The 130,621-nt window shown below is 58.6% G+C and overlaps 58 non-coding genes across 58 annotated transcripts; all 58 read right to left on the reverse strand.

The window, feature by feature from the left end:
• Positions 1-22,417: 22,417 nt before the first annotated feature.
• On the reverse strand, positions 22,418-22,489 carry TRNAD-GUC (transfer RNA aspartic acid (anticodon GUC)). Its single transcript has one exon. It is a non-coding gene; the product is annotated as a tRNA-Asp (tRNA).
• Positions 22,490-23,829: 1,340 nt separating this feature from the next.
• TRNAD-GUC (transfer RNA aspartic acid (anticodon GUC)) lies at positions 23,830-23,901 on the reverse strand. The gene has a single exon. It is a non-coding gene; the product is annotated as a tRNA-Asp (tRNA).
• Positions 23,902-25,241: 1,340 nt separating this feature from the next.
• Positions 25,242-25,313, reverse strand: TRNAD-GUC (transfer RNA aspartic acid (anticodon GUC)). The gene has a single exon. It is a non-coding gene; the product is annotated as a tRNA-Asp (tRNA).
• Positions 25,314-26,654: 1,341 nt separating this feature from the next.
• TRNAD-GUC (transfer RNA aspartic acid (anticodon GUC)) lies at positions 26,655-26,726 on the reverse strand. Its single transcript has one exon. It is a non-coding gene; the product is annotated as a tRNA-Asp (tRNA).
• Positions 26,727-28,066: 1,340 nt separating this feature from the next.
• TRNAD-GUC (transfer RNA aspartic acid (anticodon GUC)) lies at positions 28,067-28,138 on the reverse strand. Its single transcript has one exon. It is a non-coding gene; the product is annotated as a tRNA-Asp (tRNA).
• A 1,340-nt stretch (positions 28,139-29,478) lies between these two features.
• On the reverse strand, positions 29,479-29,550 carry TRNAD-GUC (transfer RNA aspartic acid (anticodon GUC)). The gene has a single exon. It is a non-coding gene; the product is annotated as a tRNA-Asp (tRNA).
• A 1,341-nt stretch (positions 29,551-30,891) lies between these two features.
• TRNAD-GUC (transfer RNA aspartic acid (anticodon GUC)) lies at positions 30,892-30,963 on the reverse strand. Its single transcript has one exon. It is a non-coding gene; the product is annotated as a tRNA-Asp (tRNA).
• Positions 30,964-32,304: 1,341 nt separating this feature from the next.
• On the reverse strand, positions 32,305-32,376 carry TRNAD-GUC (transfer RNA aspartic acid (anticodon GUC)). Its single transcript has one exon. It is a non-coding gene; the product is annotated as a tRNA-Asp (tRNA).
• A 1,340-nt stretch (positions 32,377-33,716) lies between these two features.
• On the reverse strand, positions 33,717-33,788 carry TRNAD-GUC (transfer RNA aspartic acid (anticodon GUC)). Its single transcript has one exon. It is a non-coding gene; the product is annotated as a tRNA-Asp (tRNA).
• Positions 33,789-35,128: 1,340 nt separating this feature from the next.
• TRNAD-GUC (transfer RNA aspartic acid (anticodon GUC)) lies at positions 35,129-35,200 on the reverse strand. The gene has a single exon. It is a non-coding gene; the product is annotated as a tRNA-Asp (tRNA).
• Positions 35,201-36,541: 1,341 nt separating this feature from the next.
• Positions 36,542-36,613, reverse strand: TRNAD-GUC (transfer RNA aspartic acid (anticodon GUC)). Its single transcript has one exon. It is a non-coding gene; the product is annotated as a tRNA-Asp (tRNA).
• Positions 36,614-37,954: 1,341 nt separating this feature from the next.
• Positions 37,955-38,026, reverse strand: TRNAD-GUC (transfer RNA aspartic acid (anticodon GUC)). Its single transcript has one exon. It is a non-coding gene; the product is annotated as a tRNA-Asp (tRNA).
• Positions 38,027-39,366: 1,340 nt separating this feature from the next.
• TRNAD-GUC (transfer RNA aspartic acid (anticodon GUC)) lies at positions 39,367-39,438 on the reverse strand. Its single transcript has one exon. It is a non-coding gene; the product is annotated as a tRNA-Asp (tRNA).
• Positions 39,439-40,778: 1,340 nt separating this feature from the next.
• TRNAD-GUC (transfer RNA aspartic acid (anticodon GUC)) lies at positions 40,779-40,850 on the reverse strand. Its single transcript has one exon. It is a non-coding gene; the product is annotated as a tRNA-Asp (tRNA).
• A 2,753-nt stretch (positions 40,851-43,603) lies between these two features.
• On the reverse strand, positions 43,604-43,675 carry TRNAD-GUC (transfer RNA aspartic acid (anticodon GUC)). Its single transcript has one exon. It is a non-coding gene; the product is annotated as a tRNA-Asp (tRNA).
• A 1,341-nt stretch (positions 43,676-45,016) lies between these two features.
• TRNAD-GUC (transfer RNA aspartic acid (anticodon GUC)) lies at positions 45,017-45,088 on the reverse strand. The gene has a single exon. It is a non-coding gene; the product is annotated as a tRNA-Asp (tRNA).
• Positions 45,089-46,429: 1,341 nt separating this feature from the next.
• TRNAD-GUC (transfer RNA aspartic acid (anticodon GUC)) lies at positions 46,430-46,501 on the reverse strand. Its single transcript has one exon. It is a non-coding gene; the product is annotated as a tRNA-Asp (tRNA).
• Positions 46,502-47,842: 1,341 nt separating this feature from the next.
• Positions 47,843-47,914, reverse strand: TRNAD-GUC (transfer RNA aspartic acid (anticodon GUC)). The gene has a single exon. It is a non-coding gene; the product is annotated as a tRNA-Asp (tRNA).
• Positions 47,915-49,255: 1,341 nt separating this feature from the next.
• Positions 49,256-49,327, reverse strand: TRNAD-GUC (transfer RNA aspartic acid (anticodon GUC)). The gene has a single exon. It is a non-coding gene; the product is annotated as a tRNA-Asp (tRNA).
• A 1,341-nt stretch (positions 49,328-50,668) lies between these two features.
• On the reverse strand, positions 50,669-50,740 carry TRNAD-GUC (transfer RNA aspartic acid (anticodon GUC)). The gene has a single exon. It is a non-coding gene; the product is annotated as a tRNA-Asp (tRNA).
• Positions 50,741-52,081: 1,341 nt separating this feature from the next.
• Positions 52,082-52,153, reverse strand: TRNAD-GUC (transfer RNA aspartic acid (anticodon GUC)). Its single transcript has one exon. It is a non-coding gene; the product is annotated as a tRNA-Asp (tRNA).
• A 1,341-nt stretch (positions 52,154-53,494) lies between these two features.
• TRNAD-GUC (transfer RNA aspartic acid (anticodon GUC)) lies at positions 53,495-53,566 on the reverse strand. The gene has a single exon. It is a non-coding gene; the product is annotated as a tRNA-Asp (tRNA).
• Positions 53,567-54,907: 1,341 nt separating this feature from the next.
• Positions 54,908-54,979, reverse strand: TRNAD-GUC (transfer RNA aspartic acid (anticodon GUC)). The gene has a single exon. It is a non-coding gene; the product is annotated as a tRNA-Asp (tRNA).
• A 1,341-nt stretch (positions 54,980-56,320) lies between these two features.
• TRNAD-GUC (transfer RNA aspartic acid (anticodon GUC)) lies at positions 56,321-56,392 on the reverse strand. Its single transcript has one exon. It is a non-coding gene; the product is annotated as a tRNA-Asp (tRNA).
• Positions 56,393-57,733: 1,341 nt separating this feature from the next.
• On the reverse strand, positions 57,734-57,805 carry TRNAD-GUC (transfer RNA aspartic acid (anticodon GUC)). Its single transcript has one exon. It is a non-coding gene; the product is annotated as a tRNA-Asp (tRNA).
• A 1,341-nt stretch (positions 57,806-59,146) lies between these two features.
• On the reverse strand, positions 59,147-59,218 carry TRNAD-GUC (transfer RNA aspartic acid (anticodon GUC)). Its single transcript has one exon. It is a non-coding gene; the product is annotated as a tRNA-Asp (tRNA).
• A 1,341-nt stretch (positions 59,219-60,559) lies between these two features.
• On the reverse strand, positions 60,560-60,631 carry TRNAD-GUC (transfer RNA aspartic acid (anticodon GUC)). Its single transcript has one exon. It is a non-coding gene; the product is annotated as a tRNA-Asp (tRNA).
• Positions 60,632-61,972: 1,341 nt separating this feature from the next.
• Positions 61,973-62,044, reverse strand: TRNAD-GUC (transfer RNA aspartic acid (anticodon GUC)). Its single transcript has one exon. It is a non-coding gene; the product is annotated as a tRNA-Asp (tRNA).
• Positions 62,045-63,385: 1,341 nt separating this feature from the next.
• On the reverse strand, positions 63,386-63,457 carry TRNAD-GUC (transfer RNA aspartic acid (anticodon GUC)). Its single transcript has one exon. It is a non-coding gene; the product is annotated as a tRNA-Asp (tRNA).
• A 1,341-nt stretch (positions 63,458-64,798) lies between these two features.
• Positions 64,799-64,870, reverse strand: TRNAD-GUC (transfer RNA aspartic acid (anticodon GUC)). Its single transcript has one exon. It is a non-coding gene; the product is annotated as a tRNA-Asp (tRNA).
• Positions 64,871-66,211: 1,341 nt separating this feature from the next.
• Positions 66,212-66,283, reverse strand: TRNAD-GUC (transfer RNA aspartic acid (anticodon GUC)). The gene has a single exon. It is a non-coding gene; the product is annotated as a tRNA-Asp (tRNA).
• A 1,341-nt stretch (positions 66,284-67,624) lies between these two features.
• TRNAD-GUC (transfer RNA aspartic acid (anticodon GUC)) lies at positions 67,625-67,696 on the reverse strand. Its single transcript has one exon. It is a non-coding gene; the product is annotated as a tRNA-Asp (tRNA).
• A 1,341-nt stretch (positions 67,697-69,037) lies between these two features.
• TRNAD-GUC (transfer RNA aspartic acid (anticodon GUC)) lies at positions 69,038-69,109 on the reverse strand. Its single transcript has one exon. It is a non-coding gene; the product is annotated as a tRNA-Asp (tRNA).
• A 1,341-nt stretch (positions 69,110-70,450) lies between these two features.
• Positions 70,451-70,522, reverse strand: TRNAD-GUC (transfer RNA aspartic acid (anticodon GUC)). The gene has a single exon. It is a non-coding gene; the product is annotated as a tRNA-Asp (tRNA).
• Positions 70,523-73,275: 2,753 nt separating this feature from the next.
• Positions 73,276-73,347, reverse strand: TRNAD-GUC (transfer RNA aspartic acid (anticodon GUC)). Its single transcript has one exon. It is a non-coding gene; the product is annotated as a tRNA-Asp (tRNA).
• Positions 73,348-76,101: 2,754 nt separating this feature from the next.
• TRNAD-GUC (transfer RNA aspartic acid (anticodon GUC)) lies at positions 76,102-76,173 on the reverse strand. Its single transcript has one exon. It is a non-coding gene; the product is annotated as a tRNA-Asp (tRNA).
• A 1,341-nt stretch (positions 76,174-77,514) lies between these two features.
• Positions 77,515-77,586, reverse strand: TRNAD-GUC (transfer RNA aspartic acid (anticodon GUC)). Its single transcript has one exon. It is a non-coding gene; the product is annotated as a tRNA-Asp (tRNA).
• Positions 77,587-78,927: 1,341 nt separating this feature from the next.
• Positions 78,928-78,999, reverse strand: TRNAD-GUC (transfer RNA aspartic acid (anticodon GUC)). Its single transcript has one exon. It is a non-coding gene; the product is annotated as a tRNA-Asp (tRNA).
• A 1,341-nt stretch (positions 79,000-80,340) lies between these two features.
• TRNAD-GUC (transfer RNA aspartic acid (anticodon GUC)) lies at positions 80,341-80,412 on the reverse strand. The gene has a single exon. It is a non-coding gene; the product is annotated as a tRNA-Asp (tRNA).
• A 1,341-nt stretch (positions 80,413-81,753) lies between these two features.
• Positions 81,754-81,825, reverse strand: TRNAD-GUC (transfer RNA aspartic acid (anticodon GUC)). The gene has a single exon. It is a non-coding gene; the product is annotated as a tRNA-Asp (tRNA).
• A 1,341-nt stretch (positions 81,826-83,166) lies between these two features.
• On the reverse strand, positions 83,167-83,238 carry TRNAD-GUC (transfer RNA aspartic acid (anticodon GUC)). Its single transcript has one exon. It is a non-coding gene; the product is annotated as a tRNA-Asp (tRNA).
• Positions 83,239-84,579: 1,341 nt separating this feature from the next.
• TRNAD-GUC (transfer RNA aspartic acid (anticodon GUC)) lies at positions 84,580-84,651 on the reverse strand. The gene has a single exon. It is a non-coding gene; the product is annotated as a tRNA-Asp (tRNA).
• A 1,341-nt stretch (positions 84,652-85,992) lies between these two features.
• Positions 85,993-86,064, reverse strand: TRNAD-GUC (transfer RNA aspartic acid (anticodon GUC)). Its single transcript has one exon. It is a non-coding gene; the product is annotated as a tRNA-Asp (tRNA).
• A 1,341-nt stretch (positions 86,065-87,405) lies between these two features.
• TRNAD-GUC (transfer RNA aspartic acid (anticodon GUC)) lies at positions 87,406-87,477 on the reverse strand. The gene has a single exon. It is a non-coding gene; the product is annotated as a tRNA-Asp (tRNA).
• Positions 87,478-88,818: 1,341 nt separating this feature from the next.
• TRNAD-GUC (transfer RNA aspartic acid (anticodon GUC)) lies at positions 88,819-88,890 on the reverse strand. Its single transcript has one exon. It is a non-coding gene; the product is annotated as a tRNA-Asp (tRNA).
• Positions 88,891-90,231: 1,341 nt separating this feature from the next.
• TRNAD-GUC (transfer RNA aspartic acid (anticodon GUC)) lies at positions 90,232-90,303 on the reverse strand. The gene has a single exon. It is a non-coding gene; the product is annotated as a tRNA-Asp (tRNA).
• Positions 90,304-91,644: 1,341 nt separating this feature from the next.
• Positions 91,645-91,716, reverse strand: TRNAD-GUC (transfer RNA aspartic acid (anticodon GUC)). The gene has a single exon. It is a non-coding gene; the product is annotated as a tRNA-Asp (tRNA).
• Positions 91,717-93,057: 1,341 nt separating this feature from the next.
• Positions 93,058-93,129, reverse strand: TRNAD-GUC (transfer RNA aspartic acid (anticodon GUC)). Its single transcript has one exon. It is a non-coding gene; the product is annotated as a tRNA-Asp (tRNA).
• Positions 93,130-94,470: 1,341 nt separating this feature from the next.
• TRNAD-GUC (transfer RNA aspartic acid (anticodon GUC)) lies at positions 94,471-94,542 on the reverse strand. The gene has a single exon. It is a non-coding gene; the product is annotated as a tRNA-Asp (tRNA).
• Positions 94,543-95,883: 1,341 nt separating this feature from the next.
• On the reverse strand, positions 95,884-95,955 carry TRNAD-GUC (transfer RNA aspartic acid (anticodon GUC)). The gene has a single exon. It is a non-coding gene; the product is annotated as a tRNA-Asp (tRNA).
• Positions 95,956-97,296: 1,341 nt separating this feature from the next.
• On the reverse strand, positions 97,297-97,368 carry TRNAD-GUC (transfer RNA aspartic acid (anticodon GUC)). Its single transcript has one exon. It is a non-coding gene; the product is annotated as a tRNA-Asp (tRNA).
• A 1,341-nt stretch (positions 97,369-98,709) lies between these two features.
• TRNAD-GUC (transfer RNA aspartic acid (anticodon GUC)) lies at positions 98,710-98,781 on the reverse strand. Its single transcript has one exon. It is a non-coding gene; the product is annotated as a tRNA-Asp (tRNA).
• A 1,341-nt stretch (positions 98,782-100,122) lies between these two features.
• On the reverse strand, positions 100,123-100,194 carry TRNAD-GUC (transfer RNA aspartic acid (anticodon GUC)). The gene has a single exon. It is a non-coding gene; the product is annotated as a tRNA-Asp (tRNA).
• A 1,341-nt stretch (positions 100,195-101,535) lies between these two features.
• Positions 101,536-101,607, reverse strand: TRNAD-GUC (transfer RNA aspartic acid (anticodon GUC)). The gene has a single exon. It is a non-coding gene; the product is annotated as a tRNA-Asp (tRNA).
• Positions 101,608-102,948: 1,341 nt separating this feature from the next.
• TRNAD-GUC (transfer RNA aspartic acid (anticodon GUC)) lies at positions 102,949-103,020 on the reverse strand. The gene has a single exon. It is a non-coding gene; the product is annotated as a tRNA-Asp (tRNA).
• A 1,341-nt stretch (positions 103,021-104,361) lies between these two features.
• On the reverse strand, positions 104,362-104,433 carry TRNAD-GUC (transfer RNA aspartic acid (anticodon GUC)). The gene has a single exon. It is a non-coding gene; the product is annotated as a tRNA-Asp (tRNA).
• A 1,340-nt stretch (positions 104,434-105,773) lies between these two features.
• On the reverse strand, positions 105,774-105,845 carry TRNAD-GUC (transfer RNA aspartic acid (anticodon GUC)). Its single transcript has one exon. It is a non-coding gene; the product is annotated as a tRNA-Asp (tRNA).
• Positions 105,846-107,185: 1,340 nt separating this feature from the next.
• Positions 107,186-107,257, reverse strand: TRNAD-GUC (transfer RNA aspartic acid (anticodon GUC)). Its single transcript has one exon. It is a non-coding gene; the product is annotated as a tRNA-Asp (tRNA).
• Positions 107,258-130,621: the final 23,364 nt, after the last annotated feature.

Here is a 130,621-nt window from a genome sequence, read left to right on the forward strand (position 1 = left end):
CTCCTGGCTCTCCGCTGGCCTCGCTCGGGACCCTGGACAAGTGGAGGGGCTTGTGACCCAGACCTGACTAGAGCTGAGGCCATCCACCCCCGCCCTGGAGTGACGGGCCAACGGCCAGGCCACCCACGTGCCCCCCCACTCTTGTAAATAGTTATCCCCCCTCATATATATAATTGTGATCATTGTTTTTTCCAAAATACATACCCAACACTGTTCAAATGGTTAACAATATATTTACAGTTTTATTTTCCCCAAACACCTGTGTCACGTGCGCTTGTTGGGGAGGCCGTGTGTAGGTGGTAGGGACAGTGTGCAGGAGGCCTGCTGGGGATGGCTGGGGCACTGCTCACTGGTGTTCTCCATCAAAATAGTGCCACAGGGCCTCCCAGACCCGGCCACCCTCCTGGTGTGCCTGGCAACTAGGGGCGGCAGCTGGCTGGGGGTAGCCTGTTCTGGCCTCAACTACCCACCCCTGCATGAAGGCCTCCCCCTCCACAAGGAGTGTACTCCTACTCCAGATTCCTTTGTTTATTCATCCCAGGATAGCATTAACTCTGTAAGAACATAAGAATGGCCACACTGGGTCAGAACAATGGTCCATCCTACCCAATATCCTGTCTTCCAGCAGTAGCCAATGCCAGGTGCCACAGTGTGATACTGGTAGCTCATATTCATCAGGTTATCCACCACAATGCCCTGCCTTCTAGCACCTGGGATAAGATCCCAGCCATGATTGTACCACAATTCTACAACTGCTACCAGTTGGAGTGCTAGACCAATGCTAGAACAATAGTGGGGATGCTGAGATCCATCGAACCTAACTGTAACTGCAGTATGGAAACCACTTCAAGCCAGGGAATGCAGCAGTACCCCTAGTTCCAGCATCTATGGCTGTAATAAAAAGCACTGGCATTATGGCCCAAATTCAGCATAGCCTTCAGCATATGCTTAAGGGCTTTGCTGAACTGTGCTTCAATGGGGAGATTGAAGGAGAGAAAGATAAGACCTACGAGAAAGTTCATACATTTTTTAAAATTTGTAAGACACTCCATTAAAACAACAGAGTGGAGAATAAAGAAAGAAACTTCTAATAATAAGGTGCCAAGAGGCTATCTCACATGTGGTAGTGATATTAGAGTCTGGTGTGAGTTAACAAATCATGAAGCTGACGGTAGGAAATAAAGAGTCCTTTAATGGGGTTATTGAAGCCATAGTGCATTTCAGTTAATTTACTCTTTTCCTGAGGGGATGTTCTCTCTACACTCACTCTGCTAGCGGCAGTGACAACACAAGGGGTAAAAATGAACCTTTCATAAATAATAAAGTTATTCTTGCAAGTAGTCATCACTGCATTTAATGTAGTATTATAACTTACGCAGCAGCTTTTAACAGGCAACTGCTTAGAACTTCTTCTTCTTTAAAACAGAATTCTGAATTTATCTCCTCCAGCCTTAGCATATCAGGAAATATCTATTTCCACTAAATAAATCTGTTCCCCTTGTGCAGAAAGAGTGGGTATTGGGCTGAGGAGAATGCTTCATTTTCTTTCCCTGTTTAGAGACAGCATAGTTATTGCAGTCACGACTTTTTAATGATTAATTTCTCCTGACATGACTTTAAATGATGCTGATGATACATTTTTTTTTGTAGCTTCAGGGCTGGTGTAGAAACAGAATGAAAATTCTGGTCTTGATTACGGCTAAAAAGACCATTTAGGCTGGATCTAGATTCAGTCTGGCTGCTGACAGCATAATGCAAAGAGGGGATCATGAAATTGCAATTGGCAACCTATTTGCATAGTTGTGCACCTCATTTGCATATTTGTGGCAGAAAACAAGCAGTGTAGGCGTGATTCTGCCAGCAAAAACCCCTTCTGTCACTAGCCCCTTATCTCGGCTTGTTTTCTGCCAGGATTATGCAAATGAGTGGTGTAAATATGCAAATGAGTGGCCATTTGCAATTTCATGATCGCTCATTTACATCATGCTGCCGGCAGCCGAACTGCATCTAGATGCAGCCTTAGTGTGCTTTTTCCTCTCACCATGCAGCAGAAGACCATTTTCCCTATTGTATAAAGATGTTCATTTTACAGACTTGAAAAAAAAATAATGGTTGCACTGTGTAGACACTAGCAAAGTTATTTTGAAATAAAGGCAGTTATTTTGAAATAACTTTGCTGTGTAAACCTAATCTTAGTCTTTCTGTGCCTCAGCTCCCCTTCTGAAAAATGTGGATAAGAGCATCTTCCCTCCTCATAAGTGTGTTGCACAGATACAGTAAAGCTTGTGGGGTTCTGAGATATTATGGTAACACAGGATATGCCGGTGGGGGATAGGTGAGACAACTCAATAGCTTAGGTTCAAGGAGGCAGTCAATGTAAATTCATGTCTGGTGGCCCATTTGGGTATGACTCATGGTTAGTTTGGGTGTGCTGGCATACAGATTCATCATCAAAAATGGGAGTGCAAAGACTACACAGGCTACTTTGGCTCTGCAGACAGTAGCAGCTGAAGATCAGATCTGTGGCCAATAGCTGTTCTTGCCTTTGTCTCCACAGAGATCATCAACCTAGATACTCAGTGCTGAGCAGATCTGAATCTGAGTGACAAATCCTTTCTGTCTTTTAATTAGTCACTGCATTCTTATTGAAGTCATTGAGGGCAGACTGTGTGTGTGTGTATGTGTGTGTGTGTGTAGTCATTTGATGATTTCATCTTATCTTAATCACTAAATTTATTTCAAGACGGAAGACTGTCAAAAGCAGTACTTTTGTCTTCCTCCTTCACTACATAATATCCTGATTTTAGTGGATATTAGCCTTAAAAATTAATATGCACTCTAATAAACCTTCAATTGAAAAGGATCTGACTACACCATTACCCAGTCCTTGTGACTCATCAAAGCAAAAGGTGATGGAGCATGGCAGAGCTGCATTAGTCACTGGTTATACTTCTGACAGAAAAGAACTGTCATCATGCTTTATTTACAGCATACTATATGTAGCATATAGTTGATATTTTGTAGTGACTTCAGAGACGTTGATGACAAAGAAGCACCCTGAAGCTAAATAAGCTTTTGTTTTTATACTAGACTTTTCATTTAGCTTGATCATGTGTAATGCTCAAAACTTTGTTAGGTTCTTCATGGGTCTCAGAGCAAATTGATGCAGAGTTTGGCAAAGAACACATGATTGCATGATTTATACAGATCTTTTTTTTTTCCCATGCCAAATTGGAATATGAAAAAAACCTCATTTTTTAAGGATAGCTCTATACAGCCAAGTTATTTTGAAATAACAGCTGTTATTTTGAAATAACTATGCCAGCGTCTATACAACGTGACCACTGTTTTGAATTAAATTTGAAATAGCAGCTGTCTTATTTCAAAACTGGTGAACCACATTCCATGAGGAATATTTCAAAATAGGTGCTGTTATGGTAGAGAACTGTGCCTATTTTGAAATAAGCTATAGTGGCTGCATCTACACTAGAAAGTTCTTTCAAAAGATTTTTCAAAAGAGGGAGTCTCTTTCAAAAGATTCAGTGGAGTGTCTGCACACAAAGGCTGTTTCTACACATGCCACTTTCTCTGATAAACATCCAGAAGTATGCTAATGAGGTACGTATGTAAATTCCTGGTGCCTCATTAACATAAGGTCATGTGATTTGAAGCCCGGAAGATGCTCTTCTGGACTCCAAAAGAGCATATAGAAGTGAGGACCCGGGGGAGATCTTCCAGAAGGAAGTCCTTCTTCTGGAGGCCCCTTTGTCCTGAAAACTTACACTTACACTCTTTTGAAAGAGGCACGCAAACGAGAGAAATAGAAAATGTAAATGAGGCACAGATTTACATATGTGGTACGGCATTTGCATATTCTGCTTTCGAAAGAGCATTTTGCGGAAGAAGAAAAGCAGTGTAGATGCAGCTTTTTCAAAAGTAAACCCCATCTTCGAAAGAACCCTTCTTCCCTTCTTTTGTGGGAAGAAGAGTTCTTTTGAAGATGGGGGTTTACTTTTGAAAGAACCATGTTTACACTGCTTTTCTTCTTTCGCAAGAATCTCTTTAGAAAAAATATGCAAATGACATGCCAGATATGTTAATCTGAACCTCATTTGCATTTTTTATTTCCCTCATTTGCATGCCTCTTTCAAAGGAGGAATGCAAGTGCAGACACAGCCAAAAAGCATTCTTTTGAAAGAAAATTGAAAGAATGACGCACTCCTTTTGAAATCACTCTTCTTTTCCTGTTTTCGGGAAGAGTGCTCCCTACTGAAAACTTCTTGAAAAAAAAATTGTGTGTAGACACTCTGCAGGCCCTTTTTTTGAAAGAGCAGTTCTCATGGGGTCTAATTTTTGGATCCCTTGTCTGTTCTTTTGAAAGAGAAGGGGCTGTGTGGACACTCTCTTTCAAAATAGCAGATCACTCTTTTGATCCGTTTTTTTGTGTGTGGACACACTCTTTCAAAAGAAGTTCTTTTGGAAGAGATCTTCCAGAAGGGCTTCTTTGGAAAGATCTCTGTAGCATGGAATTAGCCAGAGTGTCCAATGGCTCTCTTTCAAAATAGGCTTTATGTGCGTAGACACTGTATTTTCAAATACCTAAGTGCTATTTGGAAATGCATTTTTGTGTGCAGTAGTGTTATGTCAAAATAAACTATTCCGGAATAGTTTATTTTGGAATAAGGCTTCTGGGTAGATATACCCTAAGGCTGTTTCTACACATGCCACTTTCTCCAAAAGTGGCATGCTAATAAACAGCTCGAAATATGCTAATAAGGCATGTATGTACGTTCCCGGTGCCTCATTAGCGTACGGTCACGTGATTTGGAGCCCAGAAGAGCGTCTTCCGGACTCCAAATCATGTGATCTTATGCTAACAAGGCACCGTGAATTTACAAATGTGCCTCACTAGCATATTTTTTCGGGCTGTTTAGTAGCATGCCACTTTCTCTGAAACAGCCTAACTGGGGTAGTAAGGAAAATACATTCGTTAATATCTGTGAAGCACTTAGGTTTCAGAGAGTTGGCCCCCACAGAATAGCCCATAAGGAAATGGCTCTTGCCGTGTTCGGAGCTGGGTTTGAATAGTGTGTGGATCATAGAATCATAGCATTCTAGGGCTGGAAGGGACCTCAGGAGGTCATTTAGTTCAGCCTGCTGTCCAAAGCAGGATCAACCCCAACTAAATCATCCCAGCCAGGACTGTGTCAAGCTGGGACTTAAAAACCTCTAGGAATGGAGATTCCACTACTTCTCTCAGTAACTCATGCCAGTGCTTTATCACCCTCCTGGTGCAACAGTTTTTCCTAATATCCAATACACCTCTCCCTCTGAAACTTCAGACCATTACTTCTTATTTTGCTATCTGTCACCACTTTGAACAGTCTCTGTCCATCCTCTTTGGAGCCCCCTTTCAGGCAGTTGAAGGCTGCTATCAAATCATCCCTCAGTCTTCTCTTCTATAAACTAAATAAGCCCAAATCCCTCAGCCTCTCCTCATAGGTCATATGGTCCAGCCCTTTAACCATTTTTGTTGCCCACTGTTGAACCCGCTCCAGTGCATCCACATCCTTACTTTACTGGGGGGGCCCAGAACTGGTCACAATATTCCAGATGTGGACTCACTGGTGCTGAGTAGAGGGGAATAATAACTTCTCTAGATCTGCTAGAAGTGCTTCTCCTAATGCACCCCAATATGCCGTTAGCTTTCTTGGTTACAAGGGTGCACTGTTGACTCATCTCTGGCCTCTCATATGCTGTAATCCCCAGATCCTTTTCTGTTGTACTTCTACTTAGCCAGTTGGTCCCCAGACTGTAACAATGCTTGGGATTCTTCCACCCCAAGTGCAGGACTCTGTATTTCTCCTTGTTGAACCTCATCAGATTTCTTTTGGCCCAGTCCTCCAATTTGTCTAGATCACTCTGGAGCCTATCACTACCATCCAATGTATCTACCTGACCCCCTAGCTTAGTGTCATCTGCACATTTGCTGAGGGTACAATCCACCCCCTCATCCAGGTCATTAATAAAGATATTGAACAGTACTGACCCTAGAACCGATCCTTGGGGCACTCCACTTGAAGCTGGCTGCCAACCATTCATTGAGTCATTGGCCACTATCTTTTGGGCTTGTCCATCAAGCCAGCTTTCTATCCACCTTACAGTCCATGTATCCATCCATACTACCTTAACTCGTGGGCAAGAATATTGTGAGAAACTGTATCAAAAGCTCTCCTAAAGTCAAGGTATATCACATCCACTGACTTCCCTTTGTCCTCAGAGCCAGTTACCTCATTTTAGAAACTAATCAGATTGGTTAGGTGCGACTTGCTCTTGGTGAATCCATGTTGACTACTCTTGATCACTTTCTCCTTTTCAAAGTGCTTCAAAATTGTTTCCTTGAGGATCCCTTCTGTGATTTTTCCACAGACTCAGATTAGGCTGACCAGTCTATAGTTCCCTGGATTGTCCTTTCCTTTTTTAAAGATGGGCACTGTACTTGTCTTTTTCCAATCATCTGGGAGCTCTCCTGATTTCCATGAGTTTTCAAAGATAATGGCCAAAGGCTCTGCAATGACATCTGCCAATTAAATACATAGACAATCAAGACCAGGTGAGAGAGGAAACTGAAGTGTGGGAGGAAAAGTGATTTGCTCAGCGTCACCAGGCAGGTCAATGGCAAATCTGGGAAGGAAACCCAGGTCTCTGAGTTCCAATCTAGAGCCCTAGCCACTTGACCCTACTGACATGAAATGGTAATTCCTGATTTGTGAGTGTTTGATTTCTCCACCCTCTATCTGGAGTGACCCTAGCAAATGTTCTGTAAAGGGACACTGGTACTTATAAAAGGTTTCGACAAGGTCAGCACTTAAAAACAAAATTCTTTTTGCATTCTTAGGGAAGAAGAAACCTGTAGAACATAAGGCATCTGCTCATGCTAACAAGCAACTATGCCTAGATCCAACATACAGGAATTTCTTTTAAAAAGCAGAGGCAGGTTCATGGTCATGCAATGCACAGTGCCTCTGCTGAGATTATCAGCAGGTATTCCAGTTGGAATCAGTTCTGCTGGCAGATTCTGGGATGTGTAAAGATACTTTTTCATTATATTCATACAGAGTATCCTTTTGGCCCCGAGCATGCTCAGAAAACAAAAACAACTCCATTTGTTAGAGGTTTGCAATTACAGGAGAAACCCTTTAGATTTGTCCAAAGCCCCCAACCCTGCCAACACTCACACGCTTATCTCTAAGGATGTGAAGAGTGTGAGGGATGTCAGTTGGGACTTTTCCTACATTAAAAATGAAGCAAGTGTGTAAGTGTTGGCAGGGTTGGTGCCTTAGTTCAGATTCTTAGCATAGTTAGGGAGTAGGGGAAATTCACTTATTGTCTTTGCATGTAATAATGCTCTGTGGAAATTGACCCACTCTACAGTCCACCAGTGTCTCATTAACAACCTCTTGATGGGGCCTGCTAGCATGTGTCTACACAAAGCAGGACAGTGAGCTTCCAAATCTGGGGCGAGTGACTTGGGCTCGCAGGGCCTATGTTCCCAGCTAAAAATAGTTATGTAGATGTTCAAAACAAAAAAGCAGTTCAGTAACACTTTAAAGACTAACAAAATAATTTATTAGCTGATGAGCTTTCATGGGACAGACCCACTTCTTCAGACCATAGCCATACCAGAACAGACTCACTATTTAAGGCACAGAGAACCAAAAATAGTAATCAAGGTGGACAAATCAAAAAAATATTATCAAGGTGAGCAAATCAGAGAGTAGAGGGGCAGAAGGTGCGGGGAGTGGGTGGGGAGTCAAGAATTAGATTAAGCCAAGTATGCAAAAGAGCCCCTCTAATGACCTAGAAAATTCCCATCCTGGTCCAAACCACGTGTTAATGTGTTGAATTTGAATATAAAAGAGAGTTCAGCAGCCTGTCTTTCCAGACTGTTGTGAAAATTCCTCTTCAGTAAGACGCAAACTTTCAGGTCATTAACAGAATGGCCCACTCCATTAAAGTGCTGACTGATCGATTTGTGGTTCAGGAGTGTTTTTATGTCTGTTTTATGCCCATTAATTCTTTGCCTAAGAGAGTCTGAAGTCTGTCCAATATACAAAGCATCTGGGCATTGTTGGCACATGAGGGCATATATGATGTTCGTTGAGGAGCATGAGAAAGTGCCCGTGATTCTATGAATAACCTGGTTAGGTCCAGTGATGGTACCTCCAGAATAGATATGTGGACAAAGTTGGCAACAGGCTTTGTTGCAAGGAAAAGTTCCGGGACTGGTGTTCCTGTGGTACAGACTGTGGTTGTTGGTGAAAATCCTGGTATGGCTATGATCTGAAGAAGTAGGTCTGTCCCACAAAAGCTCATCACCCAATAAATTATTCTGTTAGTCTTTAAAGTGCTACAGGACTGCTTTTTTGTTTTGATAGTATATAGACTAGCACGGCTATCTCTCTGTTACTATGTAGATGTTGTAGCTTAGGCTATGAAGCCTACAGAGACAAGTGGGCTCCAGCACCAAGCCGTGACTTCAAAATGCTGGCCATAGAGCTATTTTTAGTATGCCCCTCACTCTGCTTGCCCAGACAAGGAGTCTTGCTGCCATGGGCTGTATAGACATAGCCAAAGGGCAGTAAGTCTCAAATTTTTTTTCATGGACCACTTGAAAATTGCTGAGGCTCTTGGTGGATGACTTAGGATCTTTCCAAATGATGTTTGTACTGTTAGCTAGCCATGTGAGGGTCCAGGCACCAGTCACCTAATTAGCGGAGCCCATACCTGTGAGCCATTAAGTAGGCAGCCCTTCAGTCTCTCATGTGTGGTCACCCAAGTGAACAACTTAGAGGGAACTATCCTCAGACCCCCTGAACAGAGCTTGCGGAACTTTAGTGGCCAATGGACCCCAGTTTGAGACCCTCTGCTAAAGGGGGTACCTGGTCTCTAAAGAGAGTCAGAGAGGAATGGGAAATAAGAAGAAAAAGGGGCAGCACAATAAAACTGAAGAGAGGAGAAGGCTGTTGGTTTCAGAGGCTCCAAGACACTAGCCAAAGAGTGAAGCTGAAGACTTGGATGCTTTTTTGGGAACAAGGCAGAAACCCAGAGCTGAGGTTGTTTTGAATTCTGTACAAATAAAGGCCTAGAATGGGAATATGTCAAGTACTGTGGACTGGTGGGGGATATTTTAGAAGCCCTGTGGAGGGAAACTGAGGGAGAATGTTGCAGTCACTGTGGCCATTAGGCTATGGGTGTGAAGTGGCTGAGCCTGGTCTAAAAGTTTTATGGTGGTAAACCTGTTAGCCGATGGCCGGGTAAATGAGTGGTCTGTGAGACTAATTACATCTGAATCTTTGACTGCTAGGACCGACAGTCCCTTCGCAGCGGGCAGCCAGAATGGCTGACGGATGGCCCAGAGATTCACCTGAGTCTTTTAACTGCTAGGACAGGCAGTCCCCTCGCAGCGGGCAGCCAGTGTGGCTGACGGGTGCTCCAAATGTTGGTGCAGAGAGCTTATTTCACCCGAGTCTTTAACCGCTAGGACAGACTGTCACTTCACAGAGGGCAGCCAGGGAGGCTGACGAATGCCCCAGGAGTCTGTCCCACAGAGGTGACATGACTCAATGCTCAGCTTTTACTGCACGTTACCACTGACCAGGCTGATGTAGCCAAATGGCTAAAGTTCTTTGTTTTGTGCTCGGCCGAGTTACAGTACCTGGAAGGAGTCAGGCTGAAAGCTTAAATGGTTACTATTTATTAAAAGGCAGAAATAAGAATCTTAGTGGTTACAAGGTTATTGCTCTATCTTCTTAACTACTAGTAGGATGATACATATGGTATACCATTTAGATTACAAATGAAAATTACACATTTGAGGACAAAGCGCCTCAATTTACAGAGCTCTTACTATTAAATGTGCACAAAGTACATTACAGGTGTAATTCTCACCCCTGCATCCTTTGACTCTGGCGTAGCCAGTGTCTGCCACTCAATCCCTTGGGAAGAAGATGTGCGAGGAGAGCTTCCCCTGGGACCTCAGGAGGCAAAGACCTTATCTGACTGACAGGTATAGGTAATTGAAGCTGAGTTAGAGTAGGCTGCCGGGCCCATCTTTATACCCTTTGGGTCATGCACGCTCTTCCTTATCTGTTAGAGGCCGATTATGCTGGTTTGCCTTTGTGACGCCAGTTCTTACAAGGGAGATGCAACTTAATTTACACTTGTAAAATAGAGGTAACTAAATCATTAAGGCAGGACATTCTTTTTGTAGGGGTGCGAGGTTCCTCTCCTGGGATGATTGTGCAGGCGTCTCAATTAACAGTACCAGCCAAGGGCAATTTAAGGCCCTGTGGTCATCAGCTGGCTTGTTAGCCCTCTTATCTGTGTTCTTCTGTTATCCAGGGTCATGACTGGGGCAGCACATCCTGTGTTCTTGAAGCATCAAAGACTGTGCTTGAGATAAGCGCATCTGTGCTTTCAAGCATTCTAAGACTGTGCTGTTTTCTTCTTTGTCCTTTGCGCTCTGAGGCACCTAAGAGGGGCAAGATGGAGTAAATCAGGGGGATTCTGTCTGGCTACAAAACCTTAAAAGGATTGGGAGGTCAATTCAGATAACTTATCAAAGCTTGAGAGCTTGAACGCTTTTAGATAAGTAAAACTGGACTCAACTTCAGGTTGACAGAATCTTGGCTCCAGATTGCGGTTAGTTTAATGGTATAAGTACCAAAAAAAGACTGTCTTTCTCACTAGAGATGGGCCTGAACCAAAATTTTTGAGTGAAATGTTCTTGAACTTTACAGGATTCCAAATTTGATGACACATCATGATACATGTTGGCTCATAACATTTTTCTATCAATGCAAATTGATAAAAAAACCCACTTTGGTGGGAGAAGTCCAAAAGCTACTTGGACAAAAGTTAGGATGATTTTCTTTCACCATAGTTTTCTGTCAAGCTAGTAGTGCTTAAAGACAGGTACAGGTGACAACCTTTCTCCACCACATGACTAAGAGAAGAGGCAAGATTTTTTTCACAGGAATCATCCTGGACTAGTGTAAGAAATTGCTCTCCAGTAATTAAATATGAACATGTATAAAATAAGAAACTGCTGCTACAACACATTGCTATCCTCCAGGCATGTTGAGAGACAGGAGAGAAAGAAAGGGTCTGAGGGTGTTTATCCTCTATCCACCTGTATTCTCACCCCAAGGGCCTGATTGTCACCTGCACAGGGAAAATGACTCCCCTTAACCATCCACCACACACTTACCTTTGCAAAAGCCTCTTATGGCATCTTTTGCCACCGGGTCAAGATTCAACACCTGCCAGTTGGAGCATGCTGCAGAGCTGGAAAGAGAACTCCTCTAGACATGGGCATAGTGGGGGAGAGAGAAAAGCAGAATGGCAGCAGGCTAGCGTCCCATCTTTTTTTCCTTTTGTCACAACATTAAGATCTCCAGATCTGAAGAAGTGGGTCTGCCCCAAGAAAGCTCATCATCTCTGCATTATTTTGTTAGTCTTTAATGACTGCTGATTTGTTTTGTTAGGCTACAGACTAACATGGTTATCTCTCTGTTACTGTTCAACACTAAGGCTGCGTCTACACTACATTTCTGTTTCAAAAGACCGTCTTTCAAAAAAGAACATTGCGTCGAAACAGAGCGTCCGCACACACCAGTGGGGACTGAAGGTTTGGTCTGTTCTTTTGAAAGGCCCCCCCAGCACAATTTTGAAAGAGAGCATCCACACGTATCAGGGCACTCTTTCGAAAGAGCAGGGGCAGGAAGTGTCACAGGCAGAATTGCATAGCGGACGAGCCCTTCCGGGGCCGCTGCCCGCTGTCCCCTTAAAGGCCCCCCCCAACTTGTCTCAGCCTGCAAATGCCGAGAGCCAGCAACCCTGTCCGCAGGCAGAGAGAAACGGGGACAGAGAGAGAGAGAGAGAGAGAGAGAGAGAGAGAGAGAGAGACCAAAGGAGGCATTCCGGGCCCCCATGGATCCCTGAGCAGCACACCTACTCTATCGCAGCCATGGCCAGCACAGTGGCTGCCATCCTGGTCACTGTGCTGCAGGGGCCCTGGGTGGTCAGCACAATAGCCACCCTCCTGGACGCCATCCTTAGGGTGCAATGTGCCCAGCTGTTCCCCTGAGTTATCCACTGCCTGTAGCGCTTTCCCACAAGCAGTGACTGGTGGGACTGGCTGGTGCTGGAGGACTGGGGTGATGACTGGTGATACAGAACTTCAGGATGACCAACGGGACATTCCTGGAGCTGTACCACTGGCTCGCCCCAGTCCTCCAGCACCGGGACACACACCTGAGTCTGGCACTCTCCCTGCAGAAGAGGGTGGCCATTGCCGTGTGGAAGCTGGACACCCCGGACAGTTACCGATCCATCGGCCACCAGTTTGGGGTGGGCAAAGCCACCATCGGGGCCGTCCTCATTGAGGTAAGTCATGCCCAGCTCACACCTAGACTGCATGTGCGGTTGGGGGGGCAGCCTGGCAATGGGCACCATCAGGAGAAGGGTGGGCACCCTGGGGATAGGGGCAGGGATGAGCATGGGCACAGGCTGGCATCCCGGGGACAGGGGCGGGGATGAAGATGGGCATGGGCGGGCAAGCTGCACCCCACCCCATGCTCACGAGCACGCCCCTCTATGCCCTGCAGGTTTTCTGAGCAAGCAACAAGGTGCTCCTGAGGCAGCTGGTTCATGTTGGGGACCTGGACGATGCCATCCAGAGATTCCAGGAGCTAGGCTTCCCCAACTGCTTCGGGGCCCTGGATGGCACCCACATCGCCATCTGGGCCCCGGAGCACAGCCACAGGGCCTATGTGAGTCACAAAGGCTACCACTCAGTGGTCCTGCAGGCCCTGGTCGATGCCAATGGCCAGTTCCAGGAGATCGGTGTGGGCTGGTCTGGCTGCGCACATGACATGAGGGGCTTCAGGAACTCAGGGCTGGGACATCGTATGGCTGAGGGCACCTTCATCCCCCCACGGGAGCTCCCTGTTGGGGACCCTATGATGCCTCCCTGCACTGTGGCAGATGTGGCCTACCCCCTACAGGCCTGGCTGATGTGACCATACACTGGGCACACCCAGCTGAGCCAGGACCTTTTTAACGAGTGGCTGAACTGTGCCCAGAACACCGTCGAGCGGGTGTTAGGCCACCTCAAGGGGCATTTGAGATGTCTCTGCACTAGGCTGGAGGTGGGCCTCCCCAGTGTTCTAGCAGTGGTCATGGCCTGCTGCACCCTCCATAGTCTGATGGAGGTGAAACACCAGCCTTATATGCAGGGGTGGGCCACCGAGGTGGGGCGTGTTTACTAACAGCCCCCTGTCACCCCATGCCACCAGGCCTAGTGGGGGGGGTGCATGTACAGGAGGCCCTGTGCCAGGCCTTTGAGTGGGGGCCAGAGTGACCCCCCCCATGCACCCGCTCCCACCCTCACCCTGCGCACACCCACCAGCACTCATGCGCGGGTCATAGGGTAAACCATAAAAATTAAATATTTACTTTACAGAAATGTGCCCCTCATTTCAGGGGAACTATTTACATGTGTGGGTGGAGGATGAATGGGGAGCTGGGGTAGGGGGCCTCACCACTCCACAGGGCTCAACAGCTGGGATCCCTGTCGCCTGTGCCTGCCCCTTCCTCCCTGCATTCAGGGGCCCAGCCAGGGCTGGGCCAGGGCTGGTGGCACAGGGAGATAGGGGCACGGCTCAGGCACAGTCCCCATGCCTGTGTTGGGCTCGGCATGGGAGGAGGGGGGACTGGGGCTCGGCCTCCAGCTGGCCAGCCCTGTTCAGCAGGGTGTGGGTCAGGCACACAAGGCTGGCCAGGAGGGGAGGGAGCAGGGACTTGAGGTCAGCCTCCTTGCGGGGGGCTGTTGTGGGTGAGGCAGGAGGCTGGGGGATTGGGGTTGGGGGGTGGGGAAAATGCTGGGACGGAGGGCAGGGGACATGTGGGTGATGGGTGTGTGGGGGATGGTATGGGGGCAGGGGTGCAGGTGACCCACGATGGAGCAGAGGCTGGGACCAGGTGGTTAACCATGGCATGGGTGAAGGCATCTAGGCTGGATGCTACCCGGTCCCATGCCTGGCGCTCCATGGCAAGCCACTCCCACACGATGCCTGTCAGCTCCCTCAGGGTGTCTGTGTGGGCCATGTCCTCTGCCTCCTCCTCCCTGGCCTAGTGACAACAGTAGAGGGACCAGAGGCAGCCCCGCACTGTCCCAGTCTGAGGCCTGGGCCACTCCCCCTCAATCATTGGGCTCCCTGGCCCCATCACGGTGCTGGTCTGGCTGCTGGCTGCTGGAGCTGTGGAGACATAAGAGGAGAGGAATGGGCCATTAGTCCCAGTGACAGACCCCAGGAATCCCTCCCACTCCATCCTGGGGGCCCTGCGTTCAGAGTTCCCCCTTTGGGTTGTGGAAGCGCTAGCTCTCCTCTGCCACCCTCCATCCCTCTGTGGCCTGGCAGCCCATGGTGCTGTCCAGTCTGCATGGCGTTGGGTGCCACACGTCAGCCCTCTGGGGCTGGGGTGGCGGGGCCATCTGGTCTGCCTGTGTCCTGGGACTGATGTCCCTGTGGGTGGGCTGTGGCCGCCCTGGTCAGAACTGCACGCCCCCTCCCCCAGCCCTGCGGCCACTGGCGTGCCCTGTACATACCTGTGGGTCCCTCCAGGAATTCAGGTAAGGCATGGTCAGAGGGGGCCAGGCTGGATTGGCTGGATGGGCTGGAGGGACCCCCCGCTCGAGCATTTGTCATCATTGCTGGCCTGGATCTGGAGGGGCACCTGCAGGTGACCGGTGGTCTGGGTTGGTCCTCCCCCTCAGTCCCTGTCTTCTCTGGCTACAGCTTGGTCGGGGGTCAGTGGTATCCAGGAACACAGCTGGGGGGTCCTGCCTCCTTGGGCCCAAGGAGGAGGTTGAGTTCTTTAAAGTAGGGGCAGCTGGTGACCCCTGGCCGGTGAGGCCCTTGGCCAGGCACTCAACTGCTGAGGCGTTCTGGTCTTGCAGCTCGGCATAGGTCCAGGAGGGGGCCCCGTGCTTGGTGGGCTGACTCCCCTCCTGGGAAAACTCCCCCCGGTCCCTGCATGGTCCCTAGGGTAGATGGGAGTCCCGGCTGCTGGCCATGGTGCTGGAGGTGTTGCGACTCCCCCCGAGGGGTCGTGGCTGTCAGTGGGCTGAGCGGCAGCGTGGGCTCCCTGCTGCTTGCACACTCTCAGCTGCCTGCCTGAGGGCTTCTGGGAGCCTGTGTGCTGAAATGTGGCTGGACGCAGGAGCCATAGAGCTCTGCTTGTGCTGTGAGCGGCGCCGCCACCTGTCAGCTGATTGCAGCCATGGAGGACCCGCTCTTTCGAAAGAGCGGGCCACGGAGATTCTACACTTGCTGTCTTTGGAAATAAGCTTTCGAAGGAGGGCGCTCTTCCCATCCTGGGAGCGGAGGACTGACTTCGAAAGACGGGGGAGTTCCTTTGAAGTTAATTTAGAAAGAGCGCCGTGTCAGTGTAGACGCTCCGTGGGTTCTTCCGAAAGCACTTGGTTTTCCGATCTGAATTTCAAATGTACTTGCTAGTGTAGTTGCACCCTAAATGTGACAGTCATGGGGAGCCTTGAGAAATGCCTGTGGCTCTAAGTGAGGTAGGTGGCTGGTCTGAGAACCAAGAGCTGTGCATTTTTCCAATTGCTGCCCAAGTGCCCAGGCAGTGGCTGTGGTAGTAGACCGGTCAGCATTCTGTGGCATGGCTGCAACAGCCGTGGTTTGATTCTGAGTTCCAGCATGTCTCTTTGCCAAGGGATCTCCTACCCAGCCTCTTTGTGCGTTTTATTGGAGGTTTTTCTAAGCATAGCTGAGCGAGCCAAAACAGGGCAAATTGCTTAAGACAGGGCTACTTATGGTCCAAGACCGGGAATACTTCACTGTAAGGCACACCAAGCCAGTCACACAGAGCTCTTTTGTTGCCGCACTAGCCAATAAAAAGTCCCTCAGACACTCCAGCTTTTCTTCTGACACAACCAATACCCTCCTTGCACAGCTAAAAGCTCATGAAAACAAATCTCACCAACTCCAAACAGGTTCTTCCCATCACAAAGGGCCACAAACTTTCCCAGCTCATTCCTTCACATTCACATTCCTCTGCCAACAGGGCTAATTGCACTGGATTCCACTTTTTTTGTGAGTGCAGGTGGCTGCCCCCGGTTCTGGGTCCCTGCAGCTGGAGGATCCAGGAGCCAGACCCATGCAGCAGCGCAGCTACTGGCCAGCTTCCCCTGGCTGGGGAAGACAGACCCGCCCAGCAGCATGGCTGTCACCCAGCTTCCAGCTGAGGGAGCTGGGAGCCAGGAATCAGACCCACACAGTGGTGCAGCTGCTGCCCAGCTTCATCTGGCTGGTGGGAGCTCGGAGTGGGATCAGTGCAGCTCCCACCCAGCTTCCTGCCCTTGGTGGAAGCCAGGAGCTTCACTGGCAGGACAGCAGCCCAGTTCCTGGTGCTCCAAGTCATGGGGCTGCCAAGAGCTGCAGCTGCCTCCCCCACAACCCCGAAGCAGGGCAGGGCAGCCACTGCCTGACTCCCAGGTAGGGCAACCATCCAGCCTGTTTTGGCTGGTACAGCATCATTCCCACATGTCCCATATTTGGCAGGGGGAGATATGGTCACCCTAGTTAAGAGTAATTTCCTTAAAGCAGTCCAGTTCCATACACCAATCAGAAACTTCTGGATGCAGTCTTGCAGCCCAGGTGGGCTACGTCTACACGTGCAGCCAACATCGAAATAGCTTATTTTGATGTTGCGACATCGAAATAGTCTATTTCGATGAATAACGTCTACACGTCCTCCAGGGCCGGCAACGTCGATGTTCAACTTCGACGTTGCTCAGCCCAACATTGAAATAGGCGCAGCGAGGGAACGTCTACACGTCAAAGTAGCACACATCGAAATAGGGATGCCAGGCACAGCTGCAGACAGGGTCACAGGGCGGACTCAACAGCAAGCCGCTCCCTTAAAGGGCCCCTCCCAAACACACTTGCACTAAACAACACAAGATACACAGAGCTGACAACTGGTTGCAGACCCTGTGCCTGCAGCATAGATCCCCAGCTGCCGCAGAAGCAGCCAGAAGCCCTGGGCTAAGGGCTGCTGCCCACGGTGACCATAGAGCCCCGCAGGGGCTGGAGAGAGAGCATCTCTCAACCCCCCAGCTGATGGACGCCATGGAGGACCCAGCAATTTCGACGTTGCGGGACGCGGATTGTCTACACGATCCCTACTTCGATGTTGAATGTCGAAGTAGGGCGCTATTCCTATCTCCTCATGAGGTTAGCAACTTTGACGTCTCGCCGCCTAACGTCGAAGTTAACTTCGAAATAACGCCCGACGCGTGTAGACGCGACGGGCGCTATTTCGAAGTTGGTGCCGCTACTTCGAAGTAGCGTGCACGTGTAGACGCAGCTGTGGACTAGGCTGCTTTCTGCCAAGGCTCTGGAATGCATCCTTTCTTAGCATGAGTCATCCATCTTGCCACGCTCCCTTCACGGCGAAGATGCTCCTCAAGTGAGGAGCTGGCCTGAAGACAAACAGAGGCGCCCTTGGCAGCCTCTTGATACCCTTGCCTCTGGGCAGGGAATTCCATTCTTCTCCCTGTGTGGAAGCATGGCCCGGAGGGAGCCTGTCCCATGGCTGCCTCACCTCTCCAAGTCCCCTTTGAGGCAACTGCTTCTCTGCTGCCTTACAGGCTCACATGCAACTTCCTCACATGTGCATTGGAGCCCCGCAATGTTTTTTCTCACTCTAGCACTGCTCCCTCTACCGAGGAAGCCTTTCCTATTTAATATAGTGATGAGCATCCTTGTCTGTTGCACAGGAGACCACCTTCCAATTTCCCTATTGCAGAGGTAGATGGCCTGAGGTTTGCAACAGCATGACTTTAAGGAATGAGGAAGGACAATGGCTGAAGTTAAAGTAAATGAGAAGAAGAAGCTGCTGATGAGCCTTTAGATGAGGGAAGGGTCCTAGAGAGGAGAACTGTGTAGCCCCTGTATGCAACTCAGTGAACAAGTTCTCAGTGTAAAGATGGGTCTCTTGATGTGTGGGTATGAGACACGTGAAACTCCTAATTCTGTCCCATTTATTTTTTGCAGAATCTGAAGGGAACTTTTCAAACTTCAGATGTCATTTAAAATGTCCTATCATTTAATTCATCCTTCTTCAGAGCTAGCAATTTCCAATCATTGGTGTATATATAGATATAGATATATTTTTACTATTAACTTATGTGATTCTACTAAATTCCTTTCATATCAGTTGCTGCATTGCCCGTACAGTTTTGTAAGTACATTAATTTCTGACAGCGGCCAGATTTGAACTTGTGATTTAAGAGATTAAAAGCTGGGTCTAACACAACCAACCCGAAAAGCCTTTTGCTACTTTTGGGCTATCTGCACTAGCCCCTCCCTCTTCTGGAAGGGGGATGGTAATGAGCAATTTCAGAAGCTGCATATGAGGAGCTGCCATGATTATGCAGTGCTCCATTAGCATAAGGACAGCCATGAGCTCTTTGAAAGTGCTGGTTTCAGAATGCACGCTGCATGCGTAGACAGAGGACTTTCAAAAGGACCTCCTGATTTCGAAAGACCATTCTTCCCATTTGGTTTTGGTAAAAAGGGGCTTTTGAATTGAGGGTGTGTGTGTGGGGGGGTCCTTTCAAAAGCCCCCAGCTACATGAGCAGCTCACAATTCAACAATGGCACTTTCAAATCGCAAGCAGCTGTCATTATGTTAATGAGTCACTGCATATTCATGACAGCACTTCTTTAGCATCTTCCAAAATCTCTCATTACATGGCTCTTCGTAACGGGAGGCGGGGGTGGGGGGGCTAGTGACGACACAGCCTTGATGTCCTCTTAAGATTATTTTAATTCTTACTTTTGGTAATGTAATTCCCCACAGTCCAGTCCATTTCCCCCTCAACGGTATCCCTGCAGCTGTGTAACCCATGCAATTGCATATCATGTCCCTTTTCTGATATATCATGTGCTCCACTTACTGTAACACTGGCTGTGTACCGAGCACTAGTGGAGATGAGAATTTCCATGCTTCTTCTTTCACTTGACATCATCACAAAGAAGCAACTCAGGAAGTGATACCACAGACAATGATCTCTCTCTGCACCTTATCTTGTATCTGATTTATTGACTCCCTAGGACCAGAATAGCTGTTCAATTCATTTGTGCTTGCTGTTGGTGGTAGAGACTTAGGGACCAAAAATAAAGAAAGAATCCCACGCAGGGATGTCTTCTCAGGCCATGAAGCTCTTAGAACAGAATTTCAGATGTCAAGCAGTGCTGCATGTTTCATACCCCGCTACCTTCCTGAGTAAATAGAAATTAAAAAGCCATCCTTTTGAGTAGGTTCCAATGAAAACAGCATTCTGTCCACAGAAGAAAGGACAAAGACAAAGCACTGGACAAAAAATTCCTTCTCTTCCTTACACAGAATAAACTTTAGAGGCTACCTTCAAGAAGAGAGGATGTGGTGTTTGGTACGGTCAGAAGGATGAGCCTGGATGAGGTAGGGGAATGGGTGATCAGACAGATGGTAAGAGACGCAGAGTATCTGTGTAAGGAAGAGAGTTTTGTCTTGTGAGAGGTTGGCATGGCAGCTAGAAGAACATTTGAAAAACAGGACGGAATACACGAGACTGAATTCAGTAAGACGCCAGAAGGGAAGGGAAGCGCTAGGAAAGAAGCATTGTTCTCACCATTTTTTTTATCCATGCACAGAATAAATTTTGTTATGTGCACCCAGACATGTGGAGATGTGCACCACCACTAGAAACACATGCTGCTGACTATGGGCACTCTGCTAGTCAGCGGGGCGGATTGGTGGGAACACTGGTAAGGAGGCAGATTTAGTGATGGTGCTTGGTCCTGCCATGACAAAGGGGGCTGGACCTGATGACCTCTTGAGGTCCCTTCCAGTTCTAGTGTTCCATGATAATAAGGTAGAGTAGGAAGCAGAGTGATTGCTGAGCATAGAAGCCAGTTTGAAAGTGTCTCTGCACCATAAGAAAGAACAAACTTCCCCATGTGGTCAAAAATTCATATGTTGTTTGTTATAGCTTCCTGGTTTGGATGGATCTGGGCATTGTTTTCCTATAATCTGCCCATGTGTGGTAGTCTCAACAGGTGAGAGGCAGGTTGTTGGATTGGTGTGCCCTTTATTCTGGGGGTCCCAAGTAATTCTTGCATTTCCTTTGAAAATTTGAAAGTCTGAGTTTGTGTCTTCTCTTCTGTTATGTAAGTCACTCATATGGAAAATGCCTTGTCATCTAGAGAAGGAATAAATACCAGTTCCTGCTTTGCAATTTAAATATGTTGAAAAAATAAAGCAATTCAGATCTTTAGCTGGGAAACAGTGGCTGGTTTGATACTTTTTACGCATGCTTCCACCTCTATTTTCTGAAGAGAGCTACTGAATATTTATACTCATCTATTTTTATACTTTACTCTGACTGAAAATGCAGCTATGGTGTAAAAACAATTACTCCTCTGAGTTCATGATTTTCCTCTTTTAATACCAAGGTCCAATTAGAAAGTACATATAAATAAATATTTCCTATGTTGATATGCACAGCTGGTTTGGATTATTACAATGTATTTGGCAGTTATGTTGCTGAACACTTGGGAGTTATGGCTGCAGAGGGCAGATAGCCACCCACGAAGTAGCATTAGCAGAAGGAAACTTTCAGTGCGAGTTCTCCAGAAATTCATTGGCTTCTTGGGCCTTTGGGATACATTTCAGAAAGTCAGTGATCTACAGAGATCTCACTAACGGACTGGCTGCCTGGAAGACCACTTATATATCTACTGTCAAAGCCAACTCAGCCCAGTAAAGGACTCTAGCTAACAGAATTTATTTTGTGTGTTAAAAGCTAACGTCAAACACCCTCAGTAGAAGCTTTCCCCAGCCCTGGATTTCAGTTCCCTGATTGCTATGACAAAGCACTCTACAAAGTCTGATGATTTTTTTAGATACTCTGAATTGCTGATCACTTTTCTGAATAGTTTCTTTGGATGTTTGAGTGGAGTGAATCCTTATTTGTTTGTACGGCAGTCTCCCATTTTTACCTTCTCTTTGTAATAACAGCAAAATATACAGTACTGTGTTTTTCATTCTCCTTATATTCTGTGAAACGATTCTGCTACAGAGTATTTAAAATATACAAGATTTATTCAGGCACTTAGATCAAGGCCTTTTTCTCAGGAAAAAGAGGAAAAAAATGAATGGAACACAAATACCCTCTTTAAACCCTTCTCTGCAATTGCCCCACTCATGCACCTGACGAAGTGGGTCTTTGCCCACGAAAGCTTATGCTCCAAAAAATCTGTTAGTCTTTAAGATGCCACAAGGCTTCTTGTTGTTTTATAAATACCTTAATTGAATATGAGTTTAGCAAGACTCCGGTAATTCGAGAACCAGAGCTAAATTTGTCCCGGCTGTAGCTCTGTCAACTCCAGTGCAACATGCCAAAAGGAAGCATGAGTGAGTAAATAAAAAGAGTAGCTAATGTATTCACAAAAAACCTTTGCCACAAGTGAGATTCTTTGCTGGTTAAGATCCTCTAGCCTCTTCCAGTTGTAGCACAGAGTCGGAGTTACTGCCCCTCTTTCCCCAGTGCAGACATTGTTCAACCACAGCTCTGAGTGGAAGCAGGTCTAGGGCACAACACCCAGGAAATCCAAAGGGATCAAAAACCCAAATAAATCTTCTCTTCGTGCAAAAGATTTGCAAAGGGAGAGCTCATTAGGAAAGCGCCCTTTCTCAATGAAAAGCAGACATGCACAGCATTAGCCCTGCCCAAGTCATAACAATTTACAATGCTCTTGATGATAAACAAGAGAGTTTAAATAAGCAAAAGAGTAGGATTTAAGTGGTCATAAGCAAAGTGGGTTACTAAATTAAACAAAGAAGAAAACACATAGCTAATCCTAATCTGGTGGCTCCTGTGCAAAGTGTGCCAAGCAACATGTTTATGAAAAGCTTTTGGCTGAAGCCACATGAGCCCTTTTCTTCCGAGGGGCTATGGTAATATGTTACTTTGGAATATATTAAAGAGGCACTGCCATGTATACGCAGCACCTCAACAGCATAATGGCAGCCGTGCATGCTTCAAAACTGCCAATTTAGAAACATGTGCCTCACGAAAAGCCGGCAGCTTTTCAAAATAACACCCCCATATCTCCAAGCCCGTCTTCTGAAAAATCAAAAATGATATGAGTCGCTGAGTCTCTTCATAGTGTTCATTTCCATATCTCCTTTTTATATTTGGAGATCTCAGGATTGGCTGGATTTGGAGGGCCGGGCAAGGGGAAAGTCCTTTCTGCGCGCGCAAAAGGGGCGGGCAAAGCTCCCCGTCGGGGAATCGAACCCCGGTCTCCCGCGTGACAGGCGGGGATACTCGCCACTATACTAACGAGGAAAGGAGCAGGGCGGCCGTGCTCACGCCTGCCCGGGGAGGCCTGCGGGGGATGCCCTGGCACACTCTGGCTTTCTCCCCTGGCCCCTCCTCCTTCGCCACGCTCCTCAAAGTCACGCCCTTGCAAAGCCTTGGCCATCTGCGAGGGCCCTGTGAGGGCTGCAGTTTCTCCGGCCCGCGCAGCCGTCCTTTTGCACGCCGCACGTTCCAAAGACTGGGCTTTCCCACCAGGGAAGGCGCTGCTCGTGGACGTCAGCGCCCGCAGAGAGGCCCCCTTGCTCTTCTTCCCATGCATCTACCTCCCAGGCCTGCCCTTCCCAAGCGCAAAGCAGGCGCCAGCTGCCGGCCGCCTTTGCACGGGCATGCCCTGAGGCGGAGCCACCTGTGACGTGGCTGGATTTGGAGAGCAACACGCAAGTGGTTCTTGCAAGCACTCTTGTGTCTTGGCCCCGAATCTTGGGCAAGCTGGGCCAAGCCAGTTGTCTACGAGAAGCTGCGGAGCGGCTGAGTCTCTTGCTAGTGCTCCTTCGCAGGTCTCCTTTTTCTGCTTGGCGTTCTCCGGATCGGCTCTGTACTTGCACTGGCCGTTTTAGTTTGTGGCAGAGCTGAGGAGGAGGTGTGGCAACCTCTGGTGCAAGGGTTCCTCGGGAAAGGAAGCAGTGCTCGACAGAGCAAGAAGCTTGCGGGGCTCCAGTGCACACGTGAGGAAGTTGCGTGTGAGCCTGTAAGGCAGCAGAGAAGCAATCGCCTCAGAGGGGACTTGGAGAGGTGCGGCGGCCATGGGACAGGCTCCCTCTGGGCCATGCTTCCACACAGGGAGAAGAATGGAATTCCCTGCCCAGAGGCAAGGGTATCAAGAGGCTGCCGAGGGCGCCTCCGTTTGTCTTCAGGCCAGCTCCTCACTTGAGGAGCATCTTCGCCATGAAGTGAGCGTGGCAGGATGGATGACCCATGCTAAGAAAGGATGCGTTCCAGAGCCTTGGAAGAAAGCAGCCTAGTCCACCTGGGCCGCAAGGCGGCGTCCAGAAGTTTGCCGTCGGCGTACGGAATGGGATGGCTTCAGGGAAGTTCCTCTTAAGTGTCGCCTTCCTCCCCTGTGCAAGGGCACAGCGTCCCCCGAGTGGCAGGTGTGGAAGCTGGAGCCGGAGGCCAAAGATGCCGCCAGAGGCTTTCCGGAGGGCGAGGGGGCAGGGTCGAGGTCGCTCCGGAGGCGACAGCGTCGCCTTGCGGCCGAGACTCGGGGACACCGCTTAGTCAGGGGCGGCGGGTTGCGCGGGTGTGCCGAGGCTGAGGGCCGGGCAAGGGGAGAGTCCTTTCTGCCCGCGCAAAAGGGGCGGGCAAAGCTCCCCGTCGGGGAATCGAACCCCGGTCTCCCGCGCGACAGGCGGGGATACTCGCCACTATACTAACGAGGAAAGGAGCAGGGCGGCCGTGCTCACGCCTGCCCGGGGAGGCCTGCTGGGGATGCCCTGGCACACTCTGGCTTTCTCCCCTGGCCCCTCCTCCTTCGCCACGCTCCTCAAGGTCACGCCCTTGCAAAGCCTTGGCCATCTGCGAGGGCCCTGTGAGGGCTGCAGTTTCTCCGGCCCGCGCAGCCGTCCTTTTGCACGCCGCACGTTCCAAAGACTGGGCTTTCCCACCAGGGAAGGCGCTGCTCGTGGACGTCAGCGCCCGCAGAGAGGCCCCCTTGCTCTTCTTCCCATGCATCTACCTCCCAGGCCTGCCCTTCCCAAGCGCAAAGCAGGCGCCAGCTGCCGGCCGCCTTTGCACGGGCATGCCCTGAGGCGGAGCCACCTGTGACGTGGCTGGATTTGGAGAGCAACACGCAAGTGGTTCTTGCAAGCACTCTTGTGTCTTGGCCCCGAATCTTGGGCAAGCTGGGCCAAGCCAGTTGTCTACGAGAAGCTGCGGAGCGGCTGAGTCTCTTGCTAGTGCTCCTTCGCAGGTCTCCTTTTTCTGCTTGGCGTTCTCCGGATCGGCTCTGTACTTGCACTGGCCGTTTTAGTTTGTGGCAGAGCTGAGGAGGAGGTGTGGCAACCTCTGGTGCAAGGGTTCCTCGGGAAAGGAAGCAGTGCTCGACAGAGCAAGAAGCTTGCGGGGCTCCAGTGCACACGTGAGGAAGTTGCGTGTGAGCCTGTAAGGCAGCAGAGAAGCAATCGCCTCAGAGGGGACTTGGAGAGGTGCGGCGGCCATGGGACAGGCTCCCTCTGGGCCATGCTTCCACACAGGGAGAAGAATGGAATTCCCTGCCCAGAGGCAAGGGTATCAAGAGGCTGCCGAGGGCGCCTCCGTTTGTCTTCAGGCCAGCTCCTCACTTGAGGAGCATCTTCGCCATGAAGTGAGCGTGGCAGGATGGATGACCCATGCTAAGAAAGGATGCGTTCCAGAGCCTTGGAAGAAAGCAGCCTAGTCCACCTGGGCCGCAAGGCGGCGTCCAGAAGTTTGCCGTCGGCGTACGGAATGGGATGGCTTCAGGGAAGTTCCTCTTAAGTGTCGCCTTCCTCCCCTGTGCAAGGGCACAGCGTCTCCCGAGTGGCGGGTGTGGAAGCTGGAGCCGGCGGCCAAAGATGCCGCCAGAGGCTTTCCGGAGGGCGAGGGGGCAGGGTCGAGGTCGCTCCGGAGGCGACAGCGTCGCCTTGCGGCCGAGACTCGGGGACACCGCTTAGTCAGGGGCGGCGGGTTGCGCGGGTGTGCCGAGGCTGAGGGCCGGGCAAGGGGAGAGTCCTTTCTGCCCGCGCAAAAGGGGCGGGCAAAGCTCCCCGTCGGGGAATCGAACCCCGGTCTCCCGCGCGACAGGCGGGGATACTCGCCACTATACTAACGAGGAAAGGAGCAGGGCGGCCGTGCTCACGCCTGCCCGGGGAGGCCTGCTGGGGATGCCCTGGCACACTCTGGCTTTCTCCCCTGGCCCCTCCTCCTTCGCCACGCTCCTCAAAGTCACGCCCTTGCAAAGCCTTGGCCATCTGCGAGGGCCCTGTGAGGGCTGCAGTTTCTCCGGCCCGCGCAGCCGTCCTTTTGCACGCCGCACGTTCCAAAGACTGGGCTTTCCCACCAGGGAAGGCGCTGCTCGTGGACGTCAGCGCCCGCAGAGAGGCCCCCTTGCTCTTCTTCCCATGCATCTACCTCCCAGGCCTGCCCTTCCCAAGCGCAAAGCAGGCGCCAGCTGCCGGCCGCCTTTGCACGGGCATGCCCTGAGGCGGAGCCACCTGTGACGTGGCTGGATTTGGAGAGCAACACGCAAGTGGTTCTTGCAAGCACTCTTGTGTCTTGGCCCCGAATCTTGGGCAAGCTGGGCCAAGCCAGTTGTCTACGAGAAGCTGCGGAGCGGCTGAGTCTCTTGCTAGTGCTCCTTCGCAGGTCTCCTTTTTCTGCTTGGCGTTCTCCGGATCGGCTCTGTACTTGCACTGGCCGTTTTAGTTTGTGGCAGAGCTGAGGAGGAGGTGTGGCAACCTCTGGTGCAAGGGTTCCTCGGGAAAGGAAGCAGTGCTCGACAGAGCAAGAAGCTTGCGGGGCTCCAGTGCACACGTGAGGAAGTTGCGTGTGAGCCTGTAAGGCAGCAGAGAAGCAATCGCCTCAGAGGGGACTTGGAGAGGTGCGGCGGCCATGGGACAGGCTCCCTCTGGGCCATGCTTCCACACAGGGAGAAGAATGGAATTCCCTGCCCAGAGGCAAGGGTATCAAGAGGCTGCCGAGGGCGCCTCCGTTTGTCTTCAGGCCAGCTCCTCACTTGAGGAGCATCTTCGCCATGAAGTGAGCGTGGCAGGATGGATGACCCATGCTAAGAAAGGATGCGTTCCAGAGCCTTGGAAGAAAGCAGCCTAGTCCACCTGGGCCGCAAGGCGGCGTCCAGAAGTTTGCCGTCGGCGTACGGAATGGGATGGCTTCAGGGAAGTTCCTCTTAAGTGTCGCCTTCCTCCCCTGTGCAAGGGCACAGCGTCCCCCGAGTGGCGGGTGTGGAAGCTGGAGCCGGCGGCCCAAGATGCCGCCAGAGGCTTTCCGGAGGGCGAGGGGGCAGGGTCGAGGTCGCTCCGGAGGCGACAGTGTCGCCTTGCGGCCGAGACTCGGGGACACCGCTTAGTCAGGGGCGGCGGGTTGCGCGGGTGTGCCGAGGCTGAGGGCCGGGCAAGGGGAGAGTCCTTTCTGCCCGCGCAAAAGGGGGCGGGCAAAGCTCCCCGTCGGGGAATCGAACCCCGGTCTCCCGCGTGACAGGCGGGGATACTCGCCACTATACTAACGAGGAAAGGAGCAGGGCGGCCGTGCTCACGCCTGCCCGGGGAGGCCTGCGGGGGATGCCCTGGCACACTCTGGCTTTCTCCCCTGGCCCCTCCTCCTTCGCCACGCTCCTCAAAGTCACGCCCTTGCAAAGCCTTGGCCATCTGCGAGGGCCCTGTGAGGGCTGCAGTTTCTCCGGCCCGCGCAGCCGTCCTTTTGCACGCCGCACGTTCCAAAGACTGGGCTTTCCCACCAGGGAAGGCGCTGCTCGTGGACGTCAGCGCCCGCAGAGAGGCCCCCTTGCTCTTCTTCCCATGCATCTACCTCCCAGGCCTGCCCTTCCCAAGCGCAAAGCAGGCGCCAGCTGCCGGCCGCCTTTGCACGGGCATGCCCTGAGGCGGAGCCACCTGTGACGTGGCTGGATTTGGAGAGCAACACGCAAGTGGTTCTTGCAAGCACTCTTGTGTCTTGGCCCCGAATCTTGGGCAAGCTGGGCCAAGCCAGTTGTCTACGAGAAGCTGCGGAGCGGCTGAGTCTCTTGCTAGTGCTCCTTCGCAGGTCTCCTTTTTCTGCTTGGCGTTCTCCGGATCGGCTCTGTACTTGCACTGGCCGTTTTAGTTTGTGGCAGAGCTGAGGAGGAGGTGTGGCAACCTCTGGTGCAAGGGTTCCTCGGGAAAGGAAGCAGTGCTCGACAGAGCAAGAAGCTTGCGGGGCTCCAGTGCACACGTGAGGAAGTTGCGTGTGAGCCTGTAAGGCAGCAGAGAAGCAATCGCCTCAGAGGGGACTTGGAGAGGTGCGGCGGCCATGGGACAGGCTCCCTCTGGGCCATGCTTCCACACAGGGAGAAGAATGGAATTCCCTGCCCAGAGGCAAGGGTATCAAGAGGCTGCCGAGGGCGCCTCCGTTTGTCTTCAGGCCAGCTCCTCACTTGAGGAGCATCTTCGCCATGAAGTGAGCGTGGCAGGATGGATGACCCATGCTAAGAAAGGATGCGTTCCAGAGCCTTGGAAGAAAGCAGCCTAGTCCACCTGGGCCGCAAGGCGGCGTCCAGAAGTTTGCCGTCGGCGTACGGAATGGGATGGCTTCAGGGAAGTTCCTCTTAAGTGTCGCCTTCCTCCCCTGTGCAAGGGCACAGCGTCCCCCGAGTGGCAGGTGTGGAAGCTGGAGCCGGAGGCCAAAGATGCCGCCAGAGGCTTTCCGGAGGGCGAGGGGGCAGGGTCGAGGTCGCTCCGGAGGCGACAGCGTCGCCTTGCGGCCGAGACTCGGGGACACCGCTTAGTCAGGGGCGGCGGGTTGCGCGGGTGTGCCGAGGCTGAGGGCCGGGCAAGGGGAGAGTCCTTTCTGCCCGCGCAAAAGGGGCGGGCAAAGCTCCCCGTCGGGGAATCGAACCCCGGTCTCCCGCGCGACAGGCGGGGATACTCGCCACTATACTAACGAGGAAAGGAGCAGGGCGGCCGTGCTCACGCCTGCCCGGGGAGGCCTGCTGGGGATGCCCTGGCACACTCTGGCTTTCTCCCCTGGCCCCTCCTCCTTCGCCACGCTCCTCAAGGTCACGCCCTTGCAAAGCCTTGGCCATCTGCGAGGGCCCTGTGAGGGCTGCAGTTTCTCCGGCCCGCGCAGCCGTCCTTTTGCACGCCGCACGTTCCAAAGACTGGGCTTTCCCACCAGGGAAGGCGCTGCTCGTGGACGTCAGCGCCCGCAGAGAGGCCCCCTTGCTCTTCTTCCCATGCATCTACCTCCCAGGCCTGCCCTTCCCAAGCGCAAAGCAGGCGCCAGCTGCCGGCCGCCTTTGCACGGGCATGCCCTGAGGCGGAGCCACCTGTGACGTGGCTGGATTTGGAGAGCAACACGCAAGTGGTTCTTGCAAGCACTCTTGTGTCTTGGCCCCGAATCTTGGGCAAGCTGGGCCAAGCCAGTTGTCTACGAGAAGCTGCGGAGCGGCTGAGTCTCTTGCTAGTGCTCCTTCGCAGGTCTCCTTTTTCTGCTTGGCGTTCTCCGGATCGGCTCTGTACTTGCACTGGCCGTTTTAGTTTGTGGCAGAGCTGAGGAGGAGGTGTGGCAACCTCTGGTGCAAGGGTTCCTCGGGAAAGGAAGCAGTGCTCGACAGAGCAAGAAGCTTGCGGGGCTCCAGTGCACACGTGAGGAAGTTGCGTGTGAGCCTGTAAGGCAGCAGAGAAGCAATCGCCTCAGAGGGGACTTGGAGAGGTGCGGCGGCCATGGGACAGGCTCCCTCTGGGCCATGCTTCCACACAGGGAGAAGAATGGAATTCCCTGCCCAGAGGCAAGGGTATCAAGAGGCTGCCGAGGGCGCCTCCGTTTGTCTTCAGGCCAGCTCCTCACTTGAGGAGCATCTTCGCCATGAAGTGAGCGTGGCAGGATGGATGACCCATGCTAAGAAAGGATGCGTTCCAGAGCCTTGGAAGAAAGCAGCCTAGTCCACCTGGGCCGCAAGGCGGCGTCCAGAAGTTTGCCGTCGGCGTACGGAATGGGATGGCTTCAGGGAAGTTCCTCTTAAGTGTCGCCTTCCTCCCCTGTGCAAGGGCACAGCGTCTCCCGAGTGGCGGGTGTGGAAGCTGGAGCCGGCGGCCAAAGATGCCGCCAGAGGCTTTCCGGAGGGCGAGGGGGCAGGGTCGAGGTCGCTCCGGAGGCGACAGCGTCGCCTTGCGGCCGAGACTCGGGGACACCGCTTAGTCAGGGGCGGCGGGTTGCGCGGGTGTGCCGAGGCTGAGGGCCGGGCAAGGGGAGAGTCCTTTCTGCCCGCGCAAAAGGGGCGGGCAAAGCTCCCCGTCGGGGAATCGAACCCCGGTCTCCCGCGCGACAGGCGGGGATACTCGCCACTATACTAACGAGGAAAGGAGCAGGGCGGCCGTGCTCACGCCTGCCCGGGGAGGCCTGCTGGGGATGCCCTGGCACACTCTGGCTTTCTCCCCTGGCCCCTCCTCCTTCGCCACGCTCCTCAAAGTCACGCCCTTGCAAAGCCTTGGCCATCTGCGAGGGCCCTGTGAGGGCTGCAGTTTCTCCGGCCCGCGCAGCCGTCCTTTTGCACGCCGCACGTTCCAAAGACTGGGCTTTCCCACCAGGGAAGGCGCTGCTCGTGGACGTCAGCGCCCGCAGAGAGGCCCCCTTGCTCTTCTTCCCATGCATCTACCTCCCAGGCCTGCCCTTCCCAAGCGCAAAGCAGGCGCCAGCTGCCGGCCGCCTTTGCACGGGCATGCCCTGAGGCGGAGCCACCTGTGACGTGGCTGGATTTGGAGAGCAACACGCAAGTGGTTCTTGCAAGCACTCTTGTGTCTTGGCCCCGAATCTTGGGCAAGCTGGGCCAAGCCAGTTGTCTACGAGAAGCTGCGGAGCGGCTGAGTCTCTTGCTAGTGCTCCTTCGCAGGTCTCCTTTTTCTGCTTGGCGTTCTCCGGATCGGCTCTGTACTTGCACTGGCCGTTTTAGTTTGTGGCAGAGCTGAGGAGGAGGTGTGGCAACCTCTGGTGCAAGGGTTCCTCGGGAAAGGAAGCAGTGCTCGACAGAGCAAGAAGCTTGCGGGGCTCCAGTGCACACGTGAGGAAGTTGCGTGTGAGCCTGTAAGGCAGCAGAGAAGCAATCGCCTCAGAGGGGACTTGGAGAGGTGCGGCGGCCATGGGACAGGCTCCCTCTGGGCCATGCTTCCACACAGGGAGAAGAATGGAATTCCCTGCCCAGAGGCAAGGGTATCAAGAGGCTGCCGAGGGCGCCTCCGTTTGTCTTCAGGCCAGCTCCTCACTTGAGGAGCATCTTCGCCATGAAGTGAGCGTGGCAGGATGGATGACCCATGCTAAGAAAGGATGCGTTCCAGAGCCTTGGAAGAAAGCAGCCTAGTCCACCTGGGCCGCAAGGCGGCGTCCAGAAGTTTGCCGTCGGCGTACGGAATGGGATGGCTTCAGGGAAGTTCCTCTTAAGTGTCGCCTTCCTCCCCTGTGCAAGGGCACAGCGTCCCCCGAGTGGCGGGTGTGGAAGCTGGAGCCGGCGGCCCAAGATGCCGCCAGAGGCTTTCCGGAGGGCGAGGGGGCAGGGTCGAGGTCGCTCCGGAGGCGACAGTGTCGCCTTGCGGCCGAGACTCGGGGACACCGCTTAGTCAGGGGCGGCGGGTTGCGCGGGTGTGCCGAGGCTGAGGGCCGGGCAAGGGGAGAGTCCTTTCTGCCCGCGCAAAAGGGGGCGGGCAAAGCTCCCCGTCGGGGAATCGAACCCCGGTCTCCCGCGTGACAGGCGGGGATACTCGCCACTATACTAACGAGGAAAGGAGCAGGGCGGCCGTGCTCACGCCTGCCCGGGGAGGCCTGCGGGGGATGCCCTGGCACACTCTGGCTTTCTCCCCTGGCCCCTCCTCCTTCGCCACGCTCCTCAAAGTCACGCCCTTGCAAAGCCTTGGCCATCTGCGAGGGCCCTGTGAGGGCTGCAGTTTCTCCGGCCCGCGCAGCCGTCCTTTTGCACGCCGCACGTTCCAAAGACTGGGCTTTCCCACCAGGGAAGGCGCTGCTCGTGGACGTCAGCGCCCGCAGAGAGGCCCCCTTGCTCTTCTTCCCATGCATCTACCTCCCAGGCCTGCCCTTCCCAAGCGCAAAGCAGGCGCCAGCTGCCGGCCGCCTTTGCACGGGCATGCCCTGAGGCGGAGCCACCTGTGACGTGGCTGGATTTGGAGAGCAACACGCAAGTGGTTCTTGCAAGCACTCTTGTGTCTTGGCCCCGAATCTTGGGCAAGCTGGGCCAAGCCAGTTGTCTACGAGAAGCTGCGGAGCGGCTGAGTCTCTTGCTAGTGCTCCTTCGCAGGTCTCCTTTTTCTGCTTGGCGTTCTCCGGATCGGCTCTGTACTTGCACTGGCCGTTTTAGTTTGTGGCAGAGCTGAGGAGGAGGTGTGGCAACCTCTGGTGCAAGGGTTCCTCGGGAAAGGAAGCAGTGCTCGACAGAGCAAGAAGCTTGCGGGGCTCCAGTGCACACGTGAGGAAGTTGCGTGTGAGCCTGTAAGGCAGCAGAGAAGCAATCGCCTCAGAGGGGACTTGGAGAGGTGCGGCGGCCATGGGACAGGCTCCCTCTGGGCCATGCTTCCACACAGGGAGAAGAATGGAATTCCCTGCCCAGAGGCAAGGGTATCAAGAGGCTGCCGAGGGCGCCTCCGTTTGTCTTCAGGCCAGCTCCTCACTTGAGGAGCATCTTCGCCATGAAGTGAGCGTGGCAGGATGGATGACCCATGCTAAGAAAGGATGCGTTCCAGAGCCTTGGAAGAAAGCAGCCTAGTCCACCTGGGCCGCAAGGCGGCGTCCAGAAGTTTGCCGTCGGCGTACGGAATGGGATGGCTTCAGGGAAGTTCCTCTTAAGTGTCGCCTTCCTCCCCTGTGCAAGGGCACAGCGTCCCCCGAGTGGCGGGTGTGGAAGCTGGAGCCGGCGGCCCAAGATGCCGCCAGAGGCTTTCCGGAGGGCGAGGGGGCAGGGTCGAGGTCGCTCCGGAGGCGACAGTGTCGCCTTGCGGCCGAGACTCGGGGACACCGCTTAGTCAGGGGCGGCGGGTTGCGCGGGTGTGCCGAGGCTGAGGGCCGGGCAAGGGGAGAGTCCTTTCTGCCCGCGCAAAAGGGGGCGGGCAAAGCTCCCCGTCGGGGAATCGAACCCCGGTCTCCCGCGTGACAGGCGGGGATACTCGCCACTATACTAACGAGGAAAGGAGCAGGGCGGCCGTGCTCACGCCTGCCCGGGGAGGCCTGCGGGGGATGCCCTGGCACACTCTGGCTTTCTCCCCTGGCCCCTCCTCCTTCGCCACGCTCCTCAAAGTCACGCCCTTGCAAAGCCTTGGCCATCTGCGAGGGCCCTGTGAGGGCTGCAGTTTCTCCGGCCCGCGCAGCCGTCCTTTTGCACGCCGCACGTTCCAAAGACTGGGCTTTCCCACCAGGGAAGGCGCTGCTCGTGGACGTCAGCGCCCGCAGAGAGGCCCCCTTGCTCTTCTTCCCATGCATCTACCTCCCAGGCCTGCCCTTCCCAAGCGCAAAGCAGGCGCCAGCTGCCGGCCGCCTTTGCACGGGCATGCCCTGAGGCGGAGCCACCTGTGACGTGGCTGGATTTGGAGAGCAACACGCAAGTGGTTCTTGCAAGCACTCTTGTGTCTTGGCCCCGAATCTTGGGCAAGCTGGGCCAAGCCAGTTGTCTACGAGAAGCTGCGGAGCGGCTGAGTCTCTTGCTAGTGCTCCTTCGCAGGTCTCCTTTTTCTGCTTGGCGTTCTCCGGATCGGCTCTGTACTTGCACTGGCCGTTTTAGTTTGTGGCAGAGCTGAGGAGGAGGTGTGGCAACCTCTGGTGCAAGGGTTCCTCGGGAAAGGAAGCAGTGCTCGACAGAGCAAGAAGCTTGCGGGGCTCCAGTGCACACGTGAGGAAGTTGCGTGTGAGCCTGTAAGGCAGCAGAGAAGCAATCGCCTCAGAGGGGACTTGGAGAGGTGCGGCGGCCATGGGACAGGCTCCCTCTGGGCCATGCTTCCACACAGGGAGAAGAATGGAATTCCCTGCCCAGAGGCAAGGGTATCAAGAGGCTGCCGAGGGCGCCTCCGTTTGTCTTCAGGCCAGCTCCTCACTTGAGGAGCATCTTCGCCATGAAGTGAGCGTGGCAGGATGGATGACCCATGCTAAGAAAGGATGCGTTCCAGAGCCTTGGAAGAAAGCAGCCTAGTCCACCTGGGCCGCAAGGCGGCGTCCAGAAGTTTGCCGTCGGCGTACGGAATGGGATGGCTTCAGGGAAGTTCCTCTTAAGTGTCGCCTTCCTCCCCTGTGCAAGGGCACAGCGTCCCCCGAGTGGCGGGTGTGGAAGCTGGAGCCGGAGGCCAAAGATGCCGCCAGAGGCTTTCCGGAGGGCGAGGGGGCAGGGTCGAGGTCGCTCCGGAGGCGACAGCGTCGCCTTGCGGCCGAGACTCGGGGACACCGCTTAGTCAGGGGCGGCGGGTTGCGCGGGTGTGCCGAGGCTGAGGGCCGGGCAAGGGGAGAGTCCTTTCTGCCCGCGCAAAAGGGGCGGGCAAAGCTCCCCGTCGGGGAATCGAACCCCGGTCTCCCGCGCGACAGGCGGGGATACTCGCCACTATACTAACGAGGAAAGGAGCAGGGCGGCCGTGCTCACGCCTGCCCGGGGAGGCCTGCTGGGGATGCCCTGGCACACTCTGGCTTTCTCCCCTGGCCCCTCCTCCTTCGCCACGCTCCTCAAGGTCACGCCCTTGCAAAGCCTTGGCCATCTGCGAGGGCCCTGTGAGGGCTGCAGTTTCTCCGGCCCGCGCAGCCGTCCTTTTGCACGCCGCACGTTCCAAAGACTGGGCTTTCCCACCAGGGAAGGCGCTGCTCGTGGACGTCAGCGCCCGCAGAGAGGCCCCCTTGCTCTTCTTCCCATGCATCTACCTCCCAGGCCTGCCCTTCCCAAGCGCAAAGCAGGCGCCAGCTGCCGGCCGCCTTTGCACGGGCATGCCCTGAGGCGGAGCCACCTGTGACGTGGCTGGATTTGGAGAGCAACACGCAAGTGGTTCTTGCAAGCACTCTTGTGTCTTGGCCCCGAATCTTGGGCAAGCTGGGCCAAGCCAGTTGTCTACGAGAAGCTGCGGAGCGGCTGAGTCTCTTGCTAGTGCTCCTTCGCAGGTCTCCTTTTTCTGCTTGGCGTTCTCCGGATCGGCTCTGTACTTGCACTGGCCGTTTTAGTTTGTGGCAGAGCTGAGGAGGAGGTGTGGCAACCTCTGGTGCAAGGGTTCCTCGGGAAAGGAAGCAGTGCTCGACAGAGCAAGAAGCTTGCGGGGCTCCAGTGCACACGTGAGGAAGTTGCGTGTGAGCCTGTAAGGCAGCAGAGAAGCAATCGCCTCAGAGGGGACTTGGAGAGGTGCGGCGGCCATGGGACAGGCTCCCTCTGGGCCATGCTTCCACACAGGGAGAAGAATGGAATTCCCTGCCCAGAGGCAAGGGTATCAAGAGGCTGCCGAGGGCGCCTCCGTTTGTCTTCAGGCCAGCTCCTCACTTGAGGAGCATCTTCGCCATGAAGTGAGCGTGGCAGGATGGATGACCCATGCTAAGAAAGGATGCGTTCCAGAGCCTTGGAAGAAAGCAGCCTAGTCCACCTGGGCCGCAAGGCGGCGTCCAGAAGTTTGCCGTCGGCGTACGGAATGGGATGGCTTCAGGGAAGTTCCTCTTAAGTGTCGCCTTCCTCCCCTGTGCAAGGGCACAGCGTCTCCCGAGTGGCGGGTGTGGAAGCTGGAGCCGGCGGCCAAAGATGCCGCCAGAGGCTTTCCGGAGGGCGAGGGGGCAGGGTCGAGGTCGCTCCGGAGGCGACAGCGTCGCCTTGCGGCCGAGACTCGGGGACACCGCTTAGTCAGGGGCGGCGGGTTGCGCGGGTGTGCCGAGGCTGAGGGCCGGGCAAGGGGAGAGTCCTTTCTGCCCGCGCAAAAGGGGCGGGCAAAGCTCCCCGTCGGGGAATCGAACCCCGGTCTCCCGCGCGACAGGCGGGGATACTCGCCACTATACTAACGAGGAAAGGAGCAGGGCGGCCGTGCTCACGCCTGCCCGGGGAGGCCTGCTGGGGATGCCCTGGCACACTCTGGCTTTCTCCCCTGGCCCCTCCTCCTTCGCCACGCTCCTCAAAGTCACGCCCTTGCAAAGCCTTGGCCATCTGCGAGGGCCCTGTGAGGGCTGCAGTTTCTCCGGCCCGCGCAGCCGTCCTTTTGCACGCCGCACGTTCCAAAGACTGGGCTTTCCCACCAGGGAAGGCGCTGCTCGTGGACGTCAGCGCCCGCAGAGAGGCCCCCTTGCTCTTCTTCCCATGCATCTACCTCCCAGGCCTGCCCTTCCCAAGCGCAAAGCAGGCGCCAGCTGCCGGCCGCCTTTGCACGGGCATGCCCTGAGGCGGAGCCACCTGTGACGTGGCTGGATTTGGAGAGCAACACGCAAGTGGTTCTTGCAAGCACTCTTGTGTCTTGGCCCCGAATCTTGGGCAAGCTGGGCCAAGCCAGTTGTCTACGAGAAGCTGCGGAGCGGCTGAGTCTCTTGCTAGTGCTCCTTCGCAGGTCTCCTTTTTCTGCTTGGCGTTCTCCGGATCGGCTCTGTACTTGCACTGGCCGTTTTAGTTTGTGGCAGAGCTGAGGAGGAGGTGTGGCAACCTCTGGTGCAAGGGTTCCTCGGGAAAGGAAGCAGTGCTCGACAGAGCAAGAAGCTTGCGGGGCTCCAGTGCACACGTGAGGAAGTTGCGTGTGAGCCTGTAAGGCAGCAGAGAAGCAATCGCCTCAGAGGGGACTTGGAGAGGTGCGGCGGCCATGGGACAGGCTCCCTCTGGGCCATGCTTCCACACAGGGAGAAGAATGGAATTCCCTGCCCAGAGGCAAGGGTATCAAGAGGCTGCCGAGGGCGCCTCCGTTTGTCTTCAGGCCAGCTCCTCACTTGAGGAGCATCTTCGCCATGAAGTGAGCGTGGCAGGATGGATGACCCATGCTAAGAAAGGATGCGTTCCAGAGCCTTGGAAGAAAGCAGCCTAGTCCACCTGGGCCGCAAGGCGGCGTCCAGAAGTTTGCCGTCGGCGTACGGAATGGGATGGCTTCAGGGAAGTTCCTCTTAAGTGTCGCCTTCCTCCCCTGTGCAAGGGCACAGCGTCCCCCGAGTGGCGGGTGTGGAAGCTGGAGCCGGCGGCCCAAGATGCCGCCAGAGGCTTTCCGGAGGGCGAGGGGGCAGGGTCGAGGTCGCTCCGGAGGCGACAGTGTCGCCTTGCGGCCGAGACTCGGGGACACCGCTTAGTCAGGGGCGGCGGGTTGCGCGGGTGTGCCGAGGCTGAGGGCCGGGCAAGGGGAGAGTCCTTTCTGCCCGCGCAAAAGGGGGCGGGCAAAGCTCCCCGTCGGGGAATCGAACCCCGGTCTCCCGCGTGACAGGCGGGGATACTCGCCACTATACTAACGAGGAAAGGAGCAGGGCGGCCGTGCTCACGCCTGCCCGGGGAGGCCTGCGGGGGATGCCCTGGCACACTCTGGCTTTCTCCCCTGGCCCCTCCTCCTTCGCCACGCTCCTCAAAGTCACGCCCTTGCAAAGCCTTGGCCATCTGCGAGGGCCCTGTGAGGGCTGCAGTTTCTCCGGCCCGCGCAGCCGTCCTTTTGCACGCCGCACGTTCCAAAGACTGGGCTTTCCCACCAGGGAAGGCGCTGCTCGTGGACGTCAGCGCCCGCAGAGAGGCCCCCTTGCTCTTCTTCCCATGCATCTACCTCCCAGGCCTGCCCTTCCCAAGCGCAAAGCAGGCGCCAGCTGCCGGCCGCCTTTGCACGGGCATGCCCTGAGGCGGAGCCACCTGTGACGTGGCTGGATTTGGAGAGCAACACGCAAGTGGTTCTTGCAAGCACTCTTGTGTCTTGGCCCCGAATCTTGGGCAAGCTGGGCCAAGCCAGTTGTCTACGAGAAGCTGCGGAGCGGCTGAGTCTCTTGCTAGTGCTCCTTCGCAGGTCTCCTTTTTCTGCTTGGCGTTCTCCGGATCGGCTCTGTACTTGCACTGGCCGTTTTAGTTTGTGGCAGAGCTGAGGAGGAGGTGTGGCAACCTCTGGTGCAAGGGTTCCTCGGGAAAGGAAGCAGTGCTCGACAGAGCAAGAAGCTTGCGGGGCTCCAGTGCACACGTGAGGAAGTTGCGTGTGAGCCTGTAAGGCAGCAGAGAAGCAATCGCCTCAGAGGGGACTTGGAGAGGTGCGGCGGCCATGGGACAGGCTCCCTCTGGGCCATGCTTCCACACAGGGAGAAGAATGGAATTCCCTGCCCAGAGGCAAGGGTATCAAGAGGCTGCCGAGGGCGCCTCCGTTTGTCTTCAGGCCAGCTCCTCACTTGAGGAGCATCTTCGCCATGAAGTGAGCGTGGCAGGATGGATGACCCATGCTAAGAAAGGATGCGTTCCAGAGCCTTGGAAGAAAGCAGCCTAGTCCACCTGGGCCGCAAGGCGGCGTCCAGAAGTTTGCCGTCGGCGTACGGAATGGGATGGCTTCAGGGAAGTTCCTCTTAAGTGTCGCCTTCCTCCCCTGTGCAAGGGCACAGCGTCCCCCGAGTGGCGGGTGTGGAAGCTGGAGCCGGCGGCCCAAGATGCCGCCAGAGGCTTTCCGGAGGGCGAGGGGGCAGGGTCGAGGTCGCTCCGGAGGCGACAGTGTCGCCTTGCGGCCGAGACTCGGGGACACCGCTTAGTCAGGGGCGGCGGGTTGCGCGGGTGTGCCGAGGCTGAGGGCCGGGCAAGGGGAGAGTCCTTTCTGCCCGCGCAAAAGGGGGCGGGCAAAGCTCCCCGTCGGGGAATCGAACCCCGGTCTCCCGCGTGACAGGCGGGGATACTCGCCACTATACTAACGAGGAAAGGAGCAGGGCGGCCGTGCTCACGCCTGCCCGGGGAGGCCTGCGGGGGATGCCCTGGCACACTCTGGCTTTCTCCCCTGGCCCCTCCTCCTTCGCCACGCTCCTCAAAGTCACGCCCTTGCAAAGCCTTGGCCATCTGCGAGGGCCCTGTGAGGGCTGCAGTTTCTCCGGCCCGCGCAGCCGTCCTTTTGCACGCCGCACGTTCCAAAGACTGGGCTTTCCCACCAGGGAAGGCGCTGCTCGTGGACGTCAGCGCCCGCAGAGAGGCCCCCTTGCTCTTCTTCCCATGCATCTACCTCCCAGGCCTGCCCTTCCCAAGCGCAAAGCAGGCGCCAGCTGCCGGCCGCCTTTGCACGGGCATGCCCTGAGGCGGAGCCACCTGTGACGTGGCTGGATTTGGAGAGCAACACGCAAGTGGTTCTTGCAAGCACTCTTGTGTCTTGGCCCCGAATCTTGGGCAAGCTGGGCCAAGCCAGTTGTCTACGAGAAGCTGCGGAGCGGCTGAGTCTCTTGCTAGTGCTCCTTCGCAGGTCTCCTTTTTCTGCTTGGCGTTCTCCGGATCGGCTCTGTACTTGCACTGGCCGTTTTAGTTTGTGGCAGAGCTGAGGAGGAGGTGTGGCAACCTCTGGTGCAAGGGTTCCTCGGGAAAGGAAGCAGTGCTCGACAGAGCAAGAAGCTTGCGGGGCTCCAGTGCACACGTGAGGAAGTTGCGTGTGAGCCTGTAAGGCAGCAGAGAAGCAATCGCCTCAGAGGGGACTTGGAGAGGTGCGGCGGCCATGGGACAGGCTCCCTCTGGGCCATGCTTCCACACAGGGAGAAGAATGGAATTCCCTGCCCAGAGGCAAGGGTATCAAGAGGCTGCCGAGGGCGCCTCCGTTTGTCTTCAGGCCAGCTCCTCACTTGAGGAGCATCTTCGCCATGAAGTGAGCGTGGCAGGATGGATGACCCATGCTAAGAAAGGATGCGTTCCAGAGCCTTGGAAGAAAGCAGCCTAGTCCACCTGGGCCGCAAGGCGGCGTCCAGAAGTTTGCCGTCGGCGTACGGAATGGGATGGCTTCAGGGAAGTTCCTCTTAAGTGTCGCCTTCCTCCCCTGTGCAAGGGCACAGCGTCCCCCGAGTGGCGGGTGTGGAAGCTGGAGCCGGAGGCCAAAGATGCCGCCAGAGGCTTTCCGGAGGGCGAGGGGGCAGGGTCGAGGTCGCTCCGGAGGCGACAGCGTCGCCTTGCGGCCGAGACTCGGGGACACCGCTTAGTCAGGGGCGGCGGGTTGCGCGGGTGTGCCGAGGCTGAGGGCCGGGCAAGGGGAGAGTCCTTTCTGCCCGCGCAAAAGGGGCGGGCAAAGCTCCCCGTCGGGGAATCGAACCCCGGTCTCCCGCGCGACAGGCGGGGATACTCGCCACTATACTAACGAGGAAAGGAGCAGGGCGGCCGTGCTCACGCCTGCCCGGGGAGGCCTGCTGGGGATGCCCTGGCACACTCTGGCTTTCTCCCCTGGCCCCTCCTCCTTCGCCACGCTCCTCAAGGTCACGCCCTTGCAAAGCCTTGGCCATCTGCGAGGGCCCTGTGAGGGCTGCAGTTTCTCCGGCCCGCGCAGCCGTCCTTTTGCACGCCGCACGTTCCAAAGACTGGGCTTTCCCACCAGGGAAGGCGCTGCTCGTGGACGTCAGCGCCCGCAGAGAGGCCCCCTTGCTCTTCTTCCCATGCATCTACCTCCCAGGCCTGCCCTTCCCAAGCGCAAAGCAGGCGCCAGCTGCCGGCCGCCTTTGCACGGGCATGCCCTGAGGCGGAGCCACCTGTGACGTGGCTGGATTTGGAGAGCAACACGCAAGTGGTTCTTGCAAGCACTCTTGTGTCTTGGCCCCGAATCTTGGGCAAGCTGGGCCAAGCCAGTTGTCTACGAGAAGCTGCGGAGCGGCTGAGTCTCTTGCTAGTGCTCCTTCGCAGGTCTCCTTTTTCTGCTTGGCGTTCTCCGGATCGGCTCTGTACTTGCACTGGCCGTTTTAGTTTGTGGCAGAGCTGAGGAGGAGGTGTGGCAACCTCTGGTGCAAGGGTTCCTCGGGAAAGGAAGCAGTGCTCGACAGAGCAAGAAGCTTGCGGGGCTCCAGTGCACACGTGAGGAAGTTGCGTGTGAGCCTGTAAGGCAGCAGAGAAGCAATCGCCTCAGAGGGGACTTGGAGAGGTGCGGCGGCCATGGGACAGGCTCCCTCTGGGCCATGCTTCCACACAGGGAGAAGAATGGAATTCCCTGCCCAGAGGCAAGGGTATCAAGAGGCTGCCGAGGGCGCCTCCGTTTGTCTTCAGGCCAGCTCCTCACTTGAGGAGCATCTTCGCCATGAAGTGAGCGTGGCAGGATGGATGACCCATGCTAAGAAAGGATGCGTTCCAGAGCCTTGGAAGAAAGCAGCCTAGTCCACCTGGGCCGCAAGGCGGCGTCCAGAAGTTTGCCGTCGGCGTACGGAATGGGATGGCTTCAGGGAAGTTCCTCTTAAGTGTCGCCTTCCTCCCCTGTGCAAGGGCACAGCGTCTCCCGAGTGGCGGGTGTGGAAGCTGGAGCCGGCGGCCAAAGATGCCGCCAGAGGCTTTCCGGAGGGCGAGGGGGCAGGGTCGAGGTCGCTCCGGAGGCGACAGCGTCGCCTTGCGGCCGAGACTCGGGGACACCGCTTAGTCAGGGGCGGCGGGTTGCGCGGGTGTGCCGAGGCTGAGGGCCGGGCAAGGGGAGAGTCCTTTCTGCCCGCGCAAAAGGGGCGGGCAAAGCTCCCCGTCGGGGAATCGAACCCCGGTCTCCCGCGCGACAGGCGGGGATACTCGCCACTATACTAACGAGGAAAGGAGCAGGGCGGCCGTGCTCACGCCTGCCTGGGGAGGCCTGCTGGGGATGCCCTGGCACACTCTGGCTTTCTCCCCTGGCCCCTCCTCCTTCGCCACGCTCCTCAAAGTCACGCCCTTGCAAAGCCTTGGCCATCTGCGAGGGCCCTGTGAGGGCTGCAGTTTCTCCGGCCCGCGCAGCCGTCCTTTTGCACGCCGCACGTTCCAAAGACTGGGCTTTCCCACCAGGGAAGGCGCTGCTCGTGGACGTCAGCGCCCGCAGAGAGGCCCCCTTGCTCTTCTTCCCATGCATCTACCTCCCAGGCCTGCCCTTCCCAAGCGCAAAGCAGGCGCCAGCTGCCGGCCGCCTTTGCACGGGCATGCCCTGAGGCGGAGCCACCTGTGACGTGGCTGGATTTGGAGAGCAACACGCAAGTGGTTCTTGCAAGCACTCTTGTGTCTTGGCCCCGAATCTTGGGCAAGCTGGGCCAAGCCAGTTGTCTACGAGAAGCTGCGGAGCGGCTGAGTCTCTTGCTAGTGCTCCTTCGCAGGTCTCCTTTTTCTGCTTGGCGTTCTCCGGATCGGCTCTGTACTTGCACTGGCCGTTTTAGTTTGTGGCAGAGCTGAGGAGGAGGTGTGGCAACCTCTGGTGCAAGGGTTCCTCGGGAAAGGAAGCAGTGCTCGACAGAGCAAGAAGCTTGCGGGGCTCCAGTGCACACGTGAGGAAGTTGCGTGTGAGCCTGTAAGGCAGCAGAGAAGCAATCGCCTCAGAGGGGACTTGGAGAGGTGCGGCGGCCATGGGACAGGCTCCCTCTGGGCCATGCTTCCACACAGGGAGAAGAATGGAATTCCCTGCCCAGAGGCAAGGGTATCAAGAGGCTGCCGAGGGCGCCTCCGTTTGTCTTCAGGCCAGCTCCTCACTTGAGGAGCATCTTCGCCATGAAGTGAGCGTGGCAGGATGGATGACCCATGCTAAGAAAGGATGCGTTCCAGAGCCTTGGAAGAAAGCAGCCTAGTCCACCTGGGCCGCAAGGCGGCGTCCAGAAGTTTGCCGTCGGCGTACGGAATGGGATGGCTTCAGGGAAGTTCCTCTTAAGTGTCGCCTTCCTCCCCTGTGCAAGGGCACAGCGTCCCCCGAGTGGCAGGTGTGGAAGCTGGAGCCGGCGGCCAAAGATGCCGCCAGAGGCTTTCCGGAGGGCGAGGGGGCAGGGTCGAGGTCGCTCCGGAGGCGACAGCGTCGCCTTGCGGCCGAGACTCGGGGACACCGCTTAGTCAGGGGCGGCGGGTTGCGCGGGTGTGCCGAGGCTGAGGGCCGGGCAAGGGGAGAGTCCTTTCTGCCCGCGCAAAAGGGGCGGGCAAAGCTCCCCGTCGGGGAATCGAACCCCGGGCTCCCGCGCGACAGGCGGGGATACTCGCCACTATACTAACGAGGAAAGGAGCAGGGCGGCCGTGCTCACGCCTGCCCGGGGAGGCCTGCGGGGGATGCCCTGGCACACTCTGGCTTTCTCCCCTGGCCCCTCCTCCTTCGCCACGCTCCTCAAAGTCACGCCCTTGCAAAGCCTTGGCCATCTGCGAGGGCCCTGTGAGGGCTGCAGTTTCTCCGGCCCGCGCAGCCGTCCTTTTGCACGCCGCACGTTCCAAAGACTGGGCTTTCCCACCAGGGAAGGCGCTGCTCGTGGACGTCAGCGCCCGCAGAGAGGCCCCCTTGCTCTTCTTCCCATGCATCTACCTCCCAGGCCTGCCCTTCCCAAGCGCAAAGCAGGCGCCAGCTGCCGGCCGCCTTTGCACGGGCATGCCCTGAGGCGGAGCCACCTGTGACGTGGCTGGATTTGGAGAGCAACACGCAAGTGGTTCTTGCAAGCACTCTTGTGTCTTGGCCCCGAATCTTGGGCAAGCTGGGCCAAGCCAGTTGTCTACGAGAAGCTGCGGAGCGGCTGAGTCTCTTGCTAGTGCTCCTTCGCAGGTCTCCTTTTTCTGCTTGGCGTTCTCCGGATCGGCTCTGTACTTGCACTGGCCGTTTTAGTTTGTGGCAGAGCTGAGGAGGAGGTGTGGCAACCTCTGGTGCAAGGGTTCCTCGGGAAAGGAAGCAGTGCTCGACAGAGCAAGAAGCTTGCGGGGCTCCAGTGCACACGTGAGGAAGTTGCGTGTGAGCCTGTAAGGCAGCAGAGAAGCAATCGCCTCAGAGGGGACTTGGAGAGGTGCGGCGGCCATGGGACAGGCTCCCTCTGGGCCATGCTTCCACACAGGGAGAAGAATGGAATTCCCTGCCCAGAGGCAAGGGTATCAAGAGGCTGCCGAGGGCGCCTCCGTTTGTCTTCAGGCCAGCTCCTCACTTGAGGAGCATCTTCGCCATGAAGTGAGCGTGGCAGGATGGGTGACCCATGCTAAGAAAGGATGCGTTCCAGAGCCTTGGAAGAAAGCAGCCTAGTCCACCTGGGCCGCAAGGCGGCGTCCAGAAGTTTGCCGTCGGCGTACGGAATGGGATGGCTTCAGGGAAGTTCCTCTTAAGTGTCGCCTTCCTCCCCTGTGCAAGGGCACAGCGTCCCCCGAGTGGCGGGTGTGGAAGCTGGAGCCGGCGGCCCAAGATGCCGCCAGAGGCTTTCCGGAGGGCGAGGGGGCAGGGTCGAGGTCGCTCCGGAGGCGACAGCGTCGCCTTGCGGCCGAGACTCGGGGACACCGCTTAGTCAGGGGCGGCGGGTTGCGCGGGTGTGCCGAGGCTGAGGGCCGGGCAAGGGGAGAGTCCTTTCTGCCCGCGCAAAAGGGGGCGGGCAAAGCTCCCCGTCGGGGAATCGAACCCCGGTCTCCCGCGTGACAGGCGGGGATACTCGCCACTATACTAACGAGGAAAGGAGCAGGGCGGCCGTGCTCACGCCTGCCCGGGGAGGCCTGCGGGGGATGCCCTGGCACACTCTGGCTTTCTCCCCTGGCCCCTCCTCCTTCGCCACGCTCCTCAAAGTCACGCCCTTGCAAAGCCTTGGCCATCTGCGAGGGCCCTGTGAGGGCTGCAGTTTCTCCGGCCCGCGCAGCCGTCCTTTTGCACGCCGCACGTTCCAAAGACTGGGCTTTCCCACCAGGGAAGGCGCTGCTCGTGGACGTCAGCGCCCGCAGAGAGGCCCCCTTGCTCTTCTTCCCATGCATCTACCTCCCAGGCCTGCCCTTCCCAAGCGCAAAGCAGGCGCCAGCTGCCGGCCGCCTTTGCACGGGCATGCCCTGAGGCGGAGCCACCTGTGACGTGGCTGGATTTGGAGAGCAACACGCAAGTGGTTCTTGCAAGCACTCTTGTGTCTTGGCCCCGAATCTTGGGCAAGCTGGGCCAAGCCAGTTGTCTACGAGAAGCTGCGGAGCGGCTGAGTCTCTTGCTAGTGCTCCTTCGCAGGTCTCCTTTTTCTGCTTGGCGTTCTCCGGATCGGCTCTGTACTTGCACTGGCCGTTTTAGTTTGTGGCAGAGCTGAGGAGGAGGTGTGGCAACCTCTGGTGCAAGGGTTCCTCGGGAAAGGAAGCAGTGCTCGACAGAGCAAGAAGCTTGCGGGGCTCCAGTGCACACGTGAGGAAGTTGCGTGTGAGCCTGTAAGGCAGCAGAGAAGCAATCGCCTCAGAGGGGACTTGGAGAGGTGCGGCGGCCATGGGACAGGCTCCCTCTGGGCCATGCTTCCACACAGGGAGAAGAATGGAATTCCCTGCCCAGAGGCAAGGGTATCAAGAGGCTGCCGAGGGCGCCTCCGTTTGTCTTCAGGCCAGCTCCTCACTTGAGGAGCATCTTCGCCATGAAGTGAGCGTGGCAGGATGGATGACCCATGCTAAGAAAGGATGCGTTCCAGAGCCTTGGAAGAAAGCAGCCTAGTCCACCTGGGCCGCAAGGCGGCGTCCAGAAGTTTGCCGTCGGCGTACGGAATGGGATGGCTTCAGGGAAGTTCCTCTTAAGTGTCGCCTTCCTCCCCTGTGCAAGGGCACAGCGTCCCCCGAGTGGCGGGTGTGGAAGCTGGAGCCGGCGGCCCAAGATGCCGCCAGAGGCTTTCCGGAGGGCGAGGGGGCAGGGTCGAGGTCGCTCCGGAGGCGACAGCGTCGCCTTGCGGCCGAGACTCGGGGACACCGCTTAGTCAGGGGCGGCGGGTTGCGCGGGTGTGCCGAGGCTGAGGGCCGGGCAAGGGGAGAGTCCTTTCTGCCCGCGCAAAAGGGGGCGGGCAAAGCTCCCCGTCGGGGAATCGAACCCCGGTCTCCCGCGTGACAGGCGGGGATACTCGCCACTATACTAACGAGGAAAGGAGCAGGGCGGCCGTGCTCACGCCTGCCCGGGGAGGCCTGCGGGGGATGCCCTGGCACACTCTGGCTTTCTCCCCTGGCCCCTCCTCCTTCGCCACGCTCCTCAAAGTCACGCCCTTGCAAAGCCTTGGCCATCTGCGAGGGCCCTGTGAGGGCTGCAGTTTCTCCGGCCCGCGCAGCCGTCCTTTTGCACGCCGCACGTTCCAAAGACTGGGCTTTCCCACCAGGGAAGGCGCTGCTCGTGGACGTCAGCGCCCGCAGAGAGGCCCCCTTGCTCTTCTTCCCATGCATCTACCTCCCAGGCCTGCCCTTCCCAAGCGCAAAGCAGGCGCCAGCTGCCGGCCGCCTTTGCACGGGCATGCCCTGAGGCGGAGCCACCTGTGACGTGGCTGGATTTGGAGAGCAACACGCAAGTGGTTCTTGCAAGCACTCTTGTGTCTTGGCCCCGAATCTTGGGCAAGCTGGGCCAAGCCAGTTGTCTACGAGAAGCTGCGGAGCGGCTGAGTCTCTTGCTAGTGCTCCTTCGCAGGTCTCCTTTTTCTGCTTGGCGTTCTCCGGATCGGCTCTGTACTTGCACTGGCCGTTTTAGTTTGTGGCAGAGCTGAGGAGGAGGTGTGGCAACCTCTGGTGCAAGGGTTCCTCGGGAAAGGAAGCAGTGCTCGACAGAGCAAGAAGCTTGCGGGGCTCCAGTGCACACGTGAGGAAGTTGCGTGTGAGCCTGTAAGGCAGCAGAGAAGCAATCGCCTCAGAGGGGACTTGGAGAGGTGCGGCGGCCATGGGACAGGCTCCCTCTGGGCCATGCTTCCACACAGGGAGAAGAATGGAATTCCCTGCCCAGAGGCAAGGGTATCAAGAGGCTGCCGAGGGCGCCTCCGTTTGTCTTCAGGCCAGCTCCTCACTTGAGGAGCATCTTCGCCATGAAGTGAGCGTGGCAGGATGGATGACCCATGCTAAGAAAGGATGCGTTCCAGAGCCTTGGAAGAAAGCAGCCTAGTCCACCTGGGCCGCAAGGCGGCGTCCAGAAGTTTGCCGTCGGCGTACGGAATGGGATGGCTTCAGGGAAGTTCCTCTTAAGTGTCGCCTTCCTCCCCTGTGCAAGGGCACAGCGTCCCCCGAGTGGCGGGTGTGGAAGCTGGAGCCGGCGGCCCAAGATGCCGCCAGAGGCTTTCCGGAGGGCGAGGGGGCAGGGTCGAGGTCGCTCCGGAGGCGACAGCGTCGCCTTGCGGCCGAGACTCGGGGACACCGCTTAGTCAGGGGCGGCGGGTTGCGCGGGTGTGCCGAGGCTGAGGGCCGGGCAAGGGGAGAGTCCTTTCTGCCCGCGCAAAAGGGGGCGGGCAAAGCTCCCCGTCGGGGAATCGAACCCCGGTCTCCCGCGTGACAGGCGGGGATACTCGCCACTATACTAACGAGGAAAGGAGCAGGGCGGCCGTGCTCACGCCTGCCCGGGGAGGCCTGCGGGGGATGCCCTGGCACACTCTGGCTTTCTCCCCTGGCCCCTCCTCCTTCGCCACGCTCCTCAAAGTCACGCCCTTGCAAAGCCTTGGCCATCTGCGAGGGCCCTGTGAGGGCTGCAGTTTCTCCGGCCCGCGCAGCCGTCCTTTTGCACGCCGCACGTTCCAAAGACTGGGCTTTCCCACCAGGGAAGGCGCTGCTCGTGGACGTCAGCGCCCGCAGAGAGGCCCCCTTGCTCTTCTTCCCATGCATCTACCTCCCAGGCCTGCCCTTCCCAAGCGCAAAGCAGGCGCCAGCTGCCGGCCGCCTTTGCACGGGCATGCCCTGAGGCGGAGCCACCTGTGACGTGGCTGGATTTGGAGAGCAACACGCAAGTGGTTCTTGCAAGCACTCTTGTGTCTTGGCCCCGAATCTTGGGCAAGCTGGGCCAAGCCAGTTGTCTACGAGAAGCTGCGGAGCGGCTGAGTCTCTTGCTAGTGCTCCTTCGCAGGTCTCCTTTTTCTGCTTGGCGTTCTCCGGATCGGCTCTGTACTTGCACTGGCCGTTTTAGTTTGTGGCAGAGCTGAGGAGGAGGTGTGGCAACCTCTGGTGCAAGGGTTCCTCGGGAAAGGAAGCAGTGCTCGACAGAGCAAGAAGCTTGCGGGGCTCCAGTGCACACGTGAGGAAGTTGCGTGTGAGCCTGTAAGGCAGCAGAGAAGCAATCGCCTCAGAGGGGACTTGGAGAGGTGCGGCGGCCATGGGACAGGCTCCCTCTGGGCCATGCTTCCACACAGGGAGAAGAATGGAATTCCCTGCCCAGAGGCAAGGGTATCAAGAGGCTGCCGAGGGCGCCTCCGTTTGTCTTCAGGCCAGCTCCTCACTTGAGGAGCATCTTCGCCATGAAGTGAGCGTGGCAGGATGGATGACCCATGCTAAGAAAGGATGCGTTCCAGAGCCTTGGAAGAAAGCAGCCTAGTCCACCTGGGCCGCAAGGCGGCGTCCAGAAGTTTGCCGTCGGCGTACGGAATGGGATGGCTTCAGGGAAGTTCCTCTTAAGTGTCGCCTTCCTCCCCTGTGCAAGGGCACAGCGTCCCCCGAGTGGCGGGTGTGGAAGCTGGAGCCGGCGGCCCAAGATGCCGCCAGAGGCTTTCCGGAGGGCGAGGGGGCAGGGTCGAGGTCGCTCCGGAGGCGACAGCGTCGCCTTGCGGCCGAGACTCGGGGACACCGCTTAGTCAGGGGCGGCGGGTTGCGCGGGTGTGCCGAGGCTGAGGGCCGGGCAAGGGGAGAGTCCTTTCTGCCCGCGCAAAAGGGGGCGGGCAAAGCTCCCCGTCGGGGAATCGAACCCCGGTCTCCCGCGTGACAGGCGGGGATACTCGCCACTATACTAACGAGGAAAGGAGCAGGGCGGCCGTGCTCACGCCTGCCCGGGGAGGCCTGCGGGGGATGCCCTGGCACACTCTGGCTTTCTCCCCTGGCCCCTCCTCCTTCGCCACGCTCCTCAAAGTCACGCCCTTGCAAAGCCTTGGCCATCTGCGAGGGCCCTGTGAGGGCTGCAGTTTCTCCGGCCCGCGCAGCCGTCCTTTTGCACGCCGCACGTTCCAAAGACTGGGCTTTCCCACCAGGGAAGGCGCTGCTCGTGGACGTCAGCGCCCGCAGAGAGGCCCCCTTGCTCTTCTTCCCATGCATCTACCTCCCAGGCCTGCCCTTCCCAAGCGCAAAGCAGGCGCCAGCTGCCGGCCGCCTTTGCACGGGCATGCCCTGAGGCGGAGCCACCTGTGACGTGGCTGGATTTGGAGAGCAACACGCAAGTGGTTCTTGCAAGCACTCTTGTGTCTTGGCCCCGAATCTTGGGCAAGCTGGGCCAAGCCAGTTGTCTACGAGAAGCTGCGGAGCGGCTGAGTCTCTTGCTAGTGCTCCTTCGCAGGTCTCCTTTTTCTGCTTGGCGTTCTCCGGATCGGCTCTGTACTTGCACTGGCCGTTTTAGTTTGTGGCAGAGCTGAGGAGGAGGTGTGGCAACCTCTGGTGCAAGGGTTCCTCGGGAAAGGAAGCAGTGCTCGACAGAGCAAGAAGCTTGCGGGGCTCCAGTGCACACGTGAGGAAGTTGCGTGTGAGCCTGTAAGGCAGCAGAGAAGCAATCGCCTCAGAGGGGACTTGGAGAGGTGCGGCGGCCATGGGACAGGCTCCCTCTGGGCCATGCTTCCACACAGGGAGAAGAATGGAATTCCCTGCCCAGAGGCAAGGGTATCAAGAGGCTGCCGAGGGCGCCTCCGTTTGTCTTCAGGCCAGCTCCTCACTTGAGGAGCATCTTCGCCATGAAGTGAGCGTGGCAGGATGGGTGACCCATGCTAAGAAAGGATGCGTTCCAGAGCCTTGGAAGAAAGCAGCCTAGTCCACCTGGGCCGCAAGGCGGCGTCCAGAAGTTTGCCGTCGGCGTACGGAATGGGATGGCTTCAGGGAAGTTCCTCTTAAGTGTCGCCTTCCTCCCCTGTGCAAGGGCACAGCGTCCCCCGAGTGGCGGGTGTGGAAGCTGGAGCCGGCGGCCCAAGATGCCGCCAGAGGCTTTCCGGAGGGCGAGGGGGCAGGGTCGAGGTCGCTCCGGAGGCGACAGCGTCGCCTTGCGGCCGAGACTCGGGGACACCGCTTAGTCAGGGGCGGCGGGTTGCGCGGGTGTGCCGAGGCTGAGGGCCGGGCAAGGGGAGAGTCCTTTCTGCCCGCGCAAAAGGGGGCGGGCAAAGCTCCCCGTCGGGGAATCGAACCCCGGTCTCCCGCGTGACAGGCGGGGATACTCGCCACTATACTAACGAGGAAAGGAGCAGGGCGGCCGTGCTCACGCCTGCCCGGGGAGGCCTGCGGGGGATGCCCTGGCACACTCTGGCTTTCTCCCCTGGCCCCTCCTCCTTCGCCACGCTCCTCAAAGTCACGCCCTTGCAAAGCCTTGGCCATCTGCGAGGGCCCTGTGAGGGCTGCAGTTTCTCCGGCCCGCGCAGCCGTCCTTTTGCACGCCGCACGTTCCAAAGACTGGGCTTTCCCACCAGGGAAGGCGCTGCTCGTGGACGTCAGCGCCCGCAGAGAGGCCCCCTTGCTCTTCTTCCCATGCATCTACCTCCCAGGCCTGCCCTTCCCAAGCGCAAAGCAGGCGCCAGCTGCCGGCCGCCTTTGCACGGGCATGCCCTGAGGCGGAGCCACCTGTGACGTGGCTGGATTTGGAGAGCAACACGCAAGTGGTTCTTGCAAGCACTCTTGTGTCTTGGCCCCGAATCTTGGGCAAGCTGGGCCAAGCCAGTTGTCTACGAGAAGCTGCGGAGCGGCTGAGTCTCTTGCTAGTGCTCCTTCGCAGGTCTCCTTTTTCTGCTTGGCGTTCTCCGGATCGGCTCTGTACTTGCACTGGCCGTTTTAGTTTGTGGCAGAGCTGAGGAGGAGGTGTGGCAACCTCTGGTGCAAGGGTTCCTCGGGAAAGGAAGCAGTGCTCGACAGAGCAAGAAGCTTGCGGGGCTCCAGTGCACACGTGAGGAAGTTGCGTGTGAGCCTGTAAGGCAGCAGAGAAGCAATCGCCTCAGAGGGGACTTGGAGAGGTGCGGCGGCCATGGGACAGGCTCCCTCTGGGCCATGCTTCCACACAGGGAGAAGAATGGAATTCCCTGCCCAGAGGCAAGGGTATCAAGAGGCTGCCGAGGGCGCCTCCGTTTGTCTTCAGGCCAGCTCCTCACTTGAGGAGCATCTTCGCCATGAAGTGAGCGTGGCAGGATGGGTGACCCATGCTAAGAAAGGATGCGTTCCAGAGCCTTGGAAGAAAGCAGCCTAGTCCACCTGGGCCGCAAGGCGGCGTCCAGAAGTTTGCCGTCGGCGTACGGAATGGGATGGCTTCAGGGAAGTTCCTCTTAAGTGTCGCCTTCCTCCCCTGTGCAAGGGCACAGCGTCCCCCGAGTGGCGGGTGTGGAAGCTGGAGCCGGCGGCCCAAGATGCCGCCAGAGGCTTTCCGGAGGGCGAGGGGGCAGGGTCGAGGTCGCTCCGGAGGCGACAGCGTCGCCTTGCGGCCGAGACTCGGGGACACCGCTTAGTCAGGGGCGGCGGGTTGCGCGGGTGTGCCGAGGCTGAGGGCCGGGCAAGGGGAGAGTCCTTTCTGCCCGCGCAAAAGGGGGCGGGCAAAGCTCCCCGTCGGGGAATCGAACCCCGGTCTCCCGCGTGACAGGCGGGGATACTCGCCACTATACTAACGAGGAAAGGAGCAGGGCGGCCGTGCTCACGCCTGCCCGGGGAGGCCTGCGGGGGATGCCCTGGCACACTCTGGCTTTCTCCCCTGGCCCCTCCTCCTTCGCCACGCTCCTCAAAGTCACGCCCTTGCAAAGCCTTGGCCATCTGCGAGGGCCCTGTGAGGGCTGCAGTTTCTCCGGCCCGCGCAGCCGTCCTTTTGCACGCCGCACGTTCCAAAGACTGGGCTTTCCCACCAGGGAAGGCGCTGCTCGTGGACGTCAGCGCCCGCAGAGAGGCCCCCTTGCTCTTCTTCCCATGCATCTACCTCCCAGGCCTGCCCTTCCCAAGCGCAAAGCAGGCGCCAGCTGCCGGCCGCCTTTGCACGGGCATGCCCTGAGGCGGAGCCACCTGTGACGTGGCTGGATTTGGAGAGCAACACGCAAGTGGTTCTTGCAAGCACTCTTGTGTCTTGGCCCCGAATCTTGGGCAAGCTGGGCCAAGCCAGTTGTCTACGAGAAGCTGCGGAGCGGCTGAGTCTCTTGCTAGTGCTCCTTCGCAGGTCTCCTTTTTCTGCTTGGCGTTCTCCGGATCGGCTCTGTACTTGCACTGGCCGTTTTAGTTTGTGGCAGAGCTGAGGAGGAGGTGTGGCAACCTCTGGTGCAAGGGTTCCTCGGGAAAGGAAGCAGTGCTCGACAGAGCAAGAAGCTTGCGGGGCTCCAGTGCACACGTGAGGAAGTTGCGTGTGAGCCTGTAAGGCAGCAGAGAAGCAATCGCCTCAGAGGGGACTTGGAGAGGTGCGGCGGCCATGGGACAGGCTCCCTCTGGGCCATGCTTCCACACAGGGAGAAGAATGGAATTCCCTGCCCAGAGGCAAGGGTATCAAGAGGCTGCCGAGGGCGCCTCCGTTTGTCTTCAGGCCAGCTCCTCACTTGAGGAGCATCTTCGCCATGAAGTGAGCGTGGCAGGATGGGTGACCCATGCTAAGAAAGGATGCGTTCCAGAGCCTTGGAAGAAAGCAGCCTAGTCCACCTGGGCCGCAAGGCGGCGTCCAGAAGTTTGCCGTCGGCGTACGGAATGGGATGGCTTCAGGGAAGTTCCTCTTAAGTGTCGCCTTCCTCCCCTGTGCAAGGGCACAGCGTCCCCCGAGTGGCGGGTGTGGAAGCTGGAGCCGGCGGCCCAAGATGCCGCCAGAGGCTTTCCGGAGGGCGAGGGGGCAGGGTCGAGGTCGCTCCGGAGGCGACAGCGTCGCCTTGCGGCCGAGACTCGGGGACACCGCTTAGTCAGGGGCGGCGGGTTGCGCGGGTGTGCCGAGGCTGAGGGCCGGGCAAGGGGAGAGTCCTTTCTGCCCGCGCAAAAGGGGGCGGGCAAAGCTCCCCGTCGGGGAATCGAACCCCGGTCTCCCGCGTGACAGGCGGGGATACTCGCCACTATACTAACGAGGAAAGGAGCAGGGCGGCCGTGCTCACGCCTGCCCGGGGAGGCCTGCGGGGGATGCCCTGGCACACTCTGGCTTTCTCCCCTGGCCCCTCCTCCTTCGCCACGCTCCTCAAAGTCACGCCCTTGCAAAGCCTTGGCCATCTGCGAGGGCCCTGTGAGGGCTGCAGTTTCTCCGGCCCGCGCAGCCGTCCTTTTGCACGCCGCACGTTCCAAAGACTGGGCTTTCCCACCAGGGAAGGCGCTGCTCGTGGACGTCAGCGCCCGCAGAGAGGCCCCCTTGCTCTTCTTCCCATGCATCTACCTCCCAGGCCTGCCCTTCCCAAGCGCAAAGCAGGCGCCAGCTGCCGGCCGCCTTTGCACGGGCATGCCCTGAGGCGGAGCCACCTGTGACGTGGCTGGATTTGGAGAGCAACACGCAAGTGGTTCTTGCAAGCACTCTTGTGTCTTGGCCCCGAATCTTGGGCAAGCTGGGCCAAGCCAGTTGTCTACGAGAAGCTGCGGAGCGGCTGAGTCTCTTGCTAGTGCTCCTTCGCAGGTCTCCTTTTTCTGCTTGGCGTTCTCCGGATCGGCTCTGTACTTGCACTGGCCGTTTTAGTTTGTGGCAGAGCTGAGGAGGAGGTGTGGCAACCTCTGGTGCAAGGGTTCCTCGGGAAAGGAAGCAGTGCTCGACAGAGCAAGAAGCTTGCGGGGCTCCAGTGCACACGTGAGGAAGTTGCGTGTGAGCCTGTAAGGCAGCAGAGAAGCAATCGCCTCAGAGGGGACTTGGAGAGGTGCGGCGGCCATGGGACAGGCTCCCTCTGGGCCATGCTTCCACACAGGGAGAAGAATGGAATTCCCTGCCCAGAGGCAAGGGTATCAAGAGGCTGCCGAGGGCGCCTCCGTTTGTCTTCAGGCCAGCTCCTCACTTGAGGAGCATCTTCGCCATGAAGTGAGCGTGGCAGGATGGGTGACCCATGCTAAGAAAGGATGCGTTCCAGAGCCTTGGAAGAAAGCAGCCTAGTCCACCTGGGCCGCAAGGCGGCGTCCAGAAGTTTGCCGTCGGCGTACGGAATGGGATGGCTTCAGGGAAGTTCCTCTTAAGTGTCGCCTTCCTCCCCTGTGCAAGGGCACAGCGTCCCCCGAGTGGCGGGTGTGGAAGCTGGAGCCGGCGGCCCAAGATGCCGCCAGAGGCTTTCCGGAGGGCGAGGGGGCAGGGTCGAGGTCGCTCCGGAGGCGACAGCGTCGCCTTGCGGCCGAGACTCGGGGACACCGCTTAGTCAGGGGCGGCGGGTTGCGCGGGTGTGCCGAGGCTGAGGGCCGGGCAAGGGGAGAGTCCTTTCTGCCCGCGCAAAAGGGGGCGGGCAAAGCTCCCCGTCGGGGAATCGAACCCCGGTCTCCCGCGTGACAGGCGGGGATACTCGCCACTATACTAACGAGGAAAGGAGCAGGGCGGCCGTGCTCACGCCTGCCCGGGGAGGCCTGCGGGGGATGCCCTGGCACACTCTGGCTTTCTCCCCTGGCCCCTCCTCCTTCGCCACGCTCCTCAAAGTCACGCCCTTGCAAAGCCTTGGCCATCTGCGAGGGCCCTGTGAGGGCTGCAGTTTCTCCGGCCCGCGCAGCCGTCCTTTTGCACGCCGCACGTTCCAAAGACTGGGCTTTCCCACCAGGGAAGGCGCTGCTCGTGGACGTCAGCGCCCGCAGAGAGGCCCCCTTGCTCTTCTTCCCATGCATCTACCTCCCAGGCCTGCCCTTCCCAAGCGCAAAGCAGGCGCCAGCTGCCGGCCGCCTTTGCACGGGCATGCCCTGAGGCGGAGCCACCTGTGACGTGGCTGGATTTGGAGAGCAACACGCAAGTGGTTCTTGCAAGCACTCTTGTGTCTTGGCCCCGAATCTTGGGCAAGCTGGGCCAAGCCAGTTGTCTACGAGAAGCTGCGGAGCGGCTGAGTCTCTTGCTAGTGCTCCTTCGCAGGTCTCCTTTTTCTGCTTGGCGTTCTCCGGATCGGCTCTGTACTTGCACTGGCCGTTTTAGTTTGTGGCAGAGCTGAGGAGGAGGTGTGGCAACCTCTGGTGCAAGGGTTCCTCGGGAAAGGAAGCAGTGCTCGACAGAGCAAGAAGCTTGCGGGGCTCCAGTGCACACGTGAGGAAGTTGCGTGTGAGCCTGTAAGGCAGCAGAGAAGCAATCGCCTCAGAGGGGACTTGGAGAGGTGCGGCGGCCATGGGACAGGCTCCCTCTGGGCCATGCTTCCACACAGGGAGAAGAATGGAATTCCCTGCCCAGAGGCAAGGGTATCAAGAGGCTGCCGAGGGCGCCTCCGTTTGTCTTCAGGCCAGCTCCTCACTTGAGGAGCATCTTCGCCATGAAGTGAGCGTGGCAGGATGGGTGACCCATGCTAAGAAAGGATGCGTTCCAGAGCCTTGGAAGAAAGCAGCCTAGTCCACCTGGGCCGCAAGGCGGCGTCCAGAAGTTTGCCGTCGGCGTACGGAATGGGATGGCTTCAGGGAAGTTCCTCTTAAGTGTCGCCTTCCTCCCCTGTGCAAGGGCACAGCGTCCCCCGAGTGGCGGGTGTGGAAGCTGGAGCCGGCGGCCCAAGATGCCGCCAGAGGCTTTCCGGAGGGCGAGGGGGCAGGGTCGAGGTCGCTCCGGAGGCGACAGCGTCGCCTTGCGGCCGAGACTCGGGGACACCGCTTAGTCAGGGGCGGCGGGTTGCGCGGGTGTGCCGAGGCTGAGGGCCGGGCAAGGGGAGAGTCCTTTCTGCCCGCGCAAAAGGGGGCGGGCAAAGCTCCCCGTCGGGGAATCGAACCCCGGTCTCCCGCGTGACAGGCGGGGATACTCGCCACTATACTAACGAGGAAAGGAGCAGGGCGGCCGTGCTCACGCCTGCCCGGGGAGGCCTGCGGGGGATGCCCTGGCACACTCTGGCTTTCTCCCCTGGCCCCTCCTCCTTCGCCACGCTCCTCAAAGTCACGCCCTTGCAAAGCCTTGGCCATCTGCGAGGGCCCTGTGAGGGCTGCAGTTTCTCCGGCCCGCGCAGCCGTCCTTTTGCACGCCGCACGTTCCAAAGACTGGGCTTTCCCACCAGGGAAGGCGCTGCTCGTGGACGTCAGCGCCCGCAGAGAGGCCCCCTTGCTCTTCTTCCCATGCATCTACCTCCCAGGCCTGCCCTTCCCAAGCGCAAAGCAGGCGCCAGCTGCCGGCCGCCTTTGCACGGGCATGCCCTGAGGCGGAGCCACCTGTGACGTGGCTGGATTTGGAGAGCAACACGCAAGTGGTTCTTGCAAGCACTCTTGTGTCTTGGCCCCGAATCTTGGGCAAGCTGGGCCAAGCCAGTTGTCTACGAGAAGCTGCGGAGCGGCTGAGTCTCTTGCTAGTGCTCCTTCGCAGGTCTCCTTTTTCTGCTTGGCGTTCTCCGGATCGGCTCTGTACTTGCACTGGCCGTTTTAGTTTGTGGCAGAGCTGAGGAGGAGGTGTGGCAACCTCTGGTGCAAGGGTTCCTCGGGAAAGGAAGCAGTGCTCGACAGAGCAAGAAGCTTGCGGGGCTCCAGTGCACACGTGAGGAAGTTGCGTGTGAGCCTGTAAGGCAGCAGAGAAGCAATCGCCTCAGAGGGGACTTGGAGAGGTGCGGCGGCCATGGGACAGGCTCCCTCTGGGCCATGCTTCCACACAGGGAGAAGAATGGAATTCCCTGCCCAGAGGCAAGGGTATCAAGAGGCTGCCGAGGGCGCCTCCGTTTGTCTTCAGGCCAGCTCCTCACTTGAGGAGCATCTTCGCCATGAAGTGAGCGTGGCAGGATGGGTGACCCATGCTAAGAAAGGATGCGTTCCAGAGCCTTGGAAGAAAGCAGCCTAGTCCACCTGGGCCGCAAGGCGGCGTCCAGAAGTTTGCCGTCGGCGTACGGAATGGGATGGCTTCAGGGAAGTTCCTCTTAAGTGTCGCCTTCCTCCCCTGTGCAAGGGCACAGCGTCCCCCGAGTGGCGGGTGTGGAAGCTGGAGCCGGCGGCCCAAGATGCCGCCAGAGGCTTTCCGGAGGGCGAGGGGGCAGGGTCGAGGTCGCTCCGGAGGCGACAGCGTCGCCTTGCGGCCGAGACTCGGGGACACCGCTTAGTCAGGGGCGGCGGGTTGCGCGGGTGTGCCGAGGCTGAGGGCCGGGCAAGGGGAGAGTCCTTTCTGCCCGCGCAAAAGGGGGCGGGCAAAGCTCCCCGTCGGGGAATCGAACCCCGGTCTCCCGCGTGACAGGCGGGGATACTCGCCACTATACTAACGAGGAAAGGAGCAGGGCGGCCGTGCTCACGCCTGCCCGGGGAGGCCTGCGGGGGATGCCCTGGCACACTCTGGCTTTCTCCCCTGGCCCCTCCTCCTTCGCCACGCTCCTCAAAGTCACGCCCTTGCAAAGCCTTGGCCATCTGCGAGGGCCCTGTGAGGGCTGCAGTTTCTCCGGCCCGCGCAGCCGTCCTTTTGCACGCCGCACGTTCCAAAGACTGGGCTTTCCCACCAGGGAAGGCGCTGCTCGTGGACGTCAGCGCCCGCAGAGAGGCCCCCTTGCTCTTCTTCCCATGCATCTACCTCCCAGGCCTGCCCTTCCCAAGCGCAAAGCAGGCGCCAGCTGCCGGCCGCCTTTGCACGGGCATGCCCTGAGGCGGAGCCACCTGTGACGTGGCTGGATTTGGAGAGCAACACGCAAGTGGTTCTTGCAAGCACTCTTGTGTCTTGGCCCCGAATCTTGGGCAAGCTGGGCCAAGCCAGTTGTCTACGAGAAGCTGCGGAGCGGCTGAGTCTCTTGCTAGTGCTCCTTCGCAGGTCTCCTTTTTCTGCTTGGCGTTCTCCGGATCGGCTCTGTACTTGCACTGGCCGTTTTAGTTTGTGGCAGAGCTGAGGAGGAGGTGTGGCAACCTCTGGTGCAAGGGTTCCTCGGGAAAGGAAGCAGTGCTCGACAGAGCAAGAAGCTTGCGGGGCTCCAGTGCACACGTGAGGAAGTTGCGTGTGAGCCTGTAAGGCAGCAGAGAAGCAATCGCCTCAGAGGGGACTTGGAGAGGTGCGGCGGCCATGGGACAGGCTCCCTCTGGGCCATGCTTCCACACAGGGAGAAGAATGGAATTCCCTGCCCAGAGGCAAGGGTATCAAGAGGCTGCCGAGGGCGCCTCCGTTTGTCTTCAGGCCAGCTCCTCACTTGAGGAGCATCTTCGCCATGAAGTGAGCGTGGCAGGATGGGTGACCCATGCTAAGAAAGGATGCGTTCCAGAGCCTTGGAAGAAAGCAGCCTAGTCCACCTGGGCCGCAAGGCGGCGTCCAGAAGTTTGCCGTCGGCGTACGGAATGGGATGGCTTCAGGGAAGTTCCTCTTAAGTGTCGCCTTCCTCCCCTGTGCAAGGGCACAGCGTCCCCCGAGTGGCGGGTGTGGAAGCTGGAGCCGGCGGCCCAAGATGCCGCCAGAGGCTTTCCGGAGGGCGAGGGGGCAGGGTCGAGGTCGCTCCGGAGGCGACAGCGTCGCCTTGCGGCCGAGACTCGGGGACACCGCTTAGTCAGGGGCGGCGGGTTGCGCGGGTGTGCCGAGGCTGAGGGCCGGGCAAGGGGAGAGTCCTTTCTGCCCGCGCAAAAGGGGGCGGGCAAAGCTCCCCGTCGGGGAATCGAACCCCGGTCTCCCGCGTGACAGGCGGGGATACTCGCCACTATACTAACGAGGAAAGGAGCAGGGCGGCCGTGCTCACGCCTGCCCGGGGAGGCCTGCGGGGGATGCCCTGGCACACTCTGGCTTTCTCCCCTGGCCCCTCCTCCTTCGCCACGCTCCTCAAAGTCACGCCCTTGCAAAGCCTTGGCCATCTGCGAGGGCCCTGTGAGGGCTGCAGTTTCTCCGGCCCGCGCAGCCGTCCTTTTGCACGCCGCACGTTCCAAAGACTGGGCTTTCCCACCAGGGAAGGCGCTGCTCGTGGACGTCAGCGCCCGCAGAGAGGCCCCCTTGCTCTTCTTCCCATGCATCTACCTCCCAGGCCTGCCCTTCCCAAGCGCAAAGCAGGCGCCAGCTGCCGGCCGCCTTTGCACGGGCATGCCCTGAGGCGGAGCCACCTGTGACGTGGCTGGATTTGGAGAGCAACACGCAAGTGGTTCTTGCAAGCACTCTTGTGTCTTGGCCCCGAATCTTGGGCAAGCTGGGCCAAGCCAGTTGTCTACGAGAAGCTGCGGAGCGGCTGAGTCTCTTGCTAGTGCTCCTTCGCAGGTCTCCTTTTTCTGCTTGGCGTTCTCCGGATCGGCTCTGTACTTGCACTGGCCGTTTTAGTTTGTGGCAGAGCTGAGGAGGAGGTGTGGCAACCTCTGGTGCAAGGGTTCCTCGGGAAAGGAAGCAGTGCTCGACAGAGCAAGAAGCTTGCGGGGCTCCAGTGCACACGTGAGGAAGTTGCGTGTGAGCCTGTAAGGCAGCAGAGAAGCAATCGCCTCAGAGGGGACTTGGAGAGGTGCGGCGGCCATGGGACAGGCTCCCTCTGGGCCATGCTTCCACACAGGGAGAAGAATGGAATTCCCTGCCCAGAGGCAAGGGTATCAAGAGGCTGCCGAGGGCGCCTCCGTTTGTCTTCAGGCCAGCTCCTCACTTGAGGAGCATCTTCGCCATGAAGTGAGCGTGGCAGGATGGGTGACCCATGCTAAGAAAGGATGCGTTCCAGAGCCTTGGAAGAAAGCAGCCTAGTCCACCTGGGCCGCAAGGCGGCGTCCAGAAGTTTGCCGTCGGCGTACGGAATGGGATGGCTTCAGGGAAGTTCCTCTTAAGTGTCGCCTTCCTCCCCTGTGCAAGGGCACAGCGTCCCCCGAGTGGCGGGTGTGGAAGCTGGAGCCGGCGGCCCAAGATGCCGCCAGAGGCTTTCCGGAGGGCGAGGGGGCAGGGTCGAGGTCGCTCCGGAGGCGACAGCGTCGCCTTGCGGCCGAGACTCGGGGACACCGCTTAGTCAGGGGCGGCGGGTTGCGCGGGTGTGCCGAGGCTGAGGGCCGGGCAAGGGGAGAGTCCTTTCTGCCCGCGCAAAAGGGGGCGGGCAAAGCTCCCCGTCGGGGAATCGAACCCCGGTCTCCCGCGTGACAGGCGGGGATACTCGCCACTATACTAACGAGGAAAGGAGCAGGGCGGCCGTGCTCACGCCTGCCCGGGGAGGCCTGCGGGGGATGCCCTGGCACACTCTGGCTTTCTCCCCTGGCCCCTCCTCCTTCGCCACGCTCCTCAAAGTCACGCCCTTGCAAAGCCTTGGCCATCTGCGAGGGCCCTGTGAGGGCTGCAGTTTCTCCGGCCCGCGCAGCCGTCCTTTTGCACGCCGCACGTTCCAAAGACTGGGCTTTCCCACCAGGGAAGGCGCTGCTCGTGGACGTCAGCGCCCGCAGAGAGGCCCCCTTGCTCTTCTTCCCATGCATCTACCTCCCAGGCCTGCCCTTCCCAAGCGCAAAGCAGGCGCCAGCTGCCGGCCGCCTTTGCACGGGCATGCCCTGAGGCGGAGCCACCTGTGACGTGGCTGGATTTGGAGAGCAACACGCAAGTGGTTCTTGCAAGCACTCTTGTGTCTTGGCCCCGAATCTTGGGCAAGCTGGGCCAAGCCAGTTGTCTACGAGAAGCTGCGGAGCGGCTGAGTCTCTTGCTAGTGCTCCTTCGCAGGTCTCCTTTTTCTGCTTGGCGTTCTCCGGATCGGCTCTGTACTTGCACTGGCCGTTTTAGTTTGTGGCAGAGCTGAGGAGGAGGTGTGGCAACCTCTGGTGCAAGGGTTCCTCGGGAAAGGAAGCAGTGCTCGACAGAGCAAGAAGCTTGCGGGGCTCCAGTGCACACGTGAGGAAGTTGCGTGTGAGCCTGTAAGGCAGCAGAGAAGCAATCGCCTCAGAGGGGACTTGGAGAGGTGCGGCGGCCATGGGACAGGCTCCCTCTGGGCCATGCTTCCACACAGGGAGAAGAATGGAATTCCCTGCCCAGAGGCAAGGGTATCAAGAGGCTGCCGAGGGCGCCTCCGTTTGTCTTCAGGCCAGCTCCTCACTTGAGGAGCATCTTCGCCATGAAGTGAGCGTGGCAGGATGGGTGACCCATGCTAAGAAAGGATGCGTTCCAGAGCCTTGGAAGAAAGCAGCCTAGTCCACCTGGGCCGCAAGGCGGCGTCCAGAAGTTTGCCGTCGGCGTACGGAATGGGATGGCTTCAGGGAAGTTCCTCTTAAGTGTCGCCTTCCTCCCCTGTGCAAGGGCACAGCGTCCCCCGAGTGGCGGGTGTGGAAGCTGGAGCCGGCGGCCCAAGATGCCGCCAGAGGCTTTCCGGAGGGCGAGGGGGCAGGGTCGAGGTCGCTCCGGAGGCGACAGCGTCGCCTTGCGGCCGAGACTCGGGGACACCGCTTAGTCAGGGGCGGCGGGTTGCGCGGGTGTGCCGAGGCTGAGGGCCGGGCAAGGGGAGAGTCCTTTCTGCCCGCGCAAAAGGGGGCGGGCAAAGCTCCCCGTCGGGGAATCGAACCCCGGTCTCCCGCGTGACAGGCGGGGATACTCGCCACTATACTAACGAGGAAAGGAGCAGGGCGGCCGTGCTCACGCCTGCCCGGGGAGGCCTGCGGGGGATGCCCTGGCACACTCTGGCTTTCTCCCCTGGCCCCTCCTCCTTCGCCACGCTCCTCAAAGTCACGCCCTTGCAAAGCCTTGGCCATCTGCGAGGGCCCTGTGAGGGCTGCAGTTTCTCCGGCCCGCGCAGCCGTCCTTTTGCACGCCGCACGTTCCAAAGACTGGGCTTTCCCACCAGGGAAGGCGCTGCTCGTGGACGTCAGCGCCCGCAGAGAGGCCCCCTTGCTCTTCTTCCCATGCATCTACCTCCCAGGCCTGCCCTTCCCAAGCGCAAAGCAGGCGCCAGCTGCCGGCCGCCTTTGCACGGGCATGCCCTGAGGCGGAGCCACCTGTGACGTGGCTGGATTTGGAGAGCAACACGCAAGTGGTTCTTGCAAGCACTCTTGTGTCTTGGCCCCGAATCTTGGGCAAGCTGGGCCAAGCCAGTTGTCTACGAGAAGCTGCGGAGCGGCTGAGTCTCTTGCTAGTGCTCCTTCGCAGGTCTCCTTTTTCTGCTTGGCGTTCTCCGGATCGGCTCTGTACTTGCACTGGCCGTTTTAGTTTGTGGCAGAGCTGAGGAGGAGGTGTGGCAACCTCTGGTGCAAGGGTTCCTCGGGAAAGGAAGCAGTGCTCGACAGAGCAAGAAGCTTGCGGGGCTCCAGTGCACACGTGAGGAAGTTGCGTGTGAGCCTGTAAGGCAGCAGAGAAGCAATCGCCTCAGAGGGGACTTGGAGAGGTGCGGCGGCCATGGGACAGGCTCCCTCTGGGCCATGCTTCCACACAGGGAGAAGAATGGAATTCCCTGCCCAGAGGCAAGGGTATCAAGAGGCTGCCGAGGGCGCCTCCGTTTGTCTTCAGGCCAGCTCCTCACTTGAGGAGCATCTTCGCCATGAAGTGAGCGTGGCAGGATGGGTGACCCATGCTAAGAAAGGATGCGTTCCAGAGCCTTGGAAGAAAGCAGCCTAGTCCACCTGGGCCGCAAGGCGGCGTCCAGAAGTTTGCCGTCGGCGTACGGAATGGGATGGCTTCAGGGAAGTTCCTCTTAAGTGTCGCCTTCCTCCCCTGTGCAAGGGCACAGCGTCCCCCGAGTGGCGGGTGTGGAAGCTGGAGCCGGCGGCCCAAGATGCCGCCAGAGGCTTTCCGGAGGGCGAGGGGGCAGGGTCGAGGTCGCTCCGGAGGCGACAGCGTCGCCTTGCGGCCGAGACTCGGGGACACCGCTTAGTCAGGGGCGGCGGGTTGCGCGGGTGTGCCGAGGCTGAGGGCCGGGCAAGGGGAGAGTCCTTTCTGCCCGCGCAAAAGGGGGCGGGCAAAGCTCCCCGTCGGGGAATCGAACCCCGGTCTCCCGCGTGACAGGCGGGGATACTCGCCACTATACTAACGAGGAAAGGAGCAGGGCGGCCGTGCTCACGCCTGCCCGGGGAGGCCTGCGGGGGATGCCCTGGCACACTCTGGCTTTCTCCCCTGGCCCCTCCTCCTTCGCCACGCTCCTCAAAGTCACGCCCTTGCAAAGCCTTGGCCATCTGCGAGGGCCCTGTGAGGGCTGCAGTTTCTCCGGCCCGCGCAGCCGTCCTTTTGCACGCCGCACGTTCCAAAGACTGGGCTTTCCCACCAGGGAAGGCGCTGCTCGTGGACGTCAGCGCCCGCAGAGAGGCCCCCTTGCTCTTCTTCCCATGCATCTACCTCCCAGGCCTGCCCTTCCCAAGCGCAAAGCAGGCGCCAGCTGCCGGCCGCCTTTGCACGGGCATGCCCTGAGGCGGAGCCACCTGTGACGTGGCTGGATTTGGAGAGCAACACGCAAGTGGTTCTTGCAAGCACTCTTGTGTCTTGGCCCCGAATCTTGGGCAAGCTGGGCCAAGCCAGTTGTCTACGAGAAGCTGCGGAGCGGCTGAGTCTCTTGCTAGTGCTCCTTCGCAGGTCTCCTTTTTCTGCTTGGCGTTCTCCGGATCGGCTCTGTACTTGCACTGGCCGTTTTAGTTTGTGGCAGAGCTGAGGAGGAGGTGTGGCAACCTCTGGTGCAAGGGTTCCTCGGGAAAGGAAGCAGTGCTCGACAGAGCAAGAAGCTTGCGGGGCTCCAGTGCACACGTGAGGAAGTTGCGTGTGAGCCTGTAAGGCAGCAGAGAAGCAATCGCCTCAGAGGGGACTTGGAGAGGTGCGGCGGCCATGGGACAGGCTCCCTCTGGGCCATGCTTCCACACAGGGAGAAGAATGGAATTCCCTGCCCAGAGGCAAGGGTATCAAGAGGCTGCCGAGGGCGCCTCCGTTTGTCTTCAGGCCAGCTCCTCACTTGAGGAGCATCTTCGCCATGAAGTGAGCGTGGCAGGATGGGTGACCCATGCTAAGAAAGGATGCGTTCCAGAGCCTTGGAAGAAAGCAGCCTAGTCCACCTGGGCCGCAAGGCGGCGTCCAGAAGTTTGCCGTCGGCGTACGGAATGGGATGGCTTCAGGGAAGTTCCTCTTAAGTGTCGCCTTCCTCCCCTGTGCAAGGGCACAGCGTCCCCCGAGTGGCGGGTGTGGAAGCTGGAGCCGGCGGCCCAAGATGCCGCCAGAGGCTTTCCGGAGGGCGAGGGGGCAGGGTCGAGGTCGCTCCGGAGGCGACAGCGTCGCCTTGCGGCCGAGACTCGGGGACACCGCTTAGTCAGGGGCGGCGGGTTGCGCGGGTGTGCCGAGGCTGAGGGCCGGGCAAGGGGAGAGTCCTTTCTGCCCGCGCAAAAGGGGGCGGGCAAAGCTCCCCGTCGGGGAATCGAACCCCGGTCTCCCGCGTGACAGGCGGGGATACTCGCCACTATACTAACGAGGAAAGGAGCAGGGCGGCCGTGCTCACGCCTGCCCGGGGAGGCCTGCGGGGGATGCCCTGGCACACTCTGGCTTTCTCCCCTGGCCCCTCCTCCTTCGCCACGCTCCTCAAAGTCACGCCCTTGCAAAGCCTTGGCCATCTGCGAGGGCCCTGTGAGGGCTGCAGTTTCTCCGGCCCGCGCAGCCGTCCTTTTGCACGCCGCACGTTCCAAAGACTGGGCTTTCCCACCAGGGAAGGCGCTGCTCGTGGACGTCAGCGCCCGCAGAGAGGCCCCCTTGCTCTTCTTCCCATGCATCTACCTCCCAGGCCTGCCCTTCCCAAGCGCAAAGCAGGCGCCAGCTGCCGGCCGCCTTTGCACGGGCATGCCCTGAGGCGGAGCCACCTGTGACGTGGCTGGATTTGGAGAGCAACACGCAAGTGGTTCTTGCAAGCACTCTTGTGTCTTGGCCCCGAATCTTGGGCAAGCTGGGCCAAGCCAGTTGTCTACGAGAAGCTGCGGAGCGGCTGAGTCTCTTGCTAGTGCTCCTTCGCAGGTCTCCTTTTTCTGCTTGGCGTTCTCCGGATCGGCTCTGTACTTGCACTGGCCGTTTTAGTTTGTGGCAGAGCTGAGGAGGAGGTGTGGCAACCTCTGGTGCAAGGGTTCCTCGGGAAAGGAAGCAGTGCTCGACAGAGCAAGAAGCTTGCGGGGCTCCAGTGCACACGTGAGGAAGTTGCGTGTGAGCCTGTAAGGCAGCAGAGAAGCAATCGCCTCAGAGGGGACTTGGAGAGGTGCGGCGGCCATGGGACAGGCTCCCTCTGGGCCATGCTTCCACACAGGGAGAAGAATGGAATTCCCTGCCCAGAGGCAAGGGTATCAAGAGGCTGCCGAGGGCGCCTCCGTTTGTCTTCAGGCCAGCTCCTCACTTGAGGAGCATCTTCGCCATGAAGTGAGCGTGGCAGGATGGGTGACCCATGCTAAGAAAGGATGCGTTCCAGAGCCTTGGAAGAAAGCAGCCTAGTCCACCTGGGCCGCAAGGCGGCGTCCAGAAGTTTGCCGTCGGCGTACGGAATGGGATGGCTTCAGGGAAGTTCCTCTTAAGTGTCGCCTTCCTCCCCTGTGCAAGGGCACAGCGTCCCCCGAGTGGCGGGTGTGGAAGCTGGAGCCGGCGGCCCAAGATGCCGCCCGAGGCTTTCCGGAGGGCGAGGGGGCAGGGTCGAGGTCGCTCCGGAGGCGACAGCGTCGCCTTGCGGCCGAGACTCGGGGACACCGCTTAGTCAGGGGCGGCGGGTTGCGCGGGTGTGCCGAGGCTGAGGGCCGGGCAAGGGGAGAGTCCTTTCTGCCCGCGCAAAAGGGGGCGGGCAAAGCTCCCCGTCGGGGAATCGAACCCCGGTCTCCCGCGTGACAGGCGGGGATACTCGCCACTATACTAACGAGGAAAGGAGCAGGGCGGCCGTGCTCACGCCTGCCCGGGGAGGCCTGCGGGGGATGCCCTGGCACACTCTGGCTTTCTCCCCTGGCCCCTCCTCCTTCGCCACGCTCCTCAAAGTCACGCCCTTGCAAAGCCTTGGCCATCTGCGAGGGCCCTGTGAGGGCTGCAGTTTCTCCGGCCCGCGCAGCCGTCCTTTTGCACGCCGCACGTTCCAAAGACTGGGCTTTCCCACCAGGGAAGGCGCTGCTCGTGGACGTCAGCGCCCGCAGAGAGGCCCCCTTGCTCTTCTTCCCATGCATCTACCTCCCAGGCCTGCCCTTCCCAAGCGCAAAGCAGGCGCCAGCTGCCGGCCGCCTTTGCACGGGCATGCCCTGAGGCGGAGCCACCTGTGACGTGGCTGGATTTGGAGAGCAACACGCAAGTGGTTCTTGCAAGCACTCTTGTGTCTTGGCCCCGAATCTTGGGCAAGCTGGGCCAAGCCAGTTGTCTACGAGAAGCTGCGGAGCGGCTGAGTCTCTTGCTAGTGCTCCTTCGCAGGTCTCCTTTTTCTGCTTGGCGTTCTCCGGATCGGCTCTGTACTTGCACTGGCCGTTTTAGTTTGTGGCAGAGCTGAGGAGGAGGTGTGGCAACCTCTGGTGCAAGGGTTCCTCGGGAAAGGAAGCAGTGCTCGACAGAGCAAGAAGCTTGCGGGGCTCCAGTGCACACGTGAGGAAGTTGCGTGTGAGCCTGTAAGGCAGCAGAGAAGCAATCGCCTCAGAGGGGACTTGGAGAGGTGCGGCGGCCATGGGACAGGCTCCCTCTGGGCCATGCTTCCACACAGGGAGAAGAATGGAATTCCCTGCCCAGAGGCAAGGGTATCAAGAGGCTGCCGAGGGCGCCTCCGTTTGTCTTCAGGCCAGCTCCTCACTTGAGGAGCATCTTCGCCATGAAGTGAGCGTGGCAGGATGGGTGACCCATGCTAAGAAAGGATGCGTTCCAGAGCCTTGGAAGAAAGCAGCCTAGTCCACCTGGGCCGCAAGGCGGCGTCCAGAAGTTTGCCGTCGGCGTACGGAATGGGATGGCTTCAGGGAAGTTCCTCTTAAGTGTCGCCTTCCTCCCCTGTGCAAGGGCACAGCGTCCCCCGAGTGGCGGGTGTGGAAGCTGGAGCCGGCGGCCCAAGATGCCGCCCGAGGCTTTCCGGAGGGCGAGGGGGCAGGGTCGAGGTCGCTCCGGAGGCGACAGCGTCGCCTTGCGGCCGAGACTCGGGGACACCGCTTAGTCAGGGGCGGCGGGTTGCGCGGGTGTGCCGAGGCTGAGGGCCGGGCAAGGGGAGAGTCCTTTCTGCCCGCGCAAAAGGGGGCGGGCAAAGCTCCCCGTCGGGGAATCGAACCCCGGTCTCCCGCGTGACAGGCGGGGATACTCGCCACTATACTAACGAGGAAAGGAGCAGGGCGGCCGTGCTCACGCCTGCCCGGGGAGGCCTGCGGGGGATGCCCTGGCACACTCTGGCTTTCTCCCCTGGCCCCTCCTCCTTCGCCACGCTCCTCAAAGTCACGCCCTTGCAAAGCCTTGGCCATCTGCGAGGGCCCTGTGAGGGCTGCAGTTTCTCCGGCCCGCGCAGCCGTCCTTTTGCACGCCGCACGTTCCAAAGACTGGGCTTTCCCACCAGGGAAGGCGCTGCTCGTGGACGTCAGCGCCCGCAGAGAGGCCCCCTTGCTCTTCTTCCCATGCATCTACCTCCCAGGCCTGCCCTTCCCAAGCGCAAAGCAGGCGCCAGCTGCCGGCCGCCTTTGCACGGGCATGCCCTGAGGCGGAGCCACCTGTGACGTGGCTGGATTTGGAGAGCAACACGCAAGTGGTTCTTGCAAGCACTCTTGTGTCTTGGCCCCGAATCTTGGGCAAGCTGGGCCAAGCCAGTTGTCTACGAGAAGCTGCGGAGCGGCTGAGTCTCTTGCTAGTGCTCCTTCGCAGGTCTCCTTTTTCTGCTTGGCGTTCTCCGGATCGGCTCTGTACTTGCACTGGCCGTTTTAGTTTGTGGCAGAGCTGAGGAGGAGGTGTGGCAACCTCTGGTGCAAGGGTTCCTCGGGAAAGGAAGCAGTGCTCGACAGAGCAAGAAGCTTGCGGGGCTCCAGTGCACACGTGAGGAAGTTGCGTGTGAGCCTGTAAGGCAGCAGAGAAGCAATCGCCTCAGAGGGGACTTGGAGAGGTGCGGCGGCCATGGGACAGGCTCCCTCTGGGCCATGCTTCCACACAGGGAGAAGAATGGAATTCCCTGCCCAGAGGCAAGGGTATCAAGAGGCTGCCGAGGGCGCCTCCGTTTGTCTTCAGGCCAGCTCCTCACTTGAGGAGCATCTTCGCCATGAAGTGAGCGTGGCAGGATGGGTGACCCATGCTAAGAAAGGATGCGTTCCAGAGCCTTGGAAGAAAGCAGCCTAGTCCACCTGGGCCGCAAGGCGGCGTCCAGAAGTTTGCCGTCGGCGTACGGAATGGGATGGCTTCAGGGAAGTTCCTCTTAAGTGTCGCCTTCCTCCCCTGTGCAAGGGCACAGCGTCCCCCGAGTGGCGGGTGTGGAAGCTGGAGCCGGCGGCCCAAGATGCCGCCAGAGGCTTTCCGGAGGGCGAGGGGGCAGGGTCGAGGTCGCTCCGGAGGCGACAGCGTCGCCTTGCGGCCGAGACTCGGGGACACCGCTTAGTCAGGGGCGGCGGGTTGCGCGGGTGTGCCGAGGCTGAGGGCCGGGCAAGGGGAGAGTCCTTTCTGCCCGCGCAAAAGGGGGCGGGCAAAGCTCCCCGTCGGGGAATCGAACCCCGGTCTCCCGCGTGACAGGCGGGGATACTCGCCACTATACTAACGAGGAAAGGAGCAGGGCGGCCGTGCTCACGCCTGCCCGGGGAGGCCTGCGGGGGATGCCCTGGCACACTCTGGCTTTCTCCCCTGGCCCCTCCTCCTTCGCCACGCTCCTCAAAGTCACGCCCTTGCAAAGCCTTGGCCATCTGCGAGGGCCCTGTGAGGGCTGCAGTTTCTCCGGCCCGCGCAGCCGTCCTTTTGCACGCCGCACGTTCCAAAGACTGGGCTTTCCCACCAGGGAAGGCGCTGCTCGTGGACGTCAGCGCCCGCAGAGAGGCCCCCTTGCTCTTCTTCCCATGCATCTACCTCCCAGGCCTGCCCTTCCCAAGCGCAAAGCAGGCGCCAGCTGCCGGCCGCCTTTGCACGGGCATGCCCTGAGGCGGAGCCACCTGTGACGTGGCTGGATTTGGAGAGCAACACGCAAGTGGTTCTTGCAAGCACTCTTGTGTCTTGGCCCCGAATCTTGGGCAAGCTGGGCCAAGCCAGTTGTCTACGAGAAGCTGCGGAGCGGCTGAGTCTCTTGCTAGTGCTCCTTCGCAGGTCTCCTTTTTCTGCTTGGCGTTCTCCGGATCGGCTCTGTACTTGCACTGGCCGTTTTAGTTTGTGGCAGAGCTGAGGAGGAGGTGTGGCAACCTCTGGTGCAAGGGTTCCTCGGGAAAGGAAGCAGTGCTCGACAGAGCAAGAAGCTTGCGGGGCTCCAGTGCACACGTGAGGAAGTTGCGTGTGAGCCTGTAAGGCAGCAGAGAAGCAATCGCCTCAGAGGGGACTTGGAGAGGTGCGGCGGCCATGGGACAGGCTCCCTCTGGGCCATGCTTCCACACAGGGAGAAGAATGGAATTCCCTGCCCAGAGGCAAGGGTATCAAGAGGCTGCCGAGGGCGCCTCCGTTTGTCTTCAGGCCAGCTCCTCACTTGAGGAGCATCTTCGCCATGAAGTGAGCGTGGCAGGATGGGTGACCCATGCTAAGAAAGGATGCGTTCCAGAGCCTTGGAAGAAAGCAGCCTAGTCCACCTGGGCCGCAAGGCGGCGTCCAGAAGTTTGCCGTCGGCGTACGGAATGGGATGGCTTCAGGGAAGTTCCTCTTAAGTGTCGCCTTCCTCCCCTGTGCAAGGGCACAGCGTCCCCCGAGTGGCGGGTGTGGAAGCTGGAGCCGGCGGCCCAAGATGCCGCCCGAGGCTTTCCGGAGGGCGAGGGGGCAGGGTCGAGGTCGCTCCGGAGGCGACAGCGTCGCCTTGCGGCCGAGACTCGGGGACACCGCTTAGTCAGGGGCGGCGGGTTGCGCGGGTGTGCCGAGGCTGAGGGCCGGGCAAGGGGAGAGTCCTTTCTGCCCGCGCAAAAGGGGGCGGGCAAAGCTCCCCGTCGGGGAATCGAACCCCGGTCTCCCGCGTGACAGGCGGGGATACTCGCCACTATACTAACGAGGAAAGGAGCAGGGCGGCCGTGCTCACGCCTGCCCGGGGAGGCCTGCGGGGGATGCCCTGGCACACTCTGGCTTTCTCCCCTGGCCCCTCCTCCTTCGCCACGCTCCTCAAAGTCACGCCCTTGCAAAGCCTTGGCCATCTGCGAGGGCCCTGTGAGGGCTGCAGTTTCTCCGGCCCGCGCAGCCGTCCTTTTGCACGCCGCACGTTCCAAAGACTGGGCTTTCCCACCAGGGAAGGCGCTGCTCGTGGACGTCAGCGCCCGCAGAGAGGCCCCCTTGCTCTTCTTCCCATGCATCTACCTCCCAGGCCTGCCCTTCCCAAGCGCAAAGCAGGCGCCAGCTGCCGGCCGCCTTTGCACGGGCATGCCCTGAGGCGGAGCCACCTGTGACGTGGCTGGATTTGGAGAGCAACACGCAAGTGGTTCTTGCAAGCACTCTTGTGTCTTGGCCCCGAATCTTGGGCAAGCTGGGCCAAGCCAGTTGTCTACGAGAAGCTGCGGAGCGGCTGAGTCTCTTGCTAGTGCTCCTTCGCAGGTCTCCTTTTTCTGCTTGGCGTTCTCCGGATCGGCTCTGTACTTGCACTGGCCGTTTTAGTTTGTGGCAGAGCTGAGGAGGAGGTGTGGCAACCTCTGGTGCAAGGGTTCCTCGGGAAAGGAAGCAGTGCTCGACAGAGCAAGAAGCTTGCGGGGCTCCAGTGCACACGTGAGGAAGTTGCGTGTGAGCCTGTAAGGCAGCAGAGAAGCAATCGCCTCAGAGGGGACTTGGAGAGGTGCGGCGGCCATGGGACAGGCTCCCTCTGGGCCATGCTTCCACACAGGGAGAAGAATGGAATTCCCTGCCCAGAGGCAAGGGTATCAAGAGGCTGCCGAGGGCGCCTCCGTTTGTCTTCAGGCCAGCTCCTCACTTGAGGAGCATCTTCGCCATGAAGTGAGCGTGGCAGGATGGGTGACCCATGCTAAGAAAGGATGCGTTCCAGAGCCTTGGAAGAAAGCAGCCTAGTCCACCTGGGCCGCAAGGCGGCGTCCAGAAGTTTGCCGTCGGCGTACGGAATGGGATGGCTTCAGGGAAGTTCCTCTTAAGTGTCGCCTTCCTCCCCTGTGCAAGGGCACAGCGTCCCCCGAGTGGCGGGTGTGGAAGCTGGAGCCGGCGGCCCAAGATGCCGCCCGAGGCTTTCCGGAGGGCGAGGGGGCAGGGTCGAGGTCGCTCCGGAGGCGACAGCGTCGCCTTGCGGCCGAGACTCGGGGACACCGCTTAGTCAGGGGCGGCGGGTTGCGCGGGTGTGCCGAGGCTGAGGGCCGGGCAAGGGGAGAGTCCTTTCTGCCCGCGCAAAAGGGGGCGGGCAAAGCTCCCCGTCGGGGAATCGAACCCCGGTCTCCCGCGTGACAGGCGGGGATACTCGCCACTATACTAACGAGGAAAGGAGCAGGGCGGCCGTGCTCACGCCTGCCCGGGGAGGCCTGCGGGGGATGCCCTGGCACACTCTGGCTTTCTCCCCTGGCCCCTCCTCCTTCGCCACGCTCCTCAAAGTCACGCCCTTGCAAAGCCTTGGCCATCTGCGAGGGCCCTGTGAGGGCTGCAGTTTCTCCGGCCCGCGCAGCCGTCCTTTTGCACGCCGCACGTTCCAAAGACTGGGCTTTCCCACCAGGGAAGGCGCTGCTCGTGGACGTCAGCGCCCGCAGAGAGGCCCCCTTGCTCTTCTTCCCATGCATCTACCTCCCAGGCCTGCCCTTCCCAAGCGCAAAGCAGGCGCCAGCTGCCGGCCGCCTTTGCACGGGCATGCCCTGAGGCGGAGCCACCTGTGACGTGGCTGGATTTGGAGAGCAACACGCAAGTGGTTCTTGCAAGCACTCTTGTGTCTTGGCCCCGAATCTTGGGCAAGCTGGGCCAAGCCAGTTGTCTACGAGAAGCTGCGGAGCGGCTGAGTCTCTTGCTAGTGCTCCTTCGCAGGTCTCCTTTTTCTGCTTGGCGTTCTCCGGATCGGCTCTGTACTTGCACTGGCCGTTTTAGTTTGTGGCAGAGCTGAGGAGGAGGTGTGGCAACCTCTGGTGCAAGGGTTCCTCGGGAAAGGAAGCAGTGCTCGACAGAGCAAGAAGCTTGCGGGGCTCCAGTGCACACGTGAGGAAGTTGCGTGTGAGCCTGTAAGGCAGCAGAGAAGCAATCGCCTCAGAGGGGACTTGGAGAGGTGCGGCGGCCATGGGACAGGCTCCCTCTGGGCCATGCTTCCACACAGGGAGAAGAATGGAATTCCCTGCCCAGAGGCAAGGGTATCAAGAGGCTGCCGAGGGCGCCTCCGTTTGTCTTCAGGCCAGCTCCTCACTTGAGGAGCATCTTCGCCATGAAGTGAGCGTGGCAGGATGGGTGACCCATGCTAAGAAAGGATGCGTTCCAGAGCCTTGGAAGAAAGCAGCCTAGTCCACCTGGGCCGCAAGGCGGCGTCCAGAAGTTTGCCGTCGGCGTACGGAATGGGATGGCTTCAGGGAAGTTCCTCTTAAGTGTCGCCTTCCTCCCCTGTGCAAGGGCACAGCGTCCCCCGAGTGGCGGGTGTGGAAGCTGGAGCCGGCGGCCCAAGATGCCGCCCGAGGCTTTCCGGAGGGCGAGGGGGCAGGGTCGAGGTCGCTCCGGAGGCGACAGCGTCGCCTTGCGGCCGAGACTCGGGGACACCGCTTAGTCAGGGGCGGCGGGTTGCGCGGGTGTGCCGAGGCTGAGGGCCGGGCAAGGGGAGAGTCCTTTCTGCCCGCGCAAAAGGGGGCGGGCAAAGCTCCCCGTCGGGGAATCGAACCCCGTCTCCCGCGTGACAGGCGGGGATACTCGCCACTATACTAACGAGGAAAGGAGCAGGGCGGCCGTGCTCACGCCTGCCCGGGGAGGCCTGCGGGGGATGCCCTGGCACACTCTGGCTTTCTCCCCTGGCCCCTCCTCCTTCGCCACGCTCCTCAAAGTCACGCCCTTGCAAAGCCTTGGCCATCTGCGAGGGCCCTGTGAGGGCTGCAGTTTCTCCGGCCCGCGCAGCCGTCCTTTTGCACGCCGCACGTTCCAAAGACTGGGCTTTCCCACCAGGGAAGGCGCTGCTCGTGGACGTCAGCGCCCGCAGAGAGGCCCCCTTGCTCTTCTTCCCATGCATCTACCTCCCAGGCCTGCCCTTCCCAAGCGCAAAGCAGGCGCCAGCTGCCGGCCGCCTTTGCACGGGCATGCCCTGAGGCGGAGCCACCTGTGACGTGGCTGGATTTGGAGAGCAACACGCAAGTGGTTCTTGCAAGCACTCTTGTGTCTTGGCCCCGAATCTTGGGCAAGCTGGGCCAAGCCAGTTGTCTACGAGAAGCTGCGGAGCGGCTGAGTCTCTTGCTAGTGCTCCTTCGCAGGTCTCCTTTTTCTGCTTGGCGTTCTCCGGATCGGCTCTGTACTTGCACTGGCCGTTTTAGTTTGTGGCAGAGCTGAGGAGGAGGTGTGGCAACCTCTGGTGCAAGGGTTCCTCGGGAAAGGAAGCAGTGCTCGACAGAGCAAGAAGCTTGCGGGGCTCCAGTGCACACGTGAGGAAGTTGCGTGTGAGCCTGTAAGGCAGCAGAGAAGCAATCGCCTCAGAGGGGACTTGGAGAGGTGCGGCGGCCATGGGACAGGCTCCCTCTGGGCCATGCTTCCACACAGGGAGAAGAATGGAATTCCCTGCCCAGAGGCAAGGGTATCAAGAGGCTGCCGAGGGCGCCTCCGTTTGTCTTCAGGCCAGCTCCTCACTTGAGGAGCATCTTCGCCATGAAGTGAGCGTGGCAGGATGGGTGACCCATGCTAAGAAAGGATGCGTTCCAGAGCCTTGGAAGAAAGCAGCCTAGTCCACCTGGGCCGCAAGGCGGCGTCCAGAAGTTTGCCGTCGGCGTACGGAATGGGATGGCTTCAGGGAAGTTCCTCTTAAGTGTCGCCTTCCTCCCCTGTGCAAGGGCACAGCGTCCCCCGAGTGGCGGGTGTGGAAGCTGGAGCCGGCGGCCCAAGATGCCGCCCGAGGCTTTCCGGAGGGCGAGGGGGCAGGGTCGAGGTCGCTCCGGAGGCGACAGCGTCGCCTTGCGGCCGAGACTCGGGGACACCGCTTAGTCAGGGGCGGCGGGTTGCGCGGGTGTGCCGAGGCTGAGGGCCGGGCAAGGGGAGAGTCCTTTCTGCCCGCGCAAAAGGGGGCGGGCAAAGCTCCCCGTCGGGGAATCGAACCCCGGTCTCCCGCGTGACAGGCGGGGATACTCGCCACTATACTAACGAGGAAAGGAGCAGGGCGGCCGTGCTCACGCCTGCCCGGGGAGGCCTGCGGGGGATGCCCTGGCACACTCTGGCTTTCTCCCCTGGCCCCTCCTCCTTCGCCACGCTCCTCAAAGTCACGCCCTTGCAAAGCCTTGGCCATCTGCGAGGGCCCTGTGAGGGCTGCAGTTTCTCCGGCCCGCGCAGCCGTCCTTTTGCACGCCGCACGTTCCAAAGACTGGGCTTTCCCACCAGGGAAGGCGCTGCTCGTGGACGTCAGCGCCCGCAGAGAGGCCCCCTTGCTCTTCTTCCCATGCATCTACCTCCCAGGCCTGCCCTTCCCAAGCGCAAAGCAGGCGCCAGCTGCCGGCCGCCTTTGCACGGGCATGCCCTGAGGCGGAGCCACCTGTGACGTGGCTGGATTTGGAGAGCAACACGCAAGTGGTTCTTGCAAGCACTCTTGTGTCTTGGCCCCGAATCTTGGGCAAGCTGGGCCAAGCCAGTTGTCTACGAGAAGCTGCGGAGCGGCTGAGTCTCTTGCTAGTGCTCCTTCGCAGGTCTCCTTTTTCTGCTTGGCGTTCTCCGGATCGGCTCTGTACTTGCACTGGCCGTTTTAGTTTGTGGCAGAGCTGAGGAGGAGGTGTGGCAACCTCTGGTGCAAGGGTTCCTCGGGAAAGGAAGCAGTGCTCGACAGAGCAAGAAGCTTGCGGGGCTCCAGTGCACACGTGAGGAAGTTGCGTGTGAGCCTGTAAGGCAGCAGAGAAGCAATCGCCTCAGAGGGGACTTGGAGAGGTGCGGCGGCCATGGGACAGGCTCCCTCTGGGCCATGCTTCCACACAGGGAGAAGAATGGAATTCCCTGCCCAGAGGCAAGGGTATCAAGAGGCTGCCGAGGGCGCCTCCGTTTGTCTTCAGGCCAGCTCCTCACTTGAGGAGCATCTTCGCCATGAAGTGAGCGTGGCAGGATGGGTGACCCATGCTAAGAAAGGATGCGTTCCAGAGCCTTGGAAGAAAGCAGCCTAGTCCACCTGGGCCGCAAGGCGGCGTCCAGAAGTTTGCCGTCGGCGTACGGAATGGGATGGCTTCAGGGAAGTTCCTCTTAAGTGTCGCCTTCCTCCCCTGTGCAAGGGCACAGCGTCCCCCGAGTGGCGGGTGTGGAAGCTGGAGCCGGCGGCCAAAGATGCCGCCCGAGGCTTTCCGGAGGGCGAGGGGGCAGGGTCGAGGTCGCTCCGGAGGCGACAGCGTCGCCTTGCGGCCGAGACTCGGGGACACCGCTTAGTCAGGGGCGGCGGGTTGCGCGGGTGTGCCGAGGCTGAGGGCCGGGCAAGGGGAGAGTCCTTTCTGCCCGCGCAAAAGGGGGCGGGCAAAGCTCCCCGGCGGGGAATCGAACCCCGGTCTCCCGCGTGACAGGCGGGGATACTCGCCACTATACTAACGAGGAAAGGAGCAGGGCGGCCGTGCTCACGCCTGCCCGGGGAGGCCTGCGGGGGATGCCCTGGCACACTCTGGCTTTCTCCCCTGGCCCCTCCTCCTTCGCCACGCTCCTCAAAGTCACGCCCTTGCAAAGCCTTGGCCATCTGCGAGGGCCCTGTGAGGGCTGCAGTTTCTCCGGCCCGCGCAGCCGTCCTTTTGCACGCCGCACGTTCCAAAGACTGGGCTTTCCCACCAGGGAAGGCGCTGCTCGTGGACGTCAGCGCCCGCAGAGAGGCCCCCTTGCTCTTCTTCCCATGCATCTACCTCCCAGGCCTGCCCTTCCCAAGCGCAAAGCAGGCGCCAGCTGCCGGCCGCCTTTGCACGGGCATGCCCTGAGGCGGAGCCACCTGTGACGTGGCTGGATTTGGAGAGCAACACGCAAGTGGTTCTTGCAAGCACTCTTGTGTCTTGGCCCCGAATCTTGGGCAAGCTGGGCCAAGCCAGTTGTCTACGAGAAGCTGCGGAGCGGCTGAGTCTCTTGCTAGTGCTCCTTCGCAGGTCTCCTTTTTCTGCTTGGCGTTCTCCGGATCGGCTCTGTACTTGCACTGGCCGTTTTAGTTTGTGGCAGAGCTGAGGAGGAGGTGTGGCAACCTCTGGTGCAAGGGTTCCTCGGGAAAGGAAGCAGTGCTCGACAGAGCAAGAAGCTTGCGGGGCTCCAGTGCACACGTGAGGAAGTTGCGTGTGAGCCTGTAAGGCAGCAGAGAAGCAATCGCCTCAGAGGGGACTTGGAGAGGTGCGGCGGCCATGGGACAGGCTCCCTCTGGGCCATGCTTCCACACAGGGAGAAGAATGGAATTCCCTGCCCAGAGGCAAGGGTATCAAGAGGCTGCCGAGGGCGCCTCCGTTTGTCTTCAGGCCAGCTCCTCACTTGAGGAGCATCTTCGCCATGAAGTGAGCGTGGCAGGATGGGTGACCCATGCTAAGAAAGGATGCGTTCCAGAGCCTTGGAAGAAAGCAGCCTAGTCCACCTGGGCCGCAAGGCGGCGTCCAGAAGTTTGCCGTCGGCGTACGGAATGGGATGGCTTCAGGGAAGTTCCTCTTAAGTGTCGCCTTCCTCCCCTGTGCAAGGGCACAGCGTCCCCCGAGTGGCGGGTGTGGAAGCTGGAGCCGGCGGCCAAAGATGCCGCCCGAGGCTTTCCGGAGGGCGAGGGGGCAGGGTCGAGGTCGCTCCGGAGGCGACAGCGTCGCCTTGCGGCCGAGACTCGGGGACACCGCTTAGTCAGGGGCGGCGGGTTGCGCGGGTGTGCCGAGGCTGAGGGCCGGGCAAGGGGAGAGTCCTTTCTGCCCGCGCAAAAGGGGGCGGGCAAAGCTCCCCGTCGGGGAATCGAACCCCGGTCTCCCGCGTGACAGGCGGGGATACTCGCCACTATACTAACGAGGAAAGGAGCAGGGCGGCCGTGCTCACGCCTGCCCGGGGAGGCCTGCGGGGGATGCCCTGGCACACTCTGGCTTTCTCCCCTGGCCCCTCCTCCTTCGCCACGCTCCTCAAAGTCACGCCCTTGCAAAGCCTTGGCCATCTGCGAGGGCCCTGTGAGGGCTGCAGTTTCTCCGGCCCGCGCAGCCGTCCTTTTGCACGCCGCACGTTCCAAAGACTGGGCTTTCCCACCAGGGAAGGCGCTGCTCGTGGACGTCAGCGCCCGCAGAGAGGCCCCCTTGCTCTTCTTCCCATGCATCTACCTCCCAGGCCTGCCCTTCCCAAGCGCAAAGCAGGCGCCAGCTGCCGGCCGCCTTTGCACGGGCATGCCCTGAGGCGGAGCCACCTGTGACGTGGCTGGATTTGGAGAGCAACACGCAAGTGGTTCTTGCAAGCACTCTTGTGTCTTGGCCCCGAATCTTGGGCAAGCTGGGCCAAGCCAGTTGTCTACGAGAAGCTGCGGAGCGGCTGAGTCTCTTGCTAGTGCTCCTTCGCAGGTCTCCTTTTTCTGCTTGGCGTTCTCCGGATCGGCTCTGTACTTGCACTGGCCGTTTTAGTTTGTGGCAGAGCTGAGGAGGAGGTGTGGCAACCTCTGGTGCAAGGGTTCCTCGGGAAAGGAAGCAGTGCTCGACAGAGCAAGAAGCTTGCGGGGCTCCAGTGCACACGTGAGGAAGTTGCGTGTGAGCCTGTAAGGCAGCAGAGAAGCAATCGCCTCAGAGGGGACTTGGAGAGGTGCGGCGGCCATGGGACAGGCTCCCTCTGGGCCATGCTTCCACACAGGGAGAAGAATGGAATTCCCTGCCCAGAGGCAAGGGTATCAAGAGGCTGCCGAGGGCGCCTCCGTTTGTCTTCAGGCCAGCTCCTCACTTGAGGAGCATCTTCGCCATGAAGTGAGCGTGGCAGGATGGGTGACCCATGCTAAGAAAGGATGCGTTCCAGAGCCTTGGAAGAAAGCAGCCTAGTCCACCTGGGCCGCAAGGCGGCGTCCAGAAGTTTGCCGTCGGCGTACGGAATGGGATGGCTTCAGGGAAGTTCCTCTTAAGTGTCGCCTTCCTCCCCTGTGCAAGGGCACAGCGTCCCCCGAGTGGCGGGTGTGGAAGCTGGAGCCGGCGGCCAAAGATGCCGCCCGAGGCTTTCCGGAGGGCGAGGGGGCAGGGTCGAGGTCGCTCCGGAGGCGACAGCGTCGCCTTGCGGCCGAGACTCGGGGACACCGCTTAGTCAGGGGCGGCGGGTTGCGCGGGTGTGCCGAGGCTGAGGGCCGGGCAAGGGGAGAGTCCTTTCTGCCCGCGCAAAAGGGGGCGGGCAAAGCTCCCCGTCGGGGAATCGAACCCCGGTCTCCCGCGTGACAGGCGGGGATACTCGCCACTATACTAACGAGGAAAGGAGCAGGGCGGCCGTGCTCACGCCTGCCCGGGGAGGCCTGCGGGGGATGCCCTGGCACACTCTGGCTTTCTCCCCTGGCCCCTCCTCCTTCGCCACGCTCCTCAAAGTCACGCCCTTGCAAAGCCTTGGCCATCTGCGAGGGCCCTGTGAGGGCTGCAGTTTCTCCGGCCCGCGCAGCCGTCCTTTTGCACGCCGCACGTTCCAAAGACTGGGCTTTCCCACCAGGGAAGGCGCTGCTCGTGGACGTCAGCGCCCGCAGAGAGGCCCCCTTGCTCTTCTTCCCATGCATCTACCTCCCAGGCCTGCCCTTCCCAAGCGCAAAGCAGGCGCCAGCTGCCGGCCGCCTTTGCACGGGCATGCCCTGAGGCGGAGCCACCTGTGACGTGGCTGGATTTGGAGAGCAACACGCAAGTGGTTCTTGCAAGCACTCTTGTGTCTTGGCCCCGAATCTTGGGCAAGCTGGGCCAAGCCAGTTGTCTACGAGAAGCTGCGGAGCGGCTGAGTCTCTTGCTAGTGCTCCTTCGCAGGTCTCCTTTTTCTGCTTGGCGTTCTCCGGATCGGCTCTGTACTTGCACTGGCCGTTTTAGTTTGTGGCAGAGCTGAGGAGGAGGTGTGGCAACCTCTGGTGCAAGGGTTCCTCGGGAAAGGAAGCAGTGCTCGACAGAGCAAGAAGCTTGCGGGGCTCCAGTGCACACGTGAGGAAGTTGCGTGTGAGCCTGTAAGGCAGCAGAGAAGCAATCGCCTCAGAGGGGACTTGGAGAGGTGCGGCGGCCATGGGACAGGCTCCCTCTGGGCCATGCTTCCACACAGGGAGAAGAATGGAATTCCCTGCCCAGAGGCAAGGGTATCAAGAGGCTGCCGAGGGCGCCTCCGTTTGTCTTCAGGCCAGCTCCTCACTTGAGGAGCATCTTCGCCATGAAGTGAGCGTGGCAGGATGGGTGACCCATGCTAAGAAAGGATGCGTTCCAGAGCCTTGGAAGAAAGCAGCCTAGTCCACCTGGGCCGCAAGGCGGCGTCCAGAAGTTTGCCGTCGGCGTACGGAATGGGATGGCTTCAGGGAAGTTCCTCTTAAGTGTCGCCTTCCTCCCCTGTGCAAGGGCACAGCGTCCCCCGAGTGGCGGGTGTGGAAGCTGGAGCCGGCGGCCAAAGATGCCGCCCGAGGCTTTCCGGAGGGCGAGGGGGCAGGGTCGAGGTCGCTCCGGAGGCGACAGCGTCGCCTTGCGGCCGAGACTCGGGGACACCGCTTAGTCAGGGGCGGCGGGTTGCGCGGGTGTGCCGAGGCTGAGGGCCGGGCAAGGGGAGAGTCCTTTCTGCCCGCGCAAAAGGGGGCGGGCAAAGCTCCCCGTCGGGGAATCGAACCCCGGTCTCCCGCGTGACAGGCGGGGATACTCGCCACTATACTAACGAGGAAAGGAGCAGGGCGGCCGTGCTCACGCCTGCCCGGGGAGGCCTGCGGGGGATGCCCTGGCACACTCTGGCTTTCTCCCCTGGCCCCTCCTCCTTCGCCACGCTCCTCAAAGTCACGCCCTTGCAAAGCCTTGGCCATCTGCGAGGGCCCTGTGAGGGCTGCAGTTTCTCCGGCCCGCGCAGCCGTCCTTTTGCACGCCGCACGTTCCAAAGACTGGGCTTTCCCACCAGGGAAGGCGCTGCTCGTGGACGTCAGCGCCCGCAGAGAGGCCCCCTTGCTCTTCTTCCCATGCATCTACCTCCCAGGCCTGCCCTTCCCAAGCGCAAAGCAGGCGCCAGCTGCCGGCCGCCTTTGCACGGGCATGCCCTGAGGCGGAGCCACCTGTGACGTGGCTGGATTTGGAGAGCAACACGCAAGTGGTTCTTGCAAGCACTCTTGTGTCTTGGCCCCGAATCTTGGGCAAGCTGGGCCAAGCCAGTTGTCTACGAGAAGCTGCGGAGCGGCTGAGTCTCTTGCTAGTGCTCCTTCGCAGGTCTCCTTTTTCTGCTTGGCGTTCTCCGGATCGGCTCTGTACTTGCACTGGCCGTTTTAGTTTGTGGCAGAGCTGAGGAGGAGGTGTGGCAACCTCTGGTGCAAGGGTTCCTCGGGAAAGGAAGCAGTGCTCGACAGAGCAAGAAGCTTGCGGGGCTCCAGTGCACACGTGAGGAAGTTGCGTGTGAGCCTGTAAGGCAGCAGAGAAGCAATCGCCTCAGAGGGGACTTGGAGAGGTGCGGCGGCCATGGGACAGGCTCCCTCTGGGCCATGCTTCCACACAGGGAGAAGAATGGAATTCCCTGCCCAGAGGCAAGGGTATCAAGAGGCTGCCGAGGGCGCCTCCGTTTGTCTTCAGGCCAGCTCCTCACTTGAGGAGCATCTTCGCCATGAAGTGAGCGTGGCAGGATGGGTGACCCATGCTAAGAAAGGATGCGTTCCAGAGCCTTGGAAGAAAGCAGCCTAGTCCACCTGGGCCGCAAGGCGGCGTCCAGAAGTTTGCCGTCGGCGTACGGAATGGGATGGCTTCAGGGAAGTTCCTCTTAAGTGTCGCCTTCCTCCCCTGTGCAAGGGCACAGCGTCCCCCGAGTGGCGGGTGTGGAAGCTGGAGCCGGCGGCCAAAGATGCCGCCCGAGGCTTTCCGGAGGGCGAGGGGGCAGGGTCGAGGTCGCTCCGGAGGCGACAGCGTCGCCTTGCGGCCGAGACTCGGGGACACCGCTTAGTCAGGGGCGGCGGGTTGCGCGGGTGTGCCGAGGCTGAGGGCCGGGCAAGGGGAGAGTCCTTTCTGCCCGCGCAAAAGGGGGCGGGCAAAGCTCCCCGTCGGGGAATCGAACCCCGGTCTCCCGCGTGACAGGCGGGGATACTCGCCACTATACTAACGAGGAAAGGAGCAGGGCGGCCGTGCTCACGCCTGCCCGGGGAGGCCTGCGGGGGATGCCCTGGCACACTCTGGCTTTCTCCCCTGGCCCCTCCTCCTTCGCCACGCTCCTCAAAGTCACGCCCTTGCAAAGCCTTGGCCATCTGCGAGGGCCCTGTGAGGGCTGCAGTTTCTCCGGCCCGCGCAGCCGTCCTTTTGCACGCCGCACGTTCCAAAGACTGGGCTTTCCCACCAGGGAAGGCGCTGCTCGTGGACGTCAGCGCCCGCAGAGAGGCCCCCTTGCTCTTCTTCCCATGCATCTACCTCCCAGGCCTGCCCTTCCCAAGCGCAAAGCAGGCGCCAGCTGCCGGCCGCCTTTGCACGGGCATGCCCTGAGGCGGAGCCACCTGTGACGTGGCTGGATTTGGAGAGCAACACGCAAGTGGTTCTTGCAAGCACTCTTGTGTCTTGGCCCCGAATCTTGGGCAAGCTGGGCCAAGCCAGTTGTCTACGAGAAGCTGCGGAGCGGCTGAGTCTCTTGCTAGTGCTCCTTCGCAGGTCTCCTTTTTCTGCTTGGCGTTCTCCGGATCGGCTCTGTACTTGCACTGGCCGTTTTAGTTTGTGGCAGAGCTGAGGAGGAGGTGTGGCAACCTCTGGTGCAAGGGTTCCTCGGGAAAGGAAGCAGTGCTCGACAGAGCAAGAAGCTTGCGGGGCTCCAGTGCACACGTGAGGAAGTTGCGTGTGAGCCTGTAAGGCAGCAGAGAAGCAATCGCCTCAGAGGGGACTTGGAGAGGTGCGGCGGCCATGGGACAGGCTCCCTCTGGGCCATGCTTCCACACAGGGAGAAGAATGGAATTCCCTGCCCAGAGGCAAGGGTATCAAGAGGCTGCCGAGGGCGCCTCCGTTTGTCTTCAGGCCAGCTCCTCACTTGAGGAGCATCTTCGCCATGAAGTGAGCGTGGCAGGATGGGTGACCCATGCTAAGAAAGGATGCGTTCCAGAGCCTTGGAAGAAAGCAGCCTAGTCCACCTGGGCCGCAAGGCGGCGTCCAGAAGTTTGCCGTCGGCGTACGGAATGGGATGGCTTCAGGGAAGTTCCTCTTAAGTGTCGCCTTCCTCCCCTGTGCAAGGGCACAGCGTCCCCCGAGTGGCGGGTGTGGAAGCTGGAGCCGGCGGCCCAAGATGCCGCCCGAGGCTTTCCGGAGGGCGAGGGGGCAGGGTCGAGGTCGCTCCGGAGGCGACAGCGTCGCCTTGCGGCCGAGACTCGGGGACACCGCTTAGTCAGGGGCGGCGGGTTGCGCGGGTGTGCCGAGGCTGAGGGCCGGGCAAGGGGAGAGTCCTTTCTGCCCGCGCAAAAGGGGGCGGGCAAAGCTCCCCGTCGGGGAATCGAACCCCGGTCTCCCGCGTGACAGGCGGGGATACTCGCCACTATACTAACGAGGAAAGGAGCAGGGCGGCCGTGCTCACGCCTGCCCGGGGAGGCCTGCGGGGGATGCCCTGGCACACTCTGGCTTTCTCCCCTGGCCCCTCCTCCTTCGCCACGCTCCTCAAAGTCACGCCCTTGCAAAGCCTTGGCCATCTGCGAGGGCCCTGTGAGGGCTGCAGTTTCTCCGGCCCGCGCAGCCGTCCTTTTGCACGCCGCACGTTCCAAAGACTGGGCTTTCCCACCAGGGAAGGCGCTGCTCGTGGACGTCAGCGCCCGCAGAGAGGCCCCCTTGCTCTTCTTCCCATGCATCTACCTCCCAGGCCTGCCCTTCCCAAGCGCAAAGCAGGCGCCAGCTGCCGGCCGCCTTTGCACGGGCATGCCCTGAGGCGGAGCCACCTGTGACGTGGCTGGATTTGGAGAGCAACACGCAAGTGGTTCTTGCAAGCACTCTTGTGTCTTGGCCCCGAATCTTGGGCAAGCTGGGCCAAGCCAGTTGTCTACGAGAAGCTGCGGAGCGGCTGAGTCTCTTGCTAGTGCTCCTTCGCAGGTCTCCTTTTTCTGCTTGGCGTTCTCCGGATCGGCTCTGTACTTGCACTGGCCGTTTTAGTTTGTGGCAGAGCTGAGGAGGAGGTGTGGCAACCTCTGGTGCAAGGGTTCCTCGGGAAAGGAAGCAGTGCTCGACAGAGCAAGAAGCTTGCGGGGCTCCAGTGCACACGTGAGGAAGTTGCGTGTGAGCCTGTAAGGCAGCAGAGAAGCAATCGCCTCAGAGGGGACTTGGAGAGGTGCGGCGGCCATGGGACAGGCTCCCTCTGGGCCATGCTTCCACACAGGGAGAAGAATGGAATTCCCTGCCCAGAGGCAAGGGTATCAAGAGGCTGCCGAGGGCGCCTCCGTTTGTCTTCAGGCCAGCTCCTCACTTGAGGAGCATCTTCGCCATGAAGTGAGCGTGGCAGGATGGGTGACCCATGCTAAGAAAGGATGCGTTCCAGAGCCTTGGAAGAAAGCAGCCTAGTCCACCTGGGCCGCAAGGCGGCGTCCAGAAGTTTGCCGTCGGCGTACGGAATGGGATGGCTTCAGGGAAGTTCCTCTTAAGTGTCGCCTTCCTCCCCTGTGCAAGGGCACAGCGTCCCCCGAGTGGCGGGTGTGGAAGCTGGAGCCGGCGGCCAAAGATGCCGCCCGAGGCTTTCCGGAGGGCGAGGGGGCAGGGTCGAGGTCGCTCCGGAGGCGACAGCGTCGCCTTGCGGCCGAGACTCGGGGACACCGCTTAGTCAGGGGCGGCGGGTTGCGCGGGTGTGCCGAGGCTGAGGGCCGGGCAAGGGGAGAGTCCTTTCTGCCCGCGCAAAAGGGGGCGGGCAAAGCTCCCCGTCGGGGAATCGAACCCCGGTCTCCCGCGTGACAGGCGGGGATACTCGCCACTATACTAACGAGGAAAGGAGCAGGGCGGCCGTGCTCACGCCTGCCCGGGGAGGCCTGCGGGGGATGCCCTGGCACACTCTGGCTTTCTCCCCTGGCCCCTCCTCCTTCGCCACGCTCCTCAAAGTCACGCCCTTGCAAAGCCTTGGCCATCTGCGAGGGCCCTGTGAGGGCTGCAGTTTCTCCGGCCCGCGCAGCCGTCCTTTTGCACGCCGCACGTTCCAAAGACTGGGCTTTCCCACCAGGGAAGGCGCTGCTCGTGGACGTCAGCGCCCGCAGAGAGGCCCCCTTGCTCTTCTTCCCATGCATCTACCTCCCAGGCCTGCCCTTCCCAAGCGCAAAGCAGGCGCCAGCTGCCGGCCGCCTTTGCACGGGCATGCCCTGAGGCGGAGCCACCTGTGACGTGGCTGGATTTGGAGAGCAACACGCAAGTGGTTCTTGCAAGCACTCTTGTGTCTTGGCCCCGAATCTTGGGCAAGCTGGGCCAAGCCAGTTGTCTACGAGAAGCTGCGGAGCGGCTGAGTCTCTTGCTAGTGCTCCTTCGCAGGTCTCCTTTTTCTGCTTGGCGTTCTCCGGATCGGCTCTGTACTTGCACTGGCCGTTTTAGTTTGTGGCAGAGCTGAGGAGGAGGTGTGGCAACCTCTGGTGCAAGGGTTCCTCGGGAAAGGAAGCAGTGCTCGACAGAGCAAGAAGCTTGCGGGGCTCCAGTGCACACGTGAGGAAGTTGCGTGTGAGCCTGTAAGGCAGCAGAGAAGCAATCGCCTCAGAGGGGACTTGGAGAGGTGCGGCGGCCATGGGACAGGCTCCCTCTGGGCCATGCTTCCACACAGGGAGAAGAATGGAATTCCCTGCCCAGAGGCAAGGGTATCAAGAGGCTGCCGAGGGCGCCTCCGTTTGTCTTCAGGCCAGCTCCTCACTTGAGGAGCATCTTCGCCATGAAGTGAGCGTGGCAGGATGGATGACCCATGCTCAGAAAGGATGCGTTCCAGAGCCTTGGAAGAAAGCAGCCTAGTCCACCTGGGCCGCAAGGCGGCGTCCAGAAGTTTGCCGTCGGCGTACGGAATGGGATGGCTTCAGGGAAGTTCCTCTTAAGTGTCGCCTTCCTCCCCTGTGCAAGGGCACAGCGTCCCCCGAGTGGCGGGTGTGGAAGCTGGAGCCGGCGGCCAAAGATGCCGCCCGAGGCTTTCCGGAGGGCGAGGGGGCAGGGTCGAGGTCGCTCCGGAGGCGACAGCGTCGCCTTGCGGCCGAGACTCGGGGACACCGCTTAGTCAGGGGCGGCGGGTTGCGCGGGTGTGCCGAGGCTGAGGGCCGGGCAAGGGGAGAGTCCTTTCTGCCCGCGCAAAAGGGGGCGGGCAAAGCTCCCCGTCGGGGAATCGAACCCCGGTCTCCCGCGTGACAGGCGGGGATACTCGCCACTATACTAACGAGGAAAGGAGCAGGGCGGCCGTGCTCACGCCTGCCCGGGGAGGCCTGCGGGGGATGCCCTGGCACACTCTGGCTTTCTCCCCTGGCCCCTCCTCCTTCGCCACGCTCCTCAAAGTCACGCCCTTGCAAAGCCTTGGCCATCTGCGAGGGCCCTGTGAGGGCTGCAGTTTCTCCGGCCCGCGCAGCCGTCCTTTTGCACGCCGCACGTTCCAAAGACTGGGCTTTCCCACCAGGGAAGGCGCTGCTCGTGGACGTCAGCGCCCGCAGAGAGGCCCCCTTGCTCTTCTTCCCATGCATCTACCTCCCAGGCCTGCCCTTCCCAAGCGCAAAGCAGGCGCCAGCTGCCGGCCGCCTTTGCACGGGCATGCCCTGAGGCGGAGCCACCTGTGACGTGGCTGGATTTGGAGAGCAACACGCAAGTGGTTCTTGCAAGCACTCTTGTGTCTTGGCCCCGAATCTTGGGCAAGCTGGGCCAAGCCAGTTGTCTACGAGAAGCTGCGGAGCGGCTGAGTCTCTTGCTAGTGCTCCTTCGCAGGTCTCCTTTTTCTGCTTGGCGTTCTCCGGATCGGCTCTGTACTTGCACTGGCCGTTTTAGTTTGTGGCAGAGCTGAGGAGGAGGTGTGGCAACCTCTGGTGCAAGGGTTCCTCGGGAAAGGAAGCAGTGCTCGACAGAGCAAGAAGCTTGCGGGGCTCCAGTGCACACGTGAGGAAGTTGCGTGTGAGCCTGTAAGGCAGCAGAGAAGCAATCGCCTCAGAGGGGACTTGGAGAGGTGCGGCGGCCATGGGACAGGCTCCCTCTGGGCCATGCTTCCACACAGGGAGAAGAATGGAATTCCCTGCCCAGAGGCAAGGGTATCAAGAGGCTGCCGAGGGCGCCTCCGTTTGTCTTCAGGCCAGCTCCTCACTTGAGGAGCATCTTCGCCATGAAGTGAGCGTGGCAGGATGGGTGACCCATGCTAAGAAAGGATGCGTTCCAGAGCCTTGGAAGAAAGCAGCCTAGTCCACCTGGGCCGCAAGGCGGCGTCCAGAAGTTTGCCGTCGGCGTACGGAATGGGATGGCTTCAGGGAAGTTCCTCTTAAGTGTCGCCTTCCTCCCCTGTGCAAGGGCACAGCGTCCCCCGAGTGGCGGGTGTGGAAGCTGGAGCCGGCGGCCAAAGATGCCGCCCGAGGCTTTCCGGAGGGCGAGGGGGCAGGGTCGAGGTCGCTCCGGAGGCGACAGCGTCGCCTTGCGGCCGAGACTCGGGGACACCGCTTAGTCAGGGGCGGCGGGTTGCGCGGGTGTGCCGAGGCTGAGGGCCGGGCAAGGGGAGAGTCCTTTCTGCCCGCGCAAAAGGGGGCGGGCAAAGCTCCCCGTCGGGGAATCGAACCCCGGTCTCCCGCGTGACAGGCGGGGATACTCGCCACTATACTAACGAGGAAAGGAGCAGGGCGGCCGTGCTCACGCCTGCCCGGGGAGGCCTGCGGGGGATGCCCTGGCACACTCTGGCTTTCTCCCCTGGCCCCTCCTCCTTCGCCACGCTCCTCAAAGTCACGCCCTTGCAAAGCCTTGGCCATCTGCGAGGGCCCTGTGAGGGCTGCAGTTTCTCCGGCCCGCGCAGCCGTCCTTTTGCACGCCGCACGTTCCAAAGACTGGGCTTTCCCACCAGGGAAGGCGCTGCTCGTGGACGTCAGCGCCCGCAGAGAGGCCCCCTTGCTCTTCTTCCCATGCATCTACCTCCCAGGCCTGCCCTTCCCAAGCGCAAAGCAGGCGCCAGCTGCCGGCCGCCTTTGCACGGGCATGCCCTGAGGCGGAGCCACCTGTGACGTGGCTGGATTTGGAGAGCAACACGCAAGTGGTTCTTGCAAGCACTCTTGTGTCTTGGCCCCGAATCTTGGGCAAGCTGGGCCAAGCCAGTTGTCTACGAGAAGCTGCGGAGCGGCTGAGTCTCTTGCTAGTGCTCCTTCGCAGGTCTCCTTTTTCTGCTTGGCGTTCTCCGGATCGGCTCTGTACTTGCACTGGCCGTTTTAGTTTGTGGCAGAGCTGAGGAGGAGGTGTGGCAACCTCTGGTGCAAGGGTTCCTCGGGAAAGGAAGCAGTGCTCGACAGAGCAAGAAGCTTGCGGGGCTCCAGTGCACACGTGAGGAAGTTGCGTGTGAGCCTGTAAGGCAGCAGAGAAGCAATCGCCTCAGAGGGGACTTGGAGAGGTGCGGCGGCCATGGGACAGGCTCCCTCTGGGCCATGCTTCCACACAGGGAGAAGAATGGAATTCCCTGCCCAGAGGCAAGGGTATCAAGAGGCTGCCGAGGGCGCCTCCGTTTGTCTTCAGGCCAGCTCCTCACTTGAGGAGCATCTTCGCCATGAAGTGAGCGTGGCAGGATGGATGACCCATGCTCAGAAAGGATGCGTTCCAGAGCCTTGGAAGAAAGCAGCCTAGTCCACCTGGGCCGCAAGGCGGCGTCCAGAAGTTTGCCGTCGGCGTACGGAATGGGATGGCTTCAGGGAAGTTCCTCTTAAGTGTCGCCTTCCTCCCCTGTGCAAGGGCACAGCGTCCCCCGAGTGGCGGGTGTGGAAGCTGGAGCCGGCGGCCAAAGATGCCGCCCGAGGCTTTCCGGAGGGCGAGGGGGCAGGGTCGAGGTCGCTCCGGAGGCGACAGCGTCGCCTTGCGGCCGAGACTCGGGGACACCGCTTAGTCAGGGGCGGCGGGTTGCGCGGGTGTGCCGAGGCTGAGGGCCGGGCAAGGGGAGAGTCCTTTCTGCCCGCGCAAAAGGGGGCGGGCAAAGCTCCCCGTCGGGGAATCGAACCCCGGTCTCCCGCGTGACAGGCGGGGATACTCGCCACTATACTAACGAGGAAAGGAGCAGGGCGGCCGTGCTCACGCCTGCCCGGGGAGGCCTGCGGGGGATGCCCTGGCACACTCTGGCTTTCTCCCCTGGCCCCTCCTCCTTCGCCACGCTCCTCAAAGTCACGCCCTTGCAAAGCCTTGGCCATCTGCGAGGGCCCTGTGAGGGCTGCAGTTTCTCCGGCCCGCGCAGCCGTCCTTTTGCACGCCGCACGTTCCAAAGACTGGGCTTTCCCACCAGGGAAGGCGCTGCTCGTGGACGTCAGCGCCCGCAGAGAGGCCCCCTTGCTCTTCTTCCCATGCATCTACCTCCCAGGCCTGCCCTTCCCAAGCGCAAAGCAGGCGCCAGCTGCCGGCCGCCTTTGCACGGGCATGCCCTGAGGCGGAGCCACCTGTGACGTGGCTGGATTTGGAGAGCAACACGCAAGTGGTTCTTGCAAGCACTCTTGTGTCTTGGCCCCGAATCTTGGGCAAGCTGGGCCAAGCCAGTTGTCTACGAGAAGCTGCGGAGCGGCTGAGTCTCTTGCTAGTGCTCCTTCGCAGGTCTCCTTTTTCTGCTTGGCGTTCTCCGGATCGGCTCTGTACTTGCACTGGCCGTTTTAGTTTGTGGCAGAGCTGAGGAGGAGGTGTGGCAACCTCTGGTGCAAGGGTTCCTCGGGAAAGGAAGCAGTGCTCGACAGAGCAAGAAGCTTGCGGGGCTCCAGTGCACACGTGAGGAAGTTGCGTGTGAGCCTGTAAGGCAGCAGAGAAGCAATCGCCTCAGAGGGGACTTGGAGAGGTGCGGCGGCCATGGGACAGGCTCCCTCTGGGCCATGCTTCCACACAGGGAGAAGAATGGAATTCCCTGCCCAGAGGCAAGGGTATCAAGAGGCTGCCGAGGGCGCCTCCGTTTGTCTTCAGGCCAGCTCCTCACTTGAGGAGCATCTTCGCCATGAAGTGAGCGTGGCAGGATGGGTGACCCATGCTAAGAAAGGATGCGTTCCAGAGCCTTGGAAGAAAGCAGCCTAGTCCACCTGGGCCGCAAGGCGGCGTCCAGAAGTTTGCCGTCGGCGTACGGAATGGGATGGCTTCAGGGAAGTTCCTCTTAAGTGTCGCCTTCCTCCCCTGTGCAAGGGCACAGCGTCCCCCGAGTGGCGGGTGTGGAAGCTGGAGCCGGCGGCCAAAGATGCCGCCCGAGGCTTTCCGGAGGGCGAGGGGGCAGGGTCGAGGTCGCTCCGGAGGCGACAGCGTCGCCTTGCGGCCGAGACTCGGGGACACCGCTTAGTCAGGGGCGGCGGGTTGCGCGGGTGTGCCGAGGCTGAGGGCCGGGCAAGGGGAGAGTCCTTTCTGCCCGCGCAAAAGGGGGCGGGCAAAGCTCCCCGTCGGGGAATCGAACCCCGGTCTCCCGCGTGACAGGCGGGGATACTCGCCACTATACTAACGAGGAAAGGAGCAGGGCGGCCGTGCTCACGCCTGCCCGGGGAGGCCTGCGGGGGATGCCCTGGCACACTCTGGCCCCCTCCCCTGGCCCCTCCTCCTTCGCCACGCTCCTCAAAGTCACGCCCTTGCAAAGCCTTGGCCATCTGCGAGGGCCCTGTGAGGGCTGCAGTTTCTCCGGCCCGCGCAGCCGTCCTTTTGCACGCCGCACGTTCCAAAGACTGGGCTTTCCCACCAGGGAAGGCGCTGCTCGTGGACGTCAGCGCCCGCAGAGAGGCCCCCTTGCTCTTCTTCCCATGCATCTACCTCCCAGGCCTGCCCTTCCCAAGCGCAAAGCAGGCGCCAGCTGCCGGCCGCCTTTGCACGGGCATGCCCTGAGGCGGAGCCACCTGTGACGTGGCTGGATTTGGAGAGCAACACGCAAGTGGTTCTTGCAAGCACTCTTGTGTCTTGGCCCCGAATCTTGGGCAAGCTGGGCCAAGCCAGTTGTCTACGAGAAGCTGCGGAGCGGCTGAGTCTCTTGCTAGTGCTCCTTCGCAGGTCTCCTTTTTCTGCTTGGCGTTCTCCGGATCGGCTCTGTACTTGCACTGGCCGTTTTAGTTTGTGGCAGAGCTGAGGAGGAGGTGTGGCAACCTCTGGTGCAAGGGTTCCTCGGGAAAGGAAGCAGTGCTCGACAGAGCAAGAAGCTTGCGGGGCTCCAGTGCACACGTGAGGAAGTTGCGTGTGAGCCTGTAAGGCAGCAGAGAAGCAATCGCCTCAGAGGGGACTTGGAGAGGTGCGGCGGCCATGGGACAGGCTCCCTCTGGGCCATGCTTCCACACAGGGAGAAGAATGGAATTCCCTGCCCAGAGGCAAGGGTATCAAGAGGCTGCCGAGGGCGCCTCCGTTTGTCTTCAGGCCAGCTCCTCACTTGAGGAGCATCTTCGCCATGAAGTGAGCGTGGCAGGATGGGTGACCCATGCTCAGAAAGGATGCGTTCCAGAGCCTTGGAAGAAAGCAGCCTAGTCCACCTGGGCCGCAAGGCGGCGTCCAGAAGTTTGCCGTCGGCGTACGGAATGGGATGGCTTCAGGGAAGTTCCTCTTAAGTGTCGCCTTCCTCCCCTGTGCAAGGGCACAGCGTCCCCCGAGTGGCGGGTGTGGAAGCTGGAGCCGGCGGCCAAAGATGCCGCCCGAGGCTTTCCGGAGGGCGAGGGGGCAGGGTCGAGGTCGCTCCGGAGGCGACAGCGTCGCCTTGCGGCCGAGACTCGGGGACACCGCTTAGTCAGGGGCGGCGGGTTGCGCGGGTGTGCCGAGGCTGAGGGCCGGGCAAGGGGAGAGTCCTTTCTGCCCGCGCAAAAGGGGGCGGGCAAAGCTCCCCGTCGGGGAATCGAACCCCGGTCTCCCGCGTGACAGGCGGGGATACTCGCCACTATACTAACGAGGAAAGGAGCAGGGCGGCCGTGCTCACGCCTGCCCGGGGAGGCCTGCGGGGGATGCCCTGGCACACTCTGGCTTTCTCCCCTGGCCCCTCCTCCTTCGCCACGCTCCTCAAAGTCACGCCCTTGCAAAGCCTTGGCCATCTGCGAGGGCCCTGTGAGGGCTGCAGTTTCTCCGGCCCGCGCAGCCGTCCTTTTGCACGCCGCACGTTCCAAAGACTGGGCTTTCCCACCAGGGAAGGCGCTGCTCGTGGACGTCAGCGCCCGCAGAGAGGCCCCCTTGCTCTTCTTCCCATGCATCTACCTCCCAGGCCTGCCCTTCCCAAGCGCAAAGCAGGCGCCAGCTGCCGGCCGCCTTTGCACGGGCATGCCCTGAGGCGGAGCCACCTGTGACGTGGCTGGATTTGGAGAGCAACACGCAAGTGGTTCTTGCAAGCACTCTTGTGTCTTGGCCCCGAATCTTGGGCAAGCTGGGCCAAGCCAGTTGTCTACGAGAAGCTGCGGAGCGGCTGAGTCTCTTGCTAGTGCTCCTTCGCAGGTCTCCTTTTTCTGCTTGGCGTTCTCCGGATCGGCTCTGTACTTGCACTGGCCGTTTTAGTTTGTGGCAGAGCTGAGGAGGAGGTGTGGCAACCTCTGGTGCAAGGGTTCCTCGGGAAAGGAAGCAGTGCTCGACAGAGCAAGAAGCTTGCGGGGCTCCAGTGCACACGTGAGGAAGTTGCGTGTGAGCCTGTAAGGCAGCAGAGAAGCAATCGCCTCAGAGGGGACTTGGAGAGGTGCGGCGGCCATGGGACAGGCTCCCTCTGGGCCATGCTTCCACACAGGGAGAAGAATGGAATTCCCTGCCCAGAGGCAAGGGTATCAAGAGGCTGCCGAGGGCGCCTCCGTTTGTCTTCAGGCCAGCTCCTCACTTGAGGAGCATCTTCGCCATGAAGTGAGCGTGGCAGGATGGGTGACCCATGCTAAGAAAGGATGCGTTCCAGAGCCTTGGAAGAAAGCAGCCTAGTCCACCTGGGCCGCAAGGCGGCGTCCAGAAGTTTGCCGTCGGCGTACGGAATGGGATGGCTTCAGGGAAGTTCCTCTTAAGTGTCGCCTTCCTCCCCTGTGCAAGGGCACAGCGTCCCCCGAGTGGCGGGTGTGGAAGCTGGAGCCGGCGGCCAAAGATGCCGCCCGAGGCTTTCCGGAGGGCGAGGGGGCAGGGTCGAGGTCGCTCCGGAGGCGACAGCGTCGCCTTGCGGCCGAGACTCGGGGACACCGCTTAGTCAGGGGCGGCGGGTTGCGCGGGTGTGCCGAGGCTGAGGGCCGGGCAAGGGGAGAGTCCTTTCTGCCCGCGCAAAAGGGGGCGGGCAAAGCTCCCCGTCGGGGAATCGAACCCCGGTCTCCCGCGTGACAGGCGGGGATACTCGCCACTATACTAACGAGGAAAGGAGCAGGGCGGCCGTGCTCACGCCTGCCCGGGGAGGCCTGCGGGGGATGCCCTGGCACACTCTGGCTTTCTCCCCTGGCCCCTCCTCCTTCGCCACGCTCCTCAAAGTCACGCCCTTGCAAAGCCTTGGCCATCTGCGAGGGCCCTGTGAGGGCTGCAGTTTCTCCGGCCCGCGCAGCCGTCCTTTTGCACGCCGCACGTTCCAAAGACTGGGCTTTCCCACCAGGGAAGGCGCTGCTCGTGGACGTCAGCGCCCGCAGAGAGGCCCCCTTGCTCTTCTTCCCATGCATCTACCTCCCAGGCCTGCCCTTCCCAAGCGCAAAGCAGGCGCCAGCTGCCGGCCGCCTTTGCACGGGCATGCCCTGAGGCGGAGCCACCTGTGACGTGGCTGGATTTGGAGAGCAACACGCAAGTGGTTCTTGCAAGCACTCTTGTGTCTTGGCCCCGAATCTTGGGCAAGCTGGGCCAAGCCAGTTGTCTACGAGAAGCTGCGGAGCGGCTGAGTCTCTTGCTAGTGCTCCTTCGCAGGTCTCCTTTTTCTGCTTGGCGTTCTCCGGATCGGCTCTGTACTTGCACTGGCCGTTTTAGTTTGTGGCAGAGCTGAGGAGGAGGTGTGGCAACCTCTGGTGCAAGGGTTCCTCGGGAAAGGAAGCAGTGCTCGACAGAGCAAGAAGCTTGCGGGGCTCCAGTGCACACGTGAGGAAGTTGCGTGTGAGCCTGTAAGGCAGCAGAGAAGCAATCGCCTCAGAGGGGACTTGGAGAGGTGCGGCGGCCATGGGACAGGCTCCCTCTGGGCCATGCTTCCACACAGGGAGAAGAATGGAATTCCCTGCCCAGAGGCAAGGGTATCAAGAGGCTGCCGAGGGCGCCTCCGTTTGTCTTCAGGCCAGCTCCTCACTTGAGGAGCATCTTCGCCATGAAGTGAGCGTGGCAGGATGGGTGACCCATGCTAAGAAAGGATGCGTTCCAGAGCCTTGGAAGAAAGCAGCCTAGTCCACCTGGGCCGCAAGGCGGCGTCCAGAAGTTTGCCGTCGGCGTACGGAATGGGATGGCTTCAGGGAAGTTCCTCTTAAGTGTCGCCTTCCTCCCCTGTGCAAGGGCACAGCGTCCCCCGAGTGGCGGGTGTGGAAGCTGGAGCCGGCGGCCAAAGATGCCGCCCGAGGCTTTCCGGAGGGCGAGGGGGCAGGGTCGAGGTCGCTCCGGAGGCGACAGCGTCGCCTTGCGGCCGAGACTCGGGGACACCGCTTAGTCAGGGGCGGCGGGTTGCGCGGGTGTGCCGAGGCTGAGGGCCGGGCAAGGGGAGAGTCCTTTCTGCCCGCGCAAAAGGGGGCGGGCAAAGCTCCCCGTCGGGGAATCGAACCCCGGTCTCCCGCGTGACAGGCGGGGATACTCGCCACTATACTAACGAGGAAAGGAGCAGGGCGGCCGTGCTCACGCCTGCCCGGGGAGGCCTGCGGGGGATGCCCTGGCACACTCTGGCTTTCTCCCCTGGCCCCTCCTCCTTCGCCACGCTCCTCAAAGTCACGCCCTTGCAAAGCCTTGGCCATCTGCGAGGGCCCTGTGAGGGCTGCAGTTTCTCCGGCCCGCGCAGCCGTCCTTTTGCACGCCGCACGTTCCAAAGACTGGGCTTTCCCACCAGGGAAGGCGCTGCTCGTGGACGTCAGCGCCCGCAGAGAGGCCCCCTTGCTCTTCTTCCCATGCATCTACCTCCCAGGCCTGCCCTTCCCAAGCGCAAAGCAGGCGCCAGCTGCCGGCCGCCTTTGCACGGGCATGCCCTGAGGCGGAGCCACCTGTGACGTGGCTGGATTTGGAGAGCAACACGCAAGTGGTTCTTGCAAGCACTCTTGTGTCTTGGCCCCGAATCTTGGGCAAGCTGGGCCAAGCCAGTTGTCTACGAGAAGCTGCGGAGCGGCTGAGTCTCTTGCTAGTGCTCCTTCGCAGGTCTCCTTTTTCTGCTTGGCGTTCTCCGGATCGGCTCTGTACTTGCACTGGCCGTTTTAGTTTGTGGCAGAGCTGAGGAGGAGGTGTGGCAACCTCTGGTGCAAGGGTTCCTCGGGAAAGGAAGCAGTGCTCGACAGAGCAAGAAGCTTGCGGGGCTCCAGTGCACACGTGAGGAAGTTGCGTGTGAGCCTGTAAGGCAGCAGAGAAGCAATCGCCTCAGAGGGGACTTGGAGAGGTGCGGCGGCCATGGGACAGGCTCCCTCTGGGCCATGCTTCCACACAGGGAGAAGAATGGAATTCCCTGCCCAGAGGCAAGGGTATCAAGAGGCTGCCGAGGGCGCCTCCGTTTGTCTTCAGGCCAGCTCCTCACTTGAGGAGCATCTTCGCCATGAAGTGAGCGTGGCAGGATGGGTGACCCATGCTAAGAAAGGATGCGTTCCAGAGCCTTGGAAGAAAGCAGCCTAGTCCACCTGGGCCGCAAGGCGGCGTCCAGAAGTTTGCCGTCGGCGTACGGAATGGGATGGCTTCAGGGAAGTTCCTCTTAAGTGTCGCCTTCCTCCCCTGTGCAAGGGCACAGCGTCCCCCGAGTGGCGGGTGTGGAAGCTGGAGCCGGCGGCCAAAGATGCCGCCCGAGGCTTTCCGGAGGGCGAGGGGGCAGGGTCGAGGTCGCTCCGGAGGCGACAGCGTCGCCTTGCGGCCGAGACTCGGGGACACCGCTTAGTCAGGGGCGGCGGGTTGCGCGGGTGTGCCGAGGCTGAGGGCCGGGCAAGGGGAGAGTCCTTTCTGCCCGCGCAAAAGGGGGCGGGCAAAGCTCCCCGTCGGGGAATCGAACCCCGGTCTCCCGCGTGACAGGCGGGGATACTCGCCACTATACTAACGAGGAAAGGAGCAGGGCGGCCGTGCTCACGCCTGCCCGGGGAGGCCTGCGGGGGATGCCCTGGCACACTCTGGCTTTCTCCCCTGGCCCCTCCTCCTTCGCCACGCTCCTCAAAGTCACGCCCTTGCAAAGCCTTGGCCATCTGCGAGGGCCCTGTGAGGGCTGCAGTTTCTCCGGCCCGCGCAGCCGTCCTTTTGCACGCCGCACGTTCCAAAGACTGGGCTTTCCCACCAGGGAAGGCGCTGCTCGTGGACGTCAGCGCCCGCAGAGAGGCCCCCTTGCTCTTCTTCCCATGCATCTACCTCCCAGGCCTGCCCTTCCCAAGCGCAAAGCAGGCGCCAGCTGCCGGCCGCCTTTGCACGGGCATGCCCTGAGGCGGAGCCACCTGTGACGTGGCTGGATTTGGAGAGCAACACGCAAGTGGTTCTTGCAAGCACTCTTGTGTCTTGGCCCCGAATCTTGGGCAAGCTGGGCCAAGCCAGTTGTCTACGAGAAGCTGCGGAGCGGCTGAGTCTCTTGCTAGTGCTCCTTCGCAGGTCTCCTTTTTCTGCTTGGCGTTCTCCGGATCGGCTCTGTACTTGCACTGGCCGTTTTAGTTTGTGGCAGAGCTGAGGAGGAGGTGTGGCAACCTCTGGTGCAAGGGTTCCTCGGGAAAGGAAGCAGTGCTCGACAGAGCAAGAAGCTTGCGGGGCTCCAGTGCACACGTGAGGAAGTTGCGTGTGAGCCTGTAAGGCAGCAGAGAAGCAATCGCCTCAGAGGGGACTTGGAGAGGTGCGGCGGCCATGGGACAGGCTCCCTCTGGGCCATGCTTCCACACAGGGAGAAGAATGGAATTCCCTGCCCAGAGGCAAGGGTATCAAGAGGCTGCCGAGGGCGCCTCCGTTTGTCTTCAGGCCAGCTCCTCACTTGAGGAGCATCTTCGCCATGAAGTGAGCGTGGCAGGATGGGTGACCCATGCTAAGAAAGGATGCGTTCCAGAGCCTTGGAAGAAAGCAGCCTAGTCCACCTGGGCCGCAAGGCGGCGTCCAGAAGTTTGCCGTCGGCGTACGGAATGGGATGGCTTCAGGGAAGTTCCTCTTAAGTGTCGCCTTCCTCCCCTGTGCAAGGGCACAGCGTCCCCCGAGTGGCGGGTGTGGAAGCTGGAGCCGGCGGCCAAAGATGCCGCCCGAGGCTTTCCGGAGGGCGAGGGGGCAGGGTCGAGGTCGCTCCGGAGGCGACAGCGTCGCCTTGCGGCCGAGACTCGGGGACACCGCTTAGTCAGGGGCGGCGGGTTGCGCGGGTGTGCCGAGGCTGAGGGCCGGGCAAGGGGAGAGTCCTTTCTGCCCGCGCAAAAGGGGGCGGGCAAAGCTCCCCGTCGGGGAATCGAACCCCGGTCTCCCGCGTGACAGGCGGGGATACTCGCCACTATACTAACGAGGAAAGGAGCAGGGCGGCCGTGCTCACGCCTGCCCGGGGAGGCCTGCGGGGGATGCCCTGGCACACTCTGGCTTTCTCCCCTGGCCCCTCCTCCTTCGCCACGCTCCTCAAAGTCACGCCCTTGCAAAGCCTTGGCCATCTGCGAGGGCCCTGTGAGGGCTGCAGTTTCTCCGGCCCGCGCAGCCGTCCTTTTGCACGCCGCACGTTCCAAAGACTGGGCTTTCCCACCAGGGAAGGCGCTGCTCGTGGACGTCAGCGCCCGCAGAGAGGCCCCCTTGCTCTTCTTCCCATGCATCTACCTCCCAGGCCTGCCCTTCCCAAGCGCAAAGCAGGCGCCAGCTGCCGGCCGCCTTTGCACGGGCATGCCCTGAGGCGGAGCCACCTGTGACGTGGCTGGATTTGGAGAGCAACACGCAAGTGGTTCTTGCAAGCACTCTTGTGTCTTGGCCCCGAATCTTGGGCAAGCTGGGCCAAGCCAGTTGTCTACGAGAAGCTGCGGAGCGGCTGAGTCTCTTGCTAGTGCTCCTTCGCAGGTCTCCTTTTTCTGCTTGGCGTTCTCCGGATCGGCTCTGTACTTGCACTGGCCGTTTTAGTTTGTGGCAGAGCTGAGGAGGAGGTGTGGCAACCTCTGGTGCAAGGGTTCCTCGGGAAAGGAAGCAGTGCTCGACAGAGCAAGAAGCTTGCGGGGCTCCAGTGCACACGTGAGGAAGTTGCGTGTGAGCCTGTAAGGCAGCAGAGAAGCAATCGCCTCAGAGGGGACTTGGAGAGGTGCGGCGGCCATGGGACAGGCTCCCTCTGGGCCATGCTTCCACACAGGGAGAAGAATGGAATTCCCTGCCCAGAGGCAAGGGTATCAAGAGGCTGCCGAGGGCGCCTCCGTTTGTCTTCAGGCCAGCTCCTCACTTGAGGAGCATCTTCGCCATGAAGTGAGCGTGGCAGGATGGGTGACCCATGCTAAGAAAGGATGCGTTCCAGAGCCTTGGAAGAAAGCAGCCTAGTCCACCTGGGCCGCAAGGCGGCGTCCAGAAGTTTGCCGTCGGCGTACGGAATGGGATGGCTTCAGGGAAGTTCCTCTTAAGTGTCGCCTTCCTCCCCTGTGCAAGGGCACAGCGTCCCCCGAGTGGCGGGTGTGGAAGCTGGAGCCGGCGGCCAAAGATGCCGCCCGAGGCTTTCCGGAGGGCGAGGGGGCAGGGTCGAGGTCGCTCCGGAGGCGACAGCGTCGCCTTGCGGCCGAGACTCGGGGACACCGCTTAGTCAGGGGCGGCGGGTTGCGCGGGTGTGCCGAGGCTGAGGGCCGGGCAAGGGGAGAGTCCTTTCTGCCCGCGCAAAAGGGGGCGGGCAAAGCTCCCCGTCGGGGAATCGAACCCCGGTCTCCCGCGTGACAGGCGGGGATACTCGCCACTATACTAACGAGGAAAGGAGCAGGGCGGCCGTGCTCACGCCTGCCCGGGGAGGCCTGCGGGGGATGCCCTGGCACACTCTGGCTTTCTCCCCTGGCCCCTCCTCCTTCGCCACGCTCCTCAAAGTCACGCCCTTGCAAAGCCTTGGCCATCTGCGAGGGCCCTGTGAGGGCTGCAGTTTCTCCGGCCCGCGCAGCCGTCCTTTTGCACGCCGCACGTTCCAAAGACTGGGCTTTCCCACCAGGGAAGGCGCTGCTCGTGGACGTCAGCGCCCGCAGAGAGGCCCCCTTGCTCTTCTTCCCATGCATCTACCTCCCAGGCCTGCCCTTCCCAAGCGCAAAGCAGGCGCCAGCTGCCGGCCGCCTTTGCACGGGCATGCCCTGAGGCGGAGCCACCTGTGACGTGGCTGGATTTGGAGAGCAACACGCAAGTGGTTCTTGCAAGCACTCTTGTGTCTTGGCCCCGAATCTTGGGCAAGCTGGGCCAAGCCAGTTGTCTACGAGAAGCTGCGGAGCGGCTGAGTCTCTTGCTAGTGCTCCTTCGCAGGTCTCCTTTTTCTGCTTGGCGTTCTCCGGATCGGCTCTGTACTTGCACTGGCCGTTTTAGTTTGTGGCAGAGCTGAGGAGGAGGTGTGGCAACCTCTGGTGCAAGGGTTCCTCGGGAAAGGAAGCAGTGCTCGACAGAGCAAGAAGCTTGCGGGGCTCCAGTGCACACGTGAGGAAGTTGCGTGTGAGCCTGTAAGGCAGCAGAGAAGCAATCGCCTCAGAGGGGACTTGGAGAGGTGCGGCGGCCATGGGACAGGCTCCCTCTGGGCCATGCTTCCACACAGGGAGAAGAATGGAATTCCCTGCCCAGAGGCAAGGGTATCAAGAGGCTGCCGAGGGCGCCTCCGTTTGTCTTCAGGCCAGCTCCTCACTTGAGGAGCATCTTCGCCATGAAGTGAGCGTGGCAGGATGGGTGACCCATGCTAAGAAAGGATGCGTTCCAGAGCCTTGGAAGAAAGCAGCCTAGTCCACCTGGGCCGCAAGGCGGCGTCCAGAAGTTTGCCGTCGGCGTACGGAATGGGATGGCTTCAGGGAAGTTCCTCTTAAGTGTCGCCTTCCTCCCCTGTGCAAGGGCACAGCGTCCCCCGAGTGGCGGGTGTGGAAGCTGGAGCCGGCGGCCAAAGATGCCGCCCGAGGCTTTCCGGAGGGCGAGGGGGCAGGGTCGAGGTCGCTCCGGAGGCGACAGCGTCGCCTTGCGGCCGAGACTCGGGGACACCGCTTAGTCAGGGGCGGCGGGTTGCGCGGGTGTGCCGAGGCTGAGGGCCGGGCAAGGGGAGAGTCCTTTCTGCCCGCGCAAAAGGGGGCGGGCAAAGCTCCCCGTCGGGGAATCGAACCCCGGTCTCCCGCGTGACAGGCGGGGATACTCGCCACTATACTAACGAGGAAAGGAGCAGGGCGGCCGTGCTCACGCCTGCCCGGGGAGGCCTGCGGGGGATGCCCTGGCACACTCTGGCTTTCTCCCCTGGCCCCTCCTCCTTCGCCACGCTCCTCAAAGTCACGCCCTTGCAAAGCCTTGGCCATCTGCGAGGGCCCTGTGAGGGCTGCAGTTTCTCCGGCCCGCGCAGCCGTCCTTTTGCACGCCGCACGTTCCAAAGACTGGGCTTTCCCACCAGGGAAGGCGCTGCTCGTGGACGTCAGCGCCCGCAGAGAGGCCCCCTTGCTCTTCTTCCCATGCATCTACCTCCCAGGCCTGCCCTTCCCAAGCGCAAAGCAGGCGCCAGCTGCCGGCCGCCTTTGCACGGGCATGCCCTGAGGCGGAGCCACCTGTGACGTGGCTGGATTTGGAGAGCAACACGCAAGTGGTTCTTGCAAGCACTCTTGTGTCTTGGCCCCGAATCTTGGGCAAGCTGGGCCAAGCCAGTTGTCTACGAGAAGCTGCGGAGCGGCTGAGTCTCTTGCTAGTGCTCCTTCGCAGGTCTCCTTTTTCTGCTTGGCGTTCTCCGGATCGGCTCTGTACTTGCACTGGCCGTTTTAGTTTGTGGCAGAGCTGAGGAGGAGGTGTGGCAACCTCTGGTGCAAGGGTTCCTCGGGAAAGGAAGCAGTGCTCGACAGAGCAAGAAGCTTGCGGGGCTCCAGTGCACACGTGAGGAAGTTGCGTGTGAGCCTGTAAGGCAGCAGAGAAGCAATCGCCTCAGAGGGGACTTGGAGAGGTGCGGCGGCCATGGGACAGGCTCCCTCTGGGCCATGCTTCCACACAGGGAGAAGAATGGAATTCCCTGCCCAGAGGCAAGGGTATCAAGAGGCTGCCGAGGGCGCCTCCGTTTGTCTTCAGGCCAGCTCCTCACTTGAGGAGCATCTTCGCCATGAAGTGAGCGTGGCAGGATGGGTGACCCATGCTAAGAAAGGATGCGTTCCAGAGCCTTGGAAGAAAGCAGCCTAGTCCACCTGGGCCGCAAGGCGGCGTCCAGAAGTTTGCCGTCGGCGTACGGAATGGGATGGCTTCAGGGAAGTTCCTCTTAAGTGTCGCCTTCCTCCCCTGTGCAAGGGCACAGCGTCCCCCGAGTGGCGGGTGTGGAAGCTGGAGCCGGCGGCCAAAGATGCCGCCCGAGGCTTTCCGGAGGGCGAGGGGGCAGGGTCGAGGTCGCTCCGGAGGCGACAGCGTCGCCTTGCGGCCGAGACTCGGGGACACCGCTTAGTCAGGGGCGGCGGGTTGCGCGGGTGTGCCGAGGCTGAGGGCCGGGCAAGGGGAGAGTCCTTTCTGCCCGCGCAAAAGGGGGCGGGCAAAGCTCCCCGTCGGGGAATCGAACCCCGGTCTCCCGCGTGACAGGCGGGGATACTCGCCACTATACTAACGAGGAAAGGAGCAGGGCGGCCGTGCTCACGCCTGCCCGGGGAGGCCTGCGGGGGATGCCCTGGCACACTCTGGCTTTCTCCCCTGGCCCCTCCTCCTTCGCCACGCTCCTCAAAGTCACGCCCTTGCAAAGCCTTGGCCATCTGCGAGGGCCCTGTGAGGGCTGCAGTTTCTCCGGCCCGCGCAGCCGTCCTTTTGCACGCCGCACGTTCCAAAGACTGGGCTTTCCCACCAGGGAAGGCGCTGCTCGTGGACGTCAGCGCCCGCAGAGAGGCCCCCTTGCTCTTCTTCCCATGCATCTACCTCCCAGGCCTGCCCTTCCCAAGCGCAAAGCAGGCGCCAGCTGCCGGCCGCCTTTGCACGGGCATGCCCTGAGGCGGAGCCACCTGTGACGTGGCTGGATTTGGAGAGCAACACGCAAGTGGTTCTTGCAAGCACTCTTGTGTCTTGGCCCCGAATCTTGGGCAAGCTGGGCCAAGCCAGTTGTCTACGAGAAGCTGCGGAGCGGCTGAGTCTCTTGCTAGTGCTCCTTCGCAGGTCTCCTTTTTCTGCTTGGCGTTCTCCGGATCGGCTCTGTACTTGCACTGGCCGTTTTAGTTTGTGGCAGAGCTGAGGAGGAGGTGTGGCAACCTCTGGTGCAAGGGTTCCTCGGGAAAGGAAGCAGTGCTCGACAGAGCAAGAAGCTTGCGGGGCTCCAGTGCACACGTGAGGAAGTTGCGTGTGAGCCTGTAAGGCAGCAGAGAAGCAATCGCCTCAGAGGGGACTTGGAGAGGTGCGGCGGCCATGGGACAGGCTCCCTCTGGGCCATGCTTCCACACAGGGAGAAGAATGGAATTCCCTGCCCAGAGGCAAGGGTATCAAGAGGCTGCCGAGGGCGCCTCCGTTTGTCTTCAGGCCAGCTCCTCACTTGAGGAGCATCTTCGCCATGAAGTGAGCGTGGCAGGATGGGTGACCCATGCTAAGAAAGGATGCGTTCCAGAGCCTTGGAAGAAAGCAGCCTAGTCCACCTGGGCCGCAAGGCGGCGTCCAGAAGTTTGCCGTCGGCGTACGGAATGGGATGGCTTCAGGGAAGTTCCTCTTAAGTGTCGCCTTCCTCCCCTGTGCAAGGGCACAGCGTCCCCCGAGTGGCGGGTGTGGAAGCTGGAGCCGGCGGCCAAAGATGCCGCCCGAGGCTTTCCGGAGGGCGAGGGGGCAGGGTCGAGGTCGCTCCGGAGGCGACAGCGTCGCCTTGCGGCCGAGACTCGGGGACACCGCTTAGTCAGGGGCGGCGGGTTGCGCGGGTGTGCCGAGGCTGAGGGCCGGGCAAGGGGAGAGTCCTTTCTGCCCGCGCAAAAGGGGGCGGGCAAAGCTCCCCGTCGGGGAATCGAACCCCGGTCTCCCGCGTGACAGGCGGGGATACTCGCCACTATACTAACGAGGAAAGGAGCAGGGCGGCCGTGCTCACGCCTGCCCGGGGAGGCCTGCGGGGGATGCCCTGGCACACTCTGGCTTTCTCCCCTGGCCCCTCCTCCTTCGCCACGCTCCTCAAAGTCACGCCCTTGCAAAGCCTTGGCCATCTGCGAGGGCCCTGTGAGGGCTGCAGTTTCTCCGGCCCGCGCAGCCGTCCTTTTGCACGCCGCACGTTCCAAAGACTGGGCTTTCCCACCAGGGAAGGCGCTGCTCGTGGACGTCAGCGCCCGCAGAGAGGCCCCCTTGCTCTTCTTCCCATGCATCTACCTCCCAGGCCTGCCCTTCCCAAGCGCAAAGCAGGCGCCAGCTGCCGGCCGCCTTTGCACGGGCATGCCCTGAGGCGGAGCCACCTGTGACGTGGCTGGATTTGGAGAGCAACACGCAAGTGGTTCTTGCAAGCACTCTTGTGTCTTGGCCCCGAATCTTGGGCAAGCTGGGCCAAGCCAGTTGTCTACGAGAAGCTGCGGAGCGGCTGAGTCTCTTGCTAGTGCTCCTTCGCAGGTCTCCTTTTTCTGCTTGGCGTTCTCCGGATCGGCTCTGTACTTGCACTGGCCGTTTTAGTTTGTGGCAGAGCTGAGGAGGAGGTGTGGCAACCTCTGGTGCAAGGGTTCCTCGGGAAAGGAAGCAGTGCTCGACAGAGCAAGAAGCTTGCGGGGCTCCAGTGCACACGTGAGGAAGTTGCGTGTGAGCCTGTAAGGCAGCAGAGAAGCAATCGCCTCAGAGGGGACTTGGAGAGGTGCGGCGGCCATGGGACAGGCTCCCTCTGGGCCATGCTTCCACACAGGGAGAAGAATGGAATTCCCTGCCCAGAGGCAAGGGTATCAAGAGGCTGCCGAGGGCGCCTCCGTTTGTCTTCAGGCCAGCTCCTCACTTGAGGAGCATCTTCGCCATGAAGTGAGCGTGGCAGGATGGGTGACCCATGCTAAGAAAGGATGCGTTCCAGAGCCTTGGAAGAAAGCAGCCTAGTCCACCTGGGCCGCAAGGCGGCGTCCAGAAGTTTGCCGTCGGCGTACGGAATGGGATGGCTTCAGGGAAGTTCCTCTTAAGTGTCGCCTTCCTCCCCTGTGCAAGGGCACAGCGTCCCCCGAGTGGCGGGTGTGGAAGCTGGAGCCGGCGGCCAAAGATGCCGCCCGAGGCTTTCCGGAGGGCGAGGGGGCAGGGTCGAGGTCGCTCCGGAGGCGACAGCGTCGCCTTGCGGCCGAGACTCGGGGACACCGCTTAGTCAGGGGCGGCGGGTTGCGCGGGTGTGCCGAGGCTGAGGGCCGGGCAAGGGGAGAGTCCTTTCTGCCCGCGCAAAAGGGGGCGGGCAAAGCTCCCCGTCGGGGAATCGAACCCCGGTCTCCCGCGTGACAGGCGGGGATACTCGCCACTATACTAACGAGGAAAGGAGCAGGGCGGCCGTGCTCACGCCTGCCCGGGGAGGCCTGCGGGGGATGCCCTGGCACACTCTGGCTTTCTCCCCTGGCCCCTCCTCCTTCGCCACGCTCCTCAAAGTCACGCCCTTGCAAAGCCTTGGCCATCTGCGAGGGCCCTGTGAGGGCTGCAGTTTCTCCGGCCCGCGCAGCCGTCCTTTTGCACGCCGCACGTTCCAAAGACTGGGCTTTCCCACCAGGGAAGGCGCTGCTCGTGGACGTCAGCGCCCGCAGAGAGGCCCCCTTGCTCTTCTTCCCATGCATCTACCTCCCAGGCCTGCCCTTCCCAAGCGCAAAGCAGGCGCCAGCTGCCGGCCGCCTTTGCACGGGCATGCCCTGAGGCGGAGCCACCTGTGACGTGGCTGGATTTGGAGAGCAACACGCAAGTGGTTCTTGCAAGCACTCTTGTGTCTTGGCCCCGAATCTTGGGCAAGCTGGGCCAAGCCAGTTGTCTACGAGAAGCTGCGGAGCGGCTGAGTCTCTTGCTAGTGCTCCTTCGCAGGTCTCCTTTTTCTGCTTGGCGTTCTCCGGATCGGCTCTGTACTTGCACTGGCCGTTTTAGTTTGTGGCAGAGCTGAGGAGGAGGTGTGGCAACCTCTGGTGCAAGGGTTCCTCGGGAAAGGAAGCAGTGCTCGACAGAGCAAGAAGCTTGCGGGGCTCCAGTGCACACGTGAGGAAGTTGCGTGTGAGCCTGTAAGGCAGCAGAGAAGCAATCGCCTCAGAGGGGACTTGGAGAGGTGCGGCGGCCATGGGACAGGCTCCCTCTGGGCCATGCTTCCACACAGGGAGAAGAATGGAATTCCCTGCCCAGAGGCAAGGGTATCAAGAGGCTGCCGAGGGCGCCTCCGTTTGTCTTCAGGCCAGCTCCTCACTTGAGGAGCATCTTCGCCATGAAGTGAGCGTGGCAGGATGGGTGACCCATGCTAAGAAAGGATGCGTTCCAGAGCCTTGGAAGAAAGCAGCCTAGTCCACCTGGGCCGCAAGGCGGCGTCCAGAAGTTTGCCGTCGGCGTACGGAATGGGATGGCTTCAGGGAAGTTCCTCTTAAGTGTCGCCTTCCTCCCCTGTGCAAGGGCACAGCGTCCCCCGAGTGGCGGGTGTGGAAGCTGGAGCCGGCGGCCAAAGATGCCGCCCGAGGCTTTCCGGAGGGCGAGGGGGCAGGGTCGAGGTCGCTCCGGAGGCGACAGCGTCGCCTTGCGGCCGAGACTCGGGGACACCGCTTAGTCAGGGGCGGCGGGTTGCGCGGGTGTGCCGAGGCTGAGGGCCGGGCAAGGGGAGAGTCCTTTCTGCCCGCGCAAAAGGGGGCGGGCAAAGCTCCCCGTCGGGGAATCGAACCCCGGTCTCCCGCGTGACAGGCGGGGATACTCGCCACTATACTAACGAGGAAAGGAGCAGGGCGGCCGTGCTCACGCCTGCCCGGGGAGGCTTGCGGGGGATGCCCTGGCACACTCTGGCTTTCTCCCCTGGCCCCTCCTCCTTCGCCACGCTCCTCAAAGTCACGCCCTTGCAAAGCCTTGGCCATCTGCGAGGGCCCTGTGAGGGCTGCAGTTTCTCCGGCCCGCGCAGCCGTCCTTTTGCACGCCGCACGTTCCAAAGACTGGGCTTTCCCACCAGGGAAGGCGCTGCTCGTGGACGTCAGCGCCCGCAGAGAGGCCCCCTTGCTCTTCTTCCCATGCATCTACCTCCCAGGCCTGCCCTTCCCAAGCGCAAAGCAGGCGCCAGCTGCCGGCCGCCTTTGCACGGGCATGCCCTGAGGCGGAGCCACCTGTGACGTGGCTGGATTTGGAGAGCAACACGCAAGTGGTTCTTGCAAGCACTCTTGTGTCTTGGCCCCGAATCTTGGGCAAGCTGGGCCAAGCCAGTTGTCTACGAGAAGCTGCGGAGCGGCTGAGTCTCTTGCTAGTGCTCCTTCGCAGGTCTCCTTTTTCTGCTTGGCGTTCTCCGGATCGGCTCTGTACTTGCACTGGCCGTTTTAGTTTGTGGCAGAGCTGAGGAGGAGGTGTGGCAACCTCTGGTGCAAGGGTTCCTCGGGAAAGGAAGCAGTGCTCGACAGAGCAAGAAGCTTGCGGGGCTCCAGTGCACACGTGAGGAAGTTGCGTGTGAGCCTGTAAGGCAGCAGAGAAGCAATCGCCTCAGAGGGGACTTGGAGAGGTGCGGCGGCCATGGGACAGGCTCCCTCTGGGCCATGCTTCCACACAGGGAGAAGAATGGAATTCCCTGCCCAGAGGCAAGGGTATCAAGAGGCTGCCGAGGGCGCCTCCGTTTGTCTTCAGGCCAGCTCCTCACTTGAGGAGCATCTTCGCCATGAAGTGAGCGTGGCAGGATGGATGACCCATGCTAAGAAAGGATGCGTTCCAGAGCCTTGGAAGAAAGCAGCCTAGTCCACCTGGGCCGCAAGGCGGCGTCCAGAAGTTTGCCGTCGGCGTACGGAATGGGATGGCTTCAGGGAAGTTGCTCTTAAGTGTCGCCTTCCTCCCCTGTGCAAGGGCACAGCGTCCCCCGAGTGGCGGGTGTGGAAGCTGGAGCCGGCGGCCAAAGATGCCGCCCGAGGCTTTCCGGAGGGCGAGGGGGCAGGGTCGAGGTCGCTCCGGAGGCGACAGCGTCGCCTTGCGGCCGAGACTCGGGGACACCGCTTAGTCAGGGGCGGCGGGTTGCGCGGGTGTGCCGAGGCTGAGGGCCGGGCAAGGGGAGAGTCCTTTCTGCCCGCGCAAAAGGGGCGGGCAAAGCTCCCCGTCGGGGAATCGAACCCCGGTCTCCCGCGTGACAGGCGGGGATACTCGCCACTATACTAACGAGGAAAGGAGCAGGGCGGCCGTGCTCACGCCTGCCCGGGGAGGCCTGCGGGGGATGCCCTGGCACACTCTGGCTTTCTCCCCTGGCCCCTCCTCCTTCGCCACGCTCCTCAAAGTCACGCCCTTGCAAAGCCTTGGCCATCTGCGAGGGCCCTGTGAGGGCTGCAGTTTCTCCGGCCCGCGCAGCCGTCCTTTTGCACGCCGCACGTTCCAAAGACTGGGCTTTCCCACCAGGGAAGGCGCTGCTCGTGGACGTCAGCGCCCGCAGAGAGGCCCCCTTGCTCTTCTTCCCATGCATCTACCTCCCAGGCCTGCCCTTCCCAAGCGCAAAGCAGGCGCCAGCTGCCGGCCGCCTTTGCACGGGCATGCCCTGAGGCGGAGCCACCTGTGACGTGGCTGGATTTGGAGAGCAACACGCAAGTGGTTCTTGCAAGCACTCTTGTGTCTTGGCCCCGAATCTTGGGCAAGCTGGGCCAAGCCAGTTGTCTACGAGAAGCTGCGGAGCGGCTGAGTCTCTTGCTAGTGCTCCTTCGCAGGTCTCCTTTTTCTGCTTGGCGTTCTCCGGATCGGCTCTGTACTTGCACTGGCCGTTTTAGTTTGTGGCAGAGCTGAGGAGGAGGTGTGGCAACCTCTGGTGCAAGGGTTCCTCGGGAAAGGAAGCAGTGCTCGACAGAGCAAGAAGCTTGCGGGGCTCCAGTGCACACGTGAGGAAGTTGCGTGTGAGCCTGTAAGGCAGCAGAGAAGCAATCGCCTCAGAGGGGACTTGGAGAGGTGCGGCGGCCATGGGACAGGCTCCCTCTGGGCCATGCTTCCACACAGGGAGAAGAATGGAATTCCCTGCCCAGAGGCAAGGGTATCAAGAGGCTGCCGAGGGCGCCTCCGTTTGTCTTCAGGCCAGCTCCTCACTTGAGGAGCATCTTCGCCATGAAGTGAGCGTGGCAGGATGGATGACCCATGCTAAGAAAGGATGCGTTCCAGAGCCTTGGAAGAAAGCAGCCTAGTCCACCTGGGCCGCAAGGCGGCGTCCAGAAGTTTGCCGTCGGCGTACGGAATGGGATGGCTTCAGGGAAGTTCCTCTTAAGTGTCGCCTTCCTCCCCTGTGCAAGGGCACAGCGTCCCCCGAGTGGCGGGTGTGGAAGCTGGAGCCGGCGGCCAAAGATGCCGCCCGAGGCTTTCCGGAGGGCGAGGGGGCAGGGTCGAGGTCGCTCCGGAGGCGACAGCGTCGCCTTGCGGCCGAGACTCGGGGACACCGCTTAGTCAGGGGCGGCGGGTTGCGCGGGTGTGCCGAGGCTGAGGGCCGGGCAAGGGGAGAGTCCTTTCTGCCCGCGCAAAAGGGGCGGGCAAAGCTCCCCGTCGGGGAATCGAACCCCGGTCTCCCGCGTGACAGGCGGGGATACTCGCCACTATACTAACGAGGAAAGGAGCAGGGCGGCCGTGCTCACGCCTGCCCGGGGAGGCCTGCGGGGGATGCCCTGGCACACTCTGGCTTTCTCCCCTGGCCCCTCCTCCTTCGCCACGCTCCTCAAAGTCACGCCCTTGCAAAGCCTTGGCCATCTGCGAGGGCCCTGTGAGGGCTGCAGTTTCTCCGGCCCGCGCAGCCGTCCTTTTGCACGCCGCACGTTCCAAAGACTGGGCTTTCCCACCAGGGAAGGCGCTGCTCGTGGACGTCAGCGCCCGCAGAGAGGCCCCCTTGCTCTTCTTCCCATGCATCTACCTCCCAGGCCTGCCCTTCCCAAGCGCAAAGCAGGCGCCAGCTGCCGGCCGCCTTTGCACGGGCATGCCCTGAGGCGGAGCCACCTGTGACGTGGCTGGATTTGGAGAGCAACACGCAAGTGGTTCTTGCAAGCACTCTTGTGTCTTGGCCCCGAATCTTGGGCAAGCTGGGCCAAGCCAGTTGTCTACGAGACGCTGCGGAGCGGCTGAGTCTCTTGTTAGTGCTCCTTTGTAGGTCTCCTTTTTCTGCTTTTTTAAATGAAATGAAGTACATGGAAAATTTCAGATAAAGAGAGTTTGAAATTTTTAGTCATATTTGTAGGTCCTATTCCCGAAAATATTAAGCATTTGTTTTTTAAAAATATGAATTATAATCTATTCAGCTGTGTGTCTAATGTGTTTTCATTGTGGAATGAGCATGTTTTATTGTTTGTCTTCTCTAGTGGTATTCTTATTTACTAAGGAATCCACATTTCTTTCAGTTCGGAAATAGTGCCACATAAAATATTTTTTTTAGGGTTTTTGTTAGTTAGTTTGTTTGTTAATTAGTTACCAAATCCTTGTGTGGGTAAGCAATTTCTGTATGGGTGGATGAAAATGCATAAACTAAGAGCAGAAAAATCACTTTTTGATAAATTGTAATTGGTCTAATTTTCTAACTGGGTCACAGAAACTTGCAGACTACTTTGCTCTCTGGACTGTGTCAATTTTGTGACTGTTGTAGAAGAAGAACAGTTTAGGCTGCAGAAGAACTTTGAATTTCTTTAGGGCAGTGATTTCTTCCTCCATTACTTGGTGTGATACAGGGCCCTTAACTAACTTCCTTGTGTCTGAAGATTATATTAGCTCTTGTGATGAATGGTTGTGAGAGAACATTGTGTTTTCTGACATAAAGCTTTTGTCATTACCTCAAGAAGAGAGCAGTCCGACACCTCTGCCAGACTTGAGTGCTGATCATTTGGTAAAGCAATGAGGATGTGGGGCCATAGAAGGTGCTGATGAAGGAGGGCAGGGTTTTAGTAATAATCTCTTCCACTCCTGCATCTTGGGGCATAGGCTGTTGATGACTATTTGCCAGCATATTGTGCAATCTTTTCAAGATTTGCCACTCACCACCCTGAAACAGTGGCCTTGTCTTCTATCAAAGCTGACACCATGGCAAATGCACTGTACATTTTCAGCAGGGTAGGGTTTCCCAAGGAGGTCGTTACTGACCGGGGTCTGACTTCATGTCAGCCCTGCTGCAAAGCTTTCGGCAGAAGTGAGGGTTCTGGCACACCTGGGCCACAGCCTATCACCCTCAGACCTAGGGACTGGTGTAGCGGTTCAATGGGACCCTAAAGCAGATGCTGAGAACCTTTATGAACCAGCATCTTCAAATATGGAGAAAGTACTTACCTCCCATGCTTTTCACATACAGGGAAGTTTGCCAGAAATCCACAGGGTTTTCCCTTTTTGAGTTGTTGTACAGGAGGAGAGTGGACTTGCTCAGAGATGAGTGGGAGGTGAAGGCCTCTCGCAAAAGGGAATTGGTGGTGGAGTATGTATTGCCTTCTGGGAAAAGCTCGCTGAGCCCAGGAGCCTGGTTAGGGAGAACTTGTCCAGGGCCCAAGGGAAGCAAAAAGTCTGGTATGACTGCAATGTCTGGGCCCGAGTCTACGCTAACTGGGGACCAAGTGATGGTTCTCGTAGCCATGTGGCAGAACAAGCTGCAAGCTGCCCAGCATGGGTCCTTCAAGGTCATAAAACAGCTGAATGAGGTGAACTCTGTCTAATCAGGCTCTCAGCCACTGGGTGTACCATGTCAACATGATGAAACCATACTGGGACAGGAAGAATTTGGTGCTGACTGTATGTAGGCACTGGGAGGGGCAAAGGGATGATCTACTGGTGGATCTGTTCATTGGGACTGGAGCTGGCTCCTTTCTGGAATCTGTTCCTCTCTCTCTGACCTGCTGACCCCTGCCCAGAAGATGGAGATCAGAAAGGTGCTGAATTCACACCAGCAACTGTTCTCAAACTGGCCCACGCTCACTAACCTTGCTGTCCACCAAATAGAGACAGACACCCTTCCTCCTATAAAGCGTACACTGTTCAGAGCCATGAGGAAAACAGCCCAGGACCTGGAACAGAAAATCCAGGACATGCCAGAGCTGGGGGTGATGCAGGCATCCTCCAGCCCCTGGGCCTCTTCTGTGGTGCTGGTCCCCAAAAAGGATGGATCAGTATGGTTTTGTGTGGACTACAGTAAGCTCATTGCCATCACTTTGTCAGATGCCCACCCTATGTCTCGGCCTGACGACCTCCTGGACAAGCTCGGGGGAGCCTGCTACCTCACCACCATATACCTCACGAAGGGATACTGGCAAGTGCCACTGGATCCAGATGCCAGATAAAATTGGCTTTTATCACCCCTGTGGGGTTCTATGAATTTCTGGTCCTGCCTTTCAACCTCCAGGGGGTGTCTGCCACCTTCCAGCACCTGATGGGCCAGCTGCTTAGGGGGATGGAAGGTTTTGCCCTGGCTTACATCCATGACATTTGTGTATTCAGCCAAACATGGGAGGATGCTGTGTTCCAGGTCAACCAGGTGGTGGACCAATTACAGGGGGCTGGGCTGACTGTCAAAGCAGGGAAGTGAAAGGTGAGGATGGCCGAGGTGACCTACCTGGGCCATAAGGAAAGTGGGCAGGAACTGCTTAAAGCCAGAGCCAGCTAAAGTGGAGGCCATCAGAGACTGGCCAGTGCCCCACACTAAGAAGCAGGTCCCAGACTTCATTCAGATGGTGGGGTATTACTGGAGGTTTGTGCCCCACTTCAGCTCCATTGCAGCCCCCTTCACAGAGATGTGTGAGAAGGGTAAGCCAGACAAAGTGGTCTGGACTGAGGGGTCTCTCTTTGCACTGAAAGAGGCCTTGGTCAGGTTCCCAGAGGTGGCAAACCCAGACTTCGACAAGCCCTTCATGGTATTCACCAACACCTCAGACACTGGCCTGGGCACCATGCTAATGCAGGTGAACAAAAAGGGGGAGTACCATTGTGTACGTGAGTAAGAAGCTGCTGCCCTGAGAGCAGAACTATGCACCCATAGTGAAAGAATGTCTGGTCATAGTGTAGGCTTTTGGGAAGCTGCAACCATATCTGTTTGTGCAGTGCTTCACAGTGTACACTGATCACTCACCTCTGACCTGGCTGCATCACATGAAATGGGCCAATGCCAACTCCTGAGGTGGAGCCTGCTCCCGCAGGATTATGACATGGAGGTGATTCATGTCAAGGGGAACAAAAATGTCGTAGTTGATACCCTACCATGCAGGGAGGGCTCTGAAGTTCCCCAGGCTAAGTGACACTGCTCAGTTCAGTCTGGAAGACAGGGAGAGATGTTTCAAAGTTGGCAGGGTGGTGGTGGTGTATGTGCATCTGAATAGCTCACATAGGGTATGGAATCCCTGCTGGCTGTGACCTAGGTGTGGCCATTTGTAACCTGGGTGACCAAGTAACACCTTTTCTTCCTGAGGCAGCTATAGACAAAGAGAGGGGTGGAGCCTGGCTCGTTCTGGAATTAGAAGCCCTGGCAGTTAGGGGGAGTTAGTCTGGAGGTTGGAAAGGGACAAAGGAGGCAAGATTCCAGGCCTGGGGGTCCTCTCTTGGGGCCTTCTTTCCCCCCAGCATGGATCAGACTGACTCCTTCTGATTGCTGGACTGACAAGCCTGTACCATGCTGTGCCTCTCTTGTCTCGTAAACCTTCTGTTCCACCTGCTGAGTGAGAGTCACTCCTGGCTGTGGATGCAGTGCAGAGGTTAGGGAGTGAGGGTCTCAGGCCCATGCCCCACTCCCATTGCCACTCCCAGTCCTCCCGCTCCAGTAGGTCATTTTGCTGATGGGAGCCATAGGATGGGGCTGTCCCAGAAGCACATGGCCTCTGCCCTCTGCATGGCAGGTTCTGCCACACAAGGACCCTATAGTGTCTCAGGGACTGGGCTGACTACTGTGCCCCTCCCCACCACCTGGCCAGTCAGCTAGTGGCCAAGAGAGGTCCAGCCATGGAGGGGCCACTGCATGGTGGCAGATGAGCTGAGCACAGCCTGACCCTCCCCAGGCCCCGCCACATGAATGTAGCCCATGGCACTGTCCACGGGAGTGACTTGCCCATGACCTGGAAGCCACACACTTCGGTGGTCTGTCTGGAGTTGGGTCATTGACTGTGTGGCTGGCCTGCTCCCAGCCAATGGTAGGGGAGGATGGCACCCCCATGGTCCTGGAGTGGTGCCCCCCCCCCAGGTCCTGGGGCTTATGTGCCGCCCCCCCCCCCCGTGACGCTGGCAATGGGCTGGTGCCCATGTCCAGGGGCTGCCTGCTGGGTTGGTGTGGGATGTACAGCCATGCACTTGCGTGCATGTGCTAGGCCTGAAGCATGGGTTCCTGTCCAAGCCTGCCTGGAGAGTCTTGCAACATGCCCCATCTGTGCTGCCCGACCCCGGGTGTGTGACCCATGGTGTACTCACTAAATGGTCCCCCAAAGAGGTCCAGAGAGTCCCTGGAGGTTGCCTTGCTGGAGGGCCCCAAGTCCAGGGTGATGGTAAGTGTCCCCTGGCTGGACTCAGGGTCCGAGGGTGGCTCCGGCTGGGTTCCCAGCTACTCTGGCTCTGGTAGCATTGGGGTGGGGGGCTTCTCTGCCGTATCCATGGCTTCTCAGCTGGGGGTGCCTGTAATATGATGGGGTTTCTGCATATATTTTCTTAAATCTGGGCCACTTACAGCCCAGGCTGTGGTTTCAAGCAGGATCAACCCCCACTAAGTCATCCCAGCCAGGAACTTGTCCAGCCGGGAATTAAAAACCTCATGGGATGGAGAATCCACCACCTCTCTAGGCAACACATTCCAATGCTTCACCACCCGCCTGGTGAAGTAGTTTTTCCTAATAGCTAACCTACACCTCTCCCTCTTCAACTTCAGACCATTCCTCCTTGTTCTGCCATCTGACACCACTGAGAACAGTTTCTCACCCTCCTTTTTAGAGCTCCCCTTCAGGAAGTTGAGGGCTGCTATTAAATCACCCCTAAGTCTTCTCTTCTGTAAACTAAACAAGCTCAAATCCCTCAGCCTGTCCTATAGGTCTTGTGCTCCAGACCCTTAACCATTTTTGTTGCCCTTCGCTGAACCTGCTCCAGCAAATACACATCCTTTTTATACTGGGGGGCCCAAAACTGGACACAATATTCCAGATGTGGCCTCACCAGTGCCAAATAAAGAGGAATAACTACTTCTCTAGATCTGCTCGAAGTGCTCCTCCTAATGCACCCTAGTATGCCATTAGCCTTCTTGGTTACAAGGGCACACTGTTTACTCATATCCAGCCTTTCATCCACCATAACCCCTAGGTCCCTTTCCATTGTACTGCTGCTAAGACAGTCGCTCCCCAGCCTGTAACAATGCTTGGGATTCTTCCGCCCCAGGTGCAGGACTCTACACTTCTCCTTATTGAACCGCATCAGATTTCTTTTGGCCCAGTCCTCCAATTTATCCAGGTCCCTCTGGATTCTCACTCTACCCTCTAACGGATCTACCTCTCCCCCTAGTTTTGTGTCATCCACAAACTTGCTGAGGGTGCAATCCAGTCCCTCATCCAGGTCATTAATAAAGATGCTGAATAACACCAGCCCCAGAACCGAGCCTTGAGGCACTCCGCTTGAAACAGACCGCCATCCAGATATTGAGCCATTGACCACTACCTGTTGGGCCCAACCATCAAGCCAGCTTTCTATCCATCTTATAGTCCAAGGATCCAATCCATGGTTCCTTAACTTACGGACAAGAATGTTGTGGGAAACCATATCAAAATCCTTGCTGAAGTCAAGGTATATCACATCCACTGACTTCCCCATGTCCACAGAGCTTGTTACCTCGTCATAGAAGCTAATCAGATCGGTCAGGCAGGACTTGCCCCTGGTGAATCCATGTTGGCTACTTTTGATCACTTTCCCCTCTTCCAAGTGCTCCAAAATGGATTCCTTGAGGATTCCCTCCATTATTTTCCCAGGGATTGAGGTAAGGCTGACGGGTCTATAGTTCTCTGGATTGTCCTTCTTTCCTTTTTTAAAGATGGGCACTATGTTTGCCTTCTTCCAGTTATCTGGTATCTCCTCTGATCTCCAAGAGTCTTCAAGGATAATGGCCAAAGGTTCAGCAATGACCTCTGCCAATTCCCTCAGTACCCTGGGGTGCATTAAATCCATACCCATGGACTTGTGCACATATAGTTTTTCTAGACAGCTCAGAACTTGTTCCTTCCCCACAGATGGCTGCCCTCCACCTTCCCATACTGCAACGTCTAGGACCGTCATGTGGAAGTTGACTTTGTCTGTGAAGACTGAGGTAAAAAAAGCATTGACTACTTCAGCTTTTCCTTCATCATCTGTCACTAGGTTACCTCCCTCATCCACTAATGGCCCCACACCTTCTCTGATAACCTGTTTGCTGTTCACTTGCCTGTAGAAACCCTTCTTGTTACTCTTCGCATCCCTTGCCAGCTGCAGTTCCAATTGTGCTTTCGTTTTCCTGATTACTGCCCGGCATGCTCTAGCCATATGTTTATACTCCTCCTCAGTCAACTGTCCACGTTTCCATTTCTTGCATCCTTTTTTAATTTAAGCTGACTAAGGATTTCCCTGTTAAGCCAAGCTGGTTGCCTACCAAGTTTGCATTTCTTACTATGCAGGGGGATGGTTTGTTCCTGTGCCTTCAGTAAGACACCTTTAAAATACTGCCAGTTCTCTTGAACTCTTTTCTCCTTCATCTTCATTTCCCAAGGGATCCTGCTCATCCATTCTCTCAGGGAGTCAAAGTCTGCTCTTCTGAAATCAAGGGTCTGTATGTTACTAGTCACCTTTCTTACTTTTGTCCAGATCATGAAATTTACAATCTCATGGTCGCTACAGCCCAGGTTCCCTCCCACTTCTATTTCTTCTATTAGTTCTTCCCTGTTTGTGAGCAGCGGGTCAAATTGTGCACGACCCCTGGTCGGTTCCTTCAGCACTTGTACCCAGAAGTTATCCCTAACATTCTCCAAAAGCTTCCTGGATTGTCTGTGTGCTGCTGTATTGGTCTCCTAGCAAATGTCCAGATGATTGAAGTCTCCCATGAGAACATGGGCCTGTGATTTGGAAGCTTCACTTGGCTGCCTGAAGAGGCCTCATCTATCTCATCTCCCTGATCTGGTGGTCTACAACAGACACCAACTACAACATCACCTCTGTTACTTCCACCTCTAAGCTTAACCCAAAGTCACTCAATTGGATTTTCTCCTTCCTCATACTGGAGCTCTGAGCAATCATACTGCTCCCTCACACAGAGCGCAACTCCTCCTCCTCCTTTTCTCCTCTGTCTGTTCTTCCCAAACAATTTATAACCTTCCATGACCGTGCTCCAGTTATGCAAATTGTCCCACTAAGTCTCCGTTATTCCAACCACCTCATACTTGTTTGACTGTGCCAGGGCCTCTAATTCTTCCTGTTTGTTCCCAAGGCTTCTGGCATTAGTGTACAAGCATCTTAGAAGTTTCCTTCTCACTAAGGCAAATCAAACTGGTCACAGAAGTGCCTCTGCCAGCCCCACTGGCCGGCCAGAAGCCACACAAGCAAACCCACAGGTTCTCCAGTTGCTAGACAAGCTCAGACGAACAGCCCTCTATTCTCAGGTGAGAGGTTATTAAACCTATATCTTCAACTCCACAGAGATTCTTCTGGCCCACAAAGGGTCCAGTCACAGTCCTAGGTCAATATATATTTGGATCTTACCCAAAACATTACACTGAGACAATCCTTTGGAAGCTAAAATCTAAAGGTTTATTAACAAAGAAAGAACAGGGTAGGAGAGAAAATTTGTTGAAGTGATGCATTACACACATCGATCACAGCTATTAATGCTGGCCAATGGTGTTATATGCTGATTTCTTGAATGTCTCTCAAAACCAACCCCATGGGTGCAAGGGGTGGAATCTTAGTTACACTGGCTTAATGCATGGAGACTGGAGAGCTGAAGACTGGAACACTCAAACTCTCAACTCCAGATGGTCGCTGCCAGGGTCATCTTATAGTTGTCATGAGGAGGAAAAAAGTCCTTTCTTCTTCTTCCTATAGGCCCTTGAGAGTCAGGGTTGTCTGACCCAGGTGAGCCAGTGTGGCAAACTACCATTTGTTGCTGATTTCATCAGCACATCCCAGTGCATTTGCATTGTTTATGGAATGAATGCCTGGGCATCTGATCATAATCCCATTGCTCAGGTGGGCTGCTGTGGCACTTTGCCATTAGCTGCATTCCAGAAGGCAAGTTACAAATTCCTAAAACGTGTTTCTGATGTCTGAGGCTTTATTTAGTCCATCACCCTGGCTGGGGGAGGCGATCACACCTGTTGTGAAACTCATCACCGAAACATTTCTAACACAACGATAGAGCCAATATCTATAACGTCATGTACAAGCACGGCACTGACATACAAGTAACATAAACAGATTCAGAGCATCACCAGCTTTCATTAGACACCTCACTTGGCCCACTTGGCACAAGATTTGATGCCACTATATACTATGGCTTCCATATTCAACTGAAAACAAAAAAGCAGCCAAGTAGCACTTTAAAGACTAACAAAATAATTTATTAGGTGATGAGCTTTCCTGGGACAGACCCACTTCTTCAGACCATAGTCATACCAGAACAGACTCAATATATAAGGCACAGAGGTCCAAAAATTGCTATGATCTGAAGAAGTGGGTCTGTTCCCTGGAAGCTCATCACCTAATAAATTATTTTGTTAATCTTGAAAGTGCTACATTTCTGCTGTTTTGTTTTGATAGTACACAGGCTAACATGGCTACCTCTCTGTCAATATTCAATTTAAAAATCCAGTACTGTCAAGGTGCTGTCCTGGGTGGGTAAGTTGTTGCTGGGCTAATTTAGGTCTCAGGAGTTTGCTCATTGGAGGAAGCTGGGGCCAATTGGCGCGTTTGCCTCGACTCTCAAGTGGGTAGGTAAGTTGTTCCCAGCCAAAGTTAGTTCTCAGGAGTTTGCCCTAGTTGGCAGCCTCTGGCACTGCAGGGGAGGAGAGTGGGAAGAGAGAGAGAGGCGTTCCAGCTGCTCTCCCACAGGACCCTTGCTGTCCTGTGAAACAGCTGGTGGGGGCAGGAGGCAGTGGGGGGAACGGGAAGCACTCATGGTGGGGGGTCTGTTAGCAAGCCAGAGGTTTGGGGGGGCACAAAATGATGGGCTTTGCTGCTGATTTTTGTACTGAGTCACTGTGACTCTGGTAAATTCTGTCCCCTGCTCCAGCTCAGTCTGGCCAGCCCTGCCGTCATTGCTTCGACACAGACTTTTCTTAAGTTCAAACCCTTTCAGGCCCTTGGCAGGGATGCAGACAGGAACAAGGGCTCCCCTGAGACCCACATAAAAGGAAAGTGTTAAGAGTTTTACACAGCAGAGGATTAATTTTTAACCACCCGTCAGTCTCTGTCAGTTCAGCTGCAGCTCCCTCCCCTGGTCAGTCACCTCCTCGCATTCCCCTTCAGTTCATCTCCAGTCCCCATCTGCCACTTATTGTCAGTCCCCATCACTCAGCGCCCTCCCCTGCCCCTCCTTTACCTCTGGCTCCTAGATTCTACATCTAGGAACAAGGTGCAGTGAGCCCTACTTTGGTGCTGGGAGCGTATCTCTATCTGCTCTTTGCCAGCTAGGGTTGCCGGTTTTGGTTGGACATATTCCTTGAGCTGTCACCAAGTGACAACCTTTAATTAAAGATTAATAATCTCTAATTCCTGGAGATGCCAAGATAATACTGTAGGACTGGCAACACTATTTTACATGCTCCGCCTCGCCCCAGGCCTAGCACACTCTTCCCACCACAGCCCTCTTTGATTGCTTTTCCCCAGGAGGTGGGTAAGTGGAGCAGGCAGCCAATCACAGGGGGTTCTTCCCCCTCTGAACTTGGCAGAAGGGCTGGAAATGTGGACCAGCCTCAGCCTCAAATCTCATTTGCAACAGAAATTGCAGGAGTTGGCAACAGTTAGTGTCTGATTCAGCATTAATGGAGGATGGATGGAGGCCAAATTTAGAAATGATCTTATAATGCACAATTCAGAACCTGAGCCGGAGCTAGCTCTAGAATTTTCTGCTGATGTCCTGATCCAGAACTTTGGTTGCAGCTTATGTTTATAATGTAAATGTTTGGAGCTATGATTGGTCTAATACTGGGGCTTGTATGGAGCCCAGACCCTCTAGATGATTAATAAATAATGCATTACAGTGATGGAGCAGTCTCTCTGCTACAAATCTGTTTAGTTCCATTGATGTAACTGGAACTATTCTAATTACACCGGCTGAGTATCTGGACCACAGTAATAAATAAAGAGAAATATAAGATCCTTATGCGATGGGGGCAAATTTAGGTCAGCTTGCTTAAGAGAATAATATTAAAAAGGGAAAGAGAAAAACATGAGGCTATATATGTCCTGTGTACTGTAATGTGCCAAGTAGTCATGACTAGTTTCAGAAAAGAAGAACAAAAACGTTCAGGAAGAAAGAGGACCAAGGGAGAGTGCATGAGAGAGGGGAGATGCCAAGGGTCAGAATGCAGAGATGTGGGGAGTGAGGACTGAGGAGGAAAAGGTGGGATAAGGAGGGATGAGGGAAGAAAGAGGTGCAAGGTGGCGTGCGTGTTTGATGATTGACCTGAGTTCCATGGCACAGTTTTAAGGCTGAGTCCAGCCCGAGCTTCTTCTGTATCTTGCTGGTGATTCTTGGTTGAATTACTCCAGTTCAATAAGGGAAATTACAGCCTCTGAAATTAGCATAGCTTTGCTTCACAGTTCAATAGTAAGCCACAGCACACAAATCAAAAGTCAAAGACAGGGAAAGCCCTTTCATTTCATTTGTTTAATTGGTGAGGAAAATTCTTAATCCAACACGTGACCCAAAGAGTTGGACTGTGCTTGGATTTTTCAGCAGTGGCACTCTCTCCTGAGGCTGCCTTATGACAAGAAACTGCTCAGTGGCACTGTTATGTCCTTGAGCACTGTAACAGCCTCTGCTGCTGGTACTCTCCCTCTACAGCTTAGGATAGCCAGTGCACAAGGAATGCACACAGAGAAGATCCTTGTGCACATGTCAGGTCACCAGTTTCTTCCAAGAGCCAATGCTGGAGCACTGGGGAGATGCGTACTTAAAGGGACCCCTGCAGACAGCTCTTTCCCACCCCTGTGGAGACTTTCCTACCCCAGAGAGGAACAGCAGAGCTCTTGCTGCGCCCGCTCTCCTTGCCCTGCATTTGGGGGCAACACAGCTGGTCCTTGGGTGCCATGCTGCCAGAGCTGCCCTTGAGCTTGGGATGGCTCCACACAGACATGCTGCAGGTTGTGCTGAACTTTCTGGCAACTGCCTTCCTCTTCCTCACCTTCTCTGATAACCCACTTATTGTTAACATGCCCATAGAAACCCTTCTTGTTACCCTTCACAGCCCTTGCCAGATGCAGTTCCAGTTGTGCTTTCGCTTTTCTGATTACTCCCCGGCATTCTCTAGCCGTATGTTTATACTTCTCCTTCATCAGCTGTCCATGTTTCCATTTCTTGTATGCATCCTTTTTGAGTTTAAGCTGACTAAGGATTTCCCTGTTAAGCCAAGCTGGTTGCCTACCATGTTTGCATTTCTTACTATGAAGGGGGATGGTTTGTTCCTGTGCCTTCAGTAAGACTTCTGTAAAATACTGCCAGTTCTCTTCAACTCTTTTCCCTTTCATCTTCCTTTCCCAAGGGATCCTTTTCACCAGTTCTCTCAGTGAGTCGAACTCTGCTCTTTTGAAATCAAGGGTCTGTATGTTACTGCTCACCTTTCTTCCTTTTGCAGGATCCTGAGATCTTCGATCTCCTGGTTGTTGCGGCCCAGGTTTCCACCCACTTCTATTTCTCCTACTAGTACTTCCCTGTTTGTGAGCAGCAGGTCAAGTTGCGCATGGCCCCTGGTCGGTTCCTTCAGCACTTGTACCAAGAAGTTTTCCCCAGTAGTCTTCAAAAACTTCCTGGATTGTCTGTGTGCTGATGTATTGGTCTCCCAACAAATGTCCAGATGATTAAAGTCTCCCATGAGAACCAGGGCCTGTGATTTGGAAGCTTCATTTAGCTGTCTGAAGAAATCCTCAGCTACCTCATCTCCCTGATCTGGTGGTCTATAGCAGACACCAACTACAACATCACCTCTGTTACTTCCACCTCTAAGCTTAACCCAAAGACACTCAACTGGATTTTCTCCTTCCTCATACTGGAGCTCTGAGCAATCATACTGCTCCCTCACATAGAGCGCAACTCCTCCTCCTTTTCTCCCCTGTCTGTCCTTCCTGAACAGTTTATAACCTTCCATGACCGTGCTCCACTGATGAGAATCATCCCACCAAGTCTCCATCATTCCAACCGCCCCATACTTCTTTGACTGTGCCAGGACCTCTAATTCATTTTGTTTGTTCCCCAGGCTTCTGGCATTTGTGTACAAACATCTTAGAAAAGTGGCTGATTGGCCCACTTTCTCCTCTTCACCTAGGAAACCAACTTGATTGTTCTCTCCTCCTTCCCCGCTTACCTCAGGGCTTGTGTCACTATTCCCCAATCGACCTAGTTTAAAGCCCTCCTCACTAGGTTTGCAAGCCTGCTCACAAAGATACTCTTTCCTCTCTTTGTTAGGTGGATTCCTTCTATTCCCAGCTATCCCTGTTCATAAAAGAGAATCTCATGGTCAAAGAAACCAAATCCTTCTCTGCGACATCATCTACACAGCCATGCATTTACCTCTGTGATTCGATGATCCCTACCCAGACCGTTTCCTTCCACAGAACACCGCTTGTGCTCCATATTCCTTGATCTTCCTTTCTAGGGTTATGATGAGATGCCCTGCACTCCACCTAAAATGTGGGATGAATTCTCTGCAAGCAGTCCCTTATTTTCCTGGTTGTTTTAAAGTATTGCTAGGCATTTGGTAGGGAAGTCCTCAGGCCATTACTGTAAGCAGGCGTGCTGAAGCTTACTTGGTATTGCTAACTATAAAAAACTTTGTTGCAAGTCTTATGGTATTTGGAAATTTTCTTGAAGCGCTGGATTATTCAGGTCTGTTTTGTGCACAAAGTTTAACTTTAATTTTTAAAGGAAGTTTTCAGTCTTCCTGGTTGGGGAGAAAACCCTAAAAATGTCAACTTTCAGTGCTCAAAAATCAGAAAACAAATGAAAAGATCCCCACATATATTGTCTTTAAAAATCTTCATTTTTAGCCAATCTCATGATTTTTGAATGATTGAGATTATCAGTTTGCTTAATTCAGATTTGTAAAGAACTTTGAAACCCTTGAATGGCTTGCAATTCCTTTCAGCAGGAATGCATCCTCAGCGCTATGCATCAACACAAGTCACTATTTGCTTGAGGAGACAAGTAATAAAACTCCTCTTTAGATTATCCAGTCCTCTCAGTCAGTGTGAGGAGCTCTCTTTCTTCCCACAGATATTTTTAAGATCCCTGCCAGCTGTTAGATAGCCTCTCTTCTGAACACCTGAGCATGGAGAAAGAAAGGGTAGCTTTATTTAACCACTTGATTCCTGGGTGGCTTGCTGTGGCTGCTACCACAAATCCTTTTGTCCAGAGCTGTGTGAACCGACTCCTAAAGAAAACTCCCTTCCTGTCCTGTTGTTCTATGGTGATTGCTTACATACATAACAGGTTTCAGATTGCAATTTAAATGGTCCAGAATGGTGCAGGGCCAATTCAAAAACATGTCTGCTCTCTATGTCTCTGTAAAAATATGATGAAATATAAATGCTCAAGAGCAGGCATGTCAAACTCAAACCCTACTGAGGGCCACACAGACAAAACCTGATAGCTTCCAGGGCCACCAAAAAATTGTACTTCTGGTGGAATGTCATAATTATTTATTCTTATAGACTATGTTTTAGGTATATTTTATAATATTTTTTCAGGTATTGTTTGAAATGTGGACCTCTACGATCACATGTTGCGCGAGATGACCATCAGAGGTTACTCGTAGGACTCTATGCAATGTCAGGTGAAGGTGAAAGAGCTCCAGGAGGCCTATCACAAAGTCCAGGAAGCCAATAAAAAATCAGGGTCATCTCCACAGACCTGCTGCTATTATGAACAGCTCCATGTGCTTACTGGGGCTGACCCCACCATGGAGCCTGGTATTAATTAGAACACTTGTGGAAGCCCTGGTCTGGAGTCAGGGATGATCCAAGAGGAACTGGGGGCCCAGGAAGAAAAGGCCAATGGAGAAGAGGAAAGGGGCAATGAGCAGGGCCCAAGGAATTTCTTCCTGACAACCCAGATCTCTTCACCCTAGAGCTGGAATGGGTTCTCTCTTCATCAGTCCCCTCTATGCTTGTCCCCATTATGCCAAACTGATCTGGTGCATATTTTTTCTGAATGCTGAAGCGGGTTGCAGTTAGATATAGGAATAGGTATGCTTATGAGTACAGGTTTTCTATAGATCTGTGCCTCTCAGAACAGCATGTTAATATTTCTGGGGATGGAGTGCTTCTCTTTCGGAGATCTCCTTGAAGGCCTCATCCAGGCATTGTATTTTTTTGCACAAGTGTTTTGGGAGGGCCTGACTTATTGCAGCAACTTGGCAAATTTTCCAGGCTTGTGGTTACACGTGCCGGCTACTTCGAAGTAGCAGTGCCACCTTCGAAATAGCGCCTGTCGCGGCTACACGTGTTGGGCGCTATTTCGAAGTTGACATCGACGTTAGATGGCGAGACGTCAAAGTCGTTAACCCCATGAGGGGATGGGAATAGCGTCCTACTTCGACGTTCAATGTCGAAGTAGGGAAAGTGTAGTCGTTGCACATCCTGCAACATCGAAATAGCGGGGTCCACCATGGCGGCCATCAGCTGAGGGGTTGAGAGAAACTCTCTCCAGCCCCTGAGCTCGATGGTCACTGCATGCAGCAGTCCCTTGAAGGTCCCCGCCCCCTGCCTTCCTGTGCAGGAAGCTGAGGGAGCGTGCAGGCGGCAGCACAGCCACGAGGCCGGCCTGCACACTCCTCTGCACCCACAACACCCCCACCTGCTGCAATGGCCACCCTCCAGCCCCCCAAGCGCCCCCAGGGGACCCCCCCCCCACAAGGGGAGCCAAGGCTCCCAGCCCAGCAGCCAGGCGGGGAAACGGCAGCGGGGCCCCTCCTGGATGGAGGCCAAGCTTCGGGACCTGCTGGGGCTCTGGAGTGAGGAGGAGGTGCTCCAGGTAATGGGGAGCAAGAGGCGGAACGCGGATGCATTCGCTCATCTGGCCGAGGGCCTGGCCGCCCAGGGTCATCCTGCCTGCACTCCGGATCATGTCCGGAGTAAAGTGAAGGAGCTGCGGCAGGGTTACGCCTGGGCCCGGGATGCGGCTGGCCTATCTGGGGCCGCCCCCGTCACTTGCCCCTTTTACAGGGAGCTCAGGGACATCCTGGTCCCCTGGCACACCTCCTCCCCTCCGGCCACTCTTGATACCTCGGCCGACGAGCCCCAGCAGGCCCCGGAGGCGGAGTCCGGCCTGGAGGTAAGCCCCGCACCCCGGGGGCCCCCCCAGGAGCCCACCCCCAGGGCACCGGAGGAGGAGGAGGAGGAGGGGGAGTCGTCCTTGAGTGACGGGGGCCTCCAGATCGTCCTGCCATCCAGGAGCTCCAGCCAGGCGTCCGCCCACCAGGTGTCCCCCAACTGTGGGAGCGGACCGTCAGGTATGTACGCCCCCCGGTGCGCACCCCCGGGGTTGAGGGGCGGGGACAAGAGACATGACCATGGCCCTCCACATGCCCAGATGACCATGGCTCCAAGGACAGCAGTAGCATGTCCCTCACAGGAGTGCATCAGCCCCTGCCCCCCCAGCGCGACAGCGCCATGCCCCATCCCTGGGGATGGGGGGAGTGGAACCTAGGCTCCCCCGGGGGGGAGGGGTGGGACACCCATCATCATCATCAGCACCATCTCCCAGGGACGGGGATGGGGAACCTGCAGCAGAGGGGTGGGGGGACAAGAGCCATGGCTCGGGGCCCGCACTAATGGCTGTCTCCCCTCTTCTTTCCCCCCTGTCTTCCACAGCTGCACCATCGGAAGGACCGGAGAGCGCCGGCAAGGTGTCAGTGGTCCTGGAGAGCCCACCGGGGCAATCACTCCAGGCCAGGCCCTCGGCGGAGCACCGACTAGCCCCACGGCAGGGACGATGGCGGAGCCAACCGCCCTCCCGGACGGCGACGGACCCCCAGCTTCTGGCCATCCATCGTCGGCAGCTGGAGGTCGCGGAGCAGCGGCTTCGGGTGGACGAGCGGCGCCTCCTGCTGCAGGAGCGGATGCTGGCCTGGCACCAGGAGGCATGGGGGGCCTTCATGTGAACGTTCGAGCGCATAGCTGACTACCTGGCCCCCCATGCCATGCCAGCCGCCGCTCTGCCCACCCTGCCTGCTCCACCCGCCGCTCCACCCACTGCTCCACCTGCTGATCCACCCGCCGTCGCACCGCCACCCGCCACCGAGGGCCCTTCCGCCGAGGGGGACCTGGGCCCAGCTGACACCCGTCGGCCGTATCTCCCGGTCTGCCTGGCCCCCAGCCAGCCCCGGCAAAGGCTGAGGCCACAGCGTGGGTCATGGCCGCCCACCCCCAGCGCTGGACATTAGGGGGTGTGGGGCCCAGGACGTGCCCCCCCCCTTTGTATATATTCCCCTTAGTTGTATGTTTGTGTTTGTAAATAGTTTCTATTAGCCCCCAGTTGTTATATTTTGTTGTTATGGATGCTGATACCTGCCCCCCATGTACATAGTTCTCCCCTTCCTTGTCTTCCCCTTTTTTTCTTTCATCTTATTGGAGCTGTAATATATATATATATATATATATATAAAATATTTATCCGGCCTGTACATAGTAGTTAGTTAACAGATTAATAATAAGGAGAGTTCTCTACAGAGATTTGGTTTCACAAACAAATGTCTGGTTTTATTTCTTTTCAAGAAAGGTGTGGGGGGTGTGCTCTTGGGTGCTCTGTGGTGTGGGCATAGGGGCAGGGAGTGTTGTGGAGGTGGGGGGGCAGTGGGGGGGGGCCTGCCAGCGTTCACCCTGTGGCCTCATTGAAATGGGCCCGCAGGGCCTCCCGGACCTGGGTCCCTTCGGGGTCCACCTGGCAACTGGAGGCAGCGGGTGGCTGCACATCAGCCCTGCCGGCCTCCACAGCCCAGCCCTGAAAGAAGGCTTCCTCCTTGCTCTCCACTAGGTTGTGTAGGGCGCTGCATGCGCCCATAACCTGGGGGATGTTGGTGAGGCCCGCATCCAGGCGGGTGAGGAGACACCTCCAGCACCCTTTGAGGCGCCCAAATGTGTGCTCCACCACCTGGTGCACGTGGTTCAGGCGCAGGTTGAAGCACTCCTGGCTAGCTGACAGGTGGCCCGTGTAAGGGTGCATGAGCCAGGGCCGGAGGGGGTATGCCGCATCTGCGATGATGCAGAGGGGCATGGTGGTGTCCCCCACAGGGATCTCCCACTGGGGGATGTAGGTCCCTGCCTCCAGCCGGCGGCACAGGCCCAAGTTCCGGAATACCCGGGCGTCGTGGGTGCTGCCAGGCCAGCCCACATAAATGTCCAGGAAACGGCCCTGGCTGTCCACCAAGGCCTGGAGGACCACAGAATGGTAGCCCTTCCAGTTTAAGTAGCGTCATCCACTGTGCTCTGGGGCACGGATGGGGATGTGGGTCCCATCCAGACCCCCGAAGCAAATGGGGAAGCCCAGGGTGGCAAAGCCTGCGATGGCGGCATCCGGGTCCTGAAGGCTCACGAGCCTGTGGAGGAGCAGGGCATTGATGGCACGGATGACCTGCAGGGGAAGCACATGGGAGAGCACCAATGAGGGGTGTGCAGGGTGTGTGTGGCCCTCCCCTGCCAGGGCTGCCTCCCCCTGCCCCCATAGGTCCTCTTACCTCCATGAGGACAGCCCTGACGGTGGCCTTGCCGACACCAAACTGCTGGCCCATGGATTGGTAGCTGTCTGGAGTGGCCAGCTTCCAGACAGCGATGCCAACCCATTTCTCCACACTGAGGGCACACTGCATGGTGGTGTCCTGGTGCCTCAGTGCAGGGGTGAGCCACTGGCATAGCTCCAGAAATGTCTGCCAGCTCATGCGAAAGTTCTGGAGCCAGCGGACGTTGTCCCACTCTCCGAGCACCAGCCGCTCCCACCAGTCGGTGCTCGTGGGGTAGCTCCACAGCCGGTGGTGTATGAGGCGGGGCGGGGGGGGTGGGATGCTGCAGGGTTGGGGGTTGCATCCTCCTCCCCTGCGAGCAGCTCCTCCTCTGTGGCAAGGATGTGCTCAGCTGCCTCCTGCAGGGGCGGCTGGGTGGACCTCTGGCTGCTGCTGCTGCTGGTGCTGCTGGGGATCCAAGACTGCATCGCTCGAGGTGTGCGTGCCTATGGCTCTGCAGACTGCGTGCTGTGCAAGCTGCGTGTGTCTGGGAGGGGCCCTTTAAGGGAGCGGCAAGCTGTTGTCCTGGAAGCGCTAGTCCGCCCTGTGACCCTGTCTGCAGCTGTTTCTGGCACCCTTATTTCGATGTGTGCTACTTTGGCGTGTAGATGTTCCCTCGCAGCACCTATTTCGATGTGGTGCTGCCCAATGTCGACGTTGAACATCGACGTTGCCAGCCCTGGAGGACGTGTAGACGTTATTCATTGAAATAGCCTATTTCGATGTCGCTACATCAAAATAAGCTATTTCAATGTAGTGTGCACGTGTAGATGTAGCCAGGATGAGCAGCTGTTTTTTGTTGATATCTGTTAGTTTTAGGGGGGTGATAACTTCTTTGGCAACCTAAAGAAGCATGTGAATTTGTATAGGATTTTTTTCCCCTGCTTCTTGCCCTTTTACTTTTCTCTGGAGCTCATTGTCACACTTTGGCCACGTCTACACGTGCACGCTACTTCAAAGTAGCGGCGCCAACTTCGAAATGACGCCCGTCATGGCTACACGTGTTGGGCGCTATTTCGACGTTGAAATCAATGTGAGGCGGCGAGACGTCGAAGTCGCTAACCCCATGAGGGGATGGGAATAGCGCCCTACTTCAAAGTTGAACGTCAAAGTAGGGCATGTATAGATGATCCGCGTCCCGCAACATCAAAATAGCGGGGTCCGCCATGGCGGCCATCAGCTGAGGGGTTGAGAGACGCTCTCTCTCCAGCCCCTGCGGGGCTCTATGGTCACCATGGGCAGCAGCCCTTAGCCCAGGGCTTCTGGCTGCTGCTGCTGCAGCTGGGGATCCATGCTGCATGCACAGGGTCTGCAACCAGTTGTCGGCTCTGTGGATCTTGTGTTGTTTAGTGCAACTGTGCCTGGGAGGGACCCTTTAAGGGAGCAGCTTGCTGTTGAGTCTGCCCTGTGACCCTGTCTGCAGCTGTTCCTGGCACCCTTATTTCGATGTGTGCTACTTTGGCGTGTAGACGTTCCCTCGCAGTGCCTATTTTGATGTGGTGCTGCCCAACGTCGAAGTTGAATGTCGACGTTGCCAGCCCTGGAGGACGTGTAGACGTTATTCATTGAAATAGACTATTTCGATGTCGTTACATCGAAATAAGCTATTTTGATGTAGCGTGCACGTGTAGACGTAGCCTATGTGGCTGGCCAGCGCTCCATTTCTTACTTCCCCCTCATCCCCCCACATGGGTTGCAGGCTCTCCAGGCCTTCTCGCCTCACATGACCCTTTCCCCTCAGCATTTCTTTTCACTTTACAGGGATCTCTCCCCGCCCAGCTATCTGTGTGGCTAGAATTGAACCCTTCCCCCTCGCCACACAGCTGCTGGGCTCTGTGGACCCTGCTACCACAAACTGGCATATATAGCACAGATGGGTTTGCCCTCTTTTAAATGTCCCTTTTTCCCTGATGAGGGCTGCTCCAGTGACCGCTGAGAAACCTTTTTTCTCCCAACCTGGCAAATGGCATGAAAACCCCCCTCCCCTCCAACACTTCTTTTTACTTTAGAGGGATTTCCTGCCCCTAAGTCAGCTATTCATGCATCTGGAATATAACCCTTCCCCACCAGCCCCTCTCACCACGCGGCTGCTGGCCTCTGCAGACCTTGCTTGTTGTGAAGCATTGCTCCAGGAACAGCCAAAAAAAAGTTCTTCCACTGCCCCAGGACACCAGGCAGCTTCCCTGTCTTGAAGCCCTCCCTTTTCCCCCAGAAAGCGGACAATAGCTTAGCATGTCCACAATGAAATGTGCTGGATAACTTATGGTAAATGATGGATTGTGCAATGCACGCTTCGAATCCCACCCTTAATAAGCCGTAAGCTGCCTTGCAGAAATACGCCTTCCCTGTTAAGAGAGTCAGAGACCCATTCATTCCATGGGGAAGCGCTTTGTTTGAATTGTATCTCAGTTTTGACCTTCACTTTGCAGCTGCCATCCCCAGCATGGGAGACAGGGCGAGGAAGCGAAAAAAGGTGCAGGCAGGATCTGACCCTGCAGCGCATGGAGTGGTCTGAGTCAGAAACCAGTAAGATGACAAGGGACCCAGCTCAGTGGCAGTAAAGTACGGCTCAGCGGCGTCATGCTGCATCTGAGTGGCAGCAGAAAATGCTTGAGTTCCAGCAAGAGCAAGGGGCAAAGCTTGTAACGGCAGTAAGTGATCAAACGGACATTCTGCGCTCCATGCTGCAGCTGCACGGGGACTTCCAATGCCGCACTGTGGGCACCACTACTGCTTGGAGTCCCTTGAAGACAGGCTCCCGTGGCCCGTCGTCATGGTCCCTGAATGCAGGGAGGGAAGGCAAGGACAGCTTGCTGCTCTAGCCAGTGCAAAAGGCTGTTCCACCATCTTTGGTAAGGCTTCTTTTCCCTGCCACTTAAACCTCTCCTTCCTGCAAAATAAATTTAATCTTGTGAGCTCAGTGTGGTTTTTTTTGGCATGCATGAGCGGTACTGTACACTAATCATTGCAGGGAACTGGTTGGGGGGCAGAGAGAGCTGAAAGCACAGGTGCCCACTGCTACGCCAAAGTTTTCAGAGGACTGGTGGCAGGCTGAACTGGGCGGAGGGTGGCGGTGGGTGGAGGGCCGAAAGCACAGATGCCCACAGCTAAGCCAAGGTCTTCAGAGGACTGACTGTGGAGGAACCAGGTGTGGAGGCGTAGATGGCTGAAAACACAGGTACCCCTTTGCAGGAAAATAACCCTCCCTTGACATCCATTGCACTCCCTGCAACTTAGCCCCTTCCCACCGAGGAAATACATTCTTTCAGTAAGCCACAGTCTGATTTATTAGTTCAGATTTGGTGGGGAGCAGAAATCATTTTGGGGAGTGGGGCTTGGTCGGTATTACAACAGAGAAATACTTCACTATCACGCGTGTGACAGATCCTTCATGAAGCTATGTTTTAAAGCATCCCTTATTGCTGCTGCCTCTGCATGGTTTTTGGTGAATGGCCATGTAGGCAGCTGCAAGTGAGCCCTGCTGATGGCCTCAGCTTCGGAATTCCAGATGGACGGGAAATTTTCCCATCTGGATTCATAAATGATGTGCAAAATACTGCACGCTGTAATCATGGTGGAGACATTAGTTTCAGAAAGGCCCAAACAGGCCAAGAGGCATGTGAACCTCACTTTTAAATGGCCAAAGGCGCATTCCAGCACCATTCTGTACCATTTTTAAGTGGCCCTGCAAAAATAAACTTTCCCAGTTAAGAGAAACAGAGACCCATTCATTCCATGAAGATTAGGGCTGAGAGAAAGTGACCACCACCAGCTTGTTGGTGGGATGCCTCTGATATTATGTCACAAAAGGTGTACTTCAGTTGGAACATTTCCATTGTAAAGACTTTGCTTTGTCAATCATTGTGACCATGAACGAATGATGCTTTGGCTGATTTTAGGTATTTCTCTCAGCTTTGCACAAGTGGGGGCACAGTGAAACCTCTTCCCTTATAGAGACTCCCCCTTTCCCCACCCACTTTCAGTGGGCCAGAGAAGACATCACGATCAAGTATTTTTTTCCTGCATAGAATAAGCAGGAAGAGAGGCTCCTTAAGGCTAGCACTTTCTCTCTCCATGCTCTAGTCCCAGGCCTCTTGAGGCTAGCGTGGGACCACCCCCTGTACTCTCACACATATAACTCTGCCTCACCCTCCTCTGCCCCTTGGTCCACTCCCACATGGCTCCCTACCTGTGGCTGTCACAGGCAGGCACCCCTCTCCACTGCTGCCCATGTGGGTTTCAAGTTGGGCTCCTTAGGGTGGTCACACATGCTTCAGTGGCAAGCATGAGCAGCAAGGGGGGAGCCAAGCAGGCAGTACTGGGGAGAGGGAAGAGACCTGCCCTCTGCTCCTCCCATAAGTGCTCCAGTGCTCCTGGGCTGCAGGGGGAGGGTTTGGCCCCCGGCTGCTCCCAAAAAGAGAATGAAAGACAAAAGAAAAGAAACCAGCACAACACCTGCTCCTCCCTTTCAAGAAGGTAGGGGCACTGGGGGTGGGACTCATCCTGGAGGAGAAAACATGCACACAACTGCTTTTCATTGACTCCCCCTGCCCACTGTAATCTCTGCTGCCTGCCTGGGGACAACCTGCAGTAGGGGTGTGGAGGGGAGGGAGGGAAGCAGGCTGCTGTCCTGGAGCCTGCTTCAAAACCTCATCTTTTTTGACCAAGCATGGAAAGACAGACAGGGAAACCTGTGCTCCAGGGCTACGGCAGGTGGGCAGGCAGGCAGGGGTGTGGAGGAGACTGGGAATGCTCTTGACCTGAAACGCAGCAGTCTGAGAAAACCACCAGCCAGTCCCATGGAGCCCCTGAGTGCTTAGAAAACATATGGCTTTCATAGCCCCCAAAGGAGAGAGTGTTCCTTCCTCCCCACCAGTGCTGGCAGCAGGCAGAGCAAGCCCTCACTTTTCTTGTGGCTTGGCTGAACAGGTTTTCTTCTTTACAGCTTCTTTCCTGGTGGTTTTTCCTGCTCAAACCTTTTTTCCACCCTCTCTCCTCTTTCTCCTTCTGTTCTCTTCTCTCCCTTTTCTGTTTGCAGATCTG

The sequence above is a fragment of the Carettochelys insculpta genome, chromosome 1 (assembly GCF_033958435.1).
Source record: "Carettochelys insculpta isolate YL-2023 chromosome 1, ASM3395843v1, whole genome shotgun sequence".
In the NCBI taxonomy this organism is placed as follows: Eukaryota; Metazoa; Chordata; order Testudines; family Carettochelyidae; genus Carettochelys; species Carettochelys insculpta.